Below are 144179 nucleotides of genomic sequence, written 5' to 3'. Positions count from 1 at the left end.
TTTTAAAGTTCTAGAAGAATATGTAAGTTGCTAATTAAGAATCCCCAGAAGCAGCAATTAATTGTTTAACAAGGCTTGATCTGGCTGAAATGAGCTATTTACCACAGTGTCTTTTAGCTACCCTTGCACATGACTGCAAAAGGTTTAGCATGGTGACCTAATTGCCACAGCAAGAACTGAGCTTGGTGAAGCATGTTAAAGAATCACACTTACCAGCTCCATTTGACCCCACGGGAGAAAACTTCTCCTGGAAATGTGAGCTTATGTTGTTCATAAGTCTTCCCCCTTCAAATGTAAAGCTGCATGGACACAACACAGCAGCCGGGCATAAAGGAAATTACGTGATACAAAGTGAGCATGCAAAAGAAGTAACCTCCAGAGAAAACTAAAGCCTTGGGAGACGGAGAAATAACTAGCTGAAGGTGCCAGCTAACACACTACTTACAGTGTTTGGACCTTCCTCGCCTTGTGCTTGTACACCTAAAGCACAAACATTTCACTGTGGGTGCTCAGTGCCTCCTTCCTCATCACTCATCATGGAAAGTCCATCCATACCACACATTCACCTGTGCATTATAAAGCCACTGGAGGCAGCCAGTTGCAAATACAAAACCTGTAATGCGATCAGATGGGTAAGAGTTGAAGGGCTGCTGCTTTTTTGACTATACTGTTAATGGAAGAGGCTGATAAAATGTGGGACTAACAAGGTCAGAGCTGTGCGTTGCAGGACATAGGTGTCCAACTTGTGACAAATCTAGGGTGATATGTGGAAACCTCTGTGGAAAAGCAATGACTAGTCATGGGTGATATATGTGGCTGCAACATGGCCCTGATGTCCTCAGCTGCCTGGGCATAGAGGTGCATATAAATCTACAGTGGTCTTCAAGGAACCAGGGCTGGCTCCTTGACCAGATATCTGTGCTTGGCTCAAGCCTAGACTAAGAATTCTGCTAAGTCTTCATTGACATCTTTCATATCATGTCATGTGAGCAGATACAAGCTCAGGTGGCGAAGATGGAAATTTGGACAGGAAAAGTGAAGGGGAGATAACCAAGTACCAAAAAGTGAACTGCTGGGTCAGGAGGGGTTTAGCAGTGAGATGCCTTAAGGACTAGTCAACACTTCCTAATGGCCTGTATACAGATGGGAGGAGAATGCCACAGCTGGTCACTGGTAGAAACTAGAGGAGAATTGGCAGTGTGGAGGCAGATACGAACCAAAACCCAGCAGAAAGTAGGTGACAGTACGCAATGCAAGATCACCTGCTACCATGAGCTCTGCTGGAAGCTGCAGACTTTCCCTGGAGCAGGAAGGAGGAAGGAAGACCAACACTGTTAGCCATTCATGGGGTGACTGAGGACCATCAATTACAACTCCTCCCTGTTGTAGCAAAGAGGGGAGATGTGATCTAAGAACGTATTTTGAAACTGTTGCCGGTAGCAGGTGAGGAAATATGAAGTTCACTGAGTTATAAACGTGCTGCTGGGCTTCAGCTGGAACGGTGTACTGTTCTGCTCACATATGGAAGGAAATAAGGTCTTTGGTTTATAATCTGTGCTCCTGTACTTGGGGGGGTCCCTTTGGCTGTGCAGTGCTGAAGGTGAGAGTGAAACCAATGGGTTGGCTTCCAAAGCCACTCTTGCATCCCGGGATCGTAAACCCTCACATCTGAAGTTCAGTCGCAAAGGACCAAAGCTGCTGCTGTTAGTCACCGCAGAGAGCCATCGACTTCCTTAGGGTGCATTCAATATCTGTTAGCAAAGTGTCTGACCTGTGGTTTCACTGCAAAATTGTTTGAGTTGTATGTTGAAATGGTCAGGCAAAAAATAAGGAAAGAAACTGAAAGGTTATTTGGGGGCAATAGTCCCAGCAACCCAGTGATTTCCTACTCAGTGGTAATCATGAATATCAGCTTATTTTGTGGATTTGTGTGAGGAAAATGTAGTTGTTGCAGTGTGTTATCAGCAAGAGCTGCTTCAGACATGCCTGTGGTTGGGCTAGGGGGCCGATGTTAATAATTCAAGTTATCCCTATTTAAGCTTTAAAAGGCTTCTATTGTGGTAAAATTGAAAGCTTCAGGAAATGTTTGCACAAACTCAGCAAGAAGGGAAGTTATCACTAGTTTCAACTCTCTGTGTAGCTCACATGCTAAAAATAACTAATGCTTGCAGATATATGGGTCTCTTATTCAAGGACACTTATCTGTAACACAATTCTTATCCTACTGCCAACCAAGGGAACTTTGTCACTGATTTGAGTGGTAGAATAATCTAAACTGTCCAAATAATTTACTAAAAACATAAAGTCTGTGGGGTCTCATCTGCTGGTTATTTATGTCTATTGGTACCAAATTGCCATCATCCCTCATTACCTTAAGTGGTAGCTTACAGCCCTAGGTGCATTTTTTTTTTTTTTAAATCACACCTATAAAGAAGGACAGTGCTATTATCCCCATTTTTCAGGTGGAATATGAAGCTGAGAGAGTCAAAGCTATATTAGGAACCTCAAAGCTATATTAGGAACCTCATGCTGGTTGGAGAGAAGAGGAATATAAACAAACAAACAAAAAACCTCCTTGTGCAAGTCCTTGTGGAAATTTCCTACAAAACAGAGCAGCAATGAATCAAGCATAGTCCTCCATCTTTGAGAGCTGTGATCCCTAAATCCCCTGGTGCAGGATCTCAGTCCATGTGAATTGTTCAATCTGTGGCCAATTAGACTTGAATGTGTATTATCAGACTCCGTGTGACCCCGATACCTCTTCTTCTGAGAGAACAAAGCAATGACAAAGACAGCGATAACCACCCATGTGTCACGAAGAGCTTGGAGGGAGGAATTCAGGTTTTGTGAAGTAAATTGAGCACCTGAATATTAGAAAGATTTATGGTCCCTTATTGTAAGGCAATCTCCCTACCTTTAGCTTACTCCTCTTTGGAACCACATGAAAGATGCTAAACTGAGACCATGAAGAACTAAACCCCACAGTTAGTCAAAGAAAAGGGACAGAGCAAACAAGACCTTTGTGCAGGACCTCAGTCTGGCAAGTCCCTGTTTACACAAGGATCCCTGCATCCAGTCGAACCATCTTCACTGTGTAAAGCCTTTGATTGGCCTCATGAAAAAGAGTCCTGGCCTGGTTTGAGGAATTATGAGCCCACCCAACAACTAGACTCTCAGCCTTTGGCTTTAAAATAAGATTTTTTTCTCTATGGAAAAACGCATATGTAAGTTTTATGTAACTATAACTATGGATCTTAATACTGCACATAATCTTAAAATGGAATTGTGTCTTGTCCACAAAATTTGTCAGAATGGATTACAAATGGGCCTTACAATTTGTTGAATGTTAAGGGGTTTTGAAGCAATTATGTAGTCCCCATGGGTTTAGTTACTATTATATTCTGCAAGATGTTCCAAAGTAAAAGTGGCATCTTTTGGGGATGCTAGAGGACTGCAAGATGCCTGGACTCAAATCACCCCTCTAGCCCCAGGACTGGCCCAAGGCTTTTCATCTCTGGGATGAGAAGGGGGAATGTCTCAATGCAAATCTGTTATACTGTTTCCTTGTGGGTCTGGACACATTCATGGTGGATAAATCAGCTGATTGCAGCTGCTATATCCCTTAGTTGTGATCATCTCATCCACTTGAGCATATTCCTCCATCGCACCATGATCACTGAACTTCTGAACAATCTGCCAGATCTGATATTCCAGATAAAAATTTCAGTAAATTGAACAGTTTTTCACTGGCATGTAAAGCAGTAAGAAGACACCTGATGTTCATTATCTTTTATCACTACCAGTCTTGTCTGGACATAAAAGCTCTATAAACAATGGTCAGTCTGTGGATTGTCTTAGCTAATGTATCATCATTACTTCAGCCTTAGTCCTCTACCATCAGTGATAAGTAGGTCTCCAGGAAGAAACAAAATACAGTGCCAGAAATTAAAACAAAAGATTTTGAAAGCCAAAGCAATCTGAGGATCAATCTTAAAAAAAAATTACTGGAAAGAGGAGACAGCTGTAGGGCTCAGCTGGTCACACCTGAATCTCATGAAAGAGATGATGGAAGAGGATACTGGTCAACTAAAGAATACTTACTAGCTTATTGTAACAGGAAGGAGTACTAAGGGACAAGAACAATGCAAATGTAAACCCATTCCATACGAGGAGGACTAAGGTGAAATTGGGGAGTTACAGTTTTGCAATAAACTTTGATTTTGACAGTAGGCAAGGTCTTGGAGACATTAGTAGAGGATGAGATCACAAAACATCTGGAAAAATACGAGCTGATATAAAGGAATCGGGATAGTTTCTGGAACAGAAAATCATGTCTGACAAACCTGGTGGAATTTTTGGAGGCAAAATGGAGGGCAGATGAGAAGTGACATGGTGAGTTTTAAGTGCCTCGCATCTCATGAGGGTCCTTAGCACTTTGCCAACCAGTGGATATAACTATGTATGTTGAATAGTGGTGCACATCTTCATTAAATAAATAGAAGTCTTACACAATGATCAAGAGTAGACCAAAATGGCAAAAGTGACAGATTAAAAAGAAAGAGTTGTTTATGGAACAACTTGGTTTGACTATGCTGCTTCCTGGATCTTGTTCTTGAATAATGCTCAGGTAGCAAAGCTGGCAGACTAAAACTGGGGAGCAATAATCAGAGGCCAAATCACTGGTTGAATGGTCTTTTCCATTCTATTTTGTACATTTGTGCTTTTGAATTACCTAGTTAACCTTTCCTTTATATTTCTAGCAGGTGTAAATATTCTTGTTGCTCAGGCCTGGGACAGTCTGTTGCTTTGAGTTGAGGTCTCTAAGCAGCCTGAAAGCTGTTTTTTTTCATGGTGACTCATAGGGGCTGTTTACAGCATGGGCAGCAGTTAGCTGCTTAGTTGTGGAGAAAGAGCTGCTTAGTTCTGGAGAGACAATAGCTCAGATCCAGGATCCTGTAGGACCTGGGTGGTATGGAACCCAAAATTCAGTCAGCTCAGTCTGTGTATTGCCTGATGAAAAATTCAGGTACCTGCCTCCAAAAGGTGTACATAAAATAACCTTCTGTAATTCCTGCATAGCTAATGGAAAGAGGTGACTACTTCTAAAGACCTACAGAGGACAACCCATTTTGCTTCACTGTTTATCTCTTCCCCTGAGAGTGCAAAGAAGTAGAAGTAAACTATACGGGATGGCAACTGTGTAGGATCCAGTCCACCCACCATGTTCTCATGAGGAATGCAAAATGAAGAGGAGCCGCCATGTGCCCAGGTTTTATGTAATGACATCATGGCCAACAGTCTCCCCAAGACCCTGGTCCTGGGGTCTACACAGCCTTGAGGATGTTTGACTCTCCATTGCCCACAAGTGTTCCCTAATCACAAAGTCAAGGCCAGGCATAGTGTGGTTTCCTTTTCCTCCATGAACCTAAACTACTGTGTGTCCTGGTACTCACCAGTCACATTATGTTACAAGGAGCAGGATCTGACATCCCTGCTCTTTCCCTAACCACTAGACTCTTGTCTTCTTTTTTTTTTTTTTTTTTTTTTTGTGTGTCTGTCTCCTGCTCCACGACTGACCAGAAAAAAAAGTGGTGTACTGGTCAAAACATTGTGGAAAATATGAGTTCACTTTCCCTGGAGACAATATCTTTGAGTTTCTACAGCTTTTAGACTCTCAGGAGGAAGGTGGATACTGCTATGTCATTGTCCTCACTACCTCTGACTTTAAAGCCCTCTCTAGAGGACTTAGGTGAAGACAAAGTCGTGTGGGCTTAGGAAAGGCTAGAACTTTGATCACAGCAGAGTTCGACTGATACATTTAAGAGTTCAGAAAAATTTCTGATGAAATGAAGGTGCATTTAATGAATTTATGGGCCTGTATAATGAGCAGTCCAGGAAAACATATGGACTGGTTTGCTGTCTGTGACAAAAGTGGGATTTAAGTGAACTGGATTTCATTCCAGGATGACTTGCTCTACCTCTCAGCTAGCCAGCTGTCCTGGGCTCAACCCTGGGCTAATACAGCTATAATACCTTCATTTCTGGAACTAGCTCATTTGATTCTTTCCCAGATATTTCTTCTCTGTGCTGCTTTCCCTACCACTGACATGCCTTGAATTGTGCATTAATTCTTGTGCTCATTCTCTGTGCTCTTACGTAGCATGTAAGTCTGGCACACATTCGTCAGGTTCTAGTAAGACAAAATGAAAATAGGTGTTCCTGAGGGTTTAATACTAAAATCTTGCAAAGGATGTTAATCAGCCCATGGAGGCACATGGACTGATTTCTTTAATGTTATCTGTTCATTTTAGTGTCTGTAATGTCACAAAATCAGCTTTTCCTGTGGTTTTCCAATTACTTCCTTTATTTGTTCAAAGTGGAAATAACACAAAAGAAGACTTGGCTGCAAAGTGAGAGTATTTCTACCCTCAGGATTACATACATACATACAGAAAGTATAAAGGGCATTTGAAAATTAAATGCTAAAATTTTCTCTGAAGTAGCCTGCAAGGAGTCTTGTGGATCATCAAATCCAGCCACATGCTACTTCAGCCTCCCACGTAACATAATCTGTTCATAAATTTAGTGTGCTTCTTCATAAAAGTGGTTAGGTTTCTTGCCATAACTACTCCTATGGGAAGGCTGTTTGAAAACCTCACTCTTCTGACAGTTTGAAACTATCTTCTAATGTCCATCTGAAATTTATTCATGGCCAGTTAATACCCATTTGTCCTTATGCCAAGATCATCCCGTAGTTTCAATAGTCATATCATCTTTCAGCTTCTGTACTGATACTTAAAACAAGCCTCTCCTCTCACATATGAAGTACCACATTCCTTAGATGATCCCAGTGCTCTTCTCTGCACCATCCTTATTTCTAGTTCATCTTTCTTGGTTACAGGTGACCTGAATTGTGACTACTATTCCAGAAGAGAATAGTTTTGCACCTGTGCCATTGTAGTCAACAAGCCTACAGTTTCCAATTTGGTTCAACCAAGCGAAGACATGTCAAAAAGATTCTGATTTTAGCCAGGCTGGTTTGTGTAATGAAAACAATTCCCAGTATGTTTCCACAGTGCTTTCAGCTCCATCTAGATGAGAGACAGGCTTAAAAAACTGTAATAAAAACTATCCTCTTCCATCAAGTTCTCATCAATCTACATTAGGATTTAAGTGTCTTTGTCTTTGATTTGGCTAGAATGCAAATTGCATGTTTGCATCTGAACAGTTTAAGAGTTATGGCTCAGGGACACAAGTTACCATGCTTTTGCAAGCTACGATGTGCCAGCTGAGCTGCCACAGTTGACTGTATTTGTTGGAAATGTGATATAATGCAACACAGTTTAGCTCGCAGTGGAAGAGGTTGAAGCTATGCTGTGTAAGCTGTTGGATGCTGCGGATGAGGATTGGAAGTCATCTCCACAAAACGACTAACTTTAATAAGCTCCAGACTAAGACACCCAAATTTAGTGCTCATATGTATCCAAGCTTTAGTTACAGTCAGTGTGCATCTGGTCAGTTGTGAAGAGATGGAGTAGACAACATATTGAGCTGGCCCCTTGTCTACTAGTCAGACGGGCTGTCTTGGTAGTCAATAGAGAGAGAGGGTCACTTGCAGATAACATCTTATACTACTTATCTTCAGACACCTGGGTTAGAATCTGCCCATAACTTGGTACAATGCAATAATTCAGATATAAGTTCACGTGGTTTTGGTGGAGCTGAACCTGATATATGGATCAAGGGTCAGCTGCAGTAATATCTTTTTTCAAGTTTTTTTAACACATGCTGTGTATAGATAGATACTACAGGCAAAATACTGCGCTCCTTTGTACTGCTTTTTGAGACCAAGTGATGAAAAGTGCTCTGACTACACGGTTACTGATGCAGTGTGCTGGATGGAGACTCTGGATACTTCTAGGTATCTACATGTAGGTGTCTGAATTCCCACCGTAGTTAGAGGACACAAAGTTGATGTGGTCAGTGTAACCAATGGAGTCCAGTAAGTGCTTCAGCTTATAGTAAATATATATGTATTATGTGATTCAGCTGCCTAGTGCCACCTGAGTTATCCTAATCTGCTGGTTTTGGCTGGGGTAGATTTCATTTTCTTCACAGTAGCTAGTATGGGGCTACGTTTTGGATTTGTGCTGGAAATGGTGTTGATAACACAGGGATGTTTTCGTTACTGCTGAGCAGTGCTCACACAGAGTCAAGGCCTTTTCTGCTTCTCACCCCACCCCACCAGCGAGGAGGCTGGGGGGGCACAAGAAGTTGGGAGGGGACACAGCTGGGACAGCTGACCCCAACTGCCCAAAGGGATATCCCAGACCATATGACATCATGCCTAGCATATAAAGCTGGGGGAAGAAGAAGGAAGGGGGACGTTCGGAGTGACGGCGTTTGTCTTCCCAAGTCCCCGTTACACGTGATGGAGCCCTGTTCTCCTGGAGATGGCTGAACACCTGCCTGTCAATGGGAAGCGGTGAATGAATTCCTTGTTTTGCTTTGCTTGCGTGCATGACTTCTGCTTTATTTATTAGACTGTCTTTATCTCAACCCACAAGTTTTCTCACTTTTACCCTTCTGATTCTCTCCCCATCCCACCTGGGATGAGTGAGCAAGCAACTGCGTGATGCTTAGTTGCTGGCTGGGGTTAAACCATGACACCTAGAGTGTCTCAGTGGTGCCATCCTAAAGTATCTCAGCTGCTGGTCCAGCAGGACCCATGTCCTGTTTAGCAGCCTTTGTATGTTTCTCTTGGCTAGCCAAGTTATTTCACCCTGCAAAACAGATCTCCATTACCTGTAGTGTGATCTTAGAGACCTACTCATAGGTGTTTGTATTTATCTTATCCTCAGAATTAGTCTCACCCTGTGGATATACTCTGTGTTTATTGCAAGCAGGCCTTGGTCTGCTTTTACATGAGTGATTGAGAGCTACGCTCAGCCAGGGGTTTTGGAGGAAAACCCAGGAAAGATTGTCTGGGAAGAGACCTCTCTGCTTCTTTCCATATCTGGAGGGAGCTTACTGTAGGGATTCCTGTGTCAAGTAGTACTTCTAAGCAAGCCCACATCCTTTATTAAGCAGTGGAGGTCCTGGATGCTCCCAGAGTTTCTAGCCATTCTCTCATTGCCTTGCACCAACAGATAGGGTCATATTGATGCTTCTTGCCCCTCAGAGACATTTCCAAGCAGGTGTGGTGGGCAAATGTTCTTTTTCTTTGCTGTCCTTGCTGTCCTTTCAAAGAGTCATCCAAAGACTTTAATCCAAGTCACGCCACAGGTCAGAGTTGAGAAACGGTTTATAGCTGCAATATTTTTTCCCTGTGTGCTTCAGATAAAGAAAAAAGCAAACTCAAGAAAATGCTTTTCTACCTTCCCACCCTTTTCTACAAATTCTTTTCTCATTTTGATTTGATTTCCTTGAAATATTGCAACACACACACAAAATTGCTCCCCAGCTGAGAACTTTTTATATCAAGTTTCACCCCTTCTGCTGTTGCATTTTTTTTTAGGAGAAGTTACAAAACCCTGAAAACAGGAGGGTTTATAATGAAAGTGCTGGCAGGGCCTTAGCTGTAGCATTTCCAGATGTGCTGTTGCAATTAGGGCTGGGCAAATAGAGTTGGATAAAATCAGAAGTGACCCAAAGTCTTTGTTAAAGCCTTGAACTGAACCTGAAAGTCTTTAGGGGGTTGAAAACGTTTGGTTGAGTTTCTCTCTGTGTTTTGAGGGGGTGCTGTATCCCATCGTGAGACGGAATTGAACACGAAGAATGTTTTTGCAGTGCGGCACAGCATTTCTGCTTCCAGTCACAGGTAAAATGGGAAGTGCAGAGGCATTCAAAAACAAGGCTCTCCCTTCCTTCTTCCACATCGCCAGTATTGAAGTAAGCAGCTCCTTGCCTCAAACACCTCCAGACTTTGGAAACCTTCTAGCAGCTGTCTAGCAGCCTTCTAGTTGTGTAATAAACCAAAACAAAACTCTTGGATTTGCATAATTTGAGAGTTTGCATCCAAATTTGACTCTGGATTAAAGCTCTGCAGTACCAGCTCATCTCACAATAACTGAAGGATCTTATTGTGGCTTCAGATATGCACAAACACACATCCCATTTAAGGCTATAAGAGTCCCCAGTGTGCATCCACAGCAAGGCTGACTGATTTTTATATTTTCCTTGGTTTTTCACTTCCTTGTTTGAGTCTGGAAAGGAAACAGATAGCGAGAAAAATCAGTATCTTCCCAGAAGGTTCTCTGGGGTTATTGCAGTGGATTTGCTGTTCTGCAGTGCATATGGACACATAGTACAGGGATTTGAGAGAGGTAAGAATAACATGGAGCAGAGCTTGCCTGTGTCCTTTGGGACAAAGGCACTGTGTCTCATACAGGCTTTGCATATCAAGCTTCACAGGAAGCAAGAAAACCAAACCAGTTCCTGTCAGAGGCGATAATAATAGCTGGGGAGAGCCAAGCGATCTTCAAACCCGTAGTCAAAAACAGAGGCGGTTTCTCATACCTGGGTTTGTTTTTCTATGCTGTCACCTTGACTTGAAGTTTGAATCCCCTGCTTAGATTTCCAGCAGGACTCTCCCTCCACGTCACATCATTTACTCAGTGAGGAAAACAAATCCCAGTAGGCTTTTGAGTTTTCTGAGCCTTGTGTGACATGCTACTCTTGATATCCATTTTGAAGCCATGTCTCTGCTCAGCTAAGGTTTCTTATTTTCTTCGAACACCCAGTGGCCCCTTCTGCCATTGTTAAATAGCTGTATATATTAAAAACCAAATTAGTAAGTTAGAGCTCTCCAAGAACACCCAGGTGCTGAGGAAGTTATATTTGTGCCTCCAGAGGTGGCACGATTTCCCCCTCAGATGATACCTGATCTAGTGTTATAGTATTGCGTTAACTGACCATTATCGTGCTCAGAAGACCCACAGCTCAGACGAAATGTAAATCTGAGGTCCTGCCTGCTTGCAGTGAGCACTTTAACTCGACTTGTGGGGAAGGCAGTAGGGATGACAGGGGACTGGAGGGGAACAGGGATTTCTATTACTATGGACTGCCCTTTACCAAGATTCATCAGGAATCTTTTTTCCCTTTTTACAGATGTCCCAAAAATACTGCTCCCCACCCTCCTACTCAAAACCTGCCCTAAACATAAAGTACTCTTGCTGCTTCTGTGTTACCTTCTCAGTTGTGATAATGAGAATATAAATGGGAGTGAGAGCTGAAAGCCATTGGACCTCTCACTTCCCAGCACATGCAAAGCGGGATAGCGTGGTGGCTGTCTTTCTTACAATCTTTCGTGGCAATCCAACAGAGTAACGGGGCCCTGGTACCTCCTGAATCTGCCCATCACAGTTACATTGCACTAGCTCCCACCTCCGCCTCTTCAAAGATGCCCCAACTTGGCAGCTCAGGTCCTCAGTGCCGGGGAGGGCTTGCTTTGGCTAGAAACATTCTGCCTTGCAGAGCTCGCAAAGATGTTGCATGCCTCCGGATATGTGAAAAACACACAAATCCTCTAGGATTTACTTCTGGGCAGCATTTATCAAACCAAGGAGAAAGCTGGATCTTTGGATCCCTGCCATTTTAAAGCTCTGAAGATTATTTCTGGTTACTGAAGTTTGACCTCTGCATTTCAAGTTGGAGCCTGTACTCCCTGGCCTAAATCTAAACCAGTCTGCAGCGTAGCTGTGGTTTTCTTCCAGGGTCAGCAATGGCTTAAATCCACGCCCAGCTCAGTAAATTGGAAATGGCAGAAGAAGATTCTAGGGTGGTGGCCTGAGAGGAAGATGAATACATCAATCCCAGATAATTACTGCTCTTTTTTAAAACTTTAGGATGTCTTGAACCTGTTTTCAAGTATTCATATCCTTCATGTATTAGGCTGGAGATAAGGCTACATGCTTAAAATGGTTCCCTTCAGTTTTAAAAATCTATGAAGGGTTTGCAAAATTGGTTAGCTATGTTTGAAGAGTGCTTTGGAAATCTTAGGGGAAAAATATTGCAGCATAGAAAGCCAGTTGTGTTTATTCAGGATATAATGAATGGACAGTGCAAATACTTTGCAGAATAAGCCCAAAACCCTGTGTTTGGGTAGCATTGCATATTCTATTTAAAATACATTATTTTTATTTTATTTTATTTTCCATGCTATAATCATCTGGGTTGAGTTACAGGAAAGTAAAGGAAAGAGATGAATAATGATGATTAGCAAGCTGGTCATCTCTCCACCCTGAAACTCAAACCAGGATTAACTACAAACTTTCTAGCTGTTGCAAACCTGTTTCATGGTTCAGGTCATTAATGAGTATATTGTACGGAGCCAGATCAGATGCTTGAGGAAAACTACTGGATATATTTTACCACTTTGACTGTGACTATTACTAACTGCTTTGTGACTATGAACAGGAGCATACCCACTTTACTGTAGTCCTTTCTACATCATGTTTCTTTAAGTTGTTCACAAGAAGTTCGTATAAGACAATGTCAAAAACCTTATTAAAGTCTAGATATGGCATACAGATATTTAGCCTATTATAAATGGATATTTAATTAGTTTGGCTTGGTTTATTCTTGCAAATTCTTCTCAGATATGTTTTGTGATTTTCTGTGATTTTACAAATTGAGATACAAACATTTTTAGGTTTCATTTTAATGAAGAAAAAAATATTTAAGATTCTAGGAGTTGTCCTGGGAATTGATGCTGAGCCAACTGATACACAAGTGTCAAAGTCTGCTTTTCCCCCCTTTTTTCAAAGATAGGCACTCGATTTGATCTAGTTGTCTGTAATCTCACCTATGTTTCAGGAGTTATTGGAGATGACTGTTGTATCACACTTTGCTACTCTTGAACTTTCTGGAATGAACTGGACAAATTGTATTGCCTATTATAACTGTGCTTCTAAATTTCATTTCCTGGGGACCAAATCCAAAATTAATACCTATATAATAAAATAATAATAACAACAACAGATAACATTGCTGGCGCTTTCTGCTTTTCATGTTCTTTATATATTTTAGTAGATTATTATCCTGATAGTGATTGCTAAGTAGAAAAGGAGTATCATCAAATAGTGATCTGATTTGTTCCTTCTCACAGGAAGAGAGATGAAGCCTAGAATAGGCTTTCAAAGTGCCCGAGTCCTACGCCTGCATTTTCTCCCAAAATAGTTGTATTGAACTGTTTTATTTGAGGCAAAAGTGCTCAGCATTAAGTTAATGGCCTCTGCTGAAGTCAGCTGCATCATCAGCAATGCTGAGTGCATTCAAAGCCTTGACTTTTGATTTTGGTGTTTTTATACCTATATAATATGTACATACATATATACAATGTCAAGAAGTAGAATTTATGCCTTTGTACTTCTCTTGACTCATGACATTGGTATCTGTGATCCATTCCCTATAGACAAGATGATGCAACCACCTTGTTTTGTAGGTAAGGGAATTTAATAATATGGGTATGACCAGAGTGTGCCGGTTAATCTCAGGGTCAGAGAGTGTGCCCTGGCAGTATTTAGGTTATATAGACGTACCCTTAGTGCTGCTAGTTTGGCAGGAGGTAAAGTGGATCCAGGCTTTTGCTATTGCAGAATGACAGGGAAATGTCATAGACTTTGAACTTTGGATTTGGCTAAGCAAAGGATGTTGTCCCAAACTGCATGTTAGACCTGGAGTATCAGATGAGCATCATCTGATCCAGCCAAAGTACTCCTGGGATGACTTCTTCCTTCAATGCTACCCAGAGGTCTCACTTACCTATTGTGGGCCACCAGTAACTGAGCAAGCAACTACTCAGCCTTTCAGGAATTTCCCCTCACTGGACTGAAAAAAGTGCACGAACAAACTTTCTTCTGGTACAACTCGGTGTCAGGCCTTGAGATTGACAGGTACGAAGATACATGCTAATGCTTATCAGATGCACATATGGAATCACAACAGAGAACTCTAGAGGTAAAGACATCCCAAGTCATTTAAAGCCAGCTCCCGACTTCCTAGGATGCCAAGCACCTTTACAACAGGCAAGGTGAGTATCTGATAACTTCTAATGCTTCAGAAGTCTGGATATGAGCTGAACCAACTGTTGCTGCTCTGGTTTGTATTACCTCAAAGCTCCATTTTCCAGTTCTCCTAAAGCAGTATAAAAAAAGCCCAAACTCAACAATTTTGTTAGGATTCTTTTTTTTTTCCTGCTCCTCAGGAGCTGTACTTTCATGCTAGTATATCACTGTGCTAAGCACTGTAAAAACATGGAACAGAAAGACACTTCTGCAGAAAGCTTATCTAAATACAGGAGAAGAGACAACAGATGGACAGAGAGGTGGGGAACAAAAGGAAGCAGTGACACTCGAATGAGATGACCGTAAATTCAGAGAGATATGAACTGGATAAATGGACTGAAAGGTAGGTGAAAACAGACAGGATGGAACAATGGTCATCAGCAGAAAGTGAATTGGTGAGCAGTTGCTAGCAGTTTTCTTCAGGGGTCAACAGTGGGACTGATACTGTTGGACATTGTCATTAATGACTTTGAAGATGGGACAGAGAGCACCTTCAGCAAGATCATGGATAACGTTAAACTAGGGAAAATGACAGGTATAGTGGAAGATAGGGATGCCATTCAGTAGGAACGTGACAGGCTGGACAATAAGTTGCATTTGTGTCAGTGACGTACCCTTCCAGCAAGGGTCCCTTCCAACCTACACTACTCTGTGACAATGGTCAGCACAGTAGGCTGCTGCAGCCTGAAATCTTGTGAAGTTTTTCTATTTTTTTTCTTTTTTTCATGGAATCAACCTAAGGGAATGTTTGGTTAAGAAATTTGTTGTTTCATGAGAGTTTCGCTCTAAATATACATTGAAGCTGAGGGATGGGAACATATTGGTTCCACATTGCCTTTTCCCTGTGGAAATCCTGAAGAACAGCTCAACATAAATGATCTTTGTGTAAAGGGATCTTCAGGACTTTGCTTGGTTACCTCTGCACTGAGCCCAACCAAACATTTGTGGTTGGGAGTCATTTATCATTGGGAGTCATGGGCTTTTGGAAATGAGAAAGGAAGGGGGAATGACAGTCTGTTGTCAACAGGACAAAGTTTCTTAACAACAGTCCAGTGTAAAGATGAACCTGGAAACAAGTGCTGCTCATGCCTTCTACTCCTGCTTGCAATAGTTTTCCCTTGAAGTGAGGATAAATTGATATGTTTTGCAGATTTTAATGGTTTCTAGGGTGTATGGATGTTAGTGACAGGAACTAGGCAATAAAAATAGTGCATAGGTGTGTTAAAAATGTTGCTGTTTTGTGAAAGCAATAATATTTTTTTTTAATATGACTGAAGAATTTAATACTTATGAATGGAGTGACAGCACATGGGGATTATGAATATGCAGAGTGGAATTTTCAGTGGAAATCTTGCCTGAGATATAGTTCAAAGACCTGCATACTGTTGATCAAGTAGCTTCTTGTATTTCCCACCACACTAGCCCAGACTGGCTGCAACCTTGCCCATTAACTCAGCAACTACTTTGCTGAAGGGGAAACACCATGAAGGCAGAATTTTAAATGGTTTCAAGGTGCTGGTGACTTTTACAAACTGCACAAGCACCTTTTAGTGGTTAAAGGACGTGTTTATTTCTTGCAGTATTGGTTTGATTAAAACAGTTCCTCTTGCAAGTATGTAAAAGGTGGCTTTAAAACAGTGACTGAACACCTGCAGGTCTAGAGCCAGTCAGGTTGTTTTCAGCCACCTTTTCTAAGCCTGTTTAGCAAAGCTAGGCTCTGTGTATGTGTGTGTACTTGCAACGTTATGGATGCATTAGTTAGGATACATGCCACTAATTTTAAGCTGACTAACCTTTATGGTCTTTCCTGCTGGTGCTTATAATACTGCCATACTTCACCTCTTGGAACTGAAACTTTGGAATCTCTTTTTTAAGCTTTAGCAAAAATCGTTCTAGTATTTCTGAGAGCAAAGTTGGTGGGAGAAGGGAGAAGAAGTGGAAAGAGAGAGGGGAATTGCTGTTTTGTTTGTGTGAAATTCAGGCTTAGCAAAGAGGCTACCATATTAAACTGAAAAGAGAATGTAATCAATCATAGAATCATAGAATCATTTAGGTTGGAAAAGACCTTCAAGATCATCGAGTCCAACCATCAACCATGCCCATGAAACCATGTCCTGAAGTACCCCGTCTACTCACTTTTTGAATACCTCCAGGGATGGTGACTCAACCACTTCCCTGGGCAGCCTATTCCAATGTCTGACAACCCTCCCAGTAAAAAAATTTTTCCTAATATCCAACCTAAATCTCCCTTGCCTCAACTTGAGGCCATTTCCTCTTGTCCTATCTCCAGACACCTGACAGAAGAGACCAACACCCACCTCACTACACCCCCCCTTCAGGCAGTTGTAGAGAGCGATAAGGTCTCCCCTCAGCCTCCTCTTCTCTAGACTGAACAACCCCAGCTCCCTCAGCTGCTCCTCATAAGACTTGTGCTCCAGGCCCCTCACCAACTTGGTTGCCCTTCTCTGGACACGCTCCGGCAACTCAATGTCTTTCTTGTAATCTGGGACCAAATGAAAAGATGAAGAGCAGAACAGTACAAGAATCATAGATATGGAAAAACACTGAGTATGAGATCCAGTGGAGATCTGCCATGAAGACAGGGGAGGCATGGACATTTTAGGAGGGAAAAGAAAAACAACATAATGGTAAAGGAGCTAGGAGGGGAAATTCTGATCCTCATTCATTGAAAGATGTAGGGATCATGAGAAACAGGACATCTGGGAACACAACTGTGAGGACTACCAGGAGACTGGGACCAAAAGCCCTGAGAGGAAGACAGGAATGGATTGAGACTGTGACAAACACTACTGAGAGTGGAGACTGGGACTACCTAGAGGAGATATATGGGTCGAGTAATCAGGAATGTGAAAAGGGCAGGCTTGGGTGTGCCATGGGGGGTACGGGTCTGTTGAGTGCGCTTAGGACGTCAAGGCCTGTGCATCCATCTGAGGATGTCATGGTTGCATGTATGAGCCCATATTGTCATGGCTTAGAACTCGCAGCCTTCAGAGACCCCTCGGGGTTACTCACAGCGAACAGCGAGGCAGCCTGACCCTGAGCCTGGAATTCATTTCATCTGACTGTATAGCTCCACGATGGAAATGTCGGCATCTGAGCCAAGTTCCCATTATAGCCCTGGGAGATAAAATAGGTGCTTGAAAGGTATATCTCATCTGAAGTTAGTCATCAGCCACCATAAGTCTTTCTCTGTGTTCGGTGGCGATCTCTTGTGGGACTTGCTATCAACTGTTGCTGCAGCCCGCGGGGATGGTGCCAGAAGACTGCCAACATGCCGATGGCAATATGTCCAGATGGTCAAATTTCTGGCTTTTATCTAGCTGATAAATAGCTTTAAGAATTACAGACAGCAGCTTCCTATGTTGAAAGAAAATCCTTGAAGTCACAAATCCTGCCAGAATATGTTTTAAACCAGTTTTAAAATGAGAATAAAACCAGTGGGTGATGGTGAGCTGAACTGGATTCTGAGCTGACCTCTTCAGGAGAGATCAGTTTGATTTTCTTGTTGAAATGCCTCCTGCTGACAGATAACCCATATAAAATTTGAATCTGGAAAAAGTATAAAGCAAGCTGAGTGCATGACACTTGCTCAGGTGCTGACGACCCTTTTGATGTAGAAATCTTCTGTTCTGCCTCCATCAACTGCATCACCCCTCTAGGTACTGGATTACACAACATTGGCCTTTATCCTGGAACAAGTTAACAGGCTGGTCTTTATAAACCTTTGATGCAAGACCACAGCTGGTACTGAAGCATGCTGTGGTATTGCTAATTATGCCCACATTGTGCTCCATTAATGCACTCTGTGAGTTAACGTCTCATTAAGCTACTGTGTTATAGGATTGTGTGTTATAGGATTTTGTGGTGTCATATACTTTCTATGATGGTTTTAGGAATGAGATGTTTATATTGCTGTTGTGTGCAACATTTTGAGGTGCTACGGATGATTTTTAGGATGTCAATTAATAATGCATTGCAAAGGAGATAACAAATGCATGTTAGTTCTTTGATCCATGAATTAATTGTGTCTGGCCCAGAAATCTTTGGCAGGATCTAACTGTGCAACAGATCTTGGGTTAGGGCTGTCTTGGCTGCAGCAAGACCACAGAGTGCAGTGCTAAGCAGAAGTACCAGGTAGGGCAAAACACCATGGGAATGTACATGTATATTGCCAAATCTCCTCAAAGATATCAACAAGAGCTAGAAACTTAAACAGTATCAGGCAGGTCTTGATTCAGTGCTTAGCCCACTGGTTCATACTGAGATTTGTGTCCAAAACATCAAACCAAAGAATTTTTCAGCTTGTCACACTAGGCCAGCTTTCCTCCTCTTCCTAGCACAAAAGAAACCTAACAATTCCAGCATTTAAGCCAAAAAGATCAGCTGCAGCACCCTTTGCTGTTGAAACCTCTTGCTCCTCTCAGCATAATGTCTTCCCCGCCCATACAAAATCCCATGTCCGAGGGCTGACTGGAAACATATGGCACAATCCCATGTACATATGAATTTAACACAAGAATAAAGACCATAAACAAGGCCAGGCTGACTGTCTTATCCATTTGCATACCTTTCACTTAGGAACTTGCTGAAAGCTTCCCCAAATTTTCCATCAGAACAGAGATGATGCTTGGAGCTGTATAAATGTATAGAAAGAGAGACACTCTGACCCAAAGGTCTGCTAGTGTAAAGGAACCAGACAGATGGAAAAAGAAAGTAACTCCAGAGTCCCTCTCATTTCATCTCATTCAGGCTTCCAGCTGCTCACTGTGGCCCTGTACTTTCCCTGTTAGTCTCTCTGTCTCTTGCATAAGATTGTGTGTTATTTGGGGCAGGGACTATTTTTCTGTTCAGTGTTTGCACAACTCTTGTTGTAACAGCTTTCTGGTTTGGGTGTGAGGCTGCTAAGGGCAGTAACAATACAACCAATAGGAATAATTATCTTATTTTCCAATTTTGTGCTTTAACCTTGAAGTCATCTTTCTGGGCTCAGCTCATATTTGTGGGAGCTCAGTTATTTTAAAAAAATTCATTCCAGACAAATTGGCCCTTTTCCTATTTGCTTCATACAGACAAGGATTAGCTCACAGATCACTTGGTCAGACAACCTGCTTCACCACTTCCAAGAAGAAACCAAGACCCAGTGAACATATTATTGGGCCAAACACTATTCCCACCATAAATTCATGGTGACGGGTAAGCTAGAAATTTTTTAATTCTTGTACTGGAAACCTGAGGGTGGCCATAGAAATCACCATAAATTTCAGCAGATTCCAGTGCCTCCAGCATCTGCAGAGAAACTCATTTGGCCAAACTGCAAAAAGGAAAAGGGTATGGGGAAAGGAAATAATAATTGCTACAGCTATCAATGTCTCTGCCATTTGCATGCTGGAGCCGCTCCAAATAACTTTGCCTCTTTTGGAAGTCACTGTTTACTCCAGTTGCTTTGTACTGTGCTAACGGCTCCAATAAATTCAATGCTATTCCTATGGCTCAGGGTGGCTGTCATCTGAGTTTATGAATGTGAGATTTGTTTGGCTCTCCCCCCCACGAGTGATTGGGGTTAGAAAGTGCGATTATATTTGGGCAGAGGGAGAGAGATGCTGCGAGAAGGCAAACTGAACAGACATTGTGAATATTTATTTTTTTTAGATGGAAGGCATTTGTATTTATGTGCAGTTGTAAAACAGAAAAGATATTAGGTTCTGGGGCAGGAATTATATACTAACTCCAAAAAATGTATACAGTGAGAGCTTATAATAGAAACTTATTCCAGCAGAATCATTTTTTTCAACAAACATGTAGATTGGCATGTGGAGCATGCTGTGCTGAAGAGATCGAAGCTTGATTGTGGTTTCATATCTGGCATTCCTGAGTGAACAGAGAACTGTGGTCCTTATTCATAGTATTTCGGGCTGGGGGTAGGAGAGGGGATGCTGCCATGCAGAATGGTTCTTGGTTTTGCAGGGGATAGGAAGCCAGAGGAGAAGCAAGTTCCTCTGTCCCTCATTTTAACTCCTCTGCTCTCTGTGGGTCTTTTGGATGTGGCAGCATTGAGGTAAAATGCCAAAGGAAGTGGAAAATTTTGTCCTTCTAAATCATATCAAATCAATTAATTTGCTAAAGCAGGCTTAACAAATGTAATTCATTATGATAACCCAGGAGCAGGCTCTTCTATTTCCATGGGTTTCTTGGGCTTCACATGAGGAAATCAGAAATGCAATTTGGTTATCCATGCTGGAGTAGAGCATAATGTTATATGCTTAGAGATTTCAGGAGAAGGCATTTTCAGCTTTGTCTTTTCAGTATTTGCAAGACTGAGGCCTTATGAAGGAGGTGGCACTCCCAATTTCTATTAAAAAAACTCTATCATCCCAATATACTGCTGTAAAGGGCCTCTTGTTGTAAAACACACAATCTGTCAGCTGCTGCAGAGCTGTGAAGACATCATCTAAGCCAACCTGGCATCATGATAAATAAAAAAATTGTATGGTTATGTTAAGTACTATCTTTTTTTCAGGGTCAGGGAGAAAGGGTTGTCATGTCATGAAGTTCATCAACACGAAGAGTTGGAGACGTACTAGTGAGACGTCATGTAGCATAACTCCCTAAACAGACTAAAAGGAGCCCTACCAGAGGAACTGAGTTTTAAGACTAGTTCAGGGCTCTTCAGTCTGTCAGTGGCCCTAAGCTCCCACATTTCTGAAACTTCCCACTCTTAGTTTCTAAGGAACGGATGCCGAACATGGCAAGTTTTTAATATTTTGCTCATTCAAATGGAGTCTGAGATGCTTTAAGGCTCTACCCTTTATTGTTAATTAAGGCTTTGGATCACTAAAAAAAATGTCTTGCATTCAAAGTATATGTCCATGATCTCATCCCATTTTAGCATTTTTACATAATAAAATTGCTGGAGCTTTTAGGCTGGCATAAATTAATAATCTCTGTTTTCTTATCCCTTCCATGACCTTATCTCAGCCTCGCTCATATAGCTCAGATCCTCACTGGGATGTGATTCAAAAGTGCATGCAAAAAATGATGTTTGTTTTCCTGCTTCCTACTGGATTCACTGAGTGATGTGCTGCTGAGGAAAAGCTGCTAGCATTGCAAGCAAGAGACCTGGGGTATGTGCACTGCAGGACACCTGGGGAGGTATTTGGAAGTTGAAGGAACTCAGGGCAGAAAGGCCCACAGCAGAACTGATGAATTTGATGTGTTTCAGTGATTTTCAGGCAAGCTAAGATACATTTGCTTCTGTAATACATGATGTCATCTTCAGTTCTACTTTGTACTCCAGATCTCAGACAAGACGTGGATTTTTTCAAACTTTAGATTTGGATAAAAAGTTGATATGTCCGATAGAAAGAAATTAAGTACTGCCCCATTGATGGGATTCATATCATCTAATGCCTATGGTGTAGCTCTGTCCATCTTACCTAGTCACACTGGGCTCACTTTATAGACAGTGGAAAGAAACTGGTATGTCTAGGAATTGATTTCTGAAGCCTGTTTTAGACATTACCTTAGGCTGAGAGGACCAGTGCCCTGGAGGAGTCCCTCCATTCCCTTTGCCTATAAAAGGAGGCAGCCACCACGTGCGTTGCAGGGTTTAAGGAATCCTGTCCTTTCTGTTAAGAAGAGTCTCAACACTTTCATAAAATGATTATCCTTCCCCTGAAACCCACCGAGGTAAGTGTAAGATGGTTTCAGACCTCAGCCATCTGAAAATCTGAAAACTACATCTAACTTTTAGAGTAAATATACTCCAGGCCAACAGAAGCCCATTTGCGCTTGAGCCTCCATCACTCTTTCACTCATATAGTTCTGTTTCCTTGATGAGAGGGAATAAGCACCAATCTCCACTGCTGAAAGCCAACTACCTTTAGACTCCTTTCAGGAGGAGACATTAGTTAAACAGTTTTTTTCAAATTTTCTTACCCAAACCCAAGATGAACATAAACACTAAACCTTTCAGCTGGAAATATTTGAGTGATGTCTGGAAATATCTGAAGGATGTATTCACTGCCCTAGATTAGCAATCAGCTAAAAGTATTTTGGCTACTCTTACTTTTATTCAGAATTTACTTAAGAAACTTGGTCAGGTTCTGAAGCAAACTATATTCAGATTAAAACATGCAAGTTTGTGGGAGTATCTCACAATACAATGGTGATTGTCATGTCTGATTTTTCTTTAAGAGAGGATTTCTTATTGTATAGTGCATCAAAATAGAGTGCTGTGTTTTAACTTAGCCTTCTGAAAGACAATATGGGGCTGCATATCCAAATACACAGAACTGACATATTTAAAGGGGTAAATGATATTGAGTCTTCAGAGAAAAAAACTACGGAAAAATTAAAGCAGTCTGCTTGAGTTGCCATTGAACATATGGATGCCAGATTGCAATGGTGAAAGCCCTCACATGATTTGAATGCTTTGACTTTTCACAGTGGCCTAATTATGATTAAGAACTGCCCTCTGTAACAATGTGCAAATCAATAACTCGTTTCCCTACGCCACGAGGAGGAGAGCTCTTTAGGTTGCTTGGCTGGCCGACGATCAAGGACGTTGTTCTTGAGCACTGATTGCCCTTCATGGTATATTATTATTCATAGAAATATTGCTTCCCACTCTTCTAATGGTGACATCATGAAATTAGTGAAGACAAGCCCCCTTTCTCAGCAGGACAGGCGCCAGGATCGGATGCAGGCATGACTGACTGGTCCCAAGGCAGATGCTTTCTGGTTTCTGACTGCTCCCGGAGGGGGCTGTTGGGAGTGCTCGCCAGCAAGCTGAAGTGGTACAGGACTAATCTTAGCAGCCCATTTTAATGGTACACTTAGCTGTTCTCTGCTCATGAACTTGCTTTTGCCATCTTTAGAAAGTGAATTTGCGAAAAACTGCCCCACAAAGTAAGAATGTGTGGCTGACCTGCAGTTTATTTGGCCTTATACTAACGGAGAGTTTTAAATCCCCAGTTCTTTCTGGGAAATCAACTAGACAAAGTAGATTTGCTAAACCATTACTGTCCCACACAGAAATTACAGTTGAATTTGATAACAGAGGTTAAACTGGATTTGGCCAAACAGAGTTAGGAAAGGTCTGGGTTAGATCCAGACCATTAATGAAGTAAAGGTGATGATTGGAGAGAGGGTGAAAATAAATCCAAGTGTTTGAGAGAGAAAAATCTCAAAAGAAATAGCCCAGAGCATCCGAGATGTACTTTCTGGCAGGACTGGGGAAGTTCAAGAAGGCCGAAATTGGCAATGATCACAGAAAGACAGAAATGTTCCGCTATAGTTAATGAAAAGAGAAAAAACCTCTGGTCCAGTTAAGAGACATATCGCCTCTGTAAGTTGTCTCTTTACTCTGGTTATAGAGGAGCTGAAGGCAATTATGCTACTAATTTTTGTGGCTCCACTGTGTGCCTAAAGTTAGGCAGGATGAATACAGGCTTTGGAACCATATTCAGAGTATTTATTTCCAAAATCTGTTAGCAATGTATTCAGACTGCCAAGTTTTTTCATTTCTTTCCATCTTTTGACTACATAGTAAATGGTCTAAAAAGCAAGGATGAGTCTACTCAGGGCCAGGCCAAAAGCCAAGCGCCGAGGGCAGGATACGAAGTTGTCTGGACAGGACCCTGATGGAGCTCAGGTGGATCTGATTTTGAGGATTTCTGTAGCCTTGCAGCGTCCTGAGGAGTCATTCCTTCCATCTTTGTGATGTAATGTGTGTGCCTCTCCATCTCTCTGGTTTCCACTGACTACCTTAAGAAGACAAGATTGCTTTCTGGTTTGGTGCACTCAGTGCCATGCCCAAGGCCTGACTGCCTGATGCCATGCACCAGGTACTCCGAAGTGCTGTCACTGAGCATTAAGCCTATTTCATGAAGGTTTTTTTTTCCCCACAGTTTTGCTCATGGGATGTTGACTCTGGACACAGATGGATTATTGCACTTTTGCCAGAGCACGTAGCTGTGTGTGCACCATTTGTAAGGTTCAGAGCTTTGTAGCTCACTGGGAGGGAAGATGTCTCAGTGTGATAGGTCCTAAGCATCTGTGCAAGGATAACTGGCTTGACACTTTAATTCCCAGGCAACTTGCACTTTTATTTTCTCCTCAGCTGCTGCCTGAGCTCCTCAGATGTGCCTTGTCGCTGGCACTGTTGCAGTGACTTAGATCCCATAGTTCACCCCAAGGACAACGTCTAGTATCGAGCAGGCTCTCGGGGGTAAGCAGCTCTGAACAGCGAGTTGTCTCAGCAAACTGCTTCATAGTTTCAGTCCCCAAATGGCTAGCTCTGTGCGTTTGACCTTGAGCATCTGGCTATATACAAATACATATATATATATACATACACACACACTCTGGACAGCTCGCTCTGTACTGCTTACAGTGCAGCTCCATTTAAGCTCTGTGTTTTAAATGCTTCCCAAGAGCCATGGTTTAAATTGAGTGGAGTTGACTACTTATATGAAAAGCCATCTTCTCCTGAATCCCATCCATATCCTGGCAAGTGTCTGCCAAAAATATTATTCCCCCCCCCTCCTCTCATGAAATATGCATATAAAATGCCCCCTGAATGGTACCTAAAAAATTCATAGTTCCTGACCACATTATAGTAATGCGCGTGGTGGAACCTAGCAGTGTAAAAGATGCTTTGTGACTCTGACAGAGATGATTCAGGAAATTAATATACAGGAGAAGTCTAAACATACAGGCAAGATTCATGTATATTATTCTGTAAGGGTTATTCACGTCTTTGGAAAGAGTGCTGGAGCTGTACTCATTTACAATATTTAGTGTGCTTGATAAATATTTGCAGTTCAAAGTTAGAGAATATATATATATATATCTCAGTATATGTATACACATCCATTGAAATATACACATATTCTACTATGAGGTAAAAGATTTTAAACTGCATTTCTTTTAATTGTAATCTCATTTAGTAATAGAAGAGTAGCCTTGTGGTTGATACAGAAGCATTTTGTTAACCAAAAATGACCTGGGATTGACTGAATTTAAAATTTATAAATATATCTCAACAAAAAATAATTGAAGGACTGGAAAAAAACACTTCACTCTCTCATTCTGACTTTGCTGGGAACCTGGGGGAAATGGTTGGCTTTTTTTGTTTTGAAATACAAAGAAGAAACATGTTAGTAAGAGCTCTGTAACAGAGATTTATGTTTAATTCCCAGAAACTCCACAGGAAATTGGGAACTGGGAAACTATCACTTATTCTTCCTGTTCAGTTTTCAATCTCTAAAGTAGAGATAATTGTCTTTTTTTCTGTAGGGAGCTGAATTGACATTCTTGTCCTGGCATGCTCTGATTTGTAAATCTTCAGAAAGTCTTCAGCTTTCAGTATAGGTCAGTCTTGCCCTTATTTATTATCTACAATAACCTGTTAAGGGAGTTTGGGGATAAATGACTCATTATTACGGTAGCACTTAGGAATCTTCTCTGAGTTTGCAACCTGTTGGGGAAGGCCCTGTGTCTACGTGTAATAGGAGACACTGGCTGCTCCAAAGAGTCTTGCAGGCTAAACGAATTCAAGAGAGGAAGGAAGTCTGCAATTTGTTTTTCTCATTTACCAGGAGAACAGAAGCACAGAGGTATCGAATGAATTGTTGGGGTTCATACAGGCAGGCTGTAGGAAAGCCAGAACCTGAACTAACATCTCCTGCCTCCTAGTATTGTGTTTGTCCCACAAGATCTCCTTTCTTTTCTGCTAGTGGAGCCTGTGTTTCAATTAAAGATGTAATTTTTCATTGCAGTCGAGACCTGTCAAAGAATGGGAAGGAAAAACTTCTAAACAGAAAAACACGAAGGGAAGCCTGCTCTGCGTGCCTGGTTGCGTCTTGCATTAGTCAGTTATTAATCCCTCCTCGCTGAGTGAATGTAAGAGTTACCAAATTCACATAGAGCTCAGTGGGAAGGACTCACCTTATCTGGAAGCCACTTCTTGCAGCATGCTGAGCGCTGCCTCTGCACAACAATATGTCAGACTTAATGAAACAAGCAGAGAGAGTGTGAACACATCCACTTAGCAACAGAGCCACGGACAAGTGAATAAACACTCCTCTGTGCATGTGTGTGTGTTAGAGTTCAGTGGGTGTTAGTCCAAAAGGCATCTGTCTCCTCCGCTGGCAGAGATTTCTGAAAAAACCAGCATGCTGCATCGCTGACTCCTATAACCATTGCACAGCGGCCAGCATGATATCAGAGCTCCAAGAGGCCAAATCAATGCCTGGCTTTCCTCCCAAACCTTATTAAGGCTGACTAGAGCTGTTTGCATATCATTTTCCAGCGAAGTGATTTGAATTTGTGATTAGTTAAAATAAATTATTCTTTATTTTTTAAAAACCGTCTAATAAAGCAGGGACTGTAGTTGTGAATAATTTAACTGATGGGTTTTGCACTCGTTCTTGAATAACTTGCTTTGGGGAAATCCTGCCAGAAGTCAGCGGAGCTGCACTCACACGCACCGGTAAGGAACCTAGCCCACATTTCTGTCTTTGGAGTACTATATCAGTTCATTTAGAAACAGAAGAAAAAAAGTGTTTTGTTCAAATTAGTCAATTCCTTCCATCCATGCCTAGAGCAGATACTGTTCTGGCAAAAGGTAATGTTTCAGAATTTTAGGGATTTTTTTTTTTTCTCTTTTCCAATTCCGTCTTTTATTTATTTATCTTTTAAATTTTTTTCCCATCTGTGCTGGATATAAACCAGAAAGCATTTTGAATTTCTAACAAATTTCTGCTTGCAGGACACCCAAAACATGATGGCTCTGAAAAGAAATGGACTTTTTTGACACAGAGAATTTCCTTGTTCCAGCAAGTGCTAGAAGAGACCACTTGAAGCCCTGCTACTGCCGTCATCTTCTTGCTGGCATACTGCTCCATAATTCATGCACTGGTCCAGCTAGGTCCAGAAGAGGACAGCTTGCATTTGGGCTTGGTTTCGCCACCCTTAAAGACTGTCCCCCTTGCCCCAGCTCTGAGTCGCAGCCTTGCAGCAGGGAACCAGCGTGCTTGGAGAGCTCTGGCTGTAGCTGGGCTTCTCCGAGCTTCTAGGCTCCCTGCTGTGGACCTGGGAGCTGAGCCCAGATTATATCTACTCTTCCAGGCTCTTGGCTCCAGGAGAGACTGTCTGGAAGTTTTGGCATCTCTCCCTGCCCTACAGCTACAGACCCTGTAATCCTGAAGACCTTGGCTTTGGGGAAATCTTCTTGGTGGGTCTATCCAGGGGCTGTCCCACCTAGAAAGCTCTCTGTATGAATTTGAATAGCTCTTTAGTGCAAGAAGAGCTAGTGCATGAAATCTTGGGCTGCCTCTCTTGGGGGAGCACAGAGGACAGGTCTCTGCCTTTTGCTCTGTCTCTGGCCCCTCTCTGTTGCATGGTGTAGGTGATGATAGCCTGTTGGTCAGGGCTTTGTTCTGGGAGGGTTTGAAGGGTGGGTTTGAAGCTGTAAAGACTGAGGTGGCAGATGTATCCAGGTATCCCGCTTCCCAGGTGGGAGGCATCAAACTACCAACTGCATATTGCACCCCGCTCTCCATTACGATCCAGGGAGTAAGGCAGGTGCCGTATTTCTGCAGATTCAGAAACACACTGCAAAGATGTACATAATCCTCTGTCCTCCCAGACAGAGCTTCTGGGAAAAAAACAGGACATATCTGGCCTGAGGTGTCCTAAACCCAAGTACAGGCAGGAAGGCAACAGGAGAATTCAGCCTGCGAATCGCAGCTTTACAGAGGTACTTAACTCTGGGGTCTGTTGGGCACCCAGTCTTGGGAGACATAAATTCACACCACACCATCTTGCAGCATTTTGTATTGACTGGTGGGCTCCCCTCCACAACTCAGCTACGTGACTCCTATTGCTCCCTGGTTGATCATCTACTTCCCATAAAGGCATGTAAGCACCAAACTGTTTTGTGAAGTCCCTTCCCAGGACTGGCTTCCTAAGAAGTTTGGCTGTGGCACTGCTGGGAATAGATTGGGGTTTTGTGTGGAAAACAGATAAATCATCCTAATTCCCAATGGACTTCATGAAGTCTCTGGTTCTCTCTCATCACGCAGGCCCATCAATTTTGTCCAGAAAATCCCAGAAACTGTAAGACTGTGTCTCGTGGTGTAAATTTTCATTACCTTTTTTGTTATGAGGTAGAAAACCATCACCAAACTAGCAAGGCAATAGCTGATCTTTCATTCCGCTGTCTCATAAAAATATTTTCAGCCACAAAAGAAAAAAATTGAGGCAGTAATAGTAAGTCCTTCCTTCTCTCCCAGTTCTCTTCAACAACTTGTGAGCATTAAAGCCTAGTCAGGGCTATCTAGGTATTGACTGAAGTATTATTTACCATAAGAAATACCTCATTTTCTTTTCACTTTTTAGAACAACCTAGGAAATCAAATGCAAGACAACTTGCATTAATTCCAAGCAGAGTCTCCCAGCTCCCAGGAAAGTCAGAAAATGGAAACTGTAAATCACTATCAGCTCTCAGATTGCACCACTGAATGCAGCATTACAGCTTTGAATAGCTGAGATCAGCCCTTCACAAATCATGGTCTCTCTCAGACATCCCCTGATAATCTGCACAACACCCATTACTTCCAGGTGGGACAGTATCATTAGTCTTTATTTCCTTCAGTGAGCAATATATTAACACAGTCACCTCCTGCCCTTGCTCCCCTTTCCCTATGGCTTTATTTCTTGCATGCATTTACTTGGCTGGTCCTTTCTTGTTCTGCTGCATTGCAGATGGAGCCGGTTGGTGCATCTTTTTTGCCAGGTCTGATCACAGAGCAGGCAAGAAACCGTGGTGCTCCTCTGAATCTAAGTGAGCAAGGCCAGGTAAGCACCACGAGTGGGGATCTGCTTTCAAAGGACTCTGCTCCACAACAGACTTTGCCTCTAAGTTAGAAAAAAGAGTATTTCGGAAATGTGGAAGCCAATGTTAAGGAAGAGGATGGGGATGTGACATGATCTCCTTGCATTCTCAAAGCAGCAAATGGAGAAGAGCACTGGATCGCTGCAGTCAGGGACTATATTAACATTGCATTTAGAGGTTGGTTTAGATGGTACATTGATTACTTTGGGGGTGATTTTGGAGCTCTGTGACATTACCCTGTTCCCAGACACTTTTCTTGATTTCTTTTGCATTTCCCTGAGTATGAGGAAAGTTTCAAGAAGAGGGAGTGTCCCGTATTTAGCTGAGTGAAGCCTGGTGAGTCTAGGTTTTGCAAACTTCCTGGAGAAATCTTCTCAGGGAAAAATATATCAATCCCCAGCCCCTGTGTAGTAAGGCCATGGCACTGTTGAAAAGCTGGTGGATGACTTTGTTTCAGAATTTCCAAGATGAGAGGACCCTCTCAGCACCTCCGAGGACTGATGAATGGTAGTCTAGTCCCACTTGCTGAGGAGCCAACATGGAAAATCTGCAGGGGGGACGTGAGTGATGGATTTTGTAGTTTGATGCTAGTTTGAATCACAGTCTGATGAGAAATTGAGAAGGAACAGCCAATACAAACCATCCTCATCCTGTTCTCCCAGCAGTCTCTCCTCTAAAGCATATCTTGGAGGTGAGCATACTGGAAATACTATTATTACTCAACTCCTGCTACTGTGAGACCGCCAGTGACTTGTGCAGAAGGAGCCAACTTAAATGACAATAAAGTAAAATCATTGGCAGCTGGGAGTGTTTGCTTCTCGGTGTCTGAAAAGGGAAGCCTGGCCTGTGCTCCGCACTCATGCTGTTTTGGAAACTTGAAGTTGTCCATAAGGCATCGTCTGTGCAGAAGCCCTATCGCCAAGCAGCGGGAGATGTTGTCCTTAGCTGTGACAAATGATTGCCAGCAGTGATTTCGGGGAAGAAAGAGCAGCTTTCAGATGTACTACATCTAGCAAGCCAGGGAGCTAAGCTGAGCTGCAAGAGCCTGTAGTCATGCAAACACAGTGGTACCACTGAGATGGGCCAGATCCTGAGAGCATTTACCATGCCGTGTGGGTGGCAGGATTTGGCTCGATGCTCATAGTGTCACATGTCATTCCCAATATTACGGGGCCAAATCCCACAGAGCTGCATTGCACTGGCCGAGATGGAGCTCTGTAATTACAGAGAGCTTTCCGTATGGTCTGGGCTGCTCCTGATCTGCTGATCTTGCTCGATACAGCCCTCCTCACCCCACTGTGCTTCCCACATCTGACCTGAAAGGGTGATGAACACCTTCCTGTGAGTACTTATTGTTTTTCTGAATTAATTTGGGAAGGTCTGATCCAGTTTTCAGAGAAGCATGGAGACTCTTTCCATTGATTTCAGTGGCTCTTGGAATGGTCCCTTATTGCATAAACTCAGATCTCTGCTATTTCACACTTCATTTCCTTCCATACCCTTGGGTGAAGATCATCAACTCCTGTTGATTTACTGCACTTGAACTTCTCAGGTTTCTCCATAATTTTTTTTTTTTTGGGGGGGGGGGGAACTTGGAGTTTCTTTCAAGACCACATTCAGATTTCTCCATAAAAATTCCCTGAGAGCAGGAATTTCCCTATTATTTTTTATGATTGAAGAATAATGCACCAAAAGGAACAGAAAAAAAAGTCTTTAACTTCCCTGCTTCTTTGCTAGTGTCTCTAATTGCTTCACTTTGCTCAGCTTTGTCTCCTGTTCTTGTAGATATTATTAAGCTTTACCTGGAAACACCACATTTCTGCTGTGCATAAATATAAGGATGCTTGAAATCCGACACTGATTACAGGAGTACCTGCTGAATTTTCTTTCACAAATTTAAAACCATGCATTCCTGATTACTGGCTGGAATCAGGACACTGGAAGATGCAGAGCTCTGATGCTGTGGTAATGTCCATTTAACTGGCTTTAATGTAAATTCTTATATAACCTGTTCTTCCTCCATACCCTGCATCCTGGATTCACAGCACCCCCTTGCTCAGATTCATTTGAAGCTACAATTGCATTCTTTCTGCTGATTCAGAGGCAGCTATTTTTGTTCCATGCTGTGATTCTTACACTGAAAAGCTAATAGGAAATGGCATTTTCTTAGCCTGCATTCCTACTCCTGTATGCATTTGGAGCCACTAGCTTTCAGTCTTCCTAGGCTTGCAGAACAAGCATATTTAAGACCGAGTCAGCTGTCTCTCACTCCCTGTGCAGTCAATAAAATTATTTGTTTTCCCTTTAGTTGTTTCTAATCAAATCCACCAGAGTTTAATGAGTTGGACACATACACCTGAATATCTCATTCAGTGGCTGTAAGGTGCACAGAAATAAGGGTATCATTTATTCTATATATGATCCCCATTGAAAGTAACAGTACAGGAAAGGAGACAACCCCTTGCATCTCAGATCTGAGGCTACACTTGCAGGGATGGGAAAGAAAAAAAACCACACTGCATAATGTGCGTATATTTGATAGGAGATTGTAACTGACTGAACATGTGGTCCCGTGATCCCATTGCTGCTATGATGTGGCTTTTCAGATCAGAATCAAATGTCCCACTGTTAGTGGCATCACCAAAACACTGATTTTCACCCCGGTATCACTTCTAACATCAGTGGTTTATAATGCTGTAGTCTTATCACAGGTACTCACCCAGGCAATGAGATTCCTTCACTGCAAACCATTCTTTGTTTGAACCTTGCTTTCACATATTGATTGCCTTTGCCACAGAAAAACCTTTCTTCCTCCAAGATAACCAGAACCACCAGCAAAGTTTGTGTCTCTGCTTGGTCTCATTAAGCGATACTGCTGAAACAATTTTCTTCCCTGAGACTGGTCACTGCTATATTCCATCTACCTTAGGGACTCCTTTGCCCTGTTTTAGTGCTGTGTCTGACCTCTGCACCAAGAGGTGGCAGAGCAGCAAGAAGGACTAGCAGGTCACCTGGACTTAGGCTGTGCACAGCACCTGCTGACGCTGATGCTTCTTCCCCCATTCCTTCTCACGTCACTGCTTAATACCTCCCAGTCTTACCTTGTGATGTTAGCCAAGACACCTCAGGTGATGTGGTTTTTGCCCTTTCTGAGATATATAGGTGTTATTAATCTCAAAGTAAAGATGAAAAATGACATACATAGAGCTTAGGAGTCTCTTTATGAAAAGACTTTGTTGGTTATGCGTTGAAAAACTTCTCATCTTTTAGGTGCTTGGTCCCTGGGTGAAATTCACAGGTCCAATTTACTCACTTGGATTCATAGCTTGGACAATTTTCCATACCTTTGCAGACTAAATTGTCCTGTTAGGTCTCTGAAAATATGAAAGGAGGAGAAGATGATCATGGGCCCCTTATATAAATTGTTAAATGACAACTGAAGAACAACTGCACTGTCCTTCAGACAGCTGTACTCATTCTGAGGATCAATTCGGATACTCACTTGCTAAGCAATTACAACAACGAAAAAAGCTGCCGCTTCTCAGGTATGGATTGCTGCTTCTTCAGAAGCGATGCAGAATGGACGTAGCTTCTTCATACATTAAACATCACTACGAAGCTATTAAGCTATTGATGAATTTGCCGATCTTTCCTCTGCAGTGAGGCACAGGTCCCAGCTGCCCAGCTCAGACCCACACCTTATGGTGGGTACCTTCCCACAGTCTTGGCTTCTGGTATCAGCTGCTGGAACAGAGCTCAGAGACATGACAGATGAGGAACAGTAAGGGAGACGTCCTCATCCTCCTTCCCTGTATTTCTAGCGCTTGGTGTCACTGCCACCTAAAGCTGGACCCTGGGAACAGGTCAAAGTGGACAGAAGATCCCCTCCTTTTCTCTCCCTATGATTCTTGGACCTTGAATCAGCTGAGGGCCAGCAGCCAAGAAATTATTAACAGCAGCTTCCCAAGCCCCTCTCAGCTGTATTGCACTGCCTCTTTAAACTGAAAATGAGAAGCAAGTCAACTTACCCTGCTGAGCTCTGGCCCAAGGGCTCAAGGGTTTCGCAACCTGGGTAGGGAGCTATTGCAGCGTGGATTTAGGACTTCCACAGTCTGATTAGAGCTCAGATCTGAATTTGGACCCAGGCTAGGCATATGGTTTGAGCATATAAAAAAATCTTCATTGAGATATCACCAAGGATATCCTAAGATTTACTTCCACGGTCCCCTGAGTTCCCTATAGGTAGCTGACAATCTTATTCAACTTTTAGAGAAATTTCTGGCAATTCTGCTCTTGCCACCTTGTAGAGATTTTAGTGGTGATACAGGAACACTCAAATACCAAGCTGCCTTCCCTGTACTGGTTTCTGAAAGTACATGCTGCCTCTGCAGTTATGAAAAGCTGAGGAGACAGCCACTATCCCAAGGTGCCACCCAAGCTAGCCACCCACCCTTCTACACCACCTCCACGTGAGCCATGTCTCGCTCTTCAGGTGTAAGCAAAGAAGCAGAGAGGGGCACCCACAGACATGGGCAATGTTTGTGCTCGTCACTTCTCTCCATAAATCTGGGGAAAAACAGTCAGGACCTGCGGGTGGAAATCTGTGCTTAGTCGACAGATAACGTTGAGTTCAAATCCAACATCTAAATCCAGGCAAGCCTTTTGCTTGATTTCTTGCTCTTATGCAAATCCTGATTAGCTCCTAGGAAAACCTCACTGGGATACAGATGTCGAGACTGATGTGCATCTTGGTAAGGGCCTTTCCACACCTTTGATGCTGAGGAAACTTTGCTCTGGATGCACACTTTGAAGCTGAGCTGTGCTTTCATTTGAAACAGAACTTGGCAGCTCAGCTGCGGAGCAGAAGGGATCTGTGCTCCATGGCTGGTGGACAAGCTAACAGAGATGTGTTAACAGCTGCTAATGTGCTGCAGCTCCGATTTCAATTTCAGAGCATTGTGTGTTAAAAAAAAAAATTTTAAAAAATCAGACATTAACAGTTAATAACAAGGGAATATTTCACCGGTTTCTCTTTTGACATAATGGAGCAGGAGGCTTGGTGAACAAGGAAAGGCTCCATAATGCAACATGCTGAGGCTGACACGGAGCAGAGAACAGATGAAAAAGCTCCTACTCTGCCTTTAATTTATAGCACATTTTATTACGTGACACAGATTTAATAACTGAAAATATAAATATCAGGGTAACAATTACAGAGGCACTTTACTAGAGGAAACAAAACTTGGAACTCACATCAACCTACAAGGCCCCAAGATTGCATCCAGAACCTCTTATTTCCTCTGGCACTCTCCTCTCCAGGTCTAAACTGTATTCTCTTCATCACAGCCATCTGGTTGGGTGGTGGAAGAAAACATTGTGATAGCTTTGTTGTGTTGCAGTTTGGAGAGGCAAATATATGCAGAGATATCTCTGGAGAGGCACACTTGTACGTTGAAGGGTTGGCATAAGTAAGACTGAAGGACCAGCCAAAGAGGTTTGGAAACAGATGATTTGATACTCAATTAACCTCAACAGGATAATGGAAGAATGAGTATATTCACACATTAAAAAGGTCACATGGATAGTGGACATCTTTTGAAATATCCCAGCAAAAATAATATGATTGCATCTATCAGGGATATTTCCCAGCAATAAGTAGGAAAATAACGTGTAGGAGATGGCCTTGCATCTGTATTTGCATTAGTGGGACTGTTATTGTATTGTAGATCTGCTGAACTTCAAGGAAGACATGGAGTAAATGGGAAAGCTTCAGAAAAGATTTAAAGAAGTGATTCAGGATCTGGAAAACACACCTGCTAGTGAAGCTGCCTAGTTTGTCCATGGGGCAACTAGGGAGTGATTTAAACTGGGTCTGCATGGTGGAGCTGGCCTGATCTCACCCTGACCTTTCGCCGTACATCACTTGCAGTATACTCTGTTAAACCTCTATGCCTATAGCTTAAGTTAAGAAACCCTCTGAGATTCACCCAGCAGGTTCAGCCTGCTGCCCTGGGCTCTGATATCCAACATGGGTGATGGCTTCCAAGTTCACAACCGGTTTGGGAAGCTACCCTTGGCTGGTTTGCCTCTTTTAGTTGCCTCTTCTGGGTTGTGATGCTGAGCAACATCAGGTCTGGGCTTTGGCCTGATGGTTAGTAGCGCTGTCTGTTGGCTGAGGCCGGATTGCAATTACATACTCCTCCCTACGGGCAGGAATAAGGTGGGAAAGGCTTTCATTGTAGACAGGCACCGGGAACTTCCCCATCTCTCAGCTGAAACTAGAGCCTGACTGTGCAGTTTCTCCCTCTGCCCGCTACTTTGGGATATTTCTGTCTGTTGGTTTGGCTGCGGACTCCGGTCTCAGCTCAAAGGTTCCATTTGCTGATGGTTGCTACGTCACTGTGAGCCAATGCCACTTGCCTGTCAGATGACATTGACTGTGGACGCTTAAGTTAGCAGGCCAGCTCAGATGTTTGCTCAGATGAAACTTAGGAGCCACAGCCCTAACCATGGCCTGCAGATACAGCTCGGGACAAAGACAGCACATGATAGAGTATCTTCTACAGTTACTGCAAGCTTGAATGTCTTGAACTGAGATTTGCAAGTGTTCTAAGCAAAAAGTTGGCACAACTTGGAGGGGTGAGACTTACCCATTAGGTCTATACACCCAAGGTTGTGATGGCTCCTGCAGGACTTGACGCTTGGGTGGTTTCCCAGAAAGTGTTGTCCAGCTCCTGCACAAAATGCACAAATCACTGCATGAAATTCTATGGTCTGTGGTCTTCAACAATCAAACTAGATGGTCCAGATATAGTTCATTCCCTCTGGCCTTCAAAACTGTGACTACTCTCAAAATAAAAGCCTCGAATTTCCCCCTTTTCCATTCTGCAGTGAATGCTTGGAAGGAGGAAGGAGGCTGGATCTGATTTGGATCCAGGGGACAGGTTAGAAACAAAATAATAAAAAGCATTAAAGTGAAAATGAAGAGTAGCCAGATCACTGAATTTTAAAAGAAAAACAAACACACAATAAAGCGATACCTCCGCTGCTTGGACCAGCTCCTACTCCAAACCACCTATCACATCTCATTAGAACAATGTTGAGCACTTTGGAAAAGAGGTGCCTGCCTAGGATCCACTTTCAAAGAAAACTGCTGGGAGTTTACTTAGAGATGAAGAAAAAAAAAATTAGGGCTTTTATAAGAACCAGAGAGAGTAGAATTCCTCACTCCAAAGCAATTGTTATATTTTAAATATTCTATTAAAGAATCCATTTTCTTCTTTTTCCTTAAATGGCTGGGGATAGGTTTCAATGTACATCTTGAATTGGGCTCCGCAGCGTTAGGATTTCCAGTGGCATTTGGTTTTGATAAACCTCCTTTTTTTTTTTTCTTTTGCCTTGAAGCAGTTTGTTCTCTTGGCATGAATACAGAGACTGGCAATTGTAACTCACTTCTTGTTGCCAGCAGTAAGGAAGGCTTGAGGTCCTCTTTTTCAGCTGTAGCACGTATGGATGTTTGGAACCAGAGCAGTGAAAAGAGGGGGAAAGGAGGAGGGAATAGGAGGGTGAAAAAAAAGCCCCCTAAATCTGTTCTTTTCTCTACTGTAAATTACAACCCTGCTTTTTTAATTTCCTTTCCCAGCACAATGTTATTCATTCACTTCCAAAATAAACAGGGGGCTCAGAGAGCGAACAGCTTGGGAGAACAAACTGTCCTCTTTTCACAGTCTTTACCTGTCAAGCGCCTGATTAAACACATATATGCTGATGGCAACTACGGTATGGTGCCCTTTGGGAAGCTTCCGCATCCCAAGGGTTGACACAAGGCTGATCCTGAAGCTCTGAGGTCTTCAGAGAACCGATGGGTTCTTGTTCATCTGAGTTACTGAATGAGGCTAAAAATACTATTTTTTTTCTGTTAAGGCTCTGTTTTTCAAACACAAAACCTTTGGGGCTAGCTTGGAAGAGACTGCAAAGAAAGACTTCCCAGTTCTTAAGCTTTTTGAGATCCCTGATTTGGGACGATAGCCGTTTTTCTTCCAGAAAGGTGAATTGGGAGATAGAAGTCCTTTACTAAAAACCAGGGACCATAAAAGCCCATTCTAATTATATAAATGTGTGTTTACTGTTTCTGTTTGGCACAATGGGCCAGTCCTCTCCAGCAGAACTTCATGGATCTTCCAGAGTAGCTCCACAGAGGGATGTGATTTTATGTTTCTTGATGAGGAAGTCAGACGTTCCTGCTTGATAATTTCTGTTTCCTCAGTAGATTCCAGTATTTCCTTTAAGGAGATGCTATGGTCTAGACTAAAGCTAAGAGCTGTAGTAAAGCTAAAGCAGGACTCTTTTCGCACAGGTCCTCTCCCACCATTCTCCTGACCCATCTCCCACCCATCCCACCCTCTCTCACCCATCTACTGACTTCTACAGTACCTGTAGAAGTAAAATTCATCACACAGGCAATTAGTAATCAGGATTACAAAGCCGACTGAGAGGTGGAGGTCTTCAGCTCTGTCTGTGACTCCGCTTCTGAGATCGCAATAACCTTGAGCAAATTTATTAACCTGTTTGCCCATCTTGACATGAAAATACCATGGTCTGAAGTCTATCATTTTCAACCACCAGTAAGCGCAGTGAAAGTAAATGGAAGCAGGAGTACTGCTGGGGTGGAAAAGCTACCCAAAATTGTCAAGAAGCTGTGGGTCTTGGTGTCCTCCAGCACCGGCCATTGTCCCCCCACTGGGGATGACTCTGGATAAGTCACCTTTCCTCCTGGCATCTGTGTCCCCACCATAGGGACGAAGGGGAATGCGCAGAGCTGGGCAGCTGTAGCTGGTCCCTAAGCCTGTTACTGCAACAGCAACCTTACTGTTGGCGGTGGCAGGGTCTAGGAAAGACCCACAGTGGACAAGAGGGACATGAGGGCCAGTTCTCTTAGTGTGAGAGATGGGTGCCCAGACAAATATATTTTCAGTCTGAGGGAAAGAAAAAGACGGAAAAGCCATCTTGTTTTTTCTATTTATTGTGTATACTGGGTACAGCTAACTTTTCAAGGTCATTTTCTTGAGTTTTCTTTCTTTCTTGCATATAAGTGACTAAAGATTCTGGAGAAACTTTTAGATTTTTTCCTGTTTACATAAGTGGGTTGTTGTTGTGTGTTTCTTTTTTGTATATATATTTATATATAAATAATGCTGGAATACAAAATAATGACTGGTTTGTAGAAAAACCATCCGGAAGTTTCTCTGTATCCAACTCCATAAAGCAAGAACCAAAGGGGGTTGCTAGGTCGATTTCACAGGCAACAAAGTTAAAATGGATGCAAGGAAATACTTCTGTTTAAAGCATATAATCACCCTGAGGAATTCCCTGCCACAGGAAATCATTGAGGCAGAGTTGAAGAAGGTCAGAGAGATATTTTTAAACAGTTGAATGTTTATGCGAACAAGCAACACACATTATGTACTTTTTCTCACTGGCCAACAAGATGGGTCAAGTATTACAGAGATCCAAAATATATGCCCACCATGTAAAACCTATGGACATAAATCAGTGATTTAGAGTAGAAAGGTAACCATTTGCACACTGTGGTTCACTATGCGCCCATTAAAAAAGAACCATAAGCCAAATCAAAGTACATTAATAACTGGAAACACACATTTCAGGGATCAACAAGTTCTAGAGTGATATGATACTACCATACAGTTACATCAATGTGTGTAAGAATTTGTAGTACCATACTATTTTCTCAGAGCTTTAACCTTAACTTTTCTCACTTGCCTTAGTATTTTGTTACAAAATTATAATAGTTTTCCCCTTTTTCTATCTCTGTGTGGAATACCTTCTTAGCCTGTTACAGATTACTGTGCAATTGTGTTATCACTAGCCTAGCCACTCATTTTGTATTTGAAAACTGCAGAAAGTTCGGAGGCATGCCTTGTTATCTACCATCTGTTAGGGTATCTACCATCTACCAACCTGCTAGGGTTTTCAAGGGTGATCTTGAGTGTTTCAGTTTATGGATCCAAAACTGATCCATTTCACAGGCATCCAACTTTCAAGCGTTGAGCACACATCCCCTGAAAATTGCCTCCTCTGCTTTATCTCCAGCAGAGCTCCTATAAATGATGCACCAAAACGGACCTTGTCACTTTTGGAAAATTCATTTTCCTCAGGTAGGGTTTTCCACAGAAGTGATTTGCTTTGATTTTTATTCACTCTCAGGGCTATACAGAGAATGAAGGGTGGGTGTATCCCACCACAGTCTGCACAGCCTGGTACCCCAAGAGTACATTTGCACCAGTCAGCGAAATGGCACCTGGGAACGCAATCATCTCTGCCATTGCGCTGCTGGCATTCACCCTGCCATGCTTGTGGTCGGGGCCAACTGGCAGTATCCAAATAGTGTCCCTGGATGGCTTGGGAACTAGGACCTTGCAGGCACCATGCCCAACAGGCAGGTTGCACCCAGCCATCCTGTTCTGAAGATTGAGACATCATGCTACACGCAGATCACACCATGCCTGTTGGCCTTCATGTGTAGGGGGTATTCCCATCCACCTCGTTTAGCAGGAGAAATGGGGCACGGTGGGCTCAGGGCTTGGATGCAGTGTCTCATGCCCTTTGGCCACATACCACATCTAGTGCAAAGTTGACATGAGAGGGGAAATGAGAGGATTTGGGGTCTTACTCTGATGAGGGATCTTGTGCAGCTAAAGGGTTCAGATGAGGCTAAGGCACTCAAATCCTGAAGCATAGACACAGCCACAAACATCTCATCTGATTCACACCTCTCAAGGGAAGAAGACAGCTCTTTTTCTGGCCAGACAGAACAGAACTTTAGAGAAATCAAGTGAACTAAGTTGACTTTCAGCCAAGAGCTGTTAACAGTTGTCAAGACAGAGAAATTACTTATTCAGAAGTATCAATTAGCCCTGGACAACAGGTTTTGAAGTAAAAATTTTCTCTCCTCACCTTTTATTCTATTCAGTTCTGATCTGCTGTCATTTGGGTGATTTTCATTCTGGTCAGCAATGCCAGTAGAAGGCTGAAGAGCAAATAGGCTTCAATTTTACTAGCTCTTTCCTCACAAGTTAAGGAAAAAAAAAAAAAAAAAGGAAGACTGGTAATGGGAAAGATCACATACCTCCATAACTGGGAGATCTACAATCAACAGCCCTGGCCATTGCCTGTCCCCAGCAATTGCTACAAATGACTTGAAAGAAATATTCAAGTTACACTGGGGACAACAAAGGTCTAAGCATTGTTATGAACCTGCTACCACCCTTTAGCTTCCTTCCTAGCTAACCTTACCTCAGCAGGTCTAAAAATTCTGGTGGTTATGAGTAACTTGTTTGAATACTAGAGCTCTCACCACTGTTACCACCAGTGGTAGTACAAGTGGGTATTTTAACAAACCAAATGTAGCACAGAAACACTACAAACTGGAGTCGATTAAAGACTCTAGTGGACTGGAGCCACTAGATGTCATTCTCCATCACCACGTTTCTATTGGTACCTTATATTTCAGGAATTAATTTAGAAAACCCAAACAAGAGTATTCTCTCTTTAAGGATAAGTTGGCTGCAGTCCTGCATATCTTGTGGGCTGACCTGAAAGCATGGTCCACAGCCCACATAACATCTCATCCTCTTGATCTGTGAGTGAATCAACTTCCCCACATGAAAGCATTTGCAAAGGAGACTGCACTGCTGGGTTTATGGTAGGAGATGTCCTGGAAGGATGAGAAGCAACTGCAGAAAGTCAACAATATACCAGTCAAATGGCCCAAAGTACCGAAAAACCTGGCTGATGTCTGCACCAATCCCACTGCCAGCTGATCAGGTTGGCTATTCACTTTCTCAGGTGGTGGTTCAAGTTTCAGAGGAAGCTGTAATTCTTCCTCTTACAGCTTGTTGGCCATGCAGTAATTGCTGTGCCATGTAATACCTCCTCAAACTTGCCAAAATCAACTGATTCCTTGATGGAGACTGATTAGAGTGCTAATATACTATGGCATTAGCCATAAAATTATCCAGGCATTAACACCGTAAAGAACTGAGGTAAAAATGCTGTGCTCTTCTTCATTAGAAACCTTCCTTCCATATCCCTAGGAGTGTGGTGAGGCTCATGAGTTCAGGTTCAACCATTCTGAGTTTCTGATTTCCAACAGTGGGAGTTTCCCATGCTTTTGGTGTGGTGCAGCAACCAATTTGTTCTAAATTTACTTGTCGTTAAATTTACCGTTCTTTCTTTCTCATGTCCTCATGTTAAGGATGGGTGTTCTTCAAAACAGGGTGACAGAAAGAAGCACATCAGAATGACCTTAGAGGTGAACTAGAGTTTTGCTTCTGAAGGCTTTCAATCAATTGGGAGTGACATTTATTTAACCAAGACAAAAGTCCTGTGGCTTTGATTTTGTTGTCACACAGCAGCATAGCTCTTGAAAAACTAAGCAAGGGACTGTTTAAACTCAGATTATAGCAGGTCCTTTTTTTTTTTTTATCCCTTTGGAACAATAAATTGGCTTAAAATTTAAGACAATACCAAATGCTTATTACTCCTGTGGAGAATTAATGAACCATGGCATCTAAACTATCAAGTGGTCAGACCATATGTTATTAGAAATGGTGGATGCTCTATATTGGTTAGGGCTGTTATGCATTTGTGATTAAGGCTATGAAACTTTACCAATAAACACAGCTGAGAAATGAGCATAAACAGTCAATCCATATGAGGGAAACTGGCCACGTGCAGTAAATGTAGCAAAATGCAATTTAATGAGCCTTGTAGAGAAGACTTGTTATATCCAAGAAACTTTCCCACAAACTAATATTGCCTGAGACCAACTGCTTATCAAAATAATCCTTAGTCTTACCGGACAGTGGTTCTATACACAGGGAGCATAAGAGAAGTCTGACACTAATAATCTCATCACTCTTGGGATGCTTACTGCTGGCAATATGTATCTTCCTTGCTATAGCTTGTAGGGCCAGGCAGCAATGATCGACTGCAAAAGAGATTGTGGTGCAGGTCCAACCTCTTGAGTGGCACTAGCAAGCCAAGTCACTGTTCTGTGCCTCAGTTTACCCATCACTCTAATGTGATGTTAATGCATACAGCCAATACAGCTTCCCAGGTTTGTACTGATAGAGTTTAATTAATGTGTTCATGCACGTCTAAGCATCTTAGCTCCTTTATTTCCTCATTGTCTTGAACACCATTTAGCAGACAATCAGAACATAGCTACTAATCATAATGAACGTCTTAGGCTCTTGGATGAATAATCTCTGAGTATTTACGAAATGCTGGTGGAGTTTCAGCCAATATGAATATATGGCTCGCATCTACAGCTAATGCTGGGGAAAGCTGTGAAACAAATATGTCCACAGGGTATGGCTCAGCGCTGTACCCCAGCCACCATGGTGCCAAAGCAGCATAGCTCATCTAATGCCAACTCAACAGTGTCCCTAAGCAGAGCTTGAGCCCCCCAATTCTCCAGCGAGAAGTCTCAACTTCAGTGAGAGACATGCCTAAGAGAACCGGTGCACTGATTTGATGGAGTATTCTGATTTGCTCAGGATGCTTTCATGGGTGAGAAAAAGAAAAAAAAAAGATGCAGTTCTGCAGTTCTTTGTGGGACCAAATACCATGAAGTGTCCTAAGTTGTGCTGAAACTTCTTTCAAAATCAGGTCTTTAAGAATTTTGGAATTTTGGAAAATGGATTAAACCTTGCTGAACTGAGAAGAGACTACTGTAAGACTGTCATAAGAAGGCCTGCTGAAATCCTGGTGGCAGCAAAGCTGAATTCCTGTTATATACACCAGGCTCTTTCCACCCCCTTTCAGCTTTAGCTTGTTTATTATTCTTGCCTGGTTTACAAGCTCCAGAGAAACTTGACATAGATTATTATACATGAACAGGCTCAATGCATCTTGAGATGGATTATTTCCTTCCTTCAGAGCTGCAAGAAGGCTGGTGTTGCTCATGATTTGGTATCTTTTGACATTTCATTGAAAAAGCTTACTTTCTAACACAGTAAGGCTGCAGTGTGGTAAAGTCTGACCAACACAGGCCCATTTACCTGCCGGCGTCTCCAGCACTCTGGTTTATAATGGAATTTGCTGTTGCTGTCATGCCTTACATCTGGTTTTGCTGTTTAGAAAGTGCTCATTTTGACCTACAACAGCACTGATTAGAAAAGTTTCTATAATGTCCATTCCTGTGAGGTGGCCTCATTCTCCACAAAAAGCATATGATGCAGAATACAAAGTGAGAGGAAAGGGTAGAAAAAGTAAGTAGAAAAGGCAAGCAAAAAACCATTGAGTGGTTTGACATGGTTTATTTATTTGTTTGCTGAAGTAAATAATTCCTGAGCTATGCAATCAATGATCATTTGGAGGTTTGAAATAATATTTAGGCTCATGGATGTCTGAGCCATTATTCAGACCTTCAGGGTTCGGGCCCACCGGACAAATGGACTTGTCTGAGTCTGCCTCTATTTCATGTACAAACTGGGGAAGCTCCAGTTTTCCAAAATGAAAATCAGGTGCTGGTATCATCTCCTTTTGAGTATCAGAATTTAAGAAAATTGGTAGTGACTCAAAGTTGATCTTGTATCAGATGGAAACTAAAAACTTCCCCAGGGAAGAATTACTATTAGCATTTATTACAGCATGCTAATAGTGTGGTATGGTTAACAGAGGCCAATGAGAAGATGCTACATAACACCAGAGACATTATGTGGCAAGTCTGGAGCACAGACGGACCCCATGGCTCAGTCACATCAAGGTTACCCAGCCACCAGAGGGAATTGGATCCTGTTTAAAAAACAGGTTTTGGTAAGATTATCTTGATCTACAAAATGACCTTCCTGAAAATTCCATCTGAAGCTTACTGCACTGTCCTACCAGAATCCAAGCTGAGTTGTTCCCCAGTGGCACTGAGGCATTTTACACATCTGATAGAAAGCTGCAAGCAGGACTTGTTGCATATTAACATAACTCTTCTAGTGCACTGTACTGAATTCAGCCTTCTGGATTATTCCATTTTCCAGCAAACTACAGATTATAATATGGCATGTGTTCTGTTTTTAAAGCAATTATGCTTAAATATACTTGTTCTTCAGTTTAATTTTCCTTCTGAAAGCACAGCAGTCATCTTCTATCAACAAATCCATTCCAGAATGTTTTTGCTAGCAACTGTTACTAAGACTTTTTTCATCTGAAGTGGAAGCTTGGGAGGGATATAATCAGCTCTCTAGCATGGCTAGAAACATTTGCCAGTAGCTAAAATATACAGTGAGCAAAATATCTGCCTTTTGGACATTTTCAAAACAAAAAAAAGCTATCACAGCTTTAGGACATAGACCTCATCTGCTTCTCATCCTGGAAAAGTAGGAGTCGTTCTAGTCTAGCAAGGGGATGGCTGCTTTCAGACAAGAAGGAACAGCTCTCCGGTCCAAGCACTCAAAGACCATATGACAAGAATGACTGGAAGAAACCCTATCATTGACATTATGTGACAGGATTGGGGTGTGGACTCCAAAAATACAATTATAGAAGTTTCCCTCGCAAAATGGAGGTCTGCAGTTGGCATCTTCTCCTGGATCCCCACTGCTGCCCAGAGAGCCCCAGGTAGATGCAAGCACAGCCAGGTTTGACCTTGGGGGCAGTTTTGGCTGTGGATGCCAAATAGCCATGAGTCTGTACCCAGAAACAAAAGCTACATGTCTAAGAAAGTCGTAAAGCAAACACCAAGCCCCAGGCCTAGCACATACTGTTGAGGTAAAGCACCATTTTATTTTGATTGAAGCCTTTAATTGTTTTACTGATCACTGGAAAACGCTTCTTCCATTCTTTCCATCCTTGTCACATTGTAGGGGATCAAGCAAAATAAACAAACTTGTGCACTGCTTGTTGCCAAGATTTTGGGCTCGTCACCCAACCTGTGGACTACATGAATGTCCCTGCTCCCTAACTTGTTATAAATAATAATGATTTTTACTAGTCAGCATTTTTAGAAGGTCCCATTCTCATTGTGCATGCATGTCTACATGATTCATGAGTTTTGGATTGCTTGTGAGATTTGCTCCAAGAGCTGTTTCACGGGGCTGTGATGTTATCAGGAGTAGCTGGAGAAACAAAGGCCTTTGTACAGAAAAATTGGCAGGTAAGGGAATAAGGAAATTATTTTCAAATCATTTGTTTTAAGGTATATTTATCATACTGAAATCTAAACATATTGATTTATATTATGGCTTTGGCATCATAAACATTTGATAGGATTATATATTAAAATTGTGCAGTTCTTTTTTGGCTTTCCAAAACATACTTCTAATGAAATATTTAAACACACACATGCTACACAATTGGCTGACTCCAGCTCACCTCCTCAACACAACTGGATTGTATAAATATTCACATCTTTCATAAAGAAATCCAGTACTCATGGGTGCAGGCAGATCACAGAATCGGGCTTCTGAGTTAAAGATACAAATGGACCCAAGTGCTACTTCCAACATGGTATTTTACAGGGATCCTTCAAATTCCTGTGGCTGAGGGCTCTGCACATTCACATTAGTGCTGGCAAAGCCCCATGAGCCCTGTCTCCATCAGAGAAATTACACCAGCCTTGAAACCGTCACCCGGCTCAGACCCCAGTGTCACATCAGAGGCAAAGCAGAGCTCTCGGACTGCCTGTTCGCTCCATGGTCCTTCCTCTAGAACCTGCTTCAGGGCATGTTGTTCTTTGAGCACAGTTATTATACTTGGCTTTGCACCAAGCAGAGGTAGTTATGAAACTTTCTGATGTTGCCTTGTGCGTCCCATTGTATCCCACAGACCAGTGACTGAACTGGACTGGTTTCCTGCTGGTTTGCCTACCCCGCCATGGAGATGCTCAAAAAACTACCCCCAAAGTCAAGATGTGGGCTGAAGCTCCTGCCTCATACAAGTGTAGGGGATATCTGAGAAGACAACTCCCCACTTTCCTCTTTCACTGTCAAAGAACAATGCATCTTCCTGCAGGTTTCCATAAAATTGGGCTAATGTGACGTAGGTACCTAATCTAGAAAAAGATTCAGAGCTGAAAATCCCAGCTAGAGACTCCCAGATAGCCATGTCTTCCTTTATCCAGGACCAGGTATCTGGAAGCCCCGAGTCTTGCCCATCTTCCTATTTTCTAGAGGTTGCCTCAGCTATTTTTAAGCTCTGGGTTTTGGCTTTGGGTAATCCTGTTCACTCATCTAATCTGCTTACAGAGATCCTGAGTGCCTGATGCCTGGAACAACCCGAGGCTGCTTATAGATCTAGGTTTAAGTGACTTTTCCAAGACTAGGCAGAAAGTGAATTCAAGAGCCAGGAACGGAAGCCAAGTTTCTTGTTTCATAAACTCCTGAGTTAACCACTTCTGCTCATAAGAATCAAGTATGAAAAAAACCATAACAAAGGGGAGTGAGGAGGAAAGCTTTCAAAGAACCAAACCCAACATCACCAGTTCAGATTTCTTGAATGCCTTGTGTTGCCAAACATTTATGGCTTTGAGCACTGCTGGAATTCTCCAAGCTGGTGGATAGTTTTCCCCACAAATTTTATTACTGTAGAATTTGATTCTGCTACCCTTATGCATCTTGGTCAGCCCCACGTTTTCGCCCAGAGGTTGAAAAGAGCCCTTAAGCTTTGAGGGGACAGAAGACTGCCAAGTGCAGAAGCTAACTTTTATTTTTTTTCCTTTTTCTTAAAAGAAAAAAAAAAAACAAGGGAAATGAGCAGATGAAACCCACGTTCCTCTCTAAGCTTTTTTTCTTGTTAATGAAATTTGCCTTCCCTTGTGATGCTAACTTTTCCCTGCTGTACTACCCAGGACAAGGTAACACTGAATATGAACCAGATCTAGTGAGAAATTCTCCCCTCAGATTGTTTTCCTGCCAGGAAAGGCAGGTTTGCTAGTATCTGAATGGCTCTTGGAGGTGGTTTGGTTTTGGCAAATCTTGCAGGAGATGTAAGCAAGAAGTTGTACTGGAAATCTGTGTTATTTTCTGTCGGCTCAGAAGGATGCTTCTGACTTTTTAGTGGCCGTCTTTAAGAAGGTTTGATGAGGACCTGGGTGCTCAGCAACCAGGGTCTGTGGGTCTTTTGGTAAGGAAATTTGGTAGCAAGTAGGATTGGGTCTATATTTGATGAGGTGCTTTGAGGTAAAAAAGAAAAAGAGAAGATATTAAGATGGACTTTTTTACTACAATTTAATATGCGTGAGAGTAATTTCCACAGCAGTTGCTACAATTAGAGTGTAAACATTTTAAAGCAGCCATCTACTCCATTTCTTTGGGAAAGAAAAATACATAAATGAATAAAACCAACAACAGCGAAGAAGTAGCTTCCTGGCTTCTGATCAGCAAGGTTGGGGGCTGGGGGCAGAGAAAAAAAGGTGGCTGCTGTGCAACATAGGGGAGAGCAAAAGTCCAGTAAACAAGACAAAACAGACCTAATTGGAAACAGGGCCCCAGCGGCACTCCGGGATGGAAGGTAAGTGGAGAGAATGGGAGAGCTGCAGAGAAGATTAGAAGAACTGAAAAATCCAAAGAAAACCAAGGGGAATTGAATAAAAACAACAGTCTGCTTACAAAAGTAAACATAGGGGGAAGGGAGAACATGCAAAGGGAAAACAGACGCACGATGAGATAGTGCGTGAGAGAGAGGGGGGTGAAAGTGGTCTAAAACAAGAGGGAAACTTGGAGTGAAAAAAAAGGAACAACAAAAAAACCCAGCAAAAACTATTGGCAGCAGTGCCTTGGTGACCTTCATGTATTGAGATGCGTCTGTTTGTATGGGCCCTGGGGAGGCTGGTGGCATTTTATCAACACAGAGGAATTTGCCACCAAGGAGTGCACTGAGGAACCTGAAAAACAGAAATGCTGTCAGGATTGGTTTTAAAGCCTCCTCCCTGTTTGTGCCTCAGGCATGCAGATCTGAGATGGAGCAGATGAGAAGGAGCTCTGAAACTGGGTCGGGGTACCCATCTGAGGTCTGCCTTCATCCCGGTGTATCCAAAGAGAGCCTGATCCACCACCAAGCAGCTAAGCAGCCTCTCCCAATGAGCTGTAGGTGCACATATCTCCCATAGGCTTGAAGCCAGAAGGTCTACAAAATCACGATTTCCAGCCACAAGTTAGGTTACTAGTAGGAGTGTGTCCTTTCCGCTAAATAGATGCACAGAAATAAACTGTCATGGAAAAAAGTTGCTCTTTAGAGCTTCTGTGGAACCTTTTGGAAACCCGCAGTGGTTCAGAGCACTGCAACCACATGCAGAAGGTCTTTTGATGTGAAGAAGTCTTTCTAAGCTTAAACTCAAAGACTTGGGATTCTTACAAGGCTATTCTGGGGAGTTGTGCAAGGAGGTTTAAAATATTGCTCTCTCAGCTGCCTGTCCTCCTCCTCAGGCAGCTCAGAGATCGGTGAGTTAGTGCAAACTGATCTTCATTAGCAATTTAAGCTAATACTCCAGACTGAGTAGGTGAATGTTGCCTCTGTTTCCCCTGCTGCGGTACAGGAGAATCGGGGTGATGTGAAAGCACCCAAGCAGAACTTCCCCAAACAAGTCTACCTGGCTGTGTGGGAACAGGTGGGTCAAGAGGGTTGAAAAGAGATAAGGAGGCAAGTCCATGAGTGGCATACACGGGCTGTCCAGGCATTGTTGTGATGGTGAAGCAACGTGACTTTGACAGTGGTCCCATAAGTGGCGAGAATCTGGCATAGCATTCATCTGTGGTATAGAAGGTCAGACCAGGATGCTGTGAAGAGGCTCAGAAATGCGATTTCAATGTGCAGCGGTGCCATCTCCGTGGTACTGCCCTGCGCGACACATGCTGGAAGACCAAGGGCATTTGGGGCATGGGGTCATTCAGACCATGTCATCCTCTGAAGAGCACTTAAAGGACAGGGTGGTCTTAGGGCGTCCTCTTTGATCTTTCTACTGGGAAAGCATTCATGACAGGGCACAACAAGACAGGGGATGGGATCTTAGAATTATTGCCGATGATTACCATGACAGGGCATGGTAGACATAGAAAGGATCTGTGTCTTTTTTGACAGACTCTATGGCATGTGTTTGGCTTGTTCTGCTTCAGTGTTTAAGGGTTTCTAGAGCATCGGATGAGTCTTATTGACAGCATTGGCAAAAAGAGCTTATGACTGGGTCTGGGAGGCTGAAGATGGTCTCGGAGGGAGAGCTCAGCATCTTGCTCAGAATTGTGATTTTGGGTTAGCGATACAACATTAAGTGCTGCTGCCTGTGTTATTCTCATTTAGTGAAAAAGCAGAGGATTTATAGACCAGACTCTTATCTTCTTTCAGCCTTCATCTCTCAGAGTACTTAAATGTGTCTGTCTCTCCAGTTTGTCTCATTGACCTCAATGGCTACATCTGTATTAATAAAAAAAACATTGCCAGGAGTCATTCTCTGGCTTGGAGACTAAGAGTCTGGTTACATTCACACTCTTAAACTCTGTTAGCCTCTAAAACAGGGTGACCACATCCAACCATCTATTGGAAGTGGTCCCAGGAGTGTTCCTGTTCCTGCACCATCCCTGGGAGCAGCCTGGAGGAGATATGGCAGCCTGGTGAGGACCAGCCTGGCAACATGACAGCAGAGGCCATCAGCGAGGTCTGTCCAAGGAACCAGTTGTTCATAATGAGACCAAGGCAAAGAGCAAACTGTCCTGTGACTGGTCATCTCTATCCATTGGTTCTCACTATGCTGATATCAAAACTAGTAGAGAATAGTTGTACCAGCCAGAAAAGAAAAGACCTGGTACAATTTCCTTAATAAAAAAAAATCCCAAATCCCCTTAGGACAAATCCTCAAAGGCATATATAATTTCCTCACCTTGTAAAATTTCACTGTTTTGCCTCGAATGATTGCGTTTGCCAGGAGAATTTTGGAACAAAATTAAATCTTCTGTCCAAACACAAGAGGGGTGAAAATCCAGTTTCTCCTTTTTGTTTTGTTTAGAGAAAGGTCACGAGTGGTTGCTTTTTGTCAGAACCAAACTTCTTAAAACCTAAGTCTCTTAGAAATGGAGTTTTGGATCACTTTTGTTGTAAGGATCAACCTCCAAATCCAACAACATTTGGATTTGGGACTTAGGTGTGGGCCTATTAACAAATTAGGACTGTACATGATGCTAGGTTGAAGATCCAAACTTGCCCAAATGTTCAGGGAGTGATCACATCTGTGGTTTTGATTTAGCTCCATCACTGGTTTAGAGGGAGGAAAATAGTTTGGACTTTGCTGATAAAAGAAGCTCGCGCTTGAATCATTTTATACTGGTAATGTGTTAAATATACCGCAGCAGATTCATATGGCAAGGAAGTATTTTAAGCATTGCAGTGAGTTAACTGAAAGGAACCATAGGAAATATATACCAGAAGTTAATTTTTTCCAGTTCTTTTTCAGCTCTGCACCCTGCCTGCATTAGCTGTTGTGCAGGGTGGCTTATTTTCACTTAGAACTGTTTTGGAATCATTATAAAATACAACTTGCACACCGCAAGGACACGGGGAGTCTCTTGGCTTATATTTTGCAGATGTCCATAATTTAATTGGACCAGCAGGTGACCAGGATTACAAGGTCACCTTATGACAGTGATCAGTTCATGGCTGAACATGGGCAGCTCCCGATAACACATTGGGACTGTTGTACCCACACTCGAGCCCTGCGCTCAGCCGTTTCCAGCAAGTCTGTTGTGGATATTAGATGCTCTCTGCCTGAAATCTGTCCCTTGAGGTTGAGTTACAAAATCTAATAGTGCCTTCTGGCCCTAAAAAATGTGTCAATCCAGTGAGGTGGTGGTTTTGCTTAAAGGTAAAGCAATCCAGGGAGTTTTCGGGTCTGGATGCAACAATCAGTGATTGCAGAGTTTATCTTGACATTTATTAGTTGTTAATGGCAGTGCTTCCAGAGAGTTAAGCACGTTCCAGGCAGCCACACAGCATCCTTGGCCTGCAAGAGCCGGTAGTTTAAGAACACACAAACACTAAAGGAAACAGCAAAAATAAAAAGGGAGGTTTTTTTCTTTGTCATTAAAGATCACTTGAGTCACTACTAGTCAGATGGTGGTAGGCAGTTTCTCAGAGGTGGAAATACCCATGTGGAAGGGATCTGCAGGTTGACCTGGATGGGCATGGTGAGGTCAGCTGCAGCTTTGGCCCTTTCCATGTGTAGTGAGTGCCAAAACCAACAAGGATTTGGCTATAGTCTGGGCAAGAAAAAACACTGCTTGGGTGAAGAGCCTCAGTGACAGTGGCAGAAGCTGTGACCGAGAGAGAGGTCAGCAGAGAAGAAACGAACGGCAACTCAGGAAGACACCTTGAGGAGTGTTGCCCCTTTCAGACGCCAGCAGTGCTGGGACCATCTGTGATGGCTGGTGATCCTGAAACTATGGAAATACAGCTGCTCCTTTCCCACTAGAATGCAAAATCCTGAAAGGCTGAGATCCTTTTGGGTGGTCATTCCCATCAGTGTCTGGTGCTGTCCTGCAACTGAGGATGGAAGAAGGATCTGGATGTCCCTGGGCTCAGGCCAGGCTGATAAATGACATCCCAAGACAAATGAGCATTACACAGCAAAGTTAAGTCACTGAAGCTCAGTGTCGGCTTAACCAGCATGGACTGAGTCATTTCTGAGCAGAGCTCTTTGCTCGCCAAACTATTCTCTTGACTATTACCTTAGGGGCTGCCATGTAACACAAAAAGGCCTTTTTTTTTTTTGCCAGGAGAAAAGCTTCTTCCAGCAGATAAGAGAAACATCTCATTGCAGTGACTCTCAGTATAGCAGACACAGGTGGGTGAATGTCCAGGGTGGGGAAAATGCATCTAATCACATCACTGAGTCTTTTAATATATATTTATTTGTTTTCTGGATTCCACCTAAGTCCAGAAACTGAAATTCAACCTTGAACTCTTCAACTACATGACTTGGGCAGGCCTTTTGACCCGCCTGGGATTTTCCATTTATGCCAGGCAGCCTCAGCAATTGCAGGAAACACCCCCATGAAGTAATTTGCAGATCAGAGAGTACAGCACCATTGTTCAGAGATCGAAAAGGACTGTGTAGAGATGTTTTTAAATAACGATGTATTACTTCTTTGGGGTAATCTCAGATTTCAGAGTCATCTCACACCACACCCCATGTCTCCTCAGACTGCAGCAGTGACACTGGAAGCAGAAACCAAGTCAGAGGGTTCCTAATACACAGATCCCTGCCGTTTCCATTAAAGATGGTGCCTTTAAAATTATTTAAATTAGACTCATTTATTTGAATTAAAAAAGACACTGCTGCCAGTGCAGGTCTTCTAACAGACCGCTGAACACTTTGGATTTCTCCTGGTAGATGCCCTACATATGAACAAACTCCTTTTAACTAAGTTTATGATAACTCCATAGGCTTACCCACCACGGGACTGCTCTGAGAAGTGCCAGTGCCACAGCACAGGCAACGCTGCACATCTGAAAAGGGGCCCTGTATAAGGCCTCCTCCAAAGATGAACCTCTCTGCTTCGCCTCAGGGCAGGAGCAGATTTTGGTGAAGGCAGCAGCCGCTGCTCCTCTGAACTACTACGCCAGGCTGCTCCCAAACTGGCAAAGGCATCGGTTATGTCTCTCTGTGCTCCTCAGCTTTTATTTGCAGCCATGAAGGACTTCTTAAAAAAAAAAAAAAAATTAGCAGATAATCATAGATGTGTCGGTCCAGATCCAACATCACCTTTTGGGTCCTAAATTCAGTTTGTTAAGAAGGTAGGAACCTAAAAAGGCTGCTGAGTCTGGGTTGGGGCATTTACACTGAATACAGCAGCAGCCCCCAAAGGGTCAAATGGCTCGGCTCAAAATTTTACAAGTGCTTGGGAGGGACGAGGGCTTGTAAGAGCCAGGCGAGATGCCTAGAAGCTTAAACAATGCTGAGTGCAGCTCAGAAAGCACTCCCTGTGGACAGACCATCTTTTCGACACAGCCAGAGATTACCCATACATCTTTAAAGCCCGTTGCACGCTACATGTTGCATTGATTGTGCACAGCAGCTGAGCACTGAACAAATAAGCTGCCGCTGCTGTGCTGGATGGGGGAACATCCTGGTGTTGCTATGACATTTTTTGTCAAGTTTTCAGACTCAAATGGATCCCACATGGGGGAGTGCATCAGGCTCCGTTGGCAAGCGGGAGATTTGGAGACTGGAGCGCTCCCCATCTCCTGTTCGTGGAAACAAAGCATCTTTTATGCTTCCTTCCAACCAGGACAAGGGGCTGAAATAAATCATCAAGTGACCCAGCCACTCCCCTGCTATTATAACAAGCAGCTGGAGGGCCACCAAAACCGGGCACCGCTGCTAGTCAAACAGGCGCTTTCCCGTTCGCCTTTTATTTGGATTCACTGGGGGCACTCTGGGGGTTTGCTGCTTCTTTCTTTGCCTCCTACTGTCCAGAGACACTACCAGTAAAACCCCAAAGCGATATTAAAAAAAGGGAGGCTGGGCTCGCAGCCAGCTGTTGCTAACAGATGTGCCTGTGAACATTGCGAAGAATAAGCCAATTTAGCCGATCCAGCCTGCTCGCAAACCGGAGTCCATTGTTCGATGGGGCACAACAAGCGACTGCAGGAGGTTAAATAAATCCCAGGGCACAACTTCTGCAAGCTGTGGAAAGCTTCTAGAAAAGTGCTTGGGACTCCCCCGTGCTCATTGCCGCAAAGAAAGGTTGGGGAGCTCCCTGGAGCAGATAGTAGGTGCCCGAATACTGGCATTATGGCACCAAAAATATACCCTTGCATTTTTAAGCTCTTATACACCCACTTTGAAGGTAATAGGAGTGTATTTAAGGGGTTAAAGTGCAAGTTCCCAGGTGTCCAGGTTGGATGGGGTTGACTTACATGACCTCCAAGTTGAAGCAGGTCTATAGTGGAGCCAAAAGCAGATGCTCAAGCCTTTTGCTGCTGCTTCGAAGCCACCCTCCCTCCATCCCTCCCCTTGCCTGGAGTCTGTCCTGCACTACACAGAAGCGGTGGCTGCTGCAGCCCGCTGGGGCTTGTTTCCTACCTCGAACCACAGCCTCAAGGAGCAGCGAAAAGATGAATTTGGCGATGCCCTGCAAACCAGCTGCTTTTCTAGGCCTGCTGCCTCTTCTGCTGGAAAAGGAGAGGTGCAGTAGGGGGGAGGAGGCTCCAGCTGGGAAGGTGGGGAGGGCGAGAGGAAAACCGGGAGGGAAGTGCCTGAGCAATTTCACAGCGAAGGCAGCGTATGAAGTTGCTTCGGTTCGTGGTCTGCACTCTGGGGTTTGTCTGTGGGAAGCCTGCAGGGGTGTTGCAACCTGCCAGTGCCAATAAACATCACCACAAGACCAGAGGAGCTCAGGGCCTGCAATATGAAAGGCAAAGAGAGGAAAATTAGAAGCAAAAATATGAAGTTAATAAAAATCCTTTATCCAATCAGACTCTAAAGAGAGCACAGCCATGGGCTGGAAGCAGCAGCCGGGCGCTCCGAACCCTCACTTCGCCTAATTACCTAATAGCTTGCAGATCCCCTTCAGTTTTATGAGTTACACATTTATTTGCAGCTGTCCTGCCTTGCAGGAGCCATGGTAGCTGGTGGGGGGGTGTCTCTGCCCGTGCCCCCTGCCTGGACGCAGGGCGGTGGGGCTCCGTGGCCCAGATGCTCCCGATCTCAAGATTTGAACTGGTTAAAGCCCTTAGGTAAATAATCTCTCTTATTACGTACATAATTTGCCCGCTAAGGGAAAGAACTCCCCCCCTCCCTGTTGTTTGTGCAACAGGTCCTCTGGGTGGTTTATCCGAGTCCGTATTCCCAGGACAGAGGGTTGATGATTTCATGAAGATCAGAAACTGTGCCTGTGGCTAGCTGGGGGCTGGCACAGGCTTTGCTTTGGTTTCACTGCCCTGCTATTACTGCAAGAAAACCCCTTCCCAGCTCAGCTCCTCTCTCCTGCTGGGAGCAGTTCCCAGAGCAGGAGGTGGGTGGGATGCTGGAAAATCTTTCAGCACTGGTGGGTGCACTTTGCAGGACTGGAGTTGGTATGGACAACATAGGCACACAGCTGCCCAGGGTGTGGGCAGCACCCTGGACCCTGATAAATAATGGGGCTGGGCACAGTAAATAGTCTATTTTGCTCCAGGTCAGGCTGATACCGGATCTAGTGAAGTTTTTCCCCAGGTTGGACTGATGAGGGGTGCTGGGGTGTGCTGTCTTCCCTTGCGTCATGAGATCCTCGATGCTTCCTGGGCGTGTTGTCCGCATGCCTCATCCCAGCATCCCAGTTCTGCCAGAACAACCCCCTGTGTCCCCATCCAGTGACTGAGCTGCAGTCATAGGCACTTCAAAACTCCTCCACTGGCACCAGACTGTGCCGATGGCAAGGTCACGGCAGCTGTTGTGCAGGCAGAGAAAGCCAAGCCCTGCCTTCAGCAGATTGTGAGATGCTAGATGGAGTTCCAGGTGCCGACAAAGGACCGCTTTATACCTGCTGCCTCAGCGTGTCCCAGGAATAAGCGGTGTCTGAAGACCTCTCTAATCAACAAGAAATTATTTGCAAGGTGCCCATGACTAGAGCACTTTGGCTTTTGATTAACGGCTTGCTTAGCGGGCCAAAATGTAAAGGTGTGTCCTGGTTTCAGCTGGGATAGAGTTAACTGTCTTCCTAGTAGCTGGTACAGTGCTATGTTTTGAGTTCAGAGCGAAGAATGTTGATAACACTGATGTTTTCAGTTGTTGCTCAGTAGTGTTTAGACTAATGTCAAGGATTTTTCAGCTTCTCATGCCCAGCCAGTGAGAAAGCTGGAGGGGCACAAGAAGTTGGCACAGGACACAGCCAGGGCACCTGACCCAAACTGGCCAACGGTGTATTCCATACCATGTGACGTCCCATCCAGTACAGAAACGGGGAAGTGGGGGGCAGGGATTCGCCGCTCGGGGGACTGGCTGGGTGTCGGTCGGCGGGTGGTGAGCAATTGCACTGCGTATCATTTGTACATTCCAATCCTTTCATTATTGCTGTTGTCATTTTATTAGTGTTATCATTATCATTATTAGTTTCTTCTTTTCTGTTCTATTAAACCGTTCTTATCTCAACCCACGGGTTTTGCTTCTTCTCCCGATTTTCTCCCCCATCCCACTGGGTGGGGGGGAGTGAGTGAGCGGCTGCGTGGTGTTTAGTTGCTGGCTGGGGTTAAACCACGACAAGGTGCCATATGCAGGAGTGCTTGTCCTGCAACGCTGGGTGACTACTTCTGGGCTTTGTTTCTAGTCCTTTTCTGGGGGAGGATGTGTGCCTAGATAGCTATGGAAAAACGTGATGGCTTTTTCAGGGCTCTTAGACCCAGAGGGCAGCAGTCATGACTGACATGCAGGGATAAACACTGACCATCTGGAAGGAGCTGATGGCTTGCTTTGCAGCTGAGCACCATTAACCCCACCTGGTCATTAATCCCCAGGAAATTGAATCTCATCAGAGAACTGGAGGATAAACGGGTTGAGGGGACCTTGTGATATCATCTCATCTGCCCTGCTGCAATGTGACAACATCAGGGAGCCTCTGTTCCAACACCATTTGGTGTTACAAGCTAAAAAAAAGAGAAGGAAAGGAGAAGTAAATAAAAGAAAGAGTTTAACAGGAATGGCAGCATTATTCATTCAAGGCATGCCCTGTTGTTATTCCCTCTGCTGGCAGTTAGGTGTTGGTATAACTGAAGAGGGGAGATTTCTTATGGCACAAATCCTCTCAGTGAAAAATTTGGGTTAAGCATCTGATATCTGTTTGTGCATTAGGAAGACCTTTCTGCTCTCCATCTGTAGTATGTTACTGCCAAAATGTGATGGGCCCTCAACGCAAAGCCTGCCCGTGAACCCTGGACTCTCTGGCTATGGGGCAGTGCCAGCTGTGTGTTTGCAGGATACCTGCACTGGTCGTGGCTGTGCGTTCCCACACCTACAAGGTGATGATGGTTGATCGATTGGTTGGCTTTTCTCCTGGGCAATTGCAATTTGGCTTTGTATGACGATGCTCCTGCGATCCTGTCCTGTGCACCGCTGCCTTGGCGAGACAGCAGAGAGATACCTCGTACCCCTGACAGATTAAGCTGGACCCAGAAACTGATATGACTCTGCACATGAGGAACAATCCCTGACGTCCCCCACTTCAAAACCAGTGCAAAAGGTAAGTGCAGTCCATCTTAATACACCCAGCTAGTCAATTGAGCAGGCAGTAGGGTTTCAGGGCCCCCCTCCCAGATATTTGGATGTGGATACACACAGCTTTGTCCCAGTCACAGAGGGACCTCTACGTGGCTTTCAGGTTGTTTTCCAGGTACCTGGGCCCAAGCACAAGGTGCATCATGCATGACCAGTTCACCAAGCTTCGACTCGTCTTTCATTGCTCTGCATGGTGTTCCACCACCCTGAGCGCTCCCGGTGCCAGATGCTGAGCACTGATGTGGCCCCGACGCCTTGCACTTGCCAGGAACCCTGTTAGAAGTGGTGACAGGCACGCCACCCCCTAATTTCCCTGCTGTAACCCAGCAGAGCTCACAACACTGCCCAGCGAATGCCGAGGCTCTGCAGAGATCAACCTTTAAGAAAGGTGAAATGTTCTTCCCTGGGATTTCATGGTCCATGGGATCCCAATCTGAAACCTTGGGCCGCTTACTGGGGCACCTACATAGGACCCAGAGAGCCTAATACAAGACATTGACCTGGCAATGATGGTTTTTGAGCTGATATTATTACTGGGCAAATCCACTACGTGGTCTTTTCTTGGCGAAAGAATAGCTAGGTTATGTTTCAGTACCAGATCCAGAATTTTTTTTCTACTTGAAAGAAAAATGGCAAAAATTCAAATCAATATTGTGCCTTTAGTGGGTGTGTGAAAAGAGTTCACACAGAGTCTTTTTCTGCATTTCCCAGCTCTGTTTTCCTCAATGGCTCTCTAATTTGGGCTCATTGTGAAATCATTTTATCGCACATGGAAAATATAAGTAAAATGAGCACTTTTTTTCATACTCATTGATATTTTTGAAATAGAAATTCTAAGGCTTCCACTAAATCCCAGTCAATTTTAAAAGGAACATAGATAAATGAAAAGCTTCAGGATTCAGAAGGAAACTGAAAAAATTAAGATGATGTGGGAATAAAATATAATAAAATAAAAATTCCTTTTCTGTAAATATTAAACAGAGAAAAATGCTCTCATTTCCCCAAATTGTACTGTGTGGGAAAACTGATGCAATGGGAAGAAAAGGCTATCCATTGTTTTCTGTGTTGCAGAAAAGGAGAATGGTAGATACTTGCTTAATTGAAGTTAAAATGAATAATTTTTTCATAGAAAGGCTTTTGATTAAGTCCAAACAAGTCCAAACATATAATCTCAAGCTGCAACTGATAGAGGCTGTGTAAACCTGGTTTTTCATACCCTCGGTGCACGTTTTGATTCTTATTCACATTTTTCCAAAACATCTCAAAGCCCCACACTGGGCACTTCTGAAAACCTGCCCGTTGTCTAATTGGGATCTGAGCTCTTTTGAAAATGTATCTCCAATTGGGAGAGCTGACCACTTCTGTAAATCTGGAACAGGTTTTCAAAGGGAATTAGATGTCAAGTTTTGAAAACACCAGTAGGCATTTAAATACCACTGAAGGTTTGGCTGTAGGTGCTCTGAGGATAATAACCCTTTCTTCCCTTCATCTAGTCTTTCTTTGGTGTCCTCTTAGATTGTAAATCATTCTGTGTACAAGCTGTCTCTACCGTGCATGTGTGCATCAGAGCCCTGACTTTGGTTAGAACTGCTAACCATTGCCAGAAATACATTTAAAAATATTGATAATCATCCCTTTCATGTCTATAAGTGAAGAAGGATGCAGAATTCAGACATAAATTGACTTTAATCTTAATTGGGCCCATTATTCCCACTTTTATGCCAGGCACTCCTGCAGTAGGTATTGCTTGTGCGTGCTGCTTAGCGTAAGCAAAACTTGCAGGCTGAGTTTGATGTAAGCTTAGCAGTTACACAGCCTGAAACCAGGCTTAATGTTAGATCTGACCTTCATGGTTTCAGCAGAGACGCACGGATGAGCAACAAGTGAATGCTTGCTCTCGCTCCCCTGCGTCTCAGCCCCTAAACCTGTCCTGCCGGCGCATGATGCAGTGAGTGCTGGGTCTAGCTCTTTTACGAGCTCATCACGTGCGAGGGTTTCTGGAGACAGGGGGGATTTGCAAGCTCCAGACACATCTCTGTGGCTGCAAAAGGCCGGTCCATCTGCTGAACGGTGTACGCTTACGTGGAGTCGGCGGAGCTGGCTGCCAGCTCTCAACAGACAGATCAAAACAGCATAAAACTAGATTAGTATCTGAAGTCCGGATGAAATTCCCTGACGTTACCCCTTAAAAGTTTCAGGTGGAGGATAAAGAAAAATCTTGTAACTCGAAACCTTCTGATGTCCAAATTGTTATGTTACTTAGGAAATCTCCTTCCTTCTTACAGCCCCTGGTGGACTTTCACTGATGAGTGACTGGGCCATCTGTTTAATTTCACGATTAACATATGTGTCGTGCAGCTACAAACGCTTTCCTCCCGGCGCTGTCCGGCTGCCCGTATCTGAAGTGTAGCTGATTTTGGTCCAAAAACCACAGCAGGGCGTGTAATTAATAAGGGTAATGTTGTGATATGATAAGTGCTGCAGTTTAGTGTGTGGTTGAGCCTATTGTTAACCCCAGAGCTGTTAATTTCAGGGTAATGTTTTAAGCTGATTTACATGAGAGATAAGCAAATTCATCTGTATTACAGCAATAAGACTACTTAGCACTTATCCAGCTGCAGATCTTAAAGCACTTTATAAACATTAATGAATTAAGCTCCGTGTTCAATGAGGCTGCAAGCAAACTTACAGTGTTAGAGCCCCATTGCTAAAAGCAAAATCCAGAAGAGTGGGAGAGAAATCACCGTTTTACTTATACAAACTGAGAGCAACTGCCTCCAGTTTTTATTAGAGGTTGTAACAAGCCTATTTTGGGGCTCTGTCCTTCTTTTGACACGTGAGGCAAAACTCCCTTTAACTTGGATGGCCAGTTGATGCTAGGTTTCCCCTTACAACTTAATAGTGAAATACCCCTTTACCAAAAACCAGTGTTCAAAACACACCACTGATAAATGAAGAAGAGGGAGTGGGTGAGTTTTTCCCATGGTGTTCCAAGCTATATTAGAAAAATGTCTTTTATGCCCTCTTTATCTATGTCTGTGTCATCTCTGTCTCTACTCAACAACAGCATGAAAAAGAATGTCTAAATTTTTGCAGCAGTCAGTAGGGGTCTATTCCCAGCTCTGTGTAATCAGTTAAAAGGGTCCTAGTGCTTTGCAGTGGCTCTAGATCAGACCCTGAGGATAAATGCTCCTTCTTGTTTAAAGATAGGCAGCTCTGCAATAAGCTACCAAACCCATTGAGTTGAGTCGAAGACATTTTAGCTGCCCTACAAAAAAAACCCTCACTGATTAAACAGGACTTGCCCCTGTAGGTTTTGCAGCATGTGATGGTGCCCTGCAGGCACTATTTCATGATGGGATGGGCAGTCCTCAGCAAGACAGCTTAAATTGTTGCTATAGGGTTTCATAGCAGGAATACAGACTTTGGTTAGACATGATCCTGTGCTTGTACCACCCATTTGACGGTTCAGTAGAAATGGCAAATAGTAACTTTAAAGCCTCAGCAACCTGCAAATCAAATATACCCACAGCTGGAGAGAGCCCATACACTGGGGACCATGCAAGGAGATGGACAAGATTAAAGAAAGGAACTGTGGGCATCCCCCCACTGCACGTGGAGAACAGAGTCAGAGGAACATCAGGCCAGATTTGCAATGAACTCCTCATGCAGCATCAGTGGGGTTCACCCTTTAGGTGCTCAAATAAGTGGCCGTGTTTGCTAAAGGTTGGGTGACCTACTGTTGCCATCTCTGGCCACCAGCATCACATAGTGGTGGTCCTCACATGCTCTGCCCTCACTAACTTACACATCAGGGCAGCGTCATGGTCTCCTGATGACCTCTGAGGACAGGTCCTACTGAATGGAGCACTGAGACAGGAGTTGCATCCTCCAGTTGTGCCCCAAAGGCCATCCATGTGCTGAACTGCCTGTGCCCATGCTCACCATCGCTGCATCCCAAAAGAAACCCAGGGCTCTGCTGGCAGGGGAATCGCAAGGAGGTGCAAAGCTTGATGCTCATGTGATGTTGGCAAGGGTCTAGTTATCACAAGGGCTGACTTGCTTTGCATCAAGACGTCAGAAGACAAGTCTGCTATAACTCTGCCTTAGTTATTGAGGAGAAGGGAGCAGCCAGGCTGGAGAAGTCTTACTGAAGGGATTGACCATCATATGCAACAGGGCCCATAACACTGCAATTCGAAGTGTCTAGGTCTGGGGCCAGCCCTGGAGAACACACTCACACTGGCATTTTTTTCTCAGCTTCAATAAAACTTCTGCATAAATCCCTATTATTGTTGGCCGAGATTCTTGTGGGCATCACCCGTGATTCACGTTTGTGTGGAGCACTGTCAGGGAAAGTGTGAAGTGCTTCCAGCTGCTGGTTTTTAATTGCTGGTATCACTAAAAAGGATGTCTTATGGATCTTTGTAAAGCTTGCTGAGAGATAGGGACCCACAGGGAAGAGGAAAGCTGCATTTATCTGGTTGGCATTCCCTGATACATGAGCTGAAACACTCATCGTAAGCCCTTTGCTCACAGACAGAAAATAATCACTAACAGGAACTTTCCCCCTTCAGCTCATCTGAAAAAAAAAAAAAAAAAAGTGTGCCAAGAAAACTCCTATCCAGGGCCTCCTAGACACTTTCCCAGTGCCAGAGGATGATCTTTAAACATCTGTTACAGCTCTGCACATGAAAGGCTCACAAGCACATTAGTTTGCATGTTCAGTCATCCTATCTCCAAGGGGAATGTGCTCATCGGCTGACGGAGCTATCTGCAGGATGCGATTGTTCATGCTGCATCCAGGTACTTGGCAAGCGAAGCGGGTGACGATGTTCTTGGCATCACACCTGCCTCGTGTAATCAGCCACGGGCGGTGATTTCCGCATTGCTATCTCGCTCTGCCCAAAGGAGGAGAGCGGCTGCGAGCTCACAGCTGGAGCTGGCTGAGCCGAGCAGCTCAGGAGGAAGGAATTCCTCTCCCCTTTCAAGGCAGAGCCGTGAAAAGACTTGCACTCGATGGGTTTTTCCTCTCTAGCTAGATTGAAGATGCTCAGCGAACTTGGGGGATGGCCTTTGCTTCGGCTTCTGAAATAGTTTTTAGGCAAAGCGTTCTTCCTCCCTGGGAGGGGATGGAGGTGACTTGCAGGAGGTGACACACCACCCTTGCCCCCACAAAATGAATCTGTAGCTTTCCTGGTGGTTTCAGAGCAGCCTCCTCAAAATCACCAAGGCAACGTCAGGAGCCGAGTCCAGTCGTTATCAGCTCCTGTTGGTTTGCTTTGACTGCGAAACCCACCTTCACATGCTGCGGTATCTTGTGACATAAACCCCCGTCACCGGCAAGAGAGTTAAAAGAAACATTGGGTGTCATAAAAGGCCAGTTCGCCACATGCGTCCTTTCACGTCTCAGCCTGGAAATGGTGTCGCTCACCACAACTGAGCGCAGACTTCTGGGATCTGTTGGACATCTCCAGCCTCCTCCTGTTGTCTGTCCCTGCTGCAATTCTACGGTAGCATGAGCACACGCCAAAGCAGCACCCTCCCCTCCCTGTCTGACACCAGCGTACTTATTTACATCGTGGTGAGTTTTATAACCATGCTTTTATACCAAATATGCTAGAAATCACCCCAAAAGTGTCAGTTGTCTGAAATGTCTTTTGATTCTTGGTATTTGCCCCACGAGAAATGCTTGCAGTAAGAAATGCCTCCCAGGCCAACTCTTTCAGGTGAGGAGGCAACAGAAAAAGGACTGTTGGCGTGTCCTGGGGTCCGTGTCATCAGTGTTCAAGCCTGGGCTTGTCTTACCTAAAACTCTTTGGTCAGTTGTCCCTGTTGCACTCTTTTATTTCTTCTAAAGATTTATTTCAAAGAAAGTGTTTGGACTGTTCTTAGGCCAAAGTAAGTCCCCTGTTCAGTTCAGTCCCCTGCTATATATAGCAGTGTGTCCATCTTATACTTGGATTTAAGAATTTTTATATAGCGTACACAATTATCTGCTGCAAACCAGGCAGAGACCACCACCTGGTTTCATGCAGCGCACCAGGCAAATGCCACACAAGTAACAGCTTTTGGTCACCACTGGTATAGGCTGGGGTTACACCTACTTGCCTGGAGATGAAAAAACATTTCTTTCTGGGCCGAATGCTGATCTGCTCATCCCATCTGCGTGGTTGTGGGACTACCTCCTTCAGCACAAGGAGACACAGAGATGGGGCAAAACTCGATCCTAAATCTTACCAGCGCTTCAGTTTTTCTCTCTCTTTTTCCTCAGTCTCACCCCATTTAATTCAACTCTTGCTTTCAAATTTGCAATAGCGGGTTATTTTGTATCTGCAGACACAAATCCAAATCCTGATCCCATTAAAGTTAGTGGCAAAACTTCCAATAACTTCAACTGCACCAGGACTTGGCTCACTGTGAAGAAAATGTTGTTCTGAAGGCAATATGTACTGCCACAAGGATTCAGACATTCATAAATCCATCAGGCCAATGAGTATTTCCATCTGCCATCCAGCATTTGGAGCCGGGTGTGTTAACAATATGAGCTAGAGAGTGAAAGTTACCAGCAAATGCATTTCTGCAACCATTTCTCCCGCTCTTATTAATGAGGTTTTTGCATTTACTGGCAGAAGGATGAAGAACAGCTTCCAGAGCACAGTGGTTTACGTGCAGGTTGTTGTCTTGGGACAGGAGCTTGGATGCCAATGTGATGGACACCTTAAAAATGTTGTAGTTAGACCTGTTTTAAAGAGGCCAGGTTGGGTCTCAGGAAAGCTGAGCTCATTTCCCAGCTCTGCCACTGACCTCCTGCGTGTCCCAAGGCAAACCATTTGATCTCACTGTGCCTCGGTCCCTCTGCTGTAACATTTCTAACTCCTACTCTTTGCCTATGCAAACTTTCAGGCAAGGCTGTAATACACATGATAATAATAATAATAATAATAATAGTAATAACATTAATGACAATCTGGTATATACACTGCATCAAATCTCAGCCACCCGCATCTGGCCAGCTGCATTCTGGCAGGACTCTCACAGCTCAGCAGCACACACAGGAACACTTTAGCTGGGGAAAAAAACCTTTCCCTTTCCCGGTGAGTAATTTTAAGGACTAGACTGGTAGCAAAGCCAGAGTGCAACCTGGAGGCAATTTCGCTGGCGTTCTGAAATGAGTTTTATTTAAGTCCATAAATGTTTTTGAAAAGTCTGTTTTAACAGAAGCCAGAGTGCCCTGGGGTGACTCTCTTTAAAGTGCTTTGTTTTGTTAATAATGATTTGTAAACGCCGTCTGTCGGAAGTGTCGCTGCCACTATCTTGGAAAAGTCTCGGCTGGGAAACACAGGTACCTTGTGTTACTTAATGTGCTTCGAGAGTTTTTCCTTGCTGTAACGCCTGTTAATGCCATGAGCCTGTGTGGCCCCAGTGAAATGATGCTCTGCTGAACAGCCAAGGTCTCAGGCTAGATTCAGCCGTCCCTTCCTCCGGTGGCATATGGGAGGTCACCAGAGGGAGCAGATGGCATTAGCCTGGGCTTTGGGGAGCTGAATATCTTGGGCAACTCACCGGGTCATTTCTGAGTGAATGCAACTCATCACTGGAAGATCCCTGCTGCAACCGCAGCTGGACATGCTATTGTGTGAATAAAGGACCCGTCTCATCTGTTGGAGGGAGGACTCAATTCATGGCATGGAGAGTGCCCTGCTGAGATGGAGAACAGCCGTGGGGATGCCCTGAGGAGAGCAAAAAGGCCAAAGCCATCAATCCCAGAATTAATTGTCAGAAAAAGGAAAAAAAATCAGTTATTTCAATGTCTATGTTTGTATTTAGTGGCAGTTAAGACCCCTAAGTGCCTTTGGGAAATACTCGTAATTGTACCTGCTGCCGCCGATATTTCTCCAAGCATGTACTGTGTGAAAACATGATCACTGCTATTTGCCATTAAAATCCCAAAATGTGGTTTCCTTACAAGCACCGTTTCAAGCCTCTGGGTCCTTTTGGAGGACCCAGCCTCATCTTCTAGGGATCCGCAGCGCTATTTCCGCCCCTCAAATCTACTCCAGCAGCTTCGGTTGGGATAAAATTACAACAGCCATCAATCCAGCCCTCATACTTCAGAGCATACGCTAATCACTGCAGAAGGGAAGGAAGCAATTTTCTTCACACTTTATTACTGCGCAGCCCCGTACGTTACGGATCTCGGTGCTGCTCTTTGTTTTGCATCCTTGCGGAGCATCCGTCATCATCCGCTGACGGAAAGCCTGACGGAAAACCAGGCTGGACAGACCACCGCGCTGCCCAGACGGGATTTGCCTGACCTAACTGCAACTGCCTGCAGGTTTGGCTAAAGCCAGATATCCTTCTCTAGTCGGCAGAGAGAGCGGGAGAGGGTCAGGGGATGATTCATCCCATGCTAAGAGAGGTGTCCGAGGCAGCCGAAATAAATCACCCTTCAGAGGCCCCAAATCTTTGTGTTGGCTGTAGGTAGAGCCCATACGATTCGCCTCTGTGAGATACTTAACTTCTAGATGGCTGAAGTGAAGCGAGGCGTTTCTCGCCTCCCTGGGCCATGCGCGCTGTATTCCTGCTCCTCTGCAGGATTTCTTCTTCAGATGAATGAAATGCCAGAAGATTTGCTTATGCTTAATAAAAAATTGCCCCGAGCACACTGCCTCTTAGCAGGTTGATGGGGGACACTAGCACAATATGGATGTGACACGATAATAATAATTGCTATTTTGGAATAGGGGAATATAACTGCTAAAACTCTGCAGAAGGGGCCGGCAAGGAGTCCTGTTCCAAAGTGATTGTGCACTGAGCTGAGGGGGAAGTTTTATTAATTATTGTGCTTAAACCTGAGTGAAATGGCAAATGTTGCTGCTTTTAAAACTTCCCAGCTGTTCTTTCCTTTGTTCTGGTGACTGCCTGGAAGTTTGAGCGGTGATAAAAGCAAGGACTCTTAAAGCAGTTTGCAAAGTTGTAGGAGACTTTAAACAGCTGGTATGATAAAACACCCACATTTCCCCTGACAAATGTAAGCTCCACCGGTAGCTTTTAGAGAAGGCATCCATACCAGAGCCATAAAAGAAATAAAATGGTTAAGTGTAGAGGTGACGTTCTGGGTTTTCCCAGCTCAGTAAAGATATATCTAACCAGCCATTATCACGCAGGTGCACGTATATCATTCAACATCAGACATCAAGGAAAAATAATTGCCTGGAGTGAGAGAGTAAAGTTCAATGAAAGTTTGAAAGCATTACACACCAGCACTCCTGGAAGTATAATCAGGCACCAGAAAAAAATTACTCCCATGCTTTTGTTTGGTTGATGAGTTTGGGTTTTCTGGCTGCATCAAATGAGATCTCATACAAATCTGTCTTCATTAGACTTCTTTTAAAAACAATTGTACATTTCCTGGAAGCTCATTAACAGGGGAGCATTGCCAGGCTCTTATTCATAATGGCCCTGATTCAGCAAAGTACTTAAACATGTGCTCTGGGCCCAATGATTTATAATAGAAGGTATAAAAGTAACCTAAACTTTTTCTAAGTTGTAGAAAATACTAAGTCCAGCTTTCATGCACATTTTCAGTGAAAATTCTGGTCAATTCCTCTATCTTTGATCTGATTCATTTTAAATAATAACGTGTTCAATATCTACTATCTATGATTCCATCACTCAGCATATAGTCATGCTGTGCTCAAAATTGTTGGTGAGTCCACTTCTGCATCCACTGATTCCTCCTCGTCTCTTCTGGAATACTTCAAATTCCCCCCGCAGGCTGGGAGGGCAGCAGCTATTACGTGCTGAGCACAGGGATATCTCTGTCTTTGTCTGGTGTCCTCCCACCCGGTCAAAAATTTGACATAAACACTTGAGCTAATTAACTCTTAGTCTAAATGTCTCCTAGTCTAAATGTCTGTTTCCCCACCAGTAATATAAATTCCTTGCATATTTTTTTTTCTCCTGCATTCTCCTGCTGTAAACCCTTGCCTGTGTTGAAGGACCAACTGTTCCCTGTCTCAGACATTGCTTCAAGCTTGCCTCCTAAAATGCATGCATTAGAGATCTATCTGCAGACCTGGAGGGGTGTTGAGTTAGGTCATTTTGAAGTTCTCCAGGTTATGCAGTATGTTCTGACATCAGGCTGTTTTTGAAGTCCTTTAAGTGTCTTTCCCCTGGTTCACTGGGTTTTTCTTGGCTCTTCCCAACTGAACTGTAATGGAGATGTTGAAGGTGCTGTAGGATGGCAAAGCTGTTAACATGTGCTGCGGGCCATCCAGTTCTGCTAACTGTCCTGCTGGGACATGCTGAAAGCCTCCAAAGATATTATTGCTTTTGGGTGCCTCTGCTTTTCATCACCTGACTTGACGCACCTCAGCAGGAGGCTGATTTTTGGGAAGCCATAACTTCTTGCCTTTGCAAACCGGCTGCCGGGCTGGGCAGCTGCCTGTCATTCTTGCGTGTATTCATTTCTCACCCGCTTTCCACTCTCAGAATCGTGAGGGTGGCTTCTTAGTGTGATGGACTGCGGGACATGCAGGGATAGCTGTCTCTCTGCCCTAAACCTGAGGCCAGCCAGACCCTGAAGGGCAGCAGGACTGCTCCCAGCTCTGGCCAGCACACATATGGCTGTACAAACATGCAAAACATTGACAAGTTGACCAGACTCCAAATGAGAACGCAGGCAAAGGTCCTTCATGTAGGTTTTATTTTTTTTAATAGTCTAAATATCTTTTCCTGTTGTACTTGCCTCACTAGAATAGATCTGCTGTTCCCTGGTGAACTGTGACCCAGCTTTGGTCCTCCAGTGGAGAACCTTATCCCAACCACCCCCAAGGGACCAGCGTCTACTGCTGCTTTGCCCAATTTATTGCTACTTCACTGTTCCTATTACCCTAGGCTGGTAGCCCCAACTGCGATTGAGTCCTTACTACATCCTAGGCGCTGTACAAACACGTAGGCAGAGATTAACATCCCTCTGAAAAGCCTATAACCTAAATAGATTAAATAAATAAGGAGGTGAAATGATTTGCCAGGAGGAAAAGCTGATTTTCAGATTTGCACCTGACGGCGCCTGGTCTCCGTGCCCAGTCATTAATCCCCAACTGCCCAGGGGAGCACGTGTGTTACCTGCTGGAGGTCCACAGCTGGAAAGCCTTCCAGCTACAGATTTCCTACTGCAATTCTGCAGGAGACAAATCGCTTCTTGCGTGACGCGTGGAGTTGTACGAAGTCTCATTACAGAAAATGTTTTATGCTGTTGATCTTCCAAAGCATCGTCACTGGCAGCAGGGCACCGGCTTCAGAATGGGTGGATTGTGCTTCCAAAAGCTAATTAAAATCATTAACAGCTCGCTCAGATCAGTTGCCAGAAGCTATCCTTCATGACAGTAACCTCGCATTCCCCCTTGTCTGCTTGGGTACATTTCAGAGTCATTCTGAAGTTTATTATCTACCTTTTTAAAAATAATTCATGGTTATTTTATGGTAAGTAAGGGGAGACATCTTAAAATGATTATGTATACCCAGATAAGCAATAAAAATCACAGAGGTCAAGAAAGAGAGGGCCTGTTTTGAATGTTACAAGTGCTCCATATCTGCTGCTAGGTTCAAGCCCAGAATCTTTGCCAAATCCCCTGAAGTCAGATATCTTTGCGCGCTCTGCCTGTTACAAATGGTAGCCACAACTGCTCAACAGGAAGGGGATGGAAGGATGAAAGGGGAATTCTCAACCAGAAAATAGTCACGAGGCAATATCACCATTTAGGACTTTTCTTCTTTGCCCCAAGTTTCTAATTCCCTCATCCTCCACCGTTCCCAGCTTTGTATCCTTTGGAAATGGATAGAAACGAGAGATTCATGCAAGTTAGTATAAGTGTATTTGTGATACAGATAAAAAATTTGACAAGGATTTATACTGCTTATCTGAATACTTGCATTAAGAGTACAGCTGCTCTGAGTCCCTGGACAGAAAAGAGTGGTTCAGTTCACTGAATATAGGCTGTGATCCTCAATAAATCAAAATAATACTGCTCTCCTCTGGACCCTTACTTGTCCTGTCTGTTTAAAGTATATTATATTTGCCTTTACCGTGTTGTACAGTGGATTCCCCAGGTGCTGACACAAAGCATTTCAAGATTTGTAAGCCACATTACACCTGCAATGTGCTGGGTGACTGCTGCAAGAGGTGCATTAATTTCAGCCACGCTGAGTGCTGCTTGCCACAAGCATTTTGGCAGTGAAATCGAGTGGCTAAAACAAAGGATTTGGGGCTACTGTGGGCAATTCTTTGTGTGGCTGATTGCTTTCATAGACATTGAAATTCATGCTGGAAACATGGTTCTAATCATTAAATTCATTTGGATATTTAATATAGAATGTTGGTTTAGTTCTGTAATAATAAATTCCAGTTTTACTTTTATTCTGTTTGCAGCAATTTAACTCTTACTGGAAGAATCGTTTCTGTTCTGCTTCCCACCCTCTGGTTAGCTCTAGTGCTATCTATTAAATGTATTTATCCACCTATGTAGTTTTGAAAAGCACAGGATCCCTGTGACTTCTCTGTAAGTATATCAAACTAGTGAATACGAATCTATGAACCCTAAGTGATTAAACTCCGGCTGAAGTTGCTTAATGACACCCTTGTTGTGCTCTGGCTCTTTAGGTGGGCTGGCTTTTCAGGTCTCATCTAGCTCTGCCAAAATTTCATTGCTCTTATTCTGGTTCTCTTGAGCAAAAAGCGCAGTTCCCATTAATGATGATTATTGGCAACAGCAGTGGTAATAAAGAACTGAGGTCTGCTGAGCGCAGCCCTGGCTGTAGGAGGTTGCCTGCAGTGCCTGGGTGAGCAGCAGAAGCCCCACAGTCCTGCTTTGCCTCCAGCAAAGCCTGGTTGCTGGCGGTACTGTCCTCAATCAGCATCTCAGGGTGCGTTGGTGTCCTTCTTCTGGGCGCCATGCCACAGCAAGCTGCGTGCAGGACCCCATTTTTGTCTCACCTAGACCTATAAAACTACAGCGTTTGCTGGGTGTGAGCACTGGCCATGCTCGTGACACTTGTTGTGGGATAAGGGCCTTGCCCACGGGCTCCTGATGGAGATTTCAGGGGTCTCCTTTCCCCCGACCCCTGCGCAGGAGGCTGTTGGTGAGGCTCACATGTTCCTGACAGACCCGCTTTACCATGCTGAGGAAGCAATTTCAGTGCCTACAAGAATATTACTCTAGGCCTGAATCCAGTGACCTTTATTCAACTTTTACTCTGTCAGGAAAATAACGACAGAAATTGGAGGAGGGGGAGATTGAAAACCTTTTAAGGGAATGCTTTCCCATACTTGCGCCACCAGGACTGTAATAGTGTACCCCACCATAGGGGCACACGTTAGCCGTTGGCTAGAGGTTCAGCCCTGGCTGGCACACTGTCCTTGTGCCAAGTGAGGCTTTGAGGGATCATCCCCCACCTGCGATAACTTACAGATGGATATTTTGGTGCTTGAAGTCCCCTTAGAAAGAGGAGAGGTGTCCAAAGCTGGCTGTGTCACCCAAGGAGGAGGCATTCCCCCAAGTGAATGTCCTCGATGAAAGGGTTAACCCCTTTTGCTCCTTTCGCCTAGTGTCCACAGCTGTAGATATCTGCCTACTCCTCAGCCCAACTCTCTTCCAGTTGAAGCTCTGTTCTCCAAGTGCTCCACGTGCTCGGGACTATCCCAAGGTACCTGCAAGATGGGGCTCCCCATTGCCCCTCAGCCAACCCAGTCTGTGAGCATCGCTCCTGCACACGGCTACCGGTGATTCCAGCACAACAAAGAGCAGCTTGGGATGGTTTTGCTCGAAAAGGATGATGGAAACAATGTTCTTTATGTCTTGTCTCCTACAGTGAGAATTTTCCATGGTGATGGAAGGTCCTGGTCCCGTTCCTGCCTCTGTTTGAGGGGATGCAACCTCTCTCTCCCACCTGGACAGGCTACAGAATAAGACCTTTTTTTTTTTTTTTATCTTTTCCCTCTCTGCAGGCAGGACTGCAAGATATTTGAGGACAGGAGGAAACCAGGTAAGAGAAAGCAGGTTTTTTGCACCCTCAGCTGGGACAGAGGAACCCTAAGGCTTTGCTCCCTGGGCAAATAACACAGTGCAAATTGCACTCCTGGGATCTAAGGCAGAGACTATCATCTCGGGAGTGTGGTTGGGAGGGCAGGATCCCCTCCCGCCCAGCCGCGGGCCCTGCGGCTGCGAGCAGGAGCTGTGTGCTGTCTGGACCGAGGTGTCCAAAACCACGTGCGAGTGCAGACTTCCCCTGCAAAGTTCTCCCCAAAGGCTGCTTGGTGGTCATTTGGCCGGGATCCCTATCTGCTCCGTCAAATCCAAGGTTTTGAAGGCAATGCCTGAGACTGCCGGATGAAAAGATAACAACTAACAACATTCCCCGGCTTTAACTGAGTTGCTGCTCAGCAGGGATCTGCTCAAATTACCTGACATAGCTGCTTCACCCCAAATGTGCCCAAAAAAACTGAACAAAAGCTTTTGCAAGCCTGATCCCTGCCGTGCACGAAGGCTGTACCTGCAGCACCTGAGCCACACCGCTCAGTGACAGCCACCTCCACAGCCATCCTGGAGGGAAGCAGCACTCCTGTCACATTCATCAGTTCGTAGTGAATAAATATAGTAGCTCTGTGCATCATTCACCTAGTGGCGGGCTCTTTTCAAAAGTTTTACAGCTCTTTTTTTTTTTTTTTTTGGTAGTAGGAAGCATCCTTCGAGCGAACATAAGACCATTTGATGTTACAATAAACCATTCTGCTGGCTCAAATCAAAGATGAGGCACCGAGGTGTTGTAAAAATCTTTGAGTCAACGAAAGACAGCTGGTTGAATCATTTCCCAGATTTTCATATGACTCATAAATTTGTTACATAGTGAGGAAATTCCCTGAAAGCTTCTTGGCAGGCACTACCAGTCTGACCAGTAGCTAAGAAACACATAACCTTCCAGTTATAGAGGGGGAGCAGTACGGGGAGGAAACAAAGAAGACTCTGCCTTTGAGTTTGAGCTTGGGGTCAGCTGAAAATGCATTCCTGCCACCAAAGCCAGAATCCTTCTGCACAAGAGGCCAGATTTAAGGGACAGCTTCTCAGTTGTAATGCATATGTCCAGAAGAGTCTGCCTCCTCCCTCTCTCTGCTTCCACCTATACACCCGACTGCACACGCGCGCGCAGAAACACGGACTGCCAGACTCCACGGGGGACGTGGTGGTGCAGATGCCTGCACGTCAGTCAAATGCATGAAATTAGACCTTGTCGCTGTTAACCAAAAGCATGACATTCGGTTTCATTTCTTGACAGGCAGCCCAAAGCCCGTCTTATTCAGCCATCTAACTAATGGCAAAATTGTAGATGTTTCCATCACCAAGATCCACGTTTCTTTGGGTAGTTAATGGTGAGCACCTTTGAGAGCCTCCGAAGGGAAAAGCCTGTCTACCTTGGGCAGGTAGGTTGGGTGTTTGTGTTTTGGGCTGTTGTGGGTACTTGTGTTCCCTGCAAGACTTTCAAAGGCTTTTTTCTTTCACCACTGACTGTATGGGGACAGAAATGGCTTCCTTCAAGGGAACCAATTAATTAGACACCTATAGTCTTGGCACAGACTGAGGCCTCAGTGATGTGGACCTCAGCTCCCTGACGTAGTCCATGCCAAATTAAGCAGTGTGAATAAATCCCAGTGACCATCTGTGTTAATGAAAGCATCGGGCCAAGGTCTTGCCTGGCACCTCAGAGACCTTTTGAGCCTGGAGTTTTCTCCATTACCCCAGAAAAATGGAGCGCTGGTGTTGCTGGTGCAGACACCTGCGTCTGAATTACTCAGTTATCCCTTCTTCATGGCCAAAGGAAAGGAAGAGCAGGTCACTCTCATCCTGAGTTATTGAAGCTCCATGTGATCTCTGGTATCATACAGATAAGCTCACAATAAATTTTTTTCATGTCCCTGTTATATATAAAGAATAAAACAAGGGACACGTTGTTGAAAGCTGTGATGTAACATAGTTAGTACTTCTATAGTAAGACTCTATGATACAGCTTTCGGTTGTTCTGTTGGGTCTCTAAACTCTGCGCCTAGTTATCTTTTGAGGAACCACCAAGGCATCTGCAGGGCTTCGTGAGACAAACTCTTGTACAGCCTGGGTGTAAGCGTGCTTCTGTGCTGGGGATGTGCCTGTCCCAGGCTGTAGCAGAGAAGCCATGGTGCTTTGGTGTGTTGGCAGACAGGTCATCTCAGGGGGGTTCCCCGTCACTGGGACCACAGGAGGAGTCCATAAACCAGCTGCAGTGATTGACCCCAGCGTGTGGGCTGGGTGACAGCAGTGACACAGTGCCCAGGTTGGTGAGTGTGAAGACGATGAGGGTCACCTTGCAGAGACTTGGGGACCACCAGAAAGACGTGGGCTCCAGTTTGGGAACTGTCCGTTCAGATGTTTTAACTAGTGCTTCAGAAGCTGTGGGACCTGGCAGTTTGCCCCATGGAGTTTGCACGCGTTTAATTAATTCATTAGGTAATTCAACAGCCAGGGACAATCACGTATAAAACTCCCACCGAAGTCCCAGTGCATGAGCACACACAGGCACACGCACATTTAATGTAACGCTGCTCCCCGCTCCCCAAATCCTGCTGTGTTTAAAAAAGGCCAAAGGAAACACAAATGACATTTTGTTTCTTCTCTGGGAAAAACACTTGCAAATTCTGACCAGCAAGAATGGATTGCATTTCAGGGACTTGTTTATTCATCCAAAGCTCAAAAGATTTAAGAGTTTAAATAAAATGTCTGAATGAGGCTCCGTGTATGTGAGCCTCTGAAATGCTCTTTTTAAGAGACAGACGTCTGACGCCTTGGAGGAGCTCCTCAGTGGCAGAGAGGGCTTTAGCGGCTTCAGTCCTGTGCAATTAAAGCTGATCAGGGCTTTGGACTGGTTGACAACATAGAAAATCATGCCCAGTTCAGCCCTCCAAAATGCTTCTCCATGTCACATATTTGTCACAGCTTTAGCTTCAAATTGCAGCATGAAATATACAGCCAATCACCAGGTTTAGGAGTAAAAATGTTCCTAGGAATTCAGAAAGTTTACCAAACCGTTATTCTGACTGCTTTCCAGATTGAGTCTTTTTTTTTTTTTTCTCTCTCTTTCTTTTGGTTGCTTTAATTTAGTAGAGGAAGTGAAGGCAAATAGTTTAATCATAACCATCCCTAGGGGCAATTTAGAATCATTTTCTCATTAGTGCATATAATATGCAGTATAAGTAATGTTCAATCAGATGGTTGCTACAAAGGCCTGTGCAGACACTGAAATGAAATGCACTCCAATGCTATGAATAGCTGAATGAGAATAATCTTGGGGGTTTGTATCTTGCTTCTTTGTTGGTGGGTGAATAGGATTTTTTTCCCCCTTTCTTCTCTCTCTCTTTTTTTTTGGGGGGGGGGGGATCAAACTTTCTTCTACATAGTAAAATCAAGTTATAAAAGTGGAGAGAATCCAAGACTATTAAGGCTCCAGGGAATTCAATCACAGACAGCCAAAGGCAGGAAGTATTTGAAGAGGGAGAAGAAAATAAAAACACGAGGGAGCAGGAAATACGTGCTCAATAAAGATGACTTAACTGGAAGACATGTGTCACACATCCTCAAGAAAGGTCCAACAGGAGTACCTGAGGGTATTTTGAGGGAGACAGTAGCTTCAAAGGTTTCTCCTCCCTCAAAAGCTACTCAACCTATGATGCATTTAGCCCATCCCCAATTTCATCATACCATCTTGTGTGGGTCTGGCTTAAAGTCGGATCATGGAAATGACCCCAGTTAAAAAGCAAGCTGTGAAGATCCAAGGTGGTGGGGCATGAAGCTCTTGCACCATCTCTCCTGCCAAAGCTGGCACAGCGTGGGATTACAGCCCAGGGTATAGATGGGTAGATAAGCAAAAGTAAAATGCCTAGTACTTGGATGGCCAGGCAGCTCAATGATTGCCCTATTGCTCCTATCACCTGGGGTGGGCTGCTCAGTGACAGCTACGCCACATAATTGGGATCTCATGGATCATACTGACCATGATGGGAAGCCCAAAGAGCACTGCCTGTGATTTCAGCACAAGCTGGGAGCTGAGGAAGGTGCATGCTTTCCTTTTCCTGGAAGAAGAAGTCAGTAGGAGTCCTAGTTGTCTGCTTCTCTCTGTGTTTCTCATGGTGTGCTCAGGGTGGTACCTGCTGGCTTTGATGGACCCTGGCTGGGAGAAGGGCAAACTCTGGGATTTCCTGCTTTCCAGCTGGCCCCAGGATGGTGACTGGGATTGGATGTTGTCTCTTGGATATCAAAGCCTCTGCATAAAAATGTAGTGGCTTCACTGGCCTGTTTTTTATAGGTTGGAAGAGACACCAGTGCTGCTCCCAGCATCCACAGAGATCAAAGGTATGAAATAGGACTCCATAGCAAGGGGTTTTGCAGATCGTTTTTCAGGATCATTCAATGAGGGTTTGAACCTCCCAAGTTTCACTTAATTCTTCATAACTGAATAAAACCAAAAATTCAAAGTGAAACTCAACCCAGAAATCCACGTTCAGCTTGGTTTTGGATGGAAACCAAAGGAAATCATTTAATCCCAACATGGTTTCCACCAGAAGCTCTGTATTGGTCTGGGTTTGGTTGAAACTCAGCTTTTGCTTCCCTTTGCTGAACAGTTCATGTAAACTATGGGATAAGAAGAAACAAATTCAGGAAATACTTGTGTATTTTCCTTTAACGGTTTAAAAATATCTTCTGAATTCTATCAAACACATCACTTTCATGAAAATCCAGGAAATACATCAGTCCAAATTCTCTTTAAATTGGAAATAAGATAAATTTGTCACTGTTTATCTTCAACACAAATACAGATATCTCAGCACTGGAAGAACTAGGAATATGTAGCCTGCAAACTTTTCCCATAGGTAGGAAAAAAGGCAACTCCAAAATAGATCCTTTGTTTTGATAAACAAAAATGAAAGGCCTAGACAACGCGATAAACTAGTTTTTCCTCTCACTTTTACAAAGTTTGAAGGAAGCAAAGCATCAAACTGCTACAACAGATTTGCAGGATGTTTTCTGAGATTTTAAAAATTATGGTATTATACTAATGCCCTATTGTGCAAGACTTCGAGCAACTAAGGGCAAGTCTAATTATTGTCTTATCTCATGGGTCATTGCAAGGAAAACTCTATTAAATAACAGTGACAGGATAGTTCAGATAGTATGTTAGTAGTGAGTAGTGGGTATTGAAAATGGATGTTTCTTATTTTAGGACGTGCTTGTATAGGTCATATGAGAGACTCTCATACAACGGCAAGTTTACTAGACAGGCTTGTCTAGCTCATATCCACTAGACCATGAGAACATGATGCTTCATAGGAAGGGACAAGAAACCATAATTTATGCTTATGGGATGAGCAGTCCTGTGCAGAAGTATTTTGCTAAGCCAATAATTAGGGGCTGCCTGAACTTGCTCCTCTGAGCTCACGGGTGAGTTCATATCAGTAATCTGGACTCCTACTGTAAATTGGTATTCTCCTTTAGGCAAAAATACTTGTTTCCAGAGTTTTGGGTGTGATTGTTATCCCATAGGGAGTGCTGGGCATCTGCAAGCTGTGTGCAAGGCAAACTCACACCCCAGAGATATTTCATGGAAATCCTGCTCACTGACTTTTTGGTTGTTTCTCCTCAAATTCCTCACTAATATATTCTCCACTAATAAATCTTTTCATTGCTCAACCAGCTCTGTAGAAAACAAAAGTACTGTTGAGGGAGTGTTTGATTGCAACATTTTTTTCTGTAGAAATAATTATTAGCCAATAAAGTTGGAAGGAGCTTGGCAGAGTTAAATCTTCCACTGGGATTGGGTGCTTCCTCATTGGATCTTCTTGAAAAGACTCAAATTAATTTTGCCTTTGCCATGATTTGATTAGCTCTTGTTTCACATGTGGTTGAGCTTCAAACCAGAGATTTATATCTGTGCAGTTAACCTATGTAATAGCACTTGTTGCTCCTTTTGACTTATTTAATACATTAAGTGCAGTACATAAGAATATTTTAAAGACATGTAAAAAAGCAAATATAAAGAAAAGACTTAAAATACTGACTTGCACACATGATGTTGCTGTGCTTCTCTCCTTACTTTGACTGTATGCAAGAACATAATGTGATTTGGCCACGCCATTATCAAAACATACACAGATTAATTACCGCGGCCATTTGTTCTGTTACAAAAAAGATAAAAATAACTCATGAGTCATGACAACAGCGAATAATGTGGAGCCAAATTCCGCATCCTGTTTGCCATTTTCTAGCCTCGGCGTAGAAGAAAAGATGTGATTTTGAGAAATGACCTGATGCTATCTTCAGTACCTCTGCAGTTTACACAGCTAGGAAAGTCAGTGTCTGGCATTGTCTTTAACGACATGCAGACGTGGTGGTTCCGGAGGAGGGTGTCCTGCTGCAGGCTGTGGAAATGGAGTGTTGCTGGATGGGGCTGGGAAGGCTTTGTGTACATCAGTAGATATGGCTGCAGGGCAGAGCCATTACCTTAAAACACGTCAGGATTCAGAAGGAAACCCAGTTTTGCTCAAGCAGAGTCCTTCAGCATGTTCTTGACATTTATTAGCGTCTGGTCATTGAGACTTGACCACATGCTTAGGCACTATGTGGAGAGGACCTCTAGTCTTAGAGTGAGTTTTAGAGGGTTAAATTTCATCCCACCATGTGGGATAAGTTCCCCCATGTAGGGGACATGAATAAGAGTATTATTTCCCATTTGCTGGTATACCCTTAGTGTTTCTGAGGTTTCCCACCCCTGTATTATTAACATGGACAAGGAGATGGACTTCACCTCTGAAGCATTTTCATGGCTTTAGATGAACACCTTTGCATGGGCAAGAGGCCACTGTGGTCTCCCAGGGCGTGTTGTCACTGTCTTTCATGCAATCTTAGAACTTCAAATCCAGCAGTGATGCTGCCCACTGAAATACCAGTTGACGGGTCTGCATCCCCCTGCCACAGGCTCCGTTAGCTGATACAGAAGGAGGGAGGACACAACGGTGGTCCTGCAGCTTAGCTCCAAGGGGCTCCTTGGCAAATGGTGGGTTTGCCAAAAACCAGCACCGGTAATGCAAGTGAGCCCCATCTTCTCTCCTGCAGGATAGAGGGAACCTGCTTAATTGGCTCCAAATCTTGGAATATTTCATGAATGAAGATTTGGGTGCAGGAGGGAAGAAATAGGTCAGCTCTCAGGTAGAGTGAGAGCTCTAAGAAAATAGGCTGGTAATATTGGCAGAAAAAAGGAACATTTTAAAATGTGAGCTAGACATGCTTGAAACCATCTAAACCCTTTAGCCCATGTTAGAAAAATAATTCACTGTAGTCCTTTGTTTCAACAGTTGTAGCTGTTTCACTGTGGTAAAAGACCTTCTTTTAAGAGAGATGAGTCTATCATGAATTAATCATGCTATCCTACCTGATAGTATTAGGCTGTGGCTGTGCCAGTATCTGCTGAGATGGTCAAGGGCTGTTTATAGCTGTTCCCTCGTGAGGGAGGCACGAGCCAGCCCAGGGAGGATGGGTTTGGGTCTGTACGTGTTGGAAGTGATGGCAGGGGGATGTATAATGTGGCTCTGCAGCCCACGGGGTAGGACACTCAGCCACAAAAAAGGCTCCCATCACCATGTCACCTTTTGGGCTGAGAAAGCAGCTCTTTCTTGCCAACTTTCCATTAAGCAGTTACAGATACAACACAGGGCCACGGGTCACCAGTGTGCTGGACATGGAGGTCTGTATTGTGCAGCTGGTAGGATGCTCCCTTAGCACCATCGATTCCCAAGCTTTCCTTAGATGTTAGCAGGGGCCGGGGCCAATTTTTAACACAGTCGTCATTCTGGGAGAATGAATTTAATAAGGGTATGGCCATACCCCACCTTAGGGACAGGGATAGGCATGGTTTAGTTTCCTGGCAGACATGTGGCCATGCACTGCAAGGACGACCCTGTAACCTCAGCAGGGCAGGCAGCAAGCAGCAAGCAGCTCTGGACTCTATACCCAGGTCCAAAGACTGCTCAGATATTTTTCATTTAACAGTGAAACAAAGGCAAACCCAACCAGAGTCTGCTAAACTCTTCCTTGAAGTGCTCCCGTCTGCCTGGTCTGGGGAGGCAGGAAGAGGAGCTGAATGCCTTGTTGCTACAGTGCAAAATTGGGCAGCTCCTGGTCCAGGCATTGCTCCCCAGCAGAGAGCTATGGGGATGAGTCTCTTCCAGCTGAGGCTGTCCCTCCTCTTAGTTTTTATTGGGCCAAGTGCTGTGCCGAGGAGCTTGAGCCAGAGATGGCCAAAGACCAAATATGTCACCTGAGTCCCATCGTCTCTGGGAATGTGGTGATGCCAGACAGAAGGCATTTGAGGTCAGCCCTGCACGTGTGACATGAGCAGAAAAGCATCAGGATGCACTATTTTTTTTTTTTTAATTTCACTGGCACACATCTCGTGTGTCAGGTCATTCCTTCACACATACGCATGTGTGCACTTCATTACAGCCCCTTGTCTCCCTCCCTTCCTCCACTTTCCCCGCTTCCCTGCAGTATCCTCCTTCCACCCTGGGGCTTGGAAGCTGCTCTTAGCCTCTGCAAGAAAACTGCTTCCAGCTGTGGGCTGTGACAGGCTCTCAGCATCTGTGCAGCTGTTCTTAGGCTTCTGCTCCCTAAACCAACAGGATGGGTGGGGAAAGGCTGATCCTTACTGCTGACTGTCTTCAGGAGCAGTTACCCGAGCCTGAGTTGGGAGGTTGCCTTTGGACACTGCCAGCAATAGGCACAGGACCCTTCTGAGAAGCTAAAGTGATGCACAGGGCTACAAGAGCGAAAGGAAGATTTCAGCAAGGTGGGTCGTAGCAATCTGGTGTCATCCACACCATTAATGCAAGACAGGTCTAATGGCTGCTTGGGGAATCTCCCCTTCTTGCGGTGAATTTGGCAAAAAAGGATTTTGTATGTGCTGTGCCCATGCAGTGGGAAGCCCTGTCTGTGGCACGTGCTTTCTCCCCATTTGGTTACCTTCTCGACCCGTTACTGACTTGGTCTGGTTGGATGTCAAATACCACCAAACTCCGAAGGAAGCTGTTCAAGCCTTGTTAAAGCATTCTCTCTGGCTTTGATCATACGGCCTTGGATATTCAGGCCACTGCAGATCAAATTTCTCTGTCCGAAAGGTTAAAATTCCTGTGAACCATTTCAGCCAGTTTCCTAAGGCAACGTTCCTTTTGTGCCAAGGGCTCTTCTCAGCAGTGTCCAAACAGGTTGGGTGTCTGCTTCTCCTGGAAAACAGTGGGACAGAGGTGCTGGTTTTGTGTTCCTGAATACACCAGAAACAGCCTAACTAGACTGGGTGAGATCAACAGAAAGACCTTAGCACTTGCAAGTGGGACTTGCCCAGAATTTAGCTAGTTTGGCCCAAAAAGCTCTCTGCAGTCCTTAGGCCCCCTCATTTCTTTGTCACAAACGTGCCCAGAACTGGCCTAGGCTGGAGGCATCTTTCTAGTCTAAACACCACCACGATTTGCACAAGCCAAAGTGTCCCCAGAAGGGCCAGGTATGGTATAACCCAGCCCCCAGTTTAGAGTTCAGCACAGCATAAGTGGCCATGACTACATTCATTCTTATGCTTCAAGACTTTCGGAGGTACCACTCAGTATCTCTGCATCCAAAGGCAAGGAAGTCCTTTAGAAAAATCTGTCCCTTACAACACCAAAGGGTTGGCAACCTGCTGTCCTGCTGAAGAGGCCTTCCCAACGGGTAGGTAGGTGCCTCCCAACCAACTGGCATCTCTTGATCAAGTCTCCATCATCATTCGTGGTTGTCTTTTACTTCGTATTTCCAAGACACGTGTCCGCCTGGCTCAAGCTTTTGCTGTGAACCCTTGTTCTTCTGGCTGATTCAGCACTTTCTTCAATTACTGTCACAACCACCCCTTGTGTGGCCGCATCGGCTTGGCTGTGCTCCTGTGATCACTCATTGCTGCTGGAACAAGGGAAGGCAGACAGACGTTTGCGCATTCTCTGGTGATGCACAATTTGCGTCCTGTGGTCACTGGGTAACTGTAAAATTAAAACAGATCCTTGCTGTTAACCAAAAGGCATTTGCAAATACAAGGAAGTGAAATACAGTGCTGGGGGGGTTGTTTTGCTGCTAACAATACATTCTGGGACCTGCTAGGAAATTGGATTTACTACTCTATCCTCACCCCCATGATTAAGTTCACCCCCAGTTTAATGTTATTTAGAATTAAGTGGGATATTTTATGTTGATAGTAGGTTCAAGGACCTTTTTTTTGCCTCAACTTTGGTAGTATTGCCATTATTAAGAATGACAGAATAAAACCCACAGAATGTACTACAGCAAGCATGAAATACATAAAATACAATTCTTGAGCCTCCTTTCCTTTCCGTACCTTACTTTCATGAGGTAGAGGATGGCCAGCTACTGCCACCTTCCTATCTAGAGACCAGGCAGGAGGCTAGAGCCAAAAAATTCTACCTTCACCGGAATTTGGATGCTTTCCAGGCACCATAGTGATGCCGGATGGCTGATGTCTGGGACTGGCAAAAGTGTCATGGAAGGTCTGGACCTTCAAATTCGTAACAGTGCTGAAGGTTTGGCATCTCCTCCAGAAAGGCGCTTTATCAGACAGAAACGACACTCTTGCATGACTAAACATCTGCTAGCACAGGGACAGAAACTGGCTGGGGCCCTCTAACGCAGTGACCACCCATTTGATACAAAGGGTGAAAACACCCGATAGGCGTGAGGAAGAGAGGCTCTGAGAGGTGCAGGGTTGGGGCTTTCCTGGTCTGGAGAAAAGCAAGGTCCATGTTCTGCTCCAAGTCACATCTTCAAGATTTTTGCTCTGGCTCCCTAAGGGAATGCTTCAGCTCTGACACAGCCAGGGACGGCGAGGCTTTCCTTCTGCTCGCCCAGTAACCTGTGTCCCTTCTCCATTAACTGCTATGCAGGTTGGTGACCCTGCAGGACTCAGCTTGGCCAAGCTGCAAGTGGTGCAGGTCTGAGTTCTGTTAGGATGCTGGTCAGAGGTGTACATGGCCAAAAGAAAAACCATGGAGCTATTACATGGTCATGAGGCAGGTTTCTGTAACACCAGAAAGCCCAAGGCTGGGTTTAGACATGTGAAGATGCACCACAAAGCAATACCTTTGGGATGTAGCCCACAGAGCTGAGACCTGTCAAACCCACCTCTCCCATTTCCCCAATCACCAGGCGATGGTGTGGTCAGGGTATTTGAGCCATCTTCAGCTCATCAACAGTGATGAAAAATAAGCAGGTTGATCATGACTGGGTAGGTTCTGTGCTCAAAGCTCCTTCACTCCAGGTCAACAGAGTGATTTCTGAAGCATGCGGGATCCATCAATGTCTGAGAGCTGGGGGACATTAATATTTAAGGAACTCTCCCCTCTTCCGCCAAAGGACTTGTTTTCCTCTAAACTTAAAGCAAGAAGACCAGCATTGTCTCTTTTCAACTAAAGCACCAGGAAAAAAGGGAATGAAAATCTTTGAGGTCACTGTTGTAGCCAGGATGAGCTAAGGACATAGAAGCAGCATGGTTGGAAGGGAGAATATCTTTGAATAAACCAGCTGGAAAAGGGAGGTGAGATTCTAGTCTCAGAGTTCAGGACTTCATGAATACCTGTGTTCTCCACCCATACGGTCTAATGAAAGACCCTACCTCTTCCCAAGCCCTTGAAAGCCCTTTGGTAGGTGCACAGACCAAGGAGGGGCAAGCCTGTTCTGTGCTAGAGATTGATTTGGTTGAGTTCGAATTAAGAAAGAAAAGTGAGGGGGGACAATCTATGGAATAATTTAACTTCTATTTATAGTCATTTTATGGTCTGCCATGCAGATTAATTAGTGTGGCCAGTAAACTCACTCTTTTTTTAAGATTCAGCTACAGTGATGGTCCTCCCCAAGCCCTAAGATTATTCATGAACATTAATAGATAAGAGAGAGTCAGCTTTGAAATCAATGCTTTACACAAGGGCCAGGTATTATGCAAGATCAGTGCAATAATTAGTTTAAAAAAAAAAACCAACCTCATACAGTTTAATTACTCCAGGGGTGCCTTTGTGTCTGAGGTTCAACCAGTGGATTCAGTCCTTTTAATCAGAGTTAGTTCTGGAATAGATTTTGCTGTCCATAGAGCTAAAAACATAATCCTGGCTGGCTTGCTCAGCTTTATTAAGCATCTATGACTCTTTTTCAAAAGAGGATCTCTTTTTTCTCCTGACAGAAAGGCTCATCAAATACAGAGAGGAGAGAAGAGGAAAGGAAATCTCAGCTTCATTGAAGTTGGAGCCAAATCTCCCATTGGCTTCACTGGGGCCACAATCTCACCTAAGCTGCATAACATGCTTTAAAATGCTACTGGCATGATAATTACACAAAATAGACTCCACATTTCTTTCTCGGGAGACGAGAGGCAGTGGGAGAAGAGGGGAACCTAACACACACGTTTGTCTGATCCTATGAGGCATTTACCTGTAGCATGTACTTGGCAAAAGATCTGATACATGAACTGAATAAATAATAAAATAGTCTGTGTTTCCTCGTGTCACAATTCATAAATGCTTTCAATGTACATAAATGATCTTAAAAGAGGTACTTGCATTTCCTTTGAGGAATCTTTAAGGAATCCAAATACATCAGAACCACGGTTGTAACTTGGAAACCTGAAAGTGATCTAATGAGGCAGACCTTATCTAATCTGATATGTGAAAAACCTTTGACTTTGACTTGAAAGTGACATTTTTCTAAACCCTGACACTAAGGCATCTCTTAATAAATTATAAAGAAAACCCAGAAAACACCCTCCAACAACTGGCAAACAATCAAACCCACTATGAGTAATCATACCAGCAGCAGAAGTGATGCTGTAAAACACTGCTTGTACCCACTTCTTTACCTTTTCACCTACTGTGTGTATCACAGTTATGCCTGAGGCAGCACGAATTGGTTAAACCACCTCATTTAAATACATTAAAAAAATTAATGAGCCATAGGCTAGCTGGAGGGGAGAGGAGAGACTTACCTAACAGCAGTGCTTGCATGCAACCAAAAAGTGAATCTCCTCTTTTTATCCACTGCTACTCCCCTTTGCTTCAAAGTCATTAAAGCCCTGATTCAACAAAGCGCTTAAGAGACCATGTTGAACTTTTAAAGCGGTGGAACAACTCTATGTACTTAGCGGAGATACAGGGATGGATTGGCTTACATATATGGTAAGCACATCTTTTAAGTCCTTTTCTGAATCAGGGTCTGATCTCGCTCCCATGTGAGTTAATGTGAATGCAAGTCTTCAAGACCAGCAGAACCGGGTATTCTGTTGTTTGTAAGCAAGGGTATAAGCTGGAGTCCTAGAAAAGCAGAAAGTACAAGTCTGGAATCAGTTACAAGGACACTTTGCTTTTAGATGAGTATCTGGCTATTTTTCATCATGCATTTCACTCAACTAAGAAAAAGGGGGAAATGCTATTTGATACTTCACTTTTAAATCCTGCTTGGAAGACAGGTGTTGCTTTGAACCCACAGTATAGAAGATAACTGCAAGCTGGATTCCTGAGATGAATGTGAGGCAGATTAAATCCAGACCACAATAATGTCATCTTCTCCAGCAACATCACTGTCCTGGGATATCGAAGGCAAGCCAAAGTTCACACACTAGTTTAAGATACTGCTAGCTAGTTTGCAGCCAAAACAAAAAGTTCAGACATGGGTTTTGATGCATTTTATTTAGAAATTTATGATCAGGCCATGTTTTCAAAAAGCAATGAATCTCCAGTATTTATCATCAGGGGCTCAGATCCAGTTGACTCGGTTACCAAGCGCCTAATTGTGGGTAGTTGCCTCATGTTAGCTACTTGCCTTGGAGCACTGCAGACCATGTTTCAGTCACTTTAAGCAGACAGTGAAGTGGGACAGCCTCTGACAGAGGCAGTTCTGCCCCACTTCCACCTTCACTTCTACTTCCTACCTTGAAAGTTGGCCCAACCGATGGCTGTACAGGGGACTGGACAACCAAGCCAGTTTAACACATCTTAAACCAAATGTGGCTGCCCCAATGCTTGCACCAGCAAACAAGGGTGCAAAAACAGAACAAGCAGCAATGGGCAAAGACAAGACGGGGTGCTCCTTCTGTTGGCACTGTAAGTCTCTACTTAAGGAAGCCAGAGAACTACAGTGTATCTCGGCCATTGCTGGCTGGAGCTACTAATTACAGTTAGAACAGTGCTTATTTCTCTGGAGATTTGCCATGTTTTGAAGAGCTGACTCCAGCTCTGTTGGATTTCTCACAGGGAACCTCCTGTGCCTTAGAAAAGTCTCCCGCTTAACTCTAGCTCATGCTTGATTTTTGTTATCTGCTGGGTATGGATGAGACGCTCAGCTGTTATAACTTAATGCTGCTGTCCTATTAGCTTTCCCAGGTACCTGAATCCAACTCAATTGAAGTAAATGACAGTCTTATCAACTCCATGGACTTTGAAGCAGGCTCCAGCTACGGGATTGATCCAATAAGTAAACGCCAAGTCTGATTCCAGGAAGGGAGGAAAATCATCAGCTGAAATTCTTTAAAGACTTGCAGATACATCTTGGCATGCTAAGTGGAAATGAAGGAATTTCTCAAGGAGAATGTTAAGCAATTCTCAAAATAATTGTGAAGACACACAACACAAACCCCACCCCACCTCTGTCAGTCAGGTTATGGTTTACCCACTGCAGTAAGCTGTTAACTAGTTCGCACTGTTTGTGGTTATACTTACTATTGTTCTTGGGAATAAAGATAAATTAGTGGCTGGCTTCAGAAGTTTAACTAAAAGTTCGGTGTCAAGGTGTGCTGGTCACTTGTGTCCACCAAACATCTGTATTCAATTACTAAGCATTTTGGAAAGAGATTCAGGGAGCACTGTTTGGGACATAAACTGGGCCTAAGCCCAAGAAAGAGATCTAGAAAGCCCAAGCTCCATCACCACCTGCTGTTGGAAGCACTGACATCTACCAGCATCCAAACTTGGTTGAACAAATTTCCTAAGCACTCCAGTTTAAGCTACCACACCTGAATTCCTTGATCTTGGGATGTCCTAGCCAGGCTCTGCTGCTCCATTCACATCCCTCTGGATCCAACAGACACATGCACTGAGCATCCAGTGTGAAGTTTGAGGGGTGATTTCAGCAGATCGAAGACTGACTGCCTTAGAGTGGGCACTGAAGCTGTGAATGATACCCAGGACTAAGAACCTCAGACAACAACATCTTAAGCATCTGCCTGTGATAAGTTACTGTCCCACAGCATTGAAATACTTCCGGAAAAGGAGGCAGGAATGGTGTCAGTCACACCTCTGTCAGTATTTTGTGTCTACAAAATAAAGGCCCAAAGCTCTAGTAGTAGTTGTCTAGGATAAAGTCAAGATGTGGAAGAGGGAGCCTCTATAGCTTAACATCACCTTTGCACTTTCTGTCCTCTGGTCGTTCGAGTCCTGATTACAGCAGGGCTCATTTAGGACCCTCAGCAGTACCTGACACCAAGCCTTCTCCAGCACTCCTTTTGAGCTCAAGAAGCACCACAGGGCCTTGAGTACCTTCTGAACCAAAAGGTCTCTCCCTGCCTCACAGCAGTATTTCTTGGCAGCTCAGGGAAGGTAAAAAGCCAAAGCAGGGTACAATTGAGCTTTAAGTAAGGCAAGAGACTGATTCATTAGTTTTCTTTCATTATTGAGATAGGCAGAAACTTCAGGACAAAAACTCTGACTAGAGACAGGGAAAACAGCGAACTTGCTTAAGCATTGTGTAAACAAACTGAACTGGAGAAAACACTGAACAAACCTCCTGCAGGTACCTTTCAAATATAACCACCTCATATCTGCTGCTTTGCACACCACAAATGCTTATCTGCTGCAATTAATGATTGGTTAATTGTATGCATTTCAAGGAAGAAAAGAGTCTTTCGTGATTCATCAGTCCTTCTGAATGTGCCATTAAAAATATTTGCTAAGGCAGAGTGTCCAAATACCTGTCTAGCTCCAAAGCTGTCAAAAATACAGGAAACATCAAAGAGGCTCTGCTGCAGCCCTAGAAAGAAAGGAAATAATTGTAGTTGTGGTATTGGTAAACCTACAAGGGTTTTCTGTTAATATCTCTAGCTACCACACAACCACAAGAACTGTCATGATATGCATTTATATGATTTTTCCTTTTGGGTATAACCATCCAAGCTAAAATACCCCATATGCTAAAAGATTGATGCTTAATACTTCTTTCCAGATGTGCTCTGGTTTAGCTAAATATTTAACACATTTTTAGAAGTATGTAGTGTATAATTGCATTAATACTTCAGAAGAATGATATCCTGGTGAGTAAAGGGAAAGATATTCCAAGGCTGGCTGTGTATCTACTCCTGCCGGTGATCAGTAGAAATCAGACAGGTTGCCTTTAAAAAAACTCTCCGATTATCATTGATCACCGCGGATGGCATTTAAACAGCTACACAACCACAACCCTGACAGCATCCCCCAGTAATATTCCCAAGGCCTAAACAAAGTGACATTCCATAACATGGTAAAATTGCGAACAGCGAAGTCCTCATTTAAATTCAAATATGTACAAGCAAAATTGCATGATGCATGCAACTGGATGTACTTAATTGCTGAATTCTGTGCTGTTAACAATACAGTATTGCTTTTTCCCTATGCATTTCCACAAACAATTGCTCAAAAGACCCAAAGTGTAAGAGCTGGAAATAAGATGGATCCCTGAAGAACTGAACAACACCTCCACACAAATAAAACATGAAAGCGATCCTCTAATGAGATGCCTGACTCTGGCAAATACATGTATTAAAAGCATTGGGAATAGCTGACAAAATTTTAAACAGTAACACCTAACTCCAGTGTGGTCTGACTAAACAGTACTCAGAGAAAGATTTTGGAAGAAACTACCTCAATGAATAGGAAATAATGCATTCACCCCTTTCAATAATCCCATCCTTACCCTTCAGAAGAACAGTCAAAGCAGGGAGAAAGTGAAAACCTGTTAAGATGTGGTAAGAGGAGAGGAGAGGAGGAGTAAATAGGGAGCTTTTCTCCACCCCACTCCATGGCTGCTCTGGGCAACAAAGCATGCTGAGTAACCAACTCCCAGGGAGCAACAGGAACTACTACCAAGGATCTCAAAAGTACTATGTGCTCAGGAGGGACTCCATACACCCCTAAACGATGGCTTGCAACGGTGACCTCGTGAGATGATGTGTCCGTGTCTGCAATAGTAAACTAACCGTTGACAGCATGCTCCCAAGCACTCAGGCTAAGCACAGACACATGCAACCAAGCTATCAGGGCTGGCCACCGTGACCTGGAGGTGCTTTGAAGACACCAGCTGATCAGAGCCAGAACAGAGGAAAGGACAATTCTAAAAACTGAACAGAACAAGCAACTGAGTTCCAGCGTTTGTGATGTGTAAGACATCAACATAGCCTCCGCAACAATCAACCACAAGGTCTGGGCCAAGGCAGAACTGTGATGTTACCCAAGTCCTTCAGCCCACTGTATAAAAGTGAGCAGAAAAAGGTTCATCAACCACACGGAGGGAACATGCATTACGCACAGAAGATTTTAAAAGCATTAATACTTAGAAAATTTAAGGGTATATTTTCTGCTGAAATCTATGGGAACCGTTAGGCTATGCTGGGTGCTTTTATAAAACTTAAACCTACCCCGTTTCAGGATGGTGAAGTTATGCTTACTGCCAGTATGACCATTTGAACATCTTGATAAAAATGGGAGTGTTTAGTCACATGCACAGAGAAGAACTGGGAACAGGGTATTACATGGACCACAATTATCCCGCACAGGTCCTTCCTATTACAAATTACAGTCCTGGAAAATGAAAGCAGCAGCAGGGGAAGGGAAGAAAGACAATTTACCAGAAACACAAGAGAGGCCTGGGGTAGGGGAGGATTCAATTTTAGTTAAAAGACAGGTGGTTTATTTCTTCATTATTTTTTAACATTCCAGGTTTATTCAAAAGACATTATTTTGCACGCATGTATCTTACACATCTTAAGACTGATAAAACACTAGGAATAATGTGATAACCCTAGCAAATGAAGACATGGCTAGAATCATACCAGAGTGATTTTTTTTTTTTTCCTTTTAATAAAATTTTGGACATTTTAATCCAATTTTTAATACTGGCTAAAGCCATTCATACCTAGAGCATTTGGAATAGTCCATTAAAAGAACAAAACTTGACAAGATGCAAACAGTAGACTAGACTTAATTTCTGCAACTGATGGCAAAAGCTGCTGGAGAAGTATCTGTACACTTCAAAAATGTTACATCAGTGACAAATGGAATTTTGTGCTTTAATACTTTGCTTGAAAAGTCTCTTTGTCCAACATGAAGTCAGCAAATCTCTGCTGGAGCTCCTTTTCTCTCTCCTGCTGTCGCTGCACATCTTCCTTCAGACACTGTAAGGAAAATGTAATTAAGCAACCAGTCAGTTTAGGAAAATGTAATTAAGCAACCAGTCAGTTTTTCCAATAGTCACACCCATGAAGATCTTTACCAAAGGTTATATTTTAGCTCCTTCAGAGGAAGGAGTCAGAACTGAGACAGGACATTGCTAAAATTACTTATTTTAAATATAAATGTAAAACAGAGCAGTTGATGTAGAGTATCAGTATCACAGTTATCTTACTTCAAATGTCACGTATCTTACCCTGTTTTTGACAGCAGTTAATATCAAATTCTTCAAAAGGAGAGATTTCAAATTGGAAACTTGCCACAAGCAGTGCACTGTATTTAACAGTTATTTTTGGGCAACCCTCCTAATTAACCCTGCATCCTGCAACAAGGCCTTCCACAGGCCTTCTTCCACTAACTACACAGTGCATGAAGGAGAACTAACTGCTTGTTCTAAAACTGCCAGCTGCTAGTTCATTTGATCTCCCTTCACTCTTCTATCAGAAGAGACAGTAAATGTATCCTGAGGATTAGCCCCGAGTAAAGTGCCATTTACTGAAACCAGGTGCTATTAGTGGCTATTTAATATATTTTTACTGTTAACTTTCACTAAATCAATTAATCACTTCTGAGTTTGTTAACACATCTATCAGCATTTCTAAACTGTCTTCACAAAATCATTTTTAAGAACTGATGTATTTTATCTTTTTTATAGAAAGTGGTTGAGAAGATTTGAGACTCAATGGAACCCTCTCTTCTGGAAGAAAAAAAATTAAAACAGAAACTGTGCTCAGATGAGTACTTATTTCTTGGAAAGCAAGCCTGGCACTGGCTCAAGCCTAGGACTGAGTCTTGGTTGAGGGTTGCCTTGTTAGCTGAGTAAAGTAGAGAAGAATATCCTGGAGATCCTTAAACTAAGAACAGTTTTTTTCTGAGACCTTTTTTTCAGGTATATCAGTGTACCTGTTTCTGCTAGTTCCAGGCTGAAGTTAAGGCTGCTTAAGAGAAAGATACCTTCCTCCTCAAAGCCATGCCAACCAGTTAGAAGCTGGTAAGGCAGGTGGTGTTATTCAGGAGCAATGGTCCAGATCACACGTGCACACGTTGTTAGCCAGCAACAGGACTGCAGGCAAATGGCCTGAACTCTGAGGATGGCTCAGAACTATAATTACAGAACAACTGCGCAGCTTCTGAAACCGAGCACCATGTTTAAATCAGTACAATAACCCCATTTCAGTACTGGCTTTCTAAAAGTCCAGCCATCTGCAAGTCTGACAACAACCCTGGCTTCAGGGAGTAATACAATCAACATGTGAAAAAAAGGCGAATCTCTTGTAGTATATACTGGCATTTGGTCCACTGACTTAAGGAAGTAGGCGGCTTTACACAAGTTTCAGATCTACCCCAAGTTCTAACAGTAATTAAAAACAAAACAAGCCAAATTAGGATAGATACAGAACTTCTGCCGATACGCATTGCAGAAGATTAATAAAATAAACCACACAAGGAAATAAAATAAAAACAAAGTTAAAGAACACACTAGTAGATTAGTCCCAGCTTCTAATATATATCACAGAATCTTTGATTTTGAAGTGAACGGCAGAGGAATCTGGTAATAGCCAAAAGTATAATTTAAGAAGACCATTAAAAACTTGATACAAACTCAGGCTGTGAACCTCAGAGCCCACGCATTGTAAAAACATCTTTTCCACAAAGTGCCTGTATTTGACCTAAGGTATTACATTTAGGAATCTCACCTCCAGTCTCCGAGGGATTGCAGCATCTTCATGTTTCTTCAGTTCCTCAAAAGTACGTAGCTCCAGATGTGCCTGTTCGATTTGGTCCCACAAATCATTCAATTGTTTGATGAGGCCCATTGCTCGAGACTGATAACCACCAAGCAAGATCTTCAGCTTCTTCTCCATCTTGGCAGCCCTCTTTGCTTCAGTTGTCATGTGACCTCTGTTTATCTGTCAGAAGGAACCCAAGAATTATTTTATTTATCCAGAACTCAAGAGTCAAGAGGAAAAAAAAAAAAGTAGTAAAAATATATCTGTGGAACTGTATCGAATTGAGTTCTTTGATTTCTACTAACAAATCATACTGTACATCTTACAACAACATAGATTTCTGGATTAAAACCTTTACAATGAAAAGACATTATTCCAGGGGTGAAGTCCACTAGCCAAAACAGGGGTGATGACACACTATATGAGCACAGCTTTATAGACAGGAATTGTTCCAGCTGCTAAGCTAAGTAAGCAGCCAAGTCACATGATAGCTTGCTATGCCACATCCCACTTACACAGGAGATGTTCTTTGCCTTAGTAAATGAAATTAAAGATATTATAACCCTCCTTTTCAAAATTACATTCTTAATCTGCAAAACCAGGTACATCTTTCAGTCCCTGTGCTTATCCCAACAGGATTCATCTAAACCATATTCCATAAAGTAAAAAGGCAATCAGGAACACCAAGACAGCTCTGAATCTGTCTCTCTGTTGCAGAGAACCATAATGAAAACATTTAGACTGGTCTGAGTGGCAAAGGAATGGCAATGTTTGGGCATGGAAGCACTGCAAGGAACAGCAGAAGGTCTATTAGAATGATAACTATATCCTACCACGTATCTGCATGCACTTTCTCAGGACAGTCACATCAGGAGACAAAGGACTAAGACTAAATCCTGATAACTCACAGAGGTGGGACAAGATGGAGACAGCAACTACTGTCTGCTTTTAAGAGATATGAAAGGCAAATAAAATAAAATAAAATTAAAAAAAAAAAAAAGAAAAAACGCATGGTCACCATCCCAAGAAGAATCCAGGTGCCACGATGAGAACTCAACAGGTGGTGACCCTTCACTCCTGGTGTCACCATAAAGCATCTCAGAAAGACTGCTTGGATTCAAATGTCTTGGTAGCTGAGTGCTGCACAGATTACTTGATTAAGTGTTCAAAGTCAGGTTGGATGGGGCTTTGAGCAACCTGATCTAGTGAAAGATGTCCCTGCCCATGGCAGGGGTGTTGGACTAGATGATCTTTAAAGGTCCCTTCTGACTCAAACCATTCCATGATTATGCATCTTAGTGTTTGTAAGCATGTAAGCATGAGACTGCAAATAAGTGAAATTGGTTTTGTCTCAAAATAAAGTAACCTCACCCATCTATAAGATCTCCCATTCACCTTTACTACTTTGCTATAACGTTGCAACATTATTCCCTCCTGAGCCATACCAAAAACCTGGAGCTCCCCGCTAGCCTCTCTAGTAACACACTGCTTTTACACATGGCTTTTCCCTTATGGATCTCACAGCAAGAAGGTAAGATTATCTTTAGGTAACAGACAAATACTGAGATAGCACAATGAATCAGCTGCCTAAGGTCAGTGGCAAAAGCCAGAAGCAAACCCCCACAATTTACAACCCAATAGCATACACAACAGATAGGACAAAGTGATGAGATTAAAATGTGGTATCTAAACCACAAAGCAATTGGCATATTAGACAAGAAGCTCTCCTTCCTGTATCATTCTGGTAAGCACTACCTGGTGTGCCCTGGATTTAGAAGTCTTGGTTTCCCCAAAGTTGTCCAGGTCAGTCCTCTAAAACCATAATCCAGACATAATCCATAAACCGATGACTGATACAAACTACAAAATTTTGCCAACTGGGACAGTACGCAAATAAACAAGCATACTCATGTTAACACGTTATAAATGTTTTATATAACATTTATAAATATCAAAGGTAACAGAAGGCTTTGCATATTTTCATACATGTATTGGGTGGGGCAAAATTAAATGAGCAGTAAAACCATGAAATAGCCATCAGCATTTTTAAAGCCTGATAGACGGCATCAAAGAAATCTTTTAACACTGAATCACAAACCAACAGATAACACAGGACTATACCACTGAGCAAAACTGTGGAGAGGTGTAGCATTTCACATCTCTAAATATGGACATAAGGTTCCCGGTTGGTTTTTTTTATGCTACTTCCTTTAAAAAAACAAAAAAACAACAAAACAAAAAACAAACCCTTTTTTCAGAAAGCATTGTGTGAAAGATGCAAAACTCAACAAAAAAGGAATCAGGCTTCTCAGATTTTTATTTTTGCCACAGTTAAAAATATATTATTGCAGGAGTTAAAGAAAAACATGTAAGTTTCTCAAGTGTTAAAATATAAAAGCCTAACTCAAAACCACAGTGGCTAAATCGCCACCTAACCTTGCCTCGTGTCTTTAAAAATGAAAGCTTTACTCATGAACATTCTTACATACAAAGGAATTACCACTGATCAAACAAAAAGCAGAAGCTTTTCACTGCTTTGAACCCTACAATTACCCAAGGTATCATCTTTTACCAAGGAAACTAAACTCCATTGATTGGGAAGGAAATACTTTCTGATCTGTCCTTCACAGTGGTGACTACAGTCACCCAGACAACCCTAGCCACTAGGACTAGTGCAGCCATCACAGTCTTATGCACCAAGCTATTGCAAAGCTCATTTCATAAACCTTTCAACTGTCCAACTTTTTTGAAGTACATTCTATTATACAGCTGCATGTTTCTGTAAACTGCCCTACTCTGTAAGAATTTATTCACTCATTTAAAACAGTTTTAGTAGGTGATGCAGAGGTAAACAAAGTGAATGGTCAAGGGAGCAAACTGTTAATGGGTGAGTGAAAGAGAAATTTGACTTTCTGAGCTGTCTAGTTTGCTCCTGGGGAGAGAGATGCAGACTGCTATGCTTTTCAGATTCTGTTTGCAATGTAGACTTAAGCTATGCCCAAGGTGCTTTAAGCATACAGAAAGGCGCCTCTTTTTCAATATTTATATAAATCTAGAGAAAATTAAATAAATAGATTAGGGATTTGTGAGGATACTCTCTGATGGAAAAGTATGAAAGCTTTAAATGTCTTCACTGGTAAATAATATGCTATTACTGCAACAACAAATACAGCTGTGCGGTAAATGAACTATTTTCCAATTACTGTTTCTTGGATGAAAAATGTGTGTTGAGAGCCACTGACATTTAGAGATCATGGAATAGATGGATGCACAGGCAAACAGAATTTTGTTTGTAACAGAGGTCTAACGTAACAAAGATTGATTGTCCCATGTTGTTTCACAGCATTACAGACAACATAGAGCATGCCTGGTGTGAAATCAAACTTCAATCAGAATGTCACTTTTCTAGAACAGGTCAAAAAAGTTTAGAAAAGTCCCACTATTCTGTCGTCCTGAGTGAAGATCTGCCAACAAAATAATTTTCTAATAAAATGTTAAACACCGAGTACCTGAGAACATGAAATACAGTTATAAGCGCTATCGCCACCATACAGAAAAGAGACAGGATCAGGGAACTGCGGTCAGAAGTCCTGAATTATCTGCACACTCTAAGTATCACCAGTAGCAGTGGCAGTACTGGGTTGGTCTCGCACTTTTACACACTTCAGCTGGGAGTCACTTTGCTTGGCTTTAGACATCAACATCTGAGCTTGTCACCCGAGGTCTTTCCATAATCAGGAAGGAAACTGGCAACTCTAGGGCATGGCTCATCTGATCTGGAGCCTCAGAACAAGACTGAGCATGGCAGTGAAGTGCCCTTCACTGACTTAAGATGGGAGCACAGACTGCTTGCTCAGACACTGTTACCTAAAGTCAAGTGGATCAATCCCACCCTAAGTGTGTCCTGTTCTAATGTATGAGATACAATAAAGCATTTTTTTTTCTCCAAGAAAAAACAAAGCCAGTTCAAATCTAATGATTATAGTATAAGACCCTGATTATTTAAGCACTCTTGAAATTTTCAGACAATGAGAACTGGACTTAATATTTCCGAGTTGTTCTGGATATAGATTCTTATTTTTAACCACCAGAGCTCCTTAGGTTGTATACTGCTATTCATCCCTTGCTTTTCTACTCGGTTCCTTGTCTATCTTGGATTATCATAGGCCTCACTGCTGTAAAAAGAAAAATAAGAGAAAAAAAAAAAGCCTCCTAAGTATCTAAACCCAGAAATAACAGCCCTTTCTTCCTTCTCTGCTTATAGAGAGAAATGTGAACACTCACCACCTTTCCTCCTCCCTCCCAACTACAAGATTTTAGGACCTACTACAAAAAGGTCAAAAGGAGGTCTCAGCTTTTGTAACAAATACTATTTATTAAAAATTGCTGACTGCGGCATTAATGCCAACAACTGCATACAATTTTAGTTCAAGCTTCGTAAAATTTTAAGGCTCAGATACCAAGCTAAAAATTCCAAGCAGTTACGAGGAGGTGTGTTTAAACAGTAGCCTACATTATTTGCTTAAAGCTAAGAAATAGATTTCACTAAAATCTGACAACCATTTCCCCCCTGAACCTAGCAGAAAATGTAAAGACATTTGAAAGATTTCTCCACTTAGTTATTTATTTTGTACTGCTCCTTGGCTGGCTTTGGTTCCACTGACTTTTGTACCAGCTATAGCAAAACGAGAACAGCATGTACAGACATGGGGTAAAATGATATATGATGTAAGGGCAAGTGTGAGAGCCTCATCCCATTCCAGATCTCTTATGTAAAACCTTCCCTCATGCCTAGCAGAGTTGTGTTCAGTTTTCAGTACTACACTAGAGATCCAAAGAAGAGAAACCAAAACAGAGCAACAGACATAATCAGAGGTTTATAAAACATGATCTAGAAAAGGGAGACTGACTGAAAAAACAGGGTTGTTTTCTTTTTTTTCTCCATCTAACAGAGAAAATGAAGAAAGACACAACAACATGTTTTAAATATCCCAAAGATCATTGTGAAAAATCAGTCTGTTCTTATGTCCACTGAAAAAGGAAGAGGGATTTAAATTTGGCAAGGAAACTTTAGATAGGAGGTTAGTTGTAAGGTTTAACTAAGGACAACAAAGAACAGGGAAAGACTGCTTATGAGAACAAACATCCACTGGGAAAGATTTAAGAAAAACTGACCCTAAGGAAGGGCTCAAGTGCCTTCAAAACTCCATTTTCACAATTCCTCATCTCACTAAGTCTACTGAGGACACCCCTCCTCAGTTCAAAGGGCATTTCTTCCCTGTACTGACTGTTTTGTTTTCCTTCCATTAAATGTGGAGCTTCTGGTAATCCCCGAACAGCATTAAGCTCTCTTGTCTTCTAACTGATCTTAATCATCCCTGATGGATAAAAAAAACATGGAAGAAAAACTGCTGCATGTTCTTACCGGAGCCATAGTCAAAAGTAAAACAACTTGTTCCATGATCTTCGAGAATCAACATATCATCATAAAGCTGCTTAGCTTGTGCAGAGAAATCCTGTGTCAGCTTCAGCTATGCTGGCTGAATAGGTTACACTTGGAACCTATATAGGACTACTCCAAACTTTACTATAACTTCCTTCCTCACCTCAGACCCACAAGTGGCCCTCCCATACTCAATTCTGCTGGCAGGAACTGGATTAACTTAATTTAAATAGCAGGGTTTCTGAACTTGCCTCATGTTGGCTCAGTCAGTCAGAGTAGCTGGAATGAGACAATACACACTAAGGTGACAGCCTTCTGCTCAATGCCAGGTTGCACCAAACAGGTTCCACCAGCATTTCAAACCACCCCAGCAACAACGATGACCCTAACACTAGGGAATCCTCTTTGCATGTTTAGGTGATCTGCCTTTACAAGCTTGGTGATGCACTCTACAGTACCACGTTTTTAAACAAAAATCATTAATTACTTAAAAATATTTTTCCACTTCCATGCTCTTGGACAGATTTCTCCATTTTTTGGCTTGAAACACTGTTTCACCTGTCTACAGTGTAACCAGGCAAGACTCTCTGTAGAGCCTGCCTCTTACCTCTGAGTTAGTAACAGGTAACAGTCAACTCTGCTGGAAACTGAGGCTTGGGGTTACCATCAAACAAGAAATTGCATTTCCAGTGCAGAACAATATGGGCTTAATCTATCAAACTGACATCAACACTAGCATTAGCTCAGTTAATCCGCTGAAACCACTCCATGGCTTGACACAGTTTCAGCACTTTGCTGCGACACTGAAGATGATGCTTACTTAATGTATGAGGGGGTATGAGGATCATTGAGAAAAGGTGCTGATCAGTATCAGAGCAGCCAAAAAGGGACAGCGTGTATAACTTTCAAGAGATGACAAAGTAGTATTTAATTCTAATTGACTGGGATCACAAAGTTTCTCACGGAAAGATTCAATCATAGGTGATCCTCAAATTAAGGCACTGCTGTTATGCAACTGTAACTTCACAACTGAAACTAGACCAAATGTTCAAAGCTTGATGGGAATATAAAGCTACCCTTTCCCAATTTAATAGGGAAGCCTCAACATACACTCCTATATTGTACTTTGTTATGTAGATCACATATCATTACAACTTACTGGTATCTGCAGAAGGTTATTCTCTCTACTGACAGTCAAAACTAATAAGCCAAGAGCAGTCTCCATGTGAACTATGTTTCAGCAGTTATGATGACTTGCCTTCAAATGTCATAACGCGAGTTGGTAGGACTGCTGAGTAAAGACAGTACAGGGTACATCAAGTGCAAGTGTTCCCACAGGAAGCTCATAGCATCCAACTATCTAGAGCTAGAATAATCCAGAAAGTTACTGGATAACTTAGCAGTCACTGCTGATCTACAATGATGACATTAAAGCCCACTTTGAATATTTTTATTTGGGAATTGCTTCTAAGACTAGTAGTATTATCAGTGATACCCATATATCACAATGACAGTAGAAACATGTCTAGAAGAGCACAGTTTAAGAAGAAAAACAAATAATTTATTTTTACTAAGCTTTTCTGAAAGCTCTCTACCTCTCCCTGGAAAAAAAAAAAAAAATTACAGTAAGATCACAGACAGCAACAACTACCTCAGGCTAATACCTTTGATTAACTGTAAGCAAACATGGGTTACTGCTGTGTCTGATGAGATAATATGGCAGCAAGCACAGTGTAATTACTTTCAAAAACTATAACTGCAAACCCAGAGTCCTTGGACTGGACTCTTCCAGAGAAGAGGCTAACAATCTTGTGGAAGCTCATGCAATAAACAAGTTAGCAAACAGCCTGGTTCCCTCTCAATACATAGCAGAAGCCCCATGATAACCTTGCAGCAGTCATTAGTACTGTATTCCAGCAGCTACTATTACACAAGTATAAACGAAGCAAGTTACTTTGTGAGCAGAAATTCACACTGGCCCAACATTCACAGGTTCCGACACTGCTTCACTTTAGGAGAGGCTTTAAAGAGCAACAGGTCTGCAGATGAGGTGGCTTCCAGGAAAAGACTGTATCAATTTATACTTTTCTCTGTCCAAACACAATTTTCAACAGTGATGGTGTACAAAGACCTTTTGCAATGAAGACCTTTGTCAATGCTGAACTTTTTTTCTAAGCACATAAGTTCCCATTATGAACTACATTTCCAAATGTGAAACCTGATTTCACCAACCACCGCAGAGGAAATCAATGGTTTTAGACATGGAGGGAAAAAACCTCCCACCACACTATGAGCAACGGGCCAAACTAAAAGTAACTGCTATGCAGTCTAACCTTATTTTTGAAGAACTTTCTCGCTGCTCATTTCCAATGTTATGGCACATCCTGTACTGAGGACATGCAGAAAAAGACTTTTTTCTACAGAAAAAGAGTTATCCAGCCCCCCCCAAATTGTGACCTTAGAAGAAGGCTAGTACAATGGTCCAATTTGAAGACAAATTTGAAACTCATAGACAAGATCACTGAAATAAGAATATGAAGAACCCTCTTATTAGTGTTCATCCGCTTCCTTCCAAAGGTCCCAAAGCAAGTCAATAGCAAGAGAACTGGTATAAAATCAACTAGCAGCATTTTCCTCTGAAAATAACTGTTTAACAGCGCAAGTATTGTTCTGTTTCCCAAAACTGTTCCAATTGGCAGTCTGGGAAATATCACTGCTCTAAGAGTTGACTGGTTACATTTGAATAAAACTAGACCTGCTTTCCTCCTTCCTGGTCATGGTGATAAAGGTTTCAGGGACATGGCGGGGCGGGGGGGGGGGGCGGGGCATAGCTGCTAACTGCAAATGTAATTTGTGGGGAAAAACAATGATGTAATAAGTTAACTCACCTAAAGGACATTGAACAATGGGGTTTTTTTCCAGACTTCTAACAGGCAAAGATACAAAGCTCCACCTCTACTCAACAAGCTGTAAATGGAAAAGACAACTACTTTCCAGATAGTACAAGTACACTTAAAGATTTATCAGTTTTAGGTAGTGATTTTCAGTCACAGGTCTACAACTGCTTTGCAAATAAAACTACAGAGCCCCATAAGGTAGACATTACTCCTTTTCCAGTGACAGAGGAACCAAGGGAGACATTAAGACCTAGTTTTGTTTCACTGATCCAACGTGCTCTAGGTGTCTCAGTAATAAAAAGAGAAAAACGGGAAACTTGAGAGGGGAAATTCAACTCTTAAGTGGGCCAAGCTGCTCTCAGGAGATGCCTCATCTCTACCAAAACCAAAGGGAGCCTAAGGCAATTGCAGCTTTGTTTTAGTTAGGAGGCTACAATAAGGTGTATCAAATCTGAACTCATGGGACTTGCTCAAAACCAGGCAATGAATACACCTGTGCTAGAACGAAAACACAAGATTTGTGGCTAAATCCGTTTATCTTCTCTGGCACATTTTTTCTTACTGTAGACAGAAGTTATCCTTGGCAATACAAAAACTTTTATTTATTGCTTTTCTTAGTATAGGTTATGGGTTACCTTCATCGTGGATCTCACAAATATTCCAAAATTCTGCAAGCAAAGATGGGATGTGTTATAGCTAAGCTGATCTGATATCCAGCTACTGTGGAAAGGGGTCGTCTTCTTAATCTAAAAATAATTTATTTTCTGCCAATTCAATGAACTGATCCAGATTACCACGGAGTTACAAGAGCACTGGTACAAGGTCAGAAGTAATGGCAGGGGGCAGCTGGAGAAAAATAAGTAGCACTGACCCTTTTTGGCACAAAAGCATCCCAGCTATAGTACAAACTGCATGGTAATCATTCTGGTAAACAGTAAAAGTGTTTTCACACACAGGTAAAGACAGTTCTTAAGGGATCTGCCATATACCTGTGCTACCCAAGAGAAGTATATACCCTCCAAAACTGCTATGCTAAATACATGTACTCTGATGATCAACTGTACATTAAGCAGAGATCAGACACTGCAACAGTGGTCTTGCATAAACAGTCAGCTCTATCAGATTCTGAAAAGCTTCACAGTAAAGACCACTGATAACCCTCAGTTGTGATCCCCTGATGTCAACTACATTCCCAACAGGCCTTATTAAAAAAAGCGTATTCCACAAAGGCAACGCAGTACGAATGAATATATGTGACCATAAAAGCAGACTACTCAGGGATTCCACCATATTTCAGTTTTATGAGTAATTTCTCTATTCTTAATCTTATAAATTCTCTTATTTTCTCCAGGTGTTTCTCAGTAACAGAACACCTGAAAATCCAAAAGAAACTGAAAGCTTTAGAAGCATGTAAACTAGAGAGAAAACTAAAATACAATCTCTAATAAACTAGTAAGTGATACACCTTGCAGCAGAGTATACCACAAAACTCCAGCTAAGCAGCTGGTTTTCAATGTAAATTAATTCAGAAGACTTTGAGCTGCAACCAAAAGCAAAAATGGACACTTCGGTTTGGTAAATTACCATCTTTGTGTATCTTGGTTATTGCAAAGAATGGATAATTTACTATGCTTTGCGTATACAGTGTAACTAGAGCTTCCTCCCCTGTAGACTTTCAATAGTGTTTATAATTTAGCAATCAACTGAAATGATGACATTAACTACCACAGTCTTCATAAAAATATTTGTATGCTGCAAGCCAACATTATGAACTGTCTTCAAAGGAAAAGTAATGTTGGCAGGAAGTTTCTGCATTACGAACTACAAAGGGAAGCAACTAGTTTGTTAAATAGATGCCTCTACCATCTCATTTCATCTGATAAGGTTCCTAGTTTAACATACATCTTAGGTAGGAATGCTTTTCTTTATAAATGTATTACTTGGAAGAAAGGAGTACAAGGTATTGCAGAGAACTGAAGCAGTTAATAAATGCAACTGTGAGCATCAGAAAACTCCCATTTCTAAAATGACTACCTCTGCAGCGTAGCCTAGCCTTGAACAAATACATTAGACTTTTAGAAGCTACTGGAAAGATCAGAAAATTCCACCAGGATTCAAGCAAATCTAAACTGTACCACAGACACATAGGGAGGTCACAGGAATTCACTTGCATGCACCCGAAACTCCCCATCCGTAATGCAAAATAGTTCACAAACTAATCTTGTAGCTCTGTTAAGCCACGTTAAAGTAGCACATTCAAAGAGTCCAAAACCATGAAAATAAAGGAGAAGTGAAAAGTATTACTAATACATAGCAGTACATTCCAATATTAAAACTATTGCTGAGTTGTGCATTACTGCTGATGATGCCTGGACAGGATATCTAGCCAAACAGAAGCTCTCCACAAGTGCTCCACTTTGCCTCCTCAAGTTCATCAATAACAGCACAAATCTGTTTGTGATATCACCATCAATTTCAGAAAGATAAATGTCATGTCAACATATACAAGGCTGCCACCACTAAATCACTCAGACAGTGAAAACAGGCCCATTAGAGAAAGACGACTGTTTGTCCACACCATCAATCCACCCAGTAATCTCCAAGCAATGAAGACAGCACTAGAAATAGCTGGCTTTTTTGCACAGGATCTGCAGGGTGTTAGTAGTCCCATATGGAAGTATTAGACGGTGATTACATCGATTACTCGATGCAGCTGTCTCCAGCAAATATCACTAAACTCTCATGGTTTTTTTCCTAATGATCTTAGTGCAATATGAAGGGGAAGAAGCAGCCCCAAAAGCTGACCAACATCAGTTTCTGTTGCTGGCAAACTCTGTTTTACAGTTTCTACTCTTCTCTCAAAGGAAGTTAAGAGTACAAGCAAGTATCTTGGGGTATTGAAAGCTGAGCTAATATCCCTGCTTTTCATTAAGGTTGTCTGATACTTCCCATTAAAATATCTATTTCAACTGGTATTGCTTTCAGACAATTTTCCCTGGAAAAACATTAAAATGAAGGTGGGTTTTGCCATTGCTGAGAATGGGTTAGGAAAAAAAATAGTTGCTGTGTTTTTTCATTGTATATTTTTTTGTTCATTAAACTGCTAAGCTTTTTATTTATTATTTTAAAAATTATTCAGCTGGTGACCTATACTTAGAAGACTGTATATGTATATCTTGGTTTTAAGAAGGGCCTTTTAAATAGGTCAGGCAACAAAGCTGCACTAAACTGCATTTTGCACACACTTGGGAGAGATTTTCAGCTCAAATTTAACTTTGCAGAGAGTCCACCTGCACTCAACAAACAGTGAGTTGTGAAAGGCAATGCCGTACTCTCACTGCACCTGCAGCTGTGGGGCACAGCAAACTCTGCTGGCCCTGGGTGCCTGACTGAATTGGGGTGTGTGGTATTTTGAACACATACACAAGCTTGCTCTCTCACTTTCCTGTAACTGCACCAAGCAATTAGCCTTTTCTAGCAGCGCTCCAAGCTCCCAGCTAACCTGAAGAGATGTAGCTACGTTAGCAAGACATAGAGTCTCATGATCACAGCAACTGATAGTGGACACAGCTAGCTGGATTTTGTTAACTGTCTTCCATGGAGTCCCATGCAAAGTTGGCAGCAAATGAAACCCAATTTTTTTTCTTGGCAAGACCTCCAATTTGTATTTTGCTTCCTGGGTGACTGTCCTGTGACTACAGAGCAATGAGAACTTACAGAACAAACAAATACAGCAGGAGTTTGACGAACGGATGACTTGACCTTACTTTCTTTGCTTCAATATCCTTAACAAGCATACCACCGCCAACTACTCATTTAAATATCGGGATGAACAGAAATCAACAGCACAAGAAAGCCCACACAGAAGTAACCAATTTAGACTGCAGAAATAGTGCACAGCATAAAGGCACAGGGCCACACACTAAACAATAAAGAGAAAACAAAATATTCAATAGCTACTCATTAAGCAAGTACCATCCACCCTGTGCAGTAAATGAGTCTGTGGAAACACTAGGCTGTAATCATGAAATTAAAGACTGTCTCATAATGCATATGCATAGGCAAATTAAGGCTGCCAGAGTAAGGCTGTTTGCGCATTCCCTAACTTTTGACTGTTTGACTGTGCAACTTCAATAAGGCACTTCTAATGTAGTTTTGGGCGTAAGATATTTAAATTTCAAAAGCATTTGTACACAAATTAGGTACAGCCCTCAGATTGCTGGCATGATGCCAGCCCAGCCCCTGCTGCCATGCAAGCTGGCTGCTGCTGTGCTCAGATACTGGTTTTGTGAAACCAGAGCAGAGCAGAGCGTGAGAGCGGGCAGCGTTGGGCAGGGCAATGGTGCTCTCTGCTGGGTGAGCAGCAGCATGGCAAGTGCTCTGGCATCAACGCTGAACCACTCGGCTACTGGGCTACGGGCAGGTGAACTGCTCCTGGCCCGAGTGGTTGACTAACAACTGCGGAGTCTATACCTGGATGACATTCTTGACTGACAGACTTTACAAAACACACGGTCACGCTGTATTTCACGTGTATGAATCAAGTGAAAATTCAGCCTCTCTCTCATGTTATTTCTGTGGTAGTAGCTGTTTGAGGAGGTTTACTTCTAGCAACAGTAGCTATGTTGATGTTAAATACAGAAGAACTTTTTTTTTAAAGTTTCCTTTTACCATGGAAAAAAATAATCTGATGCCTGCATAATTTAAAGAGACTTTTAGGCTAAAGTGGTATTTTGGAAAACAGTTAATGACTTACTGCAAGTCTGAACAAACACGTGTTCTGTGGGAAGAAACCATTTAAAACCAGCTTACTTTTTATCATGAAAGCTTTATATTTTTGTGTTTTGTGTGGAGTGTTTGGGTGAAACTCTAGAGAGGGGACAGGGCAAGGGAAATTAGTGTCAAAGGCTTTGAATTTCCTTCTTCTACTTAGTGCACTGTATCTCAAATGATTTCCTCTCCACACACAACTCCCTCAATCCCAGGACACCTTACCAAATCTTAATGCCTCATTGAGTTAAGGCCTGTGACTGCTGCATTTTGAATAAACCAATGCAAGTATGTTGACACTGGAGAATGCTGTACTCTACAGCTCAGCAGAAAAAGATGTAGTTTCAAGTTCTTGGTCCCTTAGTACCACTGCCCTGCCATAGCACTCAAACTGCATGCAGACAAATTGGTAAGACGTTGCTATCTGAACTCTGATGTTTTGTACTTGCAGAAAATATTAGTTACACAAATGCACAACAGCAAACTCAAAATTTGAATTTAAAATGCATTCATAAGGAAGCCTGCTATTTCCTGATAAAGTGGAACTGGATCACAAACATCCATTGCTCTCTTTTTTTGGAGGGAATCACTGGAACTGGCAGAGGATGCCAGTCTGGCAAGAATTCAGGACTATCCAGACCTTCATGTATGTAATAGTCAGTCAGAAACCAAAGCTTAAGTTGGAAAGGGAATTTGAGAGGAGTTTTGGGACAAAGACATTGTTTTTAAGCATCCCCCTCTGAAGTATCTCATACCGGCTGCTATCAGGGACAAAGTGCAAAACTAGAAAGATGAGGTATCTGATCCGCTAACAGCAGAGAACAAGAAAACAGGAAAAAAAATCCGCATGGAATTAAGAGTGAGCAGAACCTGACCTTCTCTCAGTTGAGAATAAAGTGGGCGAGATAGGCAGTGTTACAGCTAATACTGCAAAGAGAAACTGTGTGTGGGAATACTCTAGGGATATTTTAAGAAAACAAGGGGGATGAGAGAAGGTGATTTAAACACCTCAGGAACATCTATGAACTCCCCAGGAGAATTCCTCAACAACCTTTCCAAAGGAGTCCCACCAAAAGACCTGAATGCTTTATAAAATAACCTGTAACTCTTACACAGAAAAAACCCAAAACACATGGGGAGACACTAAAAAAAAAAAAAAAAAAAAGCAGGTGCAAAAAGCAAAAAAAAGTGACACTGACCTCAAGCCTCTTTTCAAGTGACTCTATCCTGTCTTTTTTGCTGGCCAGGTTAGCTCTTGTGTAGCGGCTCTGTCCAGGCAGGTATAACACTTGGCTGTAACATTCTTCCCACACCTGGTTATAAGCTTCACTTGAGAGCTCTCCATGCCCCATTCCTTGCTTTACCACTTCCATCTCTTGTGCCAGTAGATCCTGTGCCTGTGGAAATGATGAGAAATAAATTGCAGTTACAATACACAGGATACAAGAAAATTCCTCTTCTTTTCAATCCTTCAGTGTGCAATTCACGGGGGCGGTTTCTCTTTTCATACTAAAAGCTCACCATCAGGTTAAGCTAACTATGAAATCTAACACAGATGCTGTGGATTATAAATGAAACCCAGGCTAGAAGGCTACTCACAGAGCAACTATCCCTCATTTTATATAATTTGGCCAAACCTGACATCACTCTTCTGTAGCTAATGAAAGCTGTGGCACAGCTAGATACTTCATCTTGCTGCAGAAGAAGAGATAAAAGCAAGGACCTTGAGGGGAGGCAGGACTGTACAGACAGAAGCAGCTGTTCTATGAAACAAAAATCACTTTTCATTTCCTTTTGCTTGCCCTTCTCCACACAACCTAGAAAGTCAACTCTAAACATTAACGGGTGAGCGGTATAAGCTCCATTGCAGGAAATACTACTCTGACTTTAACTAACACGCATTGTGTTGCTAGAGAACTACTAGCGAATAGGAGCATTCTGCCGTTTCCAGTTTAGTTTCCAAAGTAGCTTACAGTGAACTGAAAAGATTCATGTTGTTCTCACAACTCTTTAATATTTTTGACAAAGAGCCTGGCCCACAAAACTCCATAGGCACCCAAGTCCTTCCAATTTTATTTGTAACTAAAAAACTAAAATATCTTTGCCAATCTGGACTTCATTGGTTTTAAGCACCTGTCCTCTCTTTCAACAGGATTTATATGTGCACCAGAAATTTCTGTATCAGCAAGCAGACATATATTTTATAATAGCGTATTGCCCAGGAAGTAATTCAGCTATCACTAGATTAGATGATTCCAGCGATACCAAGGAAAGGAAAATTAATTACTTGTCCTCGATGGTCAAGACAGATAAAATAGGAGTACTCTAACCACACCTGACAAAGCTAACTCTTATAAAGGTTCACTTTCAATTAGCCTCTATTTGTACACTGTGAGGAACTACTTATGGCTATTTAGTTGTGGCACCAAAACAGTTCCACAGCTAAGAGCTCAGCATACTATGCTTAGCACCACTGCTAATCCTTCCCAAAAGAGCACTACACATCAGGAAAAGAAAGGAGCATTTTTATGAAGGGATTTTAGTAGGAAGGTGTTCTAAAAGCAAATGAAGAAATAAAGGAAAATAAACAAGCCCCAGATGAGAGTGCAGAGATAGGAAAACTTCCTGGTTTCAATTTGATTTTAGACAAAGAGGGAATATTATGCTGAATGTTAGAGAGCAAGCAGGAACAAGGATGCAAAAAACTTCTGCCCATCATTTAGGAGACAAAATTTCCAGGGACTCTGAAGAAAGTTTCCACGCAAAAACTACTAGACTGTGTAATAGTCTCTAAGGGAAGTGATAGAAAAACTAATTCTCATTGCACTTCAAAACAACCAGAGAAAGCACTCAGAGTGTTCCTAAGGGAACAATCTGACACTGGCAGGGCAGTGAAATTCATGATCTAACTGTATTTTCCATCTTTAACTTCTCCTGCTCAGAAATCTTAAAGTATAATTTTTCATTTAACGGCAAATTGGAAGTACATACTGTTCAGTGTTTCTCATTTTAGGCTCTTGATTCATTGGTCAGATATGGTCAAGGAGATGGATTTAAAATCTGCTTGTATATCTTTAGAGTCACTTTAAAGTAGTAGGGGATTTAGGTGTACAGATAGCACAGCTATTGTCAGAATGCAAGTCTTCGATAGCAGGAGTCTGCATAAAACAGATGACTTGGTGGCACGTGATTTTGTCCTTTTCACTCATTTTTATTCCTGTAAGCATTTGGTCAAAGGTTACTGGCACAACTTCACAGGTGAAACTCTTTGAAGAGCTAACCACAGCACTGTGTGTCTGAACTGTCTATCTGTCACTTGGCAGCAAAAGGCAACATCTGTAGCTGCTTAAATAAATGAACAACCTGAACTGGAACCCTTGGTACAGGACTGCTATTTAACTTGGGATTACAATGCAAAACAGGACGGAGTGCCCAGACAGCCTACTCATTTCATCCAGCAACAACCTATTCTGCCTATTCAGTGCTTTTTAAGCAGGTATGCTTTAAGATCAGTTGCCATAGCCCAGCAGTCTCTGCACTAGCACAGCTCTGTTGGATCAAGCTTGACAAGCATAATTAAACAACTTGATTTACTGCTCCAAGTTATAAGCTGGCTACCACTGTCATATTTAGTCTGCACTGCTATGAAAAAAATGCTTAGTAATTCTGGATTAACAAACTACACAGGCAGCAGAAGGTGGTATCACACGTAGTTAAACTCTCAATGATTTAACATCAATTTCCAGAAACAGCAAAGTAGAATTTGGTAACTGCTGGGTATTATAGCTCCCACCCTTACTTAAAATGATAAACAATCACACCACATTCAAAATTGTATCCAAAAGACAATGTCTCTGGACAAATACAGCATCCTCATCATTCTGCTGAGTGCCTAGATTAACATTAGCTCACAGGAAAGAGAACGCGCACTTAAATTATCCTTACAGGTCTTCATACAACCCTCTGGAGATCTCCCAAACAAAGTCTGTGCAGGCTTGAATCCACCTTTTTTGCAAGATTACAGGACCATGACATAGAGAGACGTTAGGTCACTGCTAATTAGGCCACACAATTCTCACCTTCTTGAGATCCTCTTTGGAGAACTTCTCATAAGGATTTTGTTCCAAGTAAGCCATATGTTCTGCATTGTTGCTTCCAAATCCTGGGCCTTTCCCCTTCTTACCACTAGGCTGTTCTCCAAATGGGTGGTGTAAAAGATCAAAATGAAGCATAGTAATCATCTCTTTCTTTATTAGCTCTTCACTTTTCTGCAAGTCTGTTAGAGGTGGTTCCACATTTAAGGGTCTCAGTATTGTTTCATTAACCTGCCCAGGAATAAAAAAAAGTTCATAAGCATCATATACACCAAAGATCACATTAAATTCATATACCTCCACCTGAGTGTATGAATTTTATATATCAGCTAAACCATGCAGAACAGGTGCCAAAATCCCTTGCGGTGTGACACACATACAGCAACCCAAACACCCAACTGTGCTTTCATTTGTGCATATGAAATACCTCATGATGATTTCCCTGTGAAAGTTTCCCATAGCGCTAAAATCGGCACACTCAAATAAAGATTTCATTCTCTCATGATCTACTTAAGACTGTTTTCCTCCTATAATGGTTAAAACCTTTATTTCTGGTTTTTTCCTTAAAAGCGAATTTTGTTTCTACTTACTTCTGAGGGCCGTGGCAGATTCTTCTGAACAGCTTTGTGCATTCTCTTCAGTTCCTTTGCACGCTCTGCATCTCGGAGAGCCTAGGCAAACAAGCTAAGTGTTACTCCAGCTACTGTAATACAATCAGATGCTTCCTAGAAATGTATGATATAAAAACTAATTGATTACTGCAGCAAAGATTCCTTAAAGACTTCATGTTATGAAGCCAGAGACAAATAAAGTGATGACATCATAATTTACTGCCTCTAAAATAAACGGGAAGAGCACAGCAGACTAGCTCTAAGAGGAGAGATCCTAAAAAGTCATTTCCATTCATTAAATTCTCCTTCAGCTTTAACACCAGCAGACTTCATTCTTTACAAATTTTTCCACATCAGGTTTGACAACCGCTCTAACTCTCCAGACACGAAATCCACCAGGAAAAGAAAAACTCTTAAATTTGCATCCAGGACTCTATTTGTCCTCTTCAACAACATAAACTACCTACTTCACTAAAACAATACTTGTGAAAGTGTAAACACATGAGATTTCTCCTTACACTCCACTTCCAGGCAATAAATAACATGATAAGGCACTGCTGTCTAAAACTTCAGAAACAATGACCAAGATCTTCCATGTTCTAATCCCAGCCATGTCACACCCTTATTTGAAAGGCAAGATGCTATTCTCTTGTATGATATTACAACTCAAATTCTTTTATCTGTTCTACACACATAAATTATCAGTATTTATTCAGACTTTTTATTAGGGTGTGTATGCACAAGATATGCATATATATATGTATATAATGTGTTCCTCTCCAAACAGGACATGCTAGGAATCAAATTCTGGGAAATGCTTATAGTATTAGAAGACATCAGAGCATAGGATTTTTCAAAATATTTTGTTCACTTGTCAAAGCACAGTCATTGGCAAAAACCCCTCTGAACTCAAAAACCCATTTATTTGAAGGCATATAACAAAAACAGATTTGCATCACAAAAATTAGGGTAAGCATTAAAAGGAAAAGAGACTGTTGTTATAAACAGAAAAACGTAAAGTGTCTCCAATTACTGACCAGTACAGCTATTTAACCAGCAGAATTTACGCTGGCACTTTATCCAGCCTTCCTTGATTCTGAAACAACACAAAACAAAAGAACAGGGACCCATTCACAACTTGGCTGTCTGGGTAATCCTGTGGTACAAGTCATACAAAAGGGACCAATTCACTGCATGGCAGATTTCTATCTGTGTGCTACCAGCCTGCCTGAATTTGTATACACCTGTCTTACAGTTCACAAACAGTAACTTTTAATGAGAGACTTGAGAGAATAACCTGAAACTGGGGTAAAAAAACCAGAAAACAACCAAACAAAACCCCACAATTCTCACATGCTTAAAATCAAGCACATACCTCTGTAGAAAAATGCTTTTAATTATATTTTTATCTTTTGGGGGACAAATGCAGGAGGTAGGACAAACACACTCTTAAGAGAATTCATCATAGAAAATGACATGTGATACATAACATTAACAAATTAAGAAAAGAATTCAGAGAGAAAACTGATTTAACCTCTGTGCGTGTATACCCTTACAGCAGCAAAGAAAACAGGTACATTTTACTTTGTTATCCTGTAGAAGCTGTACCACTTCCACTAAACAAGAATGAAACTATGGGAACCATACAAGGAACACATTTTATTTTAAACAAAAGGCACTATCCGCATCACACACACCTACCTGCTTGCGGGCATCTATATCAGCAGTATCTTCTACAAAGGCTTCATCTACTTCGTGTTCCTCAAGTTCTTTTTCTGCATTTTCAGGTAAAACAATCTCAAAGTCATTCTTTGGAGCAGGAAGGGCCATGAGTCCAAGGCGCAGGTGTTCACGAGACTCTCTCTCCTGTTGAAGTAACAGTAAGATATAATGCTTCTGGATTCATGCACTAAGTTCCATTCATCTACATTAACAGACATGAACAATACACAACTAATACCATCTGGCCATCTTAGTCTGCTACAAAGCCAAGAGAAACAAAGTCTGACAAAAGAGGCGTGTTACTAATCCAGGCTGGCCTACAGACCACCACCCAAGTTTATGCACTATTAAGGACAGAAACTAAAAAAAACCAACAGACAGCTTTCTTAAAGATAGCTAATGAAATCATCAAACAGGCTGACATACACTCAAGTAAAACAACAGCATGGCACCTTTGCATCCCAGTAGTTTCAGTACAACAGCAGAGACTCACATAAATACCTTTCAAGAAATTGAAAATAATGTGAAAATGCGTCCACACTAATGATGGACACAGGGGTATTTGCAAGTCTAATAGGAACTTTTCTCCTAGCAGTTGCTCACAAATCTGGGCATTGTGGCACAGTACGAAAATCAGACAAACAGCACCAGATCTGGAAACCAGTGTAGTCCAGCAGGAAATTGAAGCCCCAGTTTTCCTCCTAGCAGCAAAAAAACTTTTTACTATAAAAAGGCTAAGACAGAACCAAAGTAAGTATAAGGACATCAAATAAACCTTGCCCTTCGAGCTAAGAGAAAACCTGAAATTCTGAACTTGAAGAGTTATTTTTGAGAGAAGAACATGCCAGAAACTTGAAGTGGATATCCTTCACTAGCCCCAAAAGAAAAATGTCAATAGCCCTGGTGGGAGATATCCAAAGCCGCAATTAAGGCTGCAGAATCAGCCACATAAAAGGAGTTCCCAAGGTGCTACCTATTAGGTATATGCCCTTTTATACTGTGTCTAATTGGCAGGGTACATCTGGCTGAATCTCCAAGAATGGAAACATCTGTTGTCAAAGGCGATGAAAGAATCTGGATGGGACTCAGATTACTGGATATCTCAAAACCAAGTGCTCCTAATGGCGAAAATTAAACTCCTTTAGCTCAATGTTGTCAACACGACAGACTGATGAAAAGGTCCTGCAGGTAAATCGGGAAGCCAAGATGATGAGGGATTTGAGGGCTGCACAGGATTGCAAGAAAAATGAATCTTTGCTCCAGATATATTTCCTGCTCAGCTTCAAAGATACAAGTAGGACTGAAACTTAACTATGTCTTCTTTGACAAATAGCTTTAGAGTGCTTTTACTGAGCACACTGAAAGCCAGTCTAAGTGGCAAGATTTCTGTTCTTTCAAATAAAGATTTGATTTTATCAGGTGATGAGTACAGACCTGTAGACAAGTGGTAGAAATAACACTTGCTTTTATTGTAAAATAAAATTCTGTTCAGGAGATGAGAACTAAAGATCCTGAAAATTAATAAGAGCACTGGTTTCCACTTCTTAAGTACTTCTTACCATTTGTTTTGCATAAGATGGGTCACTGTAATCTGCCATTCCCTCTTCTGGGTTGATGTTCAATTTATCACGCAGTGGAGTTCTACCAGGAGTTGTACCAGCCACAGGTTTAGGAGTTAGTCCTCCACGAGGAGTTAAGCCTTCTGGTCCATGAGAAGGTGTTCTAGAGAAAGTGCAGATACGGTAATTTATTTTTTTCCCTAAAGAGCTCTACTTACAAAAGTCGGAACGCTGCAAAAAGTTACATAAATACTGTTAATAAATTCAATCTAGATTTTCTTCCTGGGAGTCAGTGAAACTATAATATGCAATTAGAAGAATCAAAAAAATAAATTGTTTAAACCTGTCAAGGTGTAACCAAGGACCTGTCAACCTGAAATCTAGGCACATCATTACGTTAAGAGAAGTTTCAGGAGCTACATCAACACAAACTCCCACTGCTACTTTTGAGAGAAGAGATTATCCAGTCACCAGGCACTATTCTGGGATACAGTCATCGGGATTTAATTGCAAGCTCTGATTTCCCTACCACCTGTGGCAAGTCATTCACTCTGAATTCATCTGGCTTAACAGCTGTCCCATCTTACAATTGAATGAATCACTCTGAAGATGCCTCTTTGCTTTCACTGATTATTGAAGGAGTAATTACATTACAATAATTACTTTTAAGCACTTAAGATTAGGCAAGACAGATTAAGTTTTAAGATTCTGTGGGCCTCAGTTGTTTTTCCTCTAGACTGGGAAGAAATATCATTCTCTATCCCAATAACCTACTACATGAAAGGCATGCAGACATTGTCTTGGATATAGTCACAAGTTTTCTGTTGCCAACTTATAATGAGGTTTCACATAGTGATGATAATAATAATAAACTGTTAAGACATTGTTAAGTGTCTCAAAGAAAGGGGAAAAAGAAGGTAAAGAAGGGGAAAAGCTTTTAGAAAAAAGCCTACATTATGGTACTCATCTATGCTTACGTAAATATTTTCAGACAGTAATAACAAGTTATGTGCTGTAGACAATAACCCTGGCAGAGATAGACTGGACAAGATGATTAAATACATCATTTCCACTACTAGTTACTGTAATTCTGTAGTGTCAGTAAGATGACATAGTGGTGGACAAACACAATTGTATATAAGGCCTGACACACGCTACTGGTCCTCTTTTAAAGGGATACAACAGTGTCTTATTTACTGGGTATGTCTGTGAGAGGCAAGTGATACTTTCCTCTTGCTTGAGGTTGTTCACGGATTTTTATGAACTCTCATTTAGGACAACAAATACAAGCAAAATGAAACACCCACAAAAAACCAGAAAAATTAATGTTTATGTTTTCAAATGAATGTTTCATAGGATATATGTACTTTGTTGATTACCACCAGAATCAGTTGTTTCTTCTGGAAACTCAGCATAAAATTTCCAAGTAAGCGTGTTGTTTTTTTCTAGTTGTCTCAGTTCCATGCAGCGTTTAAAACCCTATTACAATTTTCAACTTAATACCTTTTAAGAAAATTCTTATAACTAGGATGTGGAAAAAAACCCAACAAAACAAAACAAAAAACCTAGTGCAAAGCAACAACCTCCATAAAAATCTTACAAATTTCATACCATCATAGCGTAAAAAAAGTGTACTAAATTTAAATATTTGCTCTTTTGGTCTAAATAAGATGATGGCTCTGCTTCACTGCTCTGCCTCCTTAAAAAGTTATGGCTTCCCTTTGTTTTATTTTTAACCACTTAATGGATTTTTTTTTCTCTCTGCTCAAGGTCTTAGATTTTCACACGGATATAGCATTTCTGCATGCAAGCCAAGTTGATACATAGGTACCATATTTACATGTGCAAATCTGAACTTCAGAAGTTAAAAAAACATCACCACCACCAAAAAATAAAACCCGAACAAACAACAAAATTAGAATGTCCTTACATTTTTTAATATAAAATAACCCAAGTGAACAGCCAGATCACTCCAGGCCAAACTCTACATTCATTCTGCACCACACTGACGCCAATAGATTTTCAGAAAAGGATTCGTTTATGTAGATCCAATTAAAAGAGCAGGGCTTTTGCACACAGCTTTAAACAACAAAATAAAGCTGCTTTTGAAAAGCTGCCATAAAGGTCCCTTTTACTGCATTCTCCACTTTTCCTACTAGCATGATACAAGTAAAATTAGAACCTAAGTTGAAAAAATTGACAGACAAAATGTACCAAGTAATATTTTCTAGCTGTATGGTATTTGGCATTTGTGGGATATATATTTATTCAGGACTCACTGTAAGAGTTAAACCAGCAATTCCATACTATTTAGATTGGCAATATAAGAAATATTTTATTTTGGATATATACAGCTTATAAAATGTTTACTCCAGCCTTTCAAAAATTCAGTGTGGGTTTGGCTAAGGGACCTCCCACACCTTCGACTCAGAGGTAATACTTTGGAAAGGCTAGGATCCACATACAGAATGACACTCCATCTTACTATTTATACTCCTGTATTACTTCAGCATAATTTATATTGCTCCAGACCACAGAAGACCTCATTTTGGACCAAAACTCCAGTGAGCTATACACTGTACAGGTATAGATGAAGATGGCATAGCTGAGCTTGTGAAAGACACAGAGAATGAGAAAGTTGTACAACAGGGCTTGAAATAAAAGCAAGTTAAAATTTGTTTTGAAGCACTGATGATAACCTACTATTTCACACTTTGCAATCCGCTCCCTCCACCCACCTCCACTAGACACATGCGCAGCCAAGTACCCATGAGAAAAAAGTCTGCTTTACCTGAAGGGTGTGGAAAGCACAGTATTTGGAGTCTGAACCACCTGTTTCTGTGGTGTTACCCCCGAAAAGTCACTTTCATGCAAGGGAGTGTTAAGACCTCCTTTCAGGGGGGTATCCACGTTTGTGAGAGCCATCAAATTCTGGGCTTCCTGTATAAGAGGCAACACATGCAGTACATCACTAAGACTTTCACAGTCACACTCTACTATACATGTTTAACAGATTCAGTAGCAGTAAGAACAGCTGAAGAGTTATTTGAATAACACTTAACACCCATACACTAGTATTTACAAACCCTACTGTTCCACTGAAAGGGATCATTTCCTTGAAATCTTCATCTCTAGTAAAACATGTTATAAATTGGAGTTGCAAAAATGAGTGGGTTACTTAATGTTTCAAATTCCTTCAGTTTGCTAGACTCCATAAACCTCCAAGATTTATTAGTGACTGAATACTCAAGTCATCCTAAGGATCCTCATTTTCAGAGGGAACAACACACTTGCACTCTGAAATCCAACATGAATGAAGCTTATCCAAATTGCACTTCAAAATGAATGTTCCAAAAGAGATGGTTGCTATTCAGATTTTTGGTCCATGACTCAACTGGGGCTTTTATGAATAGCCTTCTATTTTTTATTTTATTTTTCCTTTTTACAACAAAGAATTAAGGCACTCTGAAAATGAGCTGAGATAATGAAACTACTGCATGTAGCAATTATCTTCACAGAAGACTACTAATCCATCTACAGAACTGTGTATATTCATAATACTATGACATATGTGATGTCAGAGTACTCCATTTGAAGGTGAATGTGACCGTTCCTGCAAACACTGCACAGAGACTTAGGTCACAATCTGGAGAGTCAGGAACTTTTTCTTTTCTCCTATCATGAAACTGTTGAAATACAGCTCATTATCAACACAAAGGGGTTTTTTTGTTTTGTTTTGGGGTGGGGTTTTGTTTGTTTTACACACTAGCTGCACTGATTACATTTAGGCATTTCCTCACACTCAACAAAACATTACCCAACACCACCAGTTTTTGAAAGAACCCAGACATTCACACAGTCAGTGTAACACAACTGCAATTCAGAGGTTGCAAAGGTTAAGTTTTTCAACAATCTTCGTCTTAAGTGGTTTTAAGCCAATAAAGAACTTGGAAAACAGTCTTGCATTGTTGCAGTTAATTACTTCTTTTTTTCTGAAATAAAAGCTGAACAGCAAAACTAAGTAGGAAACACATAAAAGACATTGTTTTAAGGACATGAACACCACATAGAACTTTGATGCTGAGAGGTACCCAAGACAAGGAGAAATTATAAAAGACACCAGGAGAATGGTTAATGCTAGAAGTTGCACACAATATATAATACAAAAAAAAAAAGTATCATATTGTTCTGAAGCATGTTGACAACTGATCAGATAGAAATGGATCTGCTTCTATGCCTTTCAGTACATCCTGGATATCACGTGTCAGTTCAAGTCCCAGTACCACACATAATCTAAGGAATGTTTCTATGGTGCTTACACCTTCTATTCAGTTGACCACTGCCCTAGAACTAAAAGCCCATTCTGTACATTTATACTCTACCTGCAGGATCCTGTCTTGTGCTGCCGGAGTTTTGGGAGTCCTTAGTGCTATGCTGTTGTTGGTCACATTATATTCAGACAGAAGAGTGCTGGAAGCTGAGTTTGTAATTCCAGATTCCTCAGCAGTCTGGCGTGCAATCTCACTTGCCTGGCCTACTTTTACAACTTCTTCAAGTTCTGTATCAGATATCTTTAAAAGAGAAAATTCCATGGCATAGTGAGATAAAATACAACCACGAGATTCACTTGATAGAACAGAAATCATTGATTGGCATTGGCCTTACAAGCTGTTTATTGATCAATGAACAGCTTACCTGAGGAGCTGGAAGCACTAGTTTACTTCTTTTTTTGGTAAATTCTGACACTCCACTGGTCTGTAGAATAGCTGAAGGCAAGTCTGACTCTTTCTTCCGTTTCATATGTTGTTTGTCTTTTTTGCGCTCTCTTCCCTCCCTTTCACTGTCATTATGGATAAGAGAATCATTTTAGAACACTCAGAACATCTACAAAGTAAAACAAACAAGCAAAAAGCCTGCGCCCTAATCAAAAGTTGGATATGCTGAAATAAGACATGTTGCAGGAAGAGTGAACCACCTTGTGGTGCAGATGTTAAGTGATGAGATATGGTCTGCAGATCTTGCAGCAGAACCTACAACAAGGCAGTGTAATGCTTCTAAATTGTGGAATTAGGCAACAGGTGGTTGCTTCAGCTACAATAAACAGGGGCACTGGAGCAAGAAAAAAATGTCAGTCCAAGAATTCAGATAGCAAGAATCAGAGGATGTGAACAGTCCCTTTTTCTCCAGCAGCTGCTAAGGGAAGACAAACAATTTCTGTGGGATATGGGAAGCAATTTCTCTTCAGCATTTATTAAAATGGTATTTTCTTCAAACAGCAACGGAGTCAGCCTGTGAAATCACAAGCTTCAGTTTGAAGCTCCTGCCAGACCCTCTGAACTAACAGCCATACAGAAAGAATCAATTAGATCACAAGCTAATAAAGCAAATCATATGTAGTACCGGACCTACTCTCTCAGTAAAAAGCAGTTGGCAGAAGTAGTGGGAAATGCAACAGTACAATTAAATATGTACCATACTGCTCATGATGAAGATGGGCATTTAATTTCTCACCTGCATGTTTTGGCATTTTTTGGGGGGAGGGAAAGAAATCACGCATTTAAGGAAATTCTACTTAAGAACAATTCCATCAAAAGTAATACAACAACAAGTAAAATCTACTCCTGTAAGCAAAGGACTGCAAATACACAAGCAAATCTACTGCTAAAAGAAAATGTACCTCAAAAAACTTAAGATTTCAATTTAAAGAGCAAGAATGTGCATGAGGAACTTTATTCTGATGGAAAAGAGGTCAACTAGACCTTTTAGAAACATAAAAAATACAGGAGACTGAAAAGGCAGAAGCAACCTGCACTAGTATCTGTTCCATGGAAAATACAACTCCTGCCCTCATTATATTTCAGACATTTCCAGGACTTAATACTTAGATACATATATGGGGTTTTTTTTCAAATATACTGTTCCCTCCTTAGTATAACACACACTTACGATCTTAGTTCTCCATCCAGGTCTTGCTGACGTAGCTTCCTGAAATCTGCATCCAGGGACTGGTAGTTTTCCTCTGATGTATCATAAAAACCAGGGGCAGGCTTCTTTTCGAATGGGATTTCTGCATTATAATCCACACCTCTCTTCTTTTTTCTTTTCTTCTGGATCTCAATTCCAGCAGCCCGAAGTTCTCGTCTTTTCTGGAGAGCAGCAAGCCGTCTAAGGAAAAGGTAATACTATGTGATTTAAAGTGCATACCTATAGGTGGCTCCTGTATCCTAAGATCTGGTACTACTTTTTTCAGTTGCTGCTGTGACATCTATACAAGAATGAAGGTCTTGTCACAAATGACTATCAAAAAGTCCAATTCTGCAATGACTTAAGGCTGTGCCTGACTTTATGCGTTGTAAATGCTCCAGTCAACAAAAGCAGTCCCAATATATGAAACTAAGCATAGGCTTACCTAGCTTCTTCCAACTGCTTCTCTCTTGCTTTTCTTTTGGCCTTCTTTCCCTGTGTATTAGCCAGACGAGCTCTAGCTTCAGACAGCATTTCAAGTTCATCTACAATAGTGCAGATAAATACAGCTATGAATTTGCACTTAAGGGATGGGAGTAAGGGAAAAAGTGACATTAAGATCAGAAAGCAATCTTTAAAAGCTGAATGAATCAATGCTTTTACAGGCATTCTGAATGATCACTAAATTAGTTTTCTCCAAGTTGCTCCAATGTATTTTATAAATCATTGCCCAGATGAAATGAATACTTTAAGAAAAAATGCCTAATGTTGAAAATAATTCAACTAATTTCTACAGTAAATCAAAACATCTACAGAAAGAGGCAAACTGACCACACTAATGAAATTATAATTTCATTTACATCTTCATCGGAGAGTACTGTTGTGATGGGTTAACCCTGGCTGGATGCCAGGTGCCCACCAGAGCTGTTCTATCACTCCCCCTCCTTCTCAACTGGACAGGGGAGAGAAAATATAACAAAGAGCTTGTGGGTCGAGATAAGGATAGGAGAGATCACTCACCAATTACCGTCACGGGCAAAACAGACTCAGTTTGGGGAAAAATTAACTTGATTTATTACAAATCAACCGGAGTAGGGTAATGAGAAATAAAACCAAATCTCAGAACACCTTCCCTCCACCCCTCCCTTCTTCCCGGGCACAACTTCACTCCCGGATTCTCTACCACCCCCCCAGCGGCACAGGGGGACGGGGATGGGGTTTACGGTCAGTTCATCACACGTTATTTTCTGCCGCTTCATCCTCCTCAGGGGGAGGACTCATCACACTCTTCCCCTGCTCCAGCGTGGGGTCCCACCCACGGGAGACAGTCCTCCACGAACTTCTCCAACGTGGGTCCTTCCCACGGGCTGCAGTTCTTCACGAACTGCTCCAGCATGGGTCCTTTCCACGGTGTGCAGTCCTTCAGGCACAGACTGCTCCAGCGTGAGCCCCCCACGGGGTCACAAGTCCTGCCAGAAAACCTGCTCCGTGGGCTCCTCTCTCCACAGATCCGCAGGTCCTGCCAGGAGCCTGCTCCAGCGCGGGGTTCCCACGGGGTCACAGCCTCCTTCGGGAACCCACCTGCTCCGGCGTGGGGTCCTCCACGGGCTGCAGGTGGATATCTGCTCCACCGTGGACCTCCATGGACTGCAGGGGGACAGCCTGCCTCACCATGGTCTTCACCACGGGCTGCAGGGGAATCTCTGCTCCGGCGCCTGGAGCATCTCCTCCCCCTCCTTCTTCACTGACCTTGGTGTCCGCAGGGTTGTTTCTCTTACATGTTCTCACTCCTCTCTCCGGCTGCCGAATACCGCCGTCCCAACTTTTTTTCCTTCTTAAAAATGTTATCACAGAGGCGTTACCACTATCGCTGATTGGCTCGGCCTTGGCCGGCGGCGGGTCTGTCTTAGAGCCAGCTGGTATGGGCTCTGTCGAACACAGGGGAAGCTTCCAGCAGCTTCTTACAGAAGCCACCCCTGTAACCCCACCCGCTACCAAAACCTTGCCACACAAAACCAATACAACTGTATTATAGAATTTGTTAATTTCATTTACATCCAGATTCAAGAGTGCTACGCTTGTGAACCTGTGACTATTCAAAAACACCGTTGCTCCACTCATGGAATTTTAGCAATGTTCATTTTTAGTTCAAAATATTGCTATGTGCAAGGAAAAAAAGCTGTGTAGTCCTCCTGTGCTTCAGCAGGGATTCATCTGGGAGGTATGAGCCGATGGAAGAAGATGAAGAATAAGAAATAAGAATGAAATAAGAATGCAAACAAGCAGAGCAGTTGTCAAAGCAAAGAACAGTCAGTCATGGCAAGAGATGACAGATGAAAAGCAGGAAACAAACCAAGAAAAGGAAAAGAAAACTGGAAAAGTATAACTGACTGGCCAGATGCAGAAATAAGACAAAACCTGTAAGAAAAAATGTTGGGGGGAGAGAGGGGGAAACAAAACAAACCCAGGGTACAGAGGCTGTGTAAAAAGAAGAAACAAAGAAATCAGATTTCTGTCAAAAGCAGTAAACAAACTCATCTCTTACCTTCATCCATGTCAATAGGATCTGGCCTGGCTGGTTTGGTTTCTGGATTTGGATCAATTTCTCCAGGTTTAAGTTTCCGAGGATCGTCAGCAGTTTCTTCCTCATTGTCTCTCTGAGCAGCTTTGTCCCTAAAAACACATTGTATGTACACATCACAACTGGCTCTTTGCTTTCCTCCACGCTCGTAATAATGATCCCTTAAAGGCCCCAAAGACTGATCAAAAAAGTAACCTTGTACTATGTATCATACATTAAACTTGTTATACAAGTACTGCACAAAAGATGAACATGGTACAGTTACATAATCTTATATTAGACAAGATAAAGAAGCCAACATAGTATTACATTACAACAATAAAATACTATATAAAATACAACATTGACAAAGCTAATAGTAGAGAACTCTCCTTGGGTAACCTTTTAACAGTAAGGACAAGAATTCAAGCAGTGTGACAAAACGAACAATCGAATGTTTCCCATTATACTCAACCAATCACACCAGAATTAAGAGAGCTCACAAGGGAAAACGGCACTTTCCTTCTCTTCTCATGGCCTAACAAAAACCTCTGTAGCATACAGAAATGATGGTTGCACATTCAGCTGTTTCAACAACATGTGTTTTATGTCTACATGTCTGTCTTTTTTATTCTCTCTCCCACACTCACTCATGCTGATCAGCCAGTCAAAAAATACCCAAATAAACCTGAAATGGAAGCCCATAGAAAGTATCAGTCTTGACACTCCTCTAGCGAGAATGAGGAGAAGCAAGAAAATATACACCTATCGCTATTCAAGCCTGCTCTCCCAAGTTTCAGGAGCTGCTTCTTTCAAGCTAGACACATTGACTGAAAAGAAACAGTCCTTAAGGACTTGCTTACAAAAGGACTTGGTCAACTTGAAACCACCATACTTCAGAACCACAGGAGAAGGAAATTAACACATCTATACAACAAACTCTGCAGATGTTCCTGGTATGCACCTCTAGTAAAACAGTAACTCACAGCAGAAATTCATAGTGTTCCAAACACTGTGCAGCAGTTCTCCCAATAATGGGGGCAATGGTCCTCCACTGGGTTGGCATGAGCTTGGCCAGGTGCAACAGTTTCTCCTCCTCTTCCCGTGACCACTCTGTCTTTTTGATGCTCGGGTCTAGCCACTCATACCTGTTAAAAAGTGAAAAAATTAAGGACAATAGATCCAAGCTATCCACATTTGTCTTGAATTAATTCAGAACAGTGTTTACCCAAATCATCACAATGAGATTTCAAAATCTTGTCATGCAAATTTAATACAAGTTTTTTTTCTGTACAAAAGGATGTTACTCCAGAGTATTTTTATGACATATGTATTGGACCTTTAAAATGTGTTATTTATCCACTACTCTTCATACAGTTATTGCCTCTCCTTCCTTTCCACATCTCTGTTCTGGCAAAGTAAGGAGTCACAAAATTAATCCAGAAAAGGAAAAGTAAAAATTGCAACAACCTAATGTACCAGAAATGGTAGATTTGTTTTGTCTGGATCCTTCAGCAGTTACCTTACTAATCTTTAACTGTGCCAGTACTGTTACCTTTATACAGAATTATTCTAATAAATATGTGCAGTTCAGTACTCAAGAAATCAAATCTGATTCTCAGATTCATACTGCATGTATTTGCATAAGTTTTAAACTTCTATTTTTTTATATAAAGTGAAATTCCACAGTGCAATTTCTAAACATTTATCCTCAAGCCAAACTCTTATTATGAACAATCAGAAAATTATCTGTAAGAGAGATTAATATCTGTGCTGGTTTGGGCTGGGATAGAGTTAATTTTCTTCACAGTAGCTAGTATGGGGCTACATTTTGGATTTGTGCTGAAAACAGTGTTGATAACACAGGGATGTTTTCATTACTGCTGAGCAGTGCTTACACAGAGTCAAGGCCTTTTCTGCTTCGCACACCACCCCACCATGAGTAGGCTGGGGGGGGCACAAGAAGTTGGGAGGGGACACAGCTGGGACAGCTGACCCCAACTGACCAAAGGAATATTCCAGACCATATGACATCATGATCAGCATATAAAGCTGGGGGAAGAAGAAGGAAAGGAGGACGTTCGGAGTGATGGCGTTTGTCTTCCCAAGTCACCGCGTGATGGAGCCCTGCTTTCCTGGAGATGGCTGAACACCTGCCTGCTGACGGGAAGTAGTGAATGAATTCCTTGTTTTGCTCTGCTTGCATGCATGGCTTTTGCTTTACTTATTAAACTGTCTTTATCTCAATCCACGAATTTTCTCACTTTTACCCTTCCAATTCTCTCCCCCATTCCACTGAGGGGGAGTGAGTGAGCAGCTGTGTAGTGGTTAGTTGCCGGCTAGGGTTAAGCCACAACAATATCTTACAATATTACTTCATTGTTAATACTCACTGATTAAAAATGTGTAAATATGGGGAAAAAAATCATGTACACAATTTTAAGTGATCCTCCATTTGCCAACACTGCAGTCACTGGCAAAGAGAACATTTGGCTACTTTTGTTCAATTACTTTCAAGCAATAGGAATCTGCAATATCCACAATAGCAGGAATGAAACAATCTTAAAACTATTGTTCCTCTGTAGACATAAATTAATCTGTGGTAATTTCTAAATTCCCACTAATTATGAATCTCATATTCTCAGACATGGCACTTCTCACTTACCATCTGGCTTTGCACTGTTTGGCTGATTTTCTGTGCAATAAAGAAGCAATACGAGACCACTGGTTTTTGCCATATTTCATCACAGCTGCTTTCAGAATTTCATCCTTAAAAAAAAAAAAAATACTGTTATGGATCACAAGAACTTGCAAAACAGAAAGTTTGAGCTTAAGCAGAGGAGAACACGGTGGATTTCATCTAATGGGCTGACCCAGTGGAAACAGCACAGCACTGCTACTTCTTTTCCACATTTTATTCTCAAGATGAATGAGGATTTGTATTTCAAAAGCCAATGAAATCAATAAAGATTAAATGAAAAAGACAGTGATGATTATTGTGGCCGACTTCACAGACCAGACAGAACTTCCAAAACCAATTCCTTTCAATGCTCTCTAAAACACAGTTTTTAAAGTTTCTGTATGTCTTCCTTGGCAATAAAGAAGTAGGGAGGTGTTTGTCTGGTAATGACACAACATTTGGAAAAAGAATAGAATTGATAGATACCTCTGGGTGGCTTGTTTTAATAATACCATAAAATTATCTTTTTTTTTTTTGCATATTTTAATGCAAATAGCATATTTACCTATCAATGGAATATGCTGTTAAAAAAAAAGAAGTATCACAAAAATAAAGTAACTTTATAGTAAGTTTCCCTTTTACAAGTGAATCTTAAAATAAATCACTTTAATGTTCAGAATGTAACATCTAAAGTGCTGATCCCAAGCTTATAAACTTCTGGGGGAAAAAAAACCCCAAAACATAATGGATTCAGCTTGGGAGCCAGGTTGTTTGTATACATCAAAGTGCGCACTGAGATTTCACCAAAAGCTAGAAGTCCTATCAACTGTCTGTCAATCCATCCACCAATCCCTCTCTTCCCTCCCCCCAGATAAATGGGTTCATTATTTCTGGTTTCCTCACAGGCCAGAAAGTGGTATTTTCAATGCATCAAAGCTATTATTGTAGCCTTGTCAACCACAGATGTTCCTCTTCTGTATCCAATAAGTACTTGTAGTTGTGTTCAGAATCTGTTCAGCTGTACTGCGCAGATGCTACTCATCAAGGACAGATACTCTGTCTAGCACAGACATCTCTCAGAGCACACAGCAGCTTTAAATGTAAGCTGATGATGAATTCTGGCTTGAGCTGCTGCAGGAAACAATTAATGTAATTTCTATTAAAAAATAAATAATAAATCCTCTCGTTTTTTTAAATTTACTTGGTGTTATATGGCATCCAGTAGCAATACTGATGACATTAGCAGACGTTTTTACAAGTAATCGGTCATTTTACGAATGACCTGGTATCAAGCAGTTCCACTTTCTGTATTTTTAATGTTGTATGTATAATCAAAACATTAATCAAAAGAACAGCACCGAAGAGAGATAATTCATCTCTGGTACACAAGAACTGGTGAAACAATGATCTATTTAACGCACTGCTGTTTCTCTTAATAGCCACCAAAATTAGTCAATTATGGAAGACCATGAGAACAGGGTAAGCACACAGTGGTTCTTCCTATCCTCTGCTGGCCCCAATTTAGCTGCCTCCTGGCACATAGCTGATATGTCACAAGTGGTTAAAAGCACACATAGCACACAGTACATATACCTTCTATTGTTCTTTTCTCACTGCTTTCTGGAACTACGTACATGCCTAGTGTTCACAGTATACAGTGGCAGAGTTCTGGATTTTACACAGTGTCGGGTACATCCTTTTGCTTTAAACATGTATCTAATAAAACTGACATCCTTGATTTCTTGTGTTATTATTTTTCTTTTCACCATCACTTGCAGTTCTGAAAGCATGCGACGGCAAAAATGGGAGAGTGGGGTGGGGTTTTTTCCTCTTTTTTTGAACAGCACATAAATTTCTGTGTAGGAAACACTTCAAGCTGCAGATGAAGAGCCCATACCCATCTTCACCATTTCCACATTTGGAAGAGTCTTCAAGGGCAAGAGATTCCAGCTCCCTCATACCCTAGAGAACAAGAACCCTGCCTATGCAGTGTAAGACACTCCAGCCTGCAAAAGGGACATCTCCGAGGACAACACGGCCCACACAACCCCTCCAGCTGCTGTGGCGACAGTTTCTCCAGGGGGAAGGGACACGACACGTGCAGGGGCTGAGCCTCCTGCCCTCCCCAGCACGCAGCCTTCAGGAGAAACACCATCGATCTGACCTCTGCCCACGAAGGCAGGGGGCGAGGAGAAAGCTCCAGGCTACTGAGGAACCAAGCCCACCAGAGCCACAGCGGCCCGCAGAAGCCTAGCCTTCCACATGCCCCGCTACCGAGGGCCCAGGAAGATCCCACTCTGCCCCCACCTTCGCACTGTTACAAGACACCCCACTCCATGAGGGCCCCGCGCATGCGCACTACGACCCCTCCACCAGCGCCTGCGCACTGGCGCAGGACACCCCCACCTCCCCCCCCGCCCCCCGCTGAGGGCCAAGCGCTTGGGGGGGGGGGGGCACGGGGAATTAAAGCGAGCAAAGTCCTACCTCGGTGTTCCGCCACACACCGCCTTTAATCATAATCCGCGGCATCTTGGCGGCGAAGGGGCTGAAAGTCCCGCAGAGAAAAAGCGGTGGGAGGAAGGGAACGCCGCTCGCCTCAGCGGGGCCGGCCCACAGCCGGCGCAGGCGCCCTGGGCGGGAAAGGCGCGCGCTCTGCGCAGGCGCACAGGGGGTACGGGGACGACTGCGCCGGGGAGGGGCGGCACGGCTGGCGCAGGCGCACAGGGGCGGGGGGGGGGGCGGCTGGCTGCTCTGCGCAGGCGCAGGCGATGCGCCTCGTCGGACGGGGAGGCTTGGGAGAGGCGCTTTGCTCTAGCGCCCCCTGTGGGCCGGAGGTGCGCACGGCAGAGGGGCCCGGGCCTGCTCTTAAAAGGATGAACTCGAGGATTCATTAAATTCTGTCAAATTCCCCAAGGGACACAAATGGGGAAGGTAGGGGACGGCAGAAGAGAATCAGATTTCACCAATGTTACGTTTACGGCGTGCTTTGTTAATCTGAGAAAAAAACGTGCATTTACTCTAGCCCAAATGGAAACTGAGGTAGTAGCATATAGTAACATACAGTAAAGTAAAAAAAAAAAACATTGTATTTCCTTTCTTCTGTTTTAGATAAATCTGGTTGGTGGTTAACCATATTGCAGCATGGTCCGATTCACCTATATCCATTTACTTCACCCCGTGTTTAACTTTTATTCACTTATTTAGTAGATGCACGGCAGATAAAATGACACCTATTTGCTCAAGTTGTTTGTCATTAGTGTGATTTCCTACTACATTTTACTGTTTGGTCCAAATTAATAAAGAAAATTAAGGAAGCTTTTTCGGTTGAAACAGAAAGCTTCACAGTATGATTTAGGAAAGGCTTTGATTTTTGTTGAAACTCTGCAAGAATAAAAAATATTACACCTTTCGCTAGCAAAAAAAAAATAATCAAGAACAGCCTGTGCCCTTATTTTAAAACAAGTATGCCTTTACATTTAAATTCCTCTGACTTGGCAGACTGAGAATCACTTCCAATCCCCAAAAGTGCAATGCACTGCATAAGGAACAGAGAGGAACCTCATGAGTTATCAAACACCATTTTTATTAGAAGCAACCACCTGGAATAATTATTTTTACAAACTCATCAAGCTCCAGCTGAAAAATGTCTTCTGTTGTTCTTTCTTACAACTAAAATAAACTTATGCTGTTTACAAACTCTTCTAAAAATGTCCAATTAATTTATCCCCCTTAAATGGGGCTTCCTTCTTCCTCATTGTATACCGTACTTGTAAACAATCATTCTCCATCAGATTTAGCTTTCCTAGTCTCTGATATATAGGCTTACAATCCTCTTCACCATTTTTGTTTCCTCTTTGTACCTGTTCTTTTGAATTTTTCTTCAAATGACCAGAATTGTACAGTAATGCAGATAAAAATTCCTCCATGCTTGTATAACACTGTTGTTATTTCCCAGAAGTGCTTTTCTTTATTCATATCAGGATAATGTTGCTCTTTCTCACAACTCTATCAGGCAGTTAGCTCAATCATTCCAAGATCTGAATCACTCATTCCCAAGTAGCAACTTCCCAGCTTGTAGTAAAGACATCTGTAACTACCAGGGTTCAGTCACAGACACTTACTTGTCTGATTTTACTGCAGCTAGAAAGAACTAGATCACTTAAATACCTTTGCTGATCTGGCCTTAAATACATGCATTCATTCTTGAGTTCAATCCACTCTTGGAAAATTGCATTCCGAATCACAGAATGGCTGTGGGACCTCTGGAGGTCACCCGGTCCAAAGCCCTGCTCAAGCAGAGCCACCCAGAGCCGGCTGCCCAGGACCACGTCCAGACGGCTTTTGACAATCTCCAAAGAGGGAGACGCCACCACCTCTCTGGGAAACCATTTCCAAACTGGCTCCTACGTTACCAGAAAGCCTCTGCAAGATATTATCTGTATGTATAAAAAAAAGCATACATTTGAGAGCAGTAAAAAAGCAGTGGTAGTTGCATGTTTACATTCTCTAAATTAAGCTATAGGTTTACTCAGCTGTTTCATGGACTGAACTGTAACATTACGGGACAGTTAGCACCAGCCCTTTACCGTTGTTTTTCCTCACACAAGAGGGTAACACCGCTGTTATCAATACCACTGAGCATATTATAGTCAGTGGTGTCCACACAAGAGTTTCTAGCACCATATACCTCCGTAAAACAAGCAAAGATTTATCTAGATTTGAATAAAAAGTGGAAGAAGCACCCATCCGCCCTCACCATACCAGGTTAACAACTGCTGGTTGGCACGAGTGGTCCTTATACATGCTATTTTAGATGCACAGTAAACCTCTAAAAAAATAAATTTTACAGTTCAAGATACTGCCAAGGTTTTCAATGTAACTAAGTAGTATTTGCAGTATATCAGCAAGTTGTTAAATTGAAGTTCTCTGAAAAGTATGATGTTGTCTATTTTAAGAAACAAAGACCACAGAAACTACCAGCCTGAGAAAAGATGAGGCATTTCATACTAGATTAACATTAGACATTTACATAAAATTGAAGATCAGTTTAAGGATTCTCAGTATCATAAAATACCTGATTAAGGACAATATTACCATTTCTGTCAGACTACTCAAAGAATTATCAAAAGTACAGACAAAATAACTGCCTAATAAACCTTTTATATATACACACATATAGAAAACATTTTCATATCCCAATTCATATCAATTCATTTTCATATCCAGTGATGACAAAAATCTTTTGTTTCTGTAATTTTGTGAGATACTATTTTTTTTTTCTGTTTCAAGTATTGCAGGAGAACCTGGGAGTAGGGAATGCAACCATCAGCAGATAGGAGGTAGCATTACGCTTCCAAACACACTGAAAATTTTTAAATGAGAAGTTATTACTATACATTATCATGTGCATTTCCTTCCCTCCCTTTAAACATTCTTTCAGTCAGACGAGGGTTTTTTAACTGATTTTTTACAAGAAAATAAGTGGCAGAGAGTAACCATTTAAACTGGTAACTTCGGCCAAATTGTAAGTAAAGCTCTGAGAAGAATCTGGAGTAAACCAGTACCCCGAGTTTCACTCTCCAGACCAAAACACTGGATGCGTTGATCACCAGCCATCATTCTAGGGACAGCAGGGGAATGTAAAGCAATTAACAAATTCAGGACATGCAAACCTCTCCAGAAGCGAGTGCCAACTTGCAATTCCCAAACTTACATTCCAAGCTTATGTTGCTGCTTATGCTTTTCCAAAAGTTTTTTGGTAGGCAGCATCACATTACAGTTTACACACTTGTACTTTTTTTTATGTGTTTTTATATGCTTTTGGAAAGCACGTTTATCTACCGTAGAAAATTTACACCTTCTGCAGTGCAACTTTAAATGAGTCAGTAAGTGGCGTTTCAGGTGGCTAGATGTGCGGAAAGCAACAGCGCACTGACTGCACTTGAATGGCTTCTCCCCTGTATGAATTCTCAAGTGTGGCTTCAAGTTACCATTGTGGGCTGTGGAATAGCCACACTCTTCACACGTGTACGTTTTGACAGGTAGCTGCTTTTGATCGTAGAGACAGCCAGTAGATGAGCTTTCCTCACAAGAGTGTGAAGCCAGATGCTGTTTCAAGGACAGCCATTTGTTTGTTGAATAGTCACAGTTCCTGCACTTGAGATGCTCCATATTAAAATGGGTGACCCTGTGTCTTTTCAGGTGACTGGAAGTACGAAACTTCTTCTGACAAACACTGCAGCTGTAAGGTTTCTCACCTGTGTGAGTTCTGACATGTAGTTCAAGGTTGCTTAAAATGTAAGTAGTGTACTCACACTCTGCACACTGATAGAACCGTGGCTGACTTTGTGCTAGCAAATCATTTTCTTTGCCCCACTGGACATCTGGCTGTACTCCACAGACTTCTGAACCAAGCAAGGAATGGACACTGGTTGAACCTTCTGAGGAACCAAAATCTCTTTCTGGACACAGGCCTACACGGATTTCATGATGCAATTCAAGATTCTCTAAATGGCTATCTGCATAGAGGCAATGGCCAAACTCGTATCCATTCTTTATATGAATAAGGCTGTGTTTCTGCAAATGGTTTGATGTTTTAAATGTCTTATTGCATTCTTTACATACATATAGCCTTTCATCTCTATGCATTTTTAGGTGCAGCTTAAAGTCACTATGAACAGCAGTAGTATAACTGCAGTGTTGGCACTTGTACGTTTTGAATGTAGACAAACTGGAAGGCCACGTATCCTTTAAGTTTTCCACAAATTTATTATATGCATCATCATCTTGATCTTGTGAATGAGAGGCCTTGGAGTTGAAGAGAGGCTCCTCTTTGCAAATGACAGTGTCCATTTTGTATGAATTCAGAGGAACTTCTGATCTATTCCCAGTAATATGTAAATTGTCACTTCCATGGCTGTTTTCAGGGAATTTCTTCCCAGAGCACATTTTCTTATTGCCCTGCACATCACCTGCCTGCTCAAAGTCTACTTCTGAAGCCAGCATTCCCCCACTGAGACAATCATTTTCTTTACCAGAAAGAGACAAACGATCCTGGGAATCACTGGCAACTTTGCATATTTTGCTTTTATGATGTTCATTGCTCTGATTCGTATAACCATTAGCAGTAGCCTTAAACTTTTCATGGAATTTCTTATGAAAGCTTAGATGTCCTCTAGTGTAAAACACTACGTTACATTCATCACATGTATAACTCTTTAAAGGTCTTTGAGTTCTCTTTCTTTCACTTATGGCGTCGAGTTGCTGCCCTTGGCATGTTTCTTTGCCTGCATGTAATCTTCTGTGTCTCTTTAACGCAGTGGTGCTTGTGAATGCTGACTGGCAAAACTCACAGGAATATGGTTTAGCCCCTGTGTGTATGTAGCTATGCCTTACCATGCTTGCAAAATATAACGACAAAAAGGTGCAAAACCTGCACTGGTACAGCTTATACCCAGCATGCCAGTACATGTGATTTAACAGATAGGATAAGCTAATGCAGGAGTAATCACATTGAGGACACTGGTAAGGTGGTCTCTCTTTATGTCCCTTCATGTGATTAATAAAAACTCTAGGATTTGATGAAGCAAACAAACAAAGTTTGCAGGAAAAAGTAACTGGAACACCCAGAGGTGTAAAGTCCCTTTCAATTTTGATGAAAAATTTCTCGTATTTACTTTCTTTTTTCTTGGTGTCAGATTTTCTTTCTTTAGATCTCTGCCTAACTTTTCTTGCATTTATTCTATTTCTTCTTGCCTTTTGCAATCTAGTCATTTTCTTATGAAATTTAAGGTGATTCTTAAGGTTGGCAGAAAAGAAGAAGGTTCTTTTACAAAAGCAGCATTTATGTATTTTCTTATCTTTATGAGCTGAATAAACATGCTTCTTTAGATGCGCACTGCATTTATATACAGAACTACAAAACCTGCACTTCAATCTTTCATGCTTATTTATAGAACAAGATGCTTTAGAAAAAGGTTTGATGGTCACACTATTACTTAGCCATGCTAAACCCTTCTGCTGGCTTTGGAATTCCTTTGGGTCTTCATGAGGAGAAACAACATTTTGTTGCCGATACCTTTTTCTAGGAAATGGTGTTAATGTCTTATAAATATGCTCTCCAGTAGTATTTGATTCAGCAGAAGTGGAAGCGTTCATCTCTGGTTTCCCTACATCTTTTAGCAGTTCTTTTGAAGTCAAAGAACATGTATTAAGAAATGGAGCAGAACACTTATAAGTAAGTTTTTGTTCTTCTTTCAAGCCATGTTCCAAAAGAGAAGTCAGAATTTCATCTTCAAATTTGCTTCTCTTTCTGTTATTAGCTTCATTGTCTCCATTCTCTGAAGAATCAGGATCTACAGGGGGAAAAGAAATCACACATGTAACATTTCATACAACCACCGATGTTCATGATTAATTGGTAGTAATAATCCCAAATTGTCTAATGACCTGCTTGCTCTTCACTCCTTTTACTTCCTTAATATCTTCCTATCTCCACTTCTTTCCTAATGTCTCTCTCCATGCTTCCCACCCCAACATTTAAATAATGTTTTAAGAGAAGAAATTCTAGTTAGAAGCCTCCTCCTATCCACTTCCTCTTTTCACTCAAAGCTCTGAATTTCACAGAACAACACTGCATCCCTACAGTTTTTAATGAAACAGCTTTATGCCAGAATTCCTCTGAAAGTACTGTCACCTAACTTTGCTAGGGCTCCATTCTCACAAGTATGATGCTCCTTCTGCTTTTTTTTTTTTTTTCAGATCGTTTTCCCTAATGAAAGGCCACCCTTTTGCAAACTGCAGCAGAATGAAACAGCACCAATTTATTGCAGTTTCACAGGAGTCTGTGAAAGAAATAAGCACACTCCAGCCAATATTCTCCTTCTGCTGCATACGACATTAATCTATGTTGAAATGCTTACTGTAAAATAAACAGCTTTAGCATTCTTCCTATACACTTTCCTACCCATCTCAAAAATTTGAAATGTACCAGATTTCTTAAACTCTTGCACTAGTCTTATTAAGAAGTTACCTTCCATTTCAACAATTGTCTCCATCTCCTTGTGGATCTCTGGTTGTTCCTCTCGACCACCGCCAGAAAGAACACTTGCAACACTAACAAGTTCCTCTTCATGTCTGGATATCGCTGCCACGGTCAACTGTCTGCTTGTCTTGATGGTCTCATCTCTACCCTCGTTGCCAGCAGAAGAAAGGAGAGGCGGAATCTTCTGAAAGCCGTCATCACCATCACCTTCTTTTCCATCACTGGTTTCAGTTATCTCAGTAAACTCTGTTCTGCAAGACGATGTAGGCAACACATAATTTTGACTATATTTATCCTTGCCTGCATCACACCAATCACTTAAAGGTGACGTTAATCCATTACACACACTCTCGGCAACCCATTTTTCTTCAGAGTATTCAGTACGACTATCCTTATTTGAAGCCGTTTTGTTTTCTTCCCAAATGCTTAAACTGTTACTGTCATTTGAAGGCGTCGCATTGCTTTTCAGGAAAACGCTACTGTTTAAGTTAACCTCTTGCTCATCCTCATTCAACTCGGGAAACGATACCACTTGCTCCTCGGCATCGTCTTGGAGAAAGTCATCATCGCTCAGTACAAGCACAGTGATGGGGAGAACAATTTCAAAGACATCCGACTCTACGGACGGAAAACGAGAGCGTTAACACTATTTCCCAAAATACCCGAAGCCATCGCAGCCCGCCGACCCCCAGCCGTGCCCACGCGTCCGCCACTGCGCATGCGCATGGCCGGGCCGCCGCCGCCTCACCACTCTCCCCCCCCTCCCCCCCCCGGTCCCGCTCCCCTCGGCCCCCGCCCGGTCGATCGATCGGAGCCCCGCGGGATCCCTACCAGGGAAACGGGCACCTACCGTTACCGTCCGCCGGCTCCGACCTCCCCTGCCCCACCGACATCTCCCGGCCCGGGCCCGGCTGGCTGCCCGCGGTAATCAAACACCCTCGGCCGCAGCGGCGTCGCGCATGCGCCGGGCTGGCGCGCATGCGCAAGGGGCGGGGGAGGACGCTGCCCGCCGCGCAGGTTCGTGGAGGGTAAGGGGGGGGGGAGGGTGGGCACGGCTGCCGTCTCCTGATTGGAGGGATCGGCAGGGGGTGTGGCCCGGGAAGGGTGTGGACGTGCACCTCAGTGAGGGAGCTGCTCGGTAGCGCTGGGTCGTTTGGCTGTCAGCGGTTTTAAGTGGTTTAAAAATGGGTTTAATCACCCATTACTTGGACCAGAATACCCCAGCCGTGGGCAGTGAGGGGTTTTCGAAAGCTCTGCAAAATCGATTCCCATTTTAAGCAAAACCAGAAGATAAGGTAGCCCATCCACCGGGCAGTGGAGGGCTCGGGCCTCTCGGTGCCCCCGAGCGCTTCTTTGGTCAGGCAGAAATAGGAGAGATGCCTGTGGTGGTCTGGCCCTGGAAACCCGCGTTTCCTTCGGCCCTGCTTCTCAGGAGGGGAGGTGGAGGTCTGAGAACATGCAGGGGAGGGGAGAGGCGGTTGCAGAGCAGGCCTGAAGACATGTTTGCTGGGTGAGGATGGGGAGCTGCGAGGTCTCCAGCTTACCCAGACGGCTGTTTCCATAGATATTGTGGACAATCCCTCAGAGATGGCTTCAGGAGTTGTGGAATGATTGCTGGAAGTGACTTAATCAATATGTTCCCTCCCCCTCTTAAGGGGAGGTAAACCTCCAGTGTGGAATGCAGGGGATATGCAAGGAATTTGTTCCATAATAATTCCCTAAGCCACATAACCTGCAACCTTAGATGTTAGCAACACCAAGGGAGCTTGGTATGTTGACTCTTAAGAGAAGCAACACGGAGGGTGGAGCAGAGTGGAGATACCATGGCCAGGCTCTGTGATATCGCTGCAGGGATAGGGAACAAGATAGGAACAAGAATGGTAGGTCCCTGCATTGAATCCACTGAAGCAAGGAGGTGAAATAATGGGGGTTCTGTGGGCCTACTGCCCTACTTTTGATTTATATCCTAAGTGCCCCATTCTGGGGTACTGACATGCAACATCATGTCCTCTGGGCGAACTTTGTTCATTATAATCTCATTATAATGCCAAAACACACCTCCATCCCAAAAGTTACCCGCCTCCAAGGTGTGCCCACCCCTCACTGAGCATGCGCTCTGAACTTTTTTTAGCATGTAACTTTAAAAGTAAAGCGAGAAGATTTTATACAAATCATAGTAAAGGTATGTATGACTAGAGTGACTCAAGCTCCACCTAACAGGAAAAGAATATAAAAGGCCTGAAGAGAGGGGGACTGTGAGGGAAGATATCATCGTGGACATGTCGGGAGGACATTGCTGACTTCTGGGATCAGTCGACGGGCTGAACCTCTCATCCTCATCAGGACGCCTACTGGGTGAGATTCGAACACTTGGCTGTACCAAGTGCCTTCCCTGGAAACTTAGAATTCTTTAGAACTCTTTTCTTCCATAATTTAATGCACTTGTAGTCAACTGTATTATTATTTGCACGTGCTTTGCAGACAGTGTATTTATCACTGGCAGTCCAAAAGAATCTGTACTCCTGTTGCTTTAATAAATCGTACTATTCATTAAAATCTAGCCGTGATAGTTCATTGAACACGACCAAACTCCCTAAGTTTGGCCGTTATAGTTCGTTGAACGTGGCTAAACTGAAAGTACAGTGCACTATTAGTGCATGCATAATTGCGGTAGTTCAAGATATTGAATGCAACCAGACTTACAGCGTTGAATTGGACATTACTCAGAATCTAAGCCTAGCTGCCCCCAGCCCCTCTGACATCTGAGGACAACCTGGAATGCAAGGGGGTTTATTTTCTGCCAAACTTCATTACACTTTGATGCAACAGGAGTGAAATTCAGAGTGTGTTGGTGAGGGTCAGAGCTCAGAAATTAGTGTACTGCTTTCCTGAAGGACATACAGAAGGAGGGATTTCTTGGTCAGTGAATGGTTTCTCAGGGCTTAAAGACTGCTTTGCCCCACTCTTACTTGCTCATCTGTGCCATGTCCTTGCCAGCTCAGCTTATAATCTGATGAAAAAACAAAAGTCATTGTGTCATTCAGCCCAAACGGTTTCACAGAAGTGAAGTAAATTATTGTACTGGGTCTGGCTGTGATAGAGTTAATTTTTCTTCCTAGCAACCAGTGTGGTGCTGTGTGTTGTATTTGTGACTAAAACAGCATTGATAATGCACCAGTATTTTGCCTAGACAGTGTTTGCACAAGATCAAGGCCTTCACTGTTTCTCTCTTTGCCCCACTATGGAGCAGGCTGGGGGTGGGCAGGAGGTTGGGAGGGGACACAGCTGGGACAGCTGACCCAAACTCCCCACAGGAGTTTGATCCAAATGACGGACAGGGTCATTCTACACCATATGACTACCTTGTGTGTTATTAACACTGTTTAGTTACAAATCTGTATTGGGTCTGGCTGAGATGGAGTTAATACTCGCCATAGCAGCCCTCATAGCGCTGTGCTCTGCATCAGTAGCTAGAAAGGTGTTGATAACACACCAGTGTTTTGGCTACTGCTGAGCAGTGCTGGCACAGCATCAAGGCTGTCTCTCCAACATTTTTGCTCCCCCCCCCCCCCCAATGGCAGGCTGGGGCAGGGCAAGATCTTGGGAGGGGACATAACCAGGACAGCTGACCTAAACTAACCAAACAGATATTCCATACCATATGACGTCAGCTCAGATATAAAAGCTAAGTAAAGGGAGACGGAAGGGGGGCATTTTTGTCTTCCGGAGCAACCACTACGCATACTGAAGCCCTGCTTCCCAGGAAGTGGCTAGACACTGCCTGCTGATGGGAAGTAGAGAATAACATCATTTGTTTTTCTTTGCTTTCGCGCGCGACCTTTGCTTTCACTTTATTAAACTGTCCTTATCTTGACCCACGAGCCTTTTGTTATATTTTCTCCCCCCTGTCCAGCTGAGAAGGGGGAGTGATAGAGCGGCTTTGGTGGGCACCTGACATCCAGCCAGGGTCAACCCACCACAAAATCTAAAACGCAGCACCACGCGAGCTGCTATGAGGAAAGTTAACTCCATCCCAGCCAGTGCCAGTGCAGGTGCTGATGGCCGTCTTAAGAGTGATAGGAGATTTTGTTGCTTTTTTGTTTACTGCTCGACTGTCCGTGCTCTGTGGCTGTTGAGAGAAAAGACAGCAAAGGAAGGTAAACTGAAATAAAAAGTAAACCAGTAATGAGAGTATCATTGGTCATATTTGCCCTGAAGAGATTGTTCTCAGCTGGTCTAATGAGCTCTCAGATGCTGCCAAAACCTTGCAGTCCCTTATAACAAGGTGAGGATGCAGTGAATCCCTCATGCAAGGCCTGAGAGAAAAGTGCTAGGGTTTGCTGAATCCAACAGTCCACTAGATGGGAGGCTGCTGCAGCTCCATGCTCCTTGATCCAGCCAGTAGCAAGGCTGAGCGTGTACTCCCCAAAGGCACTCACGCATTCATACACCCAGTACACAAATATATATATACATATCTAAATATACATATACACACATGGTCAGCCACACAGATAAACTCGAATGGAAACCACGAAGCACTCACACAAATATGAATGGTACGGATGGCCTGATCCTGTTCCTCCTCACTGCCTGATCACAGTGGGATTCTGCTAATGGAAAGGGTATACTTACATATATATATTTATGTGCATACTGTATATATGTGTATATGTACACGTAGTGTGTGGATCATTGCAATAGCTGGTGTTGTGCTCTAAGTCTTGTTTATGGCCAAAGCAGCAGCACGCCTAATATGTATATATCAAGCAAAGAATTTATTGTTAGCACAACTGATAACAGTCTAATTCAAGAATCATTGTTAGTCTAGATCTAATTATTAGGAAACAAAGAAAGAATACTGCTGTGGAGAAGAAATCTCAGTAATAGTAATGCAATTAAAACTGTAAAACATGCACTTAGTTTCTATCACATTTTCTTGCTGTTATGCTCACCCTTTCATTGTTTCTCTGTGTATTAAAGTCAGAAGTTTTTGACTGAGGAGGATAACACCTGAACTGTCATCCTCAGCTCCTTCATTGGGAAGAATATGATGTTGATGTTGCCAGTTTCTTCTTCCTGCGGTAGTGGGCATTCATGTTCAGCTCCCATACTTAACAGCCCATAAACTGTGAGTGACAGAATCTGTCCTTAATTCATGGTAATTCCCCAGTTCATTAAGGCAAGGATCCGCCTTGTGGTCCATAGACTTGAAACATGCCTATTTTTTTCCTGACATGGAGTACTTCAAGGGTGTATGTTTTGTCTAAGCTGTAATTGGACTCTCTCCTATGATATAAGACCAGTCTTCTAAGGTCCATATTGGCACCACACACTTTTTCACACAAAGTGAACTGTTTTCAGTGTGATTGAGGGCACATGCCATAGCTTGTTGCTTCTTTCCCATTTTTTGTGATAACATGGCTCCCTACATCTAGAATGGTTGCAAATTGCAAATGACATGGTTATGCTGGATCAGAAAATCATCATGCGGGTGCCTATGCTAACATGATTTTCAAAGCTAACAGGGCTTAATCTTGATCTGGTTCAGATTCCTAGTCCTGTTTTTATTTTAACAGTTTAGTTAAAGGCTTACAATTTCTGCAAACATGGATATAAAATCTCTAGAAAAGTTAAATATTCCCAAACTTAACTCATGCAGATTTGTATGTGCAGTGAGCTTTCCTCTGGGCAAAGGACAGTTTGCTGTAACACCCCCCACGACCCCAGAATGAAGTTAACTGCCTTAGGAGGAGCAGGGGAAGGCTGAGCACACCACCAGGGAAATGGGGGCAGCTAAGTCTGTGTAAAACAATTTTAATTGATTATTATTTCTTTTTTTGTAGATCTCGACTAATAACGATTAGACTCTTAAGATTTGAATTACACTAACTGAAAGTTCTGTGTTTGGCTCCTGCCTGAGCTACAGCCGCAGCATGGCAGCGCTGACAGTGCCTGGCCATGGACCCGCTAATACGGACCCTGACCCTGACCTGCGGGCTCGCTGCCCAGCCTGGTCTCAGGCCCCCCCTCAGCACCACAGACTTGCCCATCTATCGCTAGGCTATGTCTGACCCTGGCCACACTCATGGGGCCTGATCCTGACCATGACTTGCTGACTTGTGTTTCCAGCCTCACCTCGGACCTGCCCCATCCCTCTGCTCCCTGGTCCTGAGGGAGCAACCAGGCCACGCGGCACCCTGACAATATTTTATCACCGCTCCCAGGTCCTACACTGCTCGAGGATTTCCAGTTCTCATTTTACAGACTCTGTACTCATTAATGGTGCCTCCAGAAGAGGATGGCACAGTTAGCCATTCTGATGAGAGGAATTTCCTCTATCCCCCATCTTCCTTCCCCCCATAAAAAGCATGTAAGTACCTAATTACAGGCCTTAACTTCAGTGCCTTGCTTCCTGATATGCATGCAGCTGCACCCATTTATTTTTTTTATCAACAGGCAGGCTTTGTATATGTAGGTCACTTTAGTACTGCTTTGGGTTATATTAAAGTAAAATTGTAACATGTTTAACATACAGCAATGTTTGATTAGGTCTGATCAAAACATGCATGGATATTAGATATAGGCAAGGACAAGGTGTAACCTTCTCTATCCAGTTAAAATTCAACCAAATCCCTGCTAACTTTGGCATATAGCCAGTCATCATCTGCAAAAATTTGTTTTATATGCACAGAAATATTACAGCTGGAAAGCTAAAAGAGGGTAGAGAAAGGCAGTACCATCCAAAGCCAAATATGTGCTTACTTCTAAGTTTGTCTACTGTACTTTTCTCCTTCTGTGAATGCTAGCCAGGTGCATACTAGGCAGAGTGATTTTCCTCTACATACAGGTATGTTGGTAGCCTTTATTCATAGAATCATAGAATGTTTGGGATTGGAAGGAACCTTTAAAGGTCTAGTCCAACCCCCCTGCAGCGAGCAGGGACATCTTCAACTAGATCTGGTTGCTCAGAGCCCTGTCCAGCCTGACCTTGAACACTCCCAAGGATGAGGCATCTACCACCTCTCTGGGCAACCTGTTCCAGTGCCTCACCACCCTCACAGTGAAGAACTTTGTCCTCATATCTACCCTCTTTTAGTTTAAAACCATTGCCCCTTGTCCTATCGCTACAGGCCCTGCTAAAAAGTCCCTCCCCAGCTTTCTTGTTGGCCCCCTTTAAGTACTGGAAGGCTGCTATAAGGTCTGCCCGGAGCCTTCTCTTCTCCAGGCTGAACAACCCCAACCTCTCAGCCTGTCCTCATAGCAGAGGTGCTCCAGCCCCCTGATCATCTTTGTGGCCTCCTCTGGACCCTCTCAAGCAGGTCCATGTCTTTCTTACGCTGGAAGCCCCAGAGCTGGACACAGAACTCCAGGTGGGGTCTCACACGAGTGGAGTAGAGGGGGAGAATCCCCTCCCTCGACCTGCTGGTCACACTTCTTTTGATGCAGCCGAGGATACAGTTGGCCTTCTGGGCTGCGAATGCACATTGCCAGGTCATGTCCAGCTTTTCATCTACCAGTACCCCCAAGTCCTTCTCCAAAGGGCTGCTCTCAATCCCTTCATCTCCCAGCCTGTATTGAAACCAGGGGTTGCCTCGACTCATGTGCAGGTCCTTGCACTTGGCCTTGTTGAACCTCATGAGGTTCTAGAAGCCTTTTTTTTAAAATAAGGTAGCATTTCCTAAAGGCAGGATTGCAGCCTCCTTTTAATAGAAGATAATATGAAACTACAGGACCGTTAGAATGAGTAACTGAAATATACCCATCTTTCTCCTGCTATTATAGATAGAAACATTGGTTCAGTTTGTGAAATTCAGGTGGCATAGTTATATTTTCAGACAGAAGCGGCAACCCTTTAGGCAGGAGCATTGTCAAACCCCTCCTAACTGTAAGTATTAAATTAGGCAAAAATGAGAGGAATCTTGGCTTCTGTGTTTCAGGTCTCAGGGAATTTGGGAATCTCCTACAGAGTTACAAGACTTGTTGATACTCCAAGCTGTGTGAAGCAGATGCTGGAGTGAGCAGGATGTCTTGCCTAGACTTTGTCCTGCCACAGCAATCCATAGGACATATTTCTTGTTCCTCCTAAGCAAACCCCCCCCCCAAAACCCTAACAAAAAAGTTTCCTCCCTCCAGAACTGCCTGGATCTGCTCCACAAGAGGGCTCTGCAGCCACGGGTTTGCTCCGTGCTGGTGCTGAGAAAGGCTCTGCCATGGAAGAACCTGAAAACACGAGAGATCACAAAAAATCCTGTCCCCCTTCAGCTGGTCCAGAACACCTCTTGTGGGAAGAGGTGGCAGGTAAGATCTGAATTTCAAGTAGAAATTAAGGGGGAAAAGTACATCAGGCTACAGTTGTAATCATCAAAGCTAATGGAAAGGTAATATCCCACACATTTGTTGTTCTCATTCCATAGGTGACTTTCAAAATGCACAAAACCCAGCTGTTTTAGAGCTAAACTGCAAGAAATCCACTGTGAATAGGATTTCTTTTTTGGCTGTGAGTCATATCTGAATTCTCAGTGATGTATACACTGATTTCTTGTAGTGATTTGGGTCTCAGCCATTTGCTGAATCTTTTTTTTTCCTGAGCTAGTTCCAGATTTGCATCTTGAAAGCACAGGGATTAACAGCTGAAAAGGATGTCACAACAGCTGGTGTTTCTTGTAACCTGGGTCTGCATCTGAGGAAGTGCAGAATATGAGGAAAAGAAAGATTAATATCTGTTTCCATTCTTTCTTTTTTAAAGCATAAACTTTTAAACAATCTTATTTGAAGAATGTCCCCCACAAAAAAAACCCTGCAAAACTCTGTGCAAACTTTACAAAGCTATAAATGACAAGCCTTTTTCCTTGAAAATGAGGATTTCCACTCTGTTTCTTAAAGGAACAAACTATAACTCTCAGCCTACTTCTCCTTGATGACATCATCCAGCAAATAACATGATCATGCGATGGCTGAAGAATAAATCTGGCCTATGGAAAGTGAGTCTGGGGAACAGTGGAGCTGCCTTCACAAGCCCATTGCACAAAACTATGTTCTGCAAATTCAGCTTGCAGTGGAGTGAAAGAAATCTGCCTGCAACAATGCTTGTGCCCACACTCCAGCATGAAAAAATAGAGTTGCAGAAAGTATCTTGTAAGGAATCTCTGTGTTTCCTGCATCTCTGCCTTCTAACTGTGCGACAAATCTGAGAGAAAGAGGGCATCTTCAGATCCACTGTTAACTGGAGGAGAAGTTGCCACTAGTTATTAATAGCCAGAGATCTTTATTTATGAGCTTCGATTATGATTATCTGGGCATGTGTGTGTCTTGGACAATGATTTTTCTTTTGATTTCCTAGACAGCAGTGACAGAAACAGGAAAATGCATATGAGATATTACATTTTTGAAAAATGTACTTTGACAAAAAACAGCCCAGCAACCTACAGCTTTCTGTCTGCAAGATAAAAACCAGGCATTGATTTGTACTAAAACTTTGTCTGCACTGATTAACAGTCAAATATGTATCTTGTATTTATGGAAGATAATGAATTTTGAAAAACAATATGGAAAATATTGGACACTATGAGAAATTGAAGTATCCCCAATAAAATGTAATTATTTGAAGTGTGGATTTTTGACATCTCTGGGGCCAGAATGGTGGCCCAGATTTACTCAACTAACATAAGGTATTGACCTGAAATGCATAACTTGAGAGCGCAGTCACCCTAGGCTGCTTCTAGAGCAGTGTTTTTATCCACATGCATCTACTGCTGTGTGTTGGAAGGGCCTGTGACAGTAATTTCATAAGGATATAACATCAATATGCTTCAGTTTACCAGAAGGGGCTCTGTACCTCCAAGAGGGAACTTTCAGACTTCTGCAAGCTGAAGAAGGTTGAAAACCATTGCTGTCCAGTGAGAGCAGAGGTGAGGTACTCTTCCAGAGATCAGCTAGGCTGAATCACCTTTTAGAGTGTGTCTTGATTATGGAAGAACCTACAGAAATTACACTCCTAATATGCAAGCTTTGCCTAGAAGACTAAAATGAGGCAGAGTATTTGTGGCCCTCTGCCTCTGTATCTCTTTGCATAGTACCTTGCTTAGTGGAGCATATAGTCTGATTACAGCCCTAAGTGCTGCTGCTGTATAAATACTGTTCTTGCAGCACTTGCATACGCCACTTCTTTGTATTTCATGCTCCTGATTCCGTTTCTATTAGTGCCTGTGTGTCATTATCACTCACCCAGATACCAGCAGAACCTGTCATTTGTAAATGCTGGCAGATGGCAATACAAGTCCTTTCCTAGGCATTACAATGTGCTGTTTAAAACCTCAAGACAAATATGGTCATCTGTAGACGCCTTCAGATTGTCATCTGGCCATAGACATCCACTGCTCCTAGTAATTTCAGCTAAACGTTTGGGGGTTTGGCATGTAACCAGAAAATCAAGCTGGAGATATCTTAGTTGAGCAAAAAGCCTGACACCCCAGGAATAAAAGATAATGTCACTTTTAGACCAGGGAGAGTCAGAGAATTGTTCCTAGGAAAATAATGTAAGAGCAGTTATGGTCTGGCAATTAGAGCAGGAAAAGTGGTAGCTGAGTACAAATCCAGCTGGAAAAGCATAGAAGCAGTCTGAATGAGTTGAAAATGAAACCATTAATCTATCAACTAATGCAAAGAGGGAAAATACCTCTGGAAGGGTTGGTCAGCACAATATCAGTGGCACTAGGACTGTGAGCTACAACGACTGACAGCATTTTAAGAGCCAGGATGTTGCAATAACAAACCAAGACTTAGTAAGTAAATGGTTTCTTTTATTGTAAAACCTGCTGGGTTGTTGTTTTTCTCTTTTTCACACTCCCACTGACTCTTCTTTTTTTTTTTTTTTTTTTTTTTTTTTTGCAAACAGCTTCGCTAAAGGCTTTTCCAGAGGGAAGAGAAGAAAACGCATCAGTGAGGAGCTAGTCATTGACAAAGAGCTGAGCAACACTTAGGGACAGAGCCTTCTAACACCTAACGCCCACGGAGAGATGCAGCTGGGGATTGAGAGAGTCACACGAAGTCCCCAGCGCACTCTTCTTTTCAATACTTTCTGCCCCAATCTGATTTCCTTGTCATTAAGTTCACCTTGAATGTTGAAACTGTAAGACTGGGGAAGAAATTCAGTCTTATGGTTAGGGCATAGGAGCCCGGATGTTTGATTTCCACTCCTGATTTTTGTGCAGGTTTGCACAGAGCACTATTGCTTGCAAAGCATTTC

The 144179-nt window shown here is 42.7% G+C and overlaps 2 protein-coding genes across 3 annotated transcripts; both read right to left on the bottom strand.

Annotated features, from left to right (window-relative positions):
* Positions 1–89291: 89291 nt before the first annotated feature.
* CDC5L (cell division cycle 5 like) lies at positions 89292–126550 on the bottom strand. 2 transcript variants are annotated; one of them, XM_052809700.1, is made up of 16 exons: positions 126373–126550; positions 123874–123977; positions 122195–122356; positions 121194–121321; positions 119094–119193; positions 118631–118849; positions 117380–117524; positions 117067–117255; positions 115476–115624; positions 112685–112847; positions 111105–111269; positions 109383–109463; positions 108778–109023; positions 105898–106095; positions 91556–91768; positions 89292–89803 (listed from the first exon to the last, which is right to left on the bottom strand). In XM_052809700.1, exons 1-16 carry the CDS (start codon positions 126415–126417, stop codon positions 89699–89701), a joined length of 2412 nt encoding a protein of 803 aa, XP_052665660.1. In that variant the 5' UTR covers positions 126418–126550; the 3' UTR covers positions 89292–89698. The 2 variants fall into 2 exon arrangements, with proteins under 2 accessions (XP_052665660.1, XP_052665661.1); XM_052809701.1 differs by lacking the exon at positions 126373–126550 and adding an exon at positions 125482–125729.
* A 900-nt stretch (positions 126551–127450) lies between these two features.
* On the bottom strand, positions 127451–133893 carry LOC128151927 (zinc finger protein 91-like). The gene is made up of 3 exons (XM_052809772.1): positions 133782–133893; positions 132920–133549; positions 127451–132242 (listed from the first exon to the last, which is right to left on the bottom strand). Exons 1-3 carry the CDS (start codon positions 133822–133824, stop codon positions 129598–129600), a joined length of 3318 nt encoding a protein of 1105 aa, XP_052665732.1. The 5' UTR covers positions 133825–133893; the 3' UTR covers positions 127451–129597.
* Positions 133894–144179: the final 10286 nt, after the last annotated feature.

This window comes from Harpia harpyja, chromosome 15 (genome assembly GCF_026419915.1).
Source record: "Harpia harpyja isolate bHarHar1 chromosome 15, bHarHar1 primary haplotype, whole genome shotgun sequence".
Taxonomy (NCBI): domain Eukaryota; kingdom Metazoa; phylum Chordata; class Aves; order Accipitriformes; family Accipitridae; genus Harpia; species Harpia harpyja.
This window is presented reverse-complemented; position numbering and strand designations above follow the sequence as displayed.

Coding starts and splice junctions, on each gene's coding strand:
- LOC128151927 (XM_052809772.1), bottom strand. CDS start 133,824: ATGTCGGTGGGGCAGGGGAGGTCGGAGCCGGCGGACGGTAACG. Junction 133,550..133,781: donor GGAGCCGGCGGACGGTAACG/GTAGGTGCCCGT, acceptor TTCCGTCCGTAG/AGTCGGATGTCTTTGAAATT. Junction 132,243..132,919: donor GACAATTGTTGAAATGGAAG/GTAACTTCTTAA, acceptor TTCCCCCTGTAG/ATCCTGATTCTTCAGAGAAT.
- CDC5L (XM_052809700.1), bottom strand. CDS start 126,417: ATGCCGCGGATTATGATTAAAGGCGGTGTGTGGCGGAACACCGAG. Junction 111,270..112,684: donor CATCTTATGCAAAACAAATG/GTAAGAAGTACT, acceptor TTACTTCAACAG/GAGAGAGAGTCTCGTGAACA. Junction 109,464..111,104: donor ATATAGATGCCCGCAAGCAG/GTAGGTGTGTGT, acceptor TTGTTTGCCTAG/GCTCTCCGAGATGCAGAGCG.